Raw genomic sequence first — 114,565 nt, 5'->3', positions numbered from 1 at the left:
CTCTGTCATTAGTTTTGGCATCTTTTCACACTCAAAACACTAATCCCTATTTTTTTTTTCTGCGCACGTGCTCCTTATTGAACCGTGAGCAAGAATGAGCAAATAAATATGCGAAAAAGAATATCAGCGCTCAGGTGAACCAGTTATGCCCATACAGCACATAAAATTGCGTTACACTTCACTGGACATGAAGCATGAATGCATATAGTTGACAATACGCATACATACGAGGTAGAACGTTCTTGCGGGCTAGGTTGGTTCATTGCAGAAAAAAGGTTAGAACTGTGCGAATTAGACACGACAGGAGAACAGGAACAAACACGACAACCGAGGCGCAGATAATGTTTCTCAACCTTTAAGTGAAATGCCTTTTCTAGAATTTCCTTGAGCTCATTCACAAAAGGCCTTAAAAAGCTGTCGACCCAACGTGGTTTTGATGGGCCCATAAATGCCCCAATAAACGGCTGCCTGTGTTGTAGTGTTTGTTCCTGTTTTCCTGTCGTGTCTAATTCGGGCAGTTCTAACCTTTTTTCTGCATACATACGTTCCTTCTGACAGCGACGCTCCCGACATTATCACACAAAGGGTGCTGCATTGACTTTGCCAAGCCTACCAAAGTTCCTTGTTTCGGTGTGCTAGAGGAGACAGTGTAAAAAAAGAATATCAGCGCTCACGTTAAACAATTGTGTGAATGCAGCGCATAACATTACGTTAAACTTCACTGAACATCAAGCGTGAATCCAGAGTTCAAAACTGTATACATAAGTTCCTTCTATCGAGCTGCACCACGCCGCTTGTTGCAAAAAGCGCGCGCTATGAAAATTGCTGCGCTGACTCTGGCCCACGACCGGCTTTATTACTTGGCTTATTACCAAGTAATAAAGCCGGTCGTGCTCTGGCCCAAGCCCCGCAGCGCCCCCAGTCCCGCCAAAAACTTCGCGCGCTAGCTTTTCGCCTTGCATCTGAATCGCTCCAAACGTTAAACGGCTTACTAATAAATCAACGCAACAAAGAAAGCATTTATTTGTGGTAACACTTCAGTCTGTTATACTTATGCCCAGATTTCTGATGAGGATGAACAACGCCTCCTTTAAGTAAAGGAGGCACTGGGATGAATCATAAGTCACGTGACCAGCGGATCTGCGGTAGTAGCCATCGTCATTGTGCCTCGACAAGAATTACATAAAGGCGCTAGTTTTGAATCGCTAAATGTAGCTTGAACGTCCAGCTCCAGTTTCCAGCCAAGCCGCCAAATTACTAATGGTGTCTTCGACTGGTCGCTTTAGATCGCTCTAGAGCACTCTGAGAGGCGACCACACATTCGGCTGGTCGAAACCGGCCGCTATGACTACATTCGGCTGGTTCTTTGCGCGCCTCCAGTTCAGAGCGCTCTGAGGCGCTCCGAGAAAAAAGTCGGAGTGGCTCCGAGATGAGTCCACGTGACAGAGCCACTTCCGCCATTTCGCGGAAGCGGTGCGAGGCCTCGGCGTCCCCTGCGCGTAGGCAGAAGCAAGTGTAGGCTTTTGACGCAGTAGTAGCGTCCTTGCTGTGTTGTTTTGCGGGTGCCGCGCTGTGCGAGGCAAAATGTCCAAGAGAGGCCGGATAACTACACTAGGAGCGCGGTCTGCGTTGCTGCCGCATGACAACAGCGATTCCAGCAGCAGCTCAGACGAGGACGACAGTGCTATCCACCACAAGGAGATGTTCGAAAAATGAGCGTCCCAGCCTATATCTGTTACATAATGCAATTGTTGCATAATTCCCTTGTCGTGCGTCGCGAAAGTTATCTCACGATGGTAGTTTACACCGTCCCGGAATTCGTTCAATGCGCGCGTAATGGCAAAGCCGGCCAGAAAAAGCGAGACTATACACGTACTCTATATAGGCACTTGTTCGCTGCTGCGTTCGGCGACTTCTGGAAGCACCCAGGCCAACGCCAACACACTTACAGACCATGTGATTTTTTTTGCGTCTGTTGGCACAGTTGCATCGACGCTAGCGTTAACGACAGCACAGAAACGAAACTATGCCGCGGCAGATGGCACAAACAGCTCTGTACAAAATGCGCTTGCGTGGGTTCGCTCCGACAATTTTGTTTCTGCCATCCGTTTTATTCTTGTCGCCTGCACCTTAAAATACACAATTTCTAGATTCTAATATAGCGATGATTGTATGGGATTAATGCGGCCACCGCGATAGCAGCGAAGAAGCGCACGCGTACCGCAGGTATGCTCCCTCTTCATTGCTAAATCCCTTCCACAGACAGCTGCTCAGGCTAACCTAGACTCATCGCAGTGCGTTTCTGAAGAACGGTATTTGCTTATATCAGCTTTGTCCCCCTTTCCCTTATATATCATGTTCATTCTACTTGATCGCCATGCATTGGGGACTTTGCCATCCACTACCATTTTTTTCACTACCTCTATTAATGTTTGCTTGGATTTTGGTCAAAGCTTCTTTATTAATATAATTGGAATACCATCTGGTCCTGTTGACGTGTCACTAGCAACCTTCTTCTCTTGTCATAACGCGAGCGCATGGTTGCGCTCTCTGGAGGGCCACCTCGTCCGACACGGCTGCGCATCGAAGCGAAGTGGCAGATGAGGAGAAGCGCCACGCGCAGGTCCAACTTCTCTAGCGCCACTCGGCTGAGTGGCCGTGTCGGACGCAGTGGCCCTCCAGAGAGTGCAGCCACGCACTCGCATGTTCAGGGTGGACGACCCTGTACTTATGGGACCGCTGTTCGCTTCGACCGACGAATGCCTCGGGGACTGCGGAACCACCGTGCCTGATCACGTTGTAAAGAATTCACATTACTAACTTGCCTATACTCTGCGCAAATCAGGATGAAAGCTCGGAACTTATGAGCGCACATATACCCACTCGACCAACCCATAAATTACGTGAAATGAAAGCATATTTTCATACGGGCAATTAATCACGACAAGATTTTCTTGAGAAAGCTTCGAAAAAGACTTTCATTTTTCTGGAGCACCTTCGAAGGCACAAGCACTACACAAGTGCGAGCACACAAACCACGCAAGCACATAACCGTCCTTTCACAACCAATGTGCCACACCACACGTCCAGAGCAGCCAGAAGCCGACCAAACAAGCAAGCGATGCAAAACGCCCGCGCCTGCACAACAGCGATGCATAAATCACAAATGACGCCAAGCCAATCTATAATCCATAGGTGAAAATAACGCTTTCGTTATTACGACCAGGTCGGAATAATGATTTGGCTTGGCTTTCCGTTATTTTCACCTGGTCGAAATAACGCCAGCTGGCCTGCATTGTCCAGCGAGCCGAAGCCATAATCAAAATCAAATGTCCCGATTTGTTGACGGCGCCTCGTAGCGGCTTTGTCAGCTTTTTTTTGGTTTTTCGACTTCTTTCGTCGTGTTGCCGGCGACAATGCCGAAACGCAAGTGCAAATTCACGGAACAGATGGGAAAAGAGTACTCGTTCATCAAGAAAACTAAGTCAGAGGCGGATGTGCGCTGTGATGCATGTGGGGCAGACTTTTCAGTCGCTCACGGTGGACGTTCGGATATAGTAAAACACATCAGCTCTGTCAAGCACAAGCAGAGTGTGTCGGCTGCTGCTAGATCCAATGCAGTAACCCAGTTCTTCAGACAGGAACGTGCCGGGGAAAAGGAACTCCAACTTGCTGCATCAAAGGGTGTATTCGCCTTCCACACGATCGCTCACAACCATAGCTTCCGATCAATGGACTGCACTTCAAAGCTTCTGCAGAAATTGTTCAACAAAAAATCCTCCTGCGCTCGCACAAAGGCAGAAGCGATTGCTTTGAACGTGCTTGCTCCGTCTGCAGAGGAAGAATTGAAGACTGACCTGCAGGAGGCTAAATTTATCTCAGTGTTCTGTGATCCTTCCAACCACAAGGATTTGAAAGTGCTCCCGATAATGGTGCGCTATTTCACCGCTGCTGCAGGAGTGCAAACGAAGCTCCTTGAGATTAACACCTTGCCAGGCAAGACTTCAGCTATGGTGAGCCAATATATAATGGACGCACTCGAAGCCAACCAAGTTACATCAAAGCTGGTTGCTTTCAGTGCCGACAACGCAAATTGCAACTTTGGTGGTGCTGCGCGAAACGGGAAGAACAATGTGTTCTCGAGATCGCAAGATTCTATGGATCACAAGATCGTTGGAATTGGCTGCGCTGCGCACATAGCGCACAACACCGTTCAGACTGCTGCCGATTGCCTGCCATTAGATATTGAGGCCGTGATTGTGAAAATCTACTCATACTTTTACATTTACACGGTCATAATGGAGTCTTTCAAAAAGTTTTGTGATTTTGCATCAGCGGAGTACCAGCGGCTTCTGGGCTATAGCAAGACCAGGTAGTTGGCATTGATGCCAGCTGTTGAGAGGGTCCTAAAGCTCTAACCAGCTTTAAAGGCATGTTTTTGTCAATAGACAAGTGTCTGTCTCTCATCAAGTCGTTTTTCGAAGACCCATGTGGAGAGCTCTGTCTCTATTTTCTGCATAGCCAAGCTGCTATGTTTGAAGCTACTGTACTCCAAATTGAAAGAGACACGAAGACAGCTGTGGAAGTCTACAGCGCCTTAAGCTAGCTGCAGACTGAAGTGTGAGAAAGATTTGAGCAATCATTTCTACCATCAAGTGTGCGCTCAAGGGCAACAGAGCTCGAAGAACAGGGACAAGTTCAAAGAGAACAGGTTGTGAATACTGTGGTGAAGTTTTATGCAACTTGCGTGTCATACCTCGACCAATGGTGCCAGCAGTTTGATGAAGTACGAAGCCTTCTATGGGTCTCGCTTGGGTCATCCCCATGCTGCAATGACATGCAGAAAACTGTAGAACTCATAACTTCAGGGTTCAATCATGTCATAGTTGATCAGAATGCCATGTTTGATGAAATCAATAATGTCTCACATTATGTGACCGCTGAAAAAATTTAGGAATGGAAGGCGCAGAAAATATCTGTTGGGGAACGCTTGATGGAGATTCTCGGGCACTTCGAGAAGAATGATGTGCCTTGTGAGAACTTGATGACCATGCTGGAATATTGCATGTGCCTGCCAGGTACAAATGCACCCGTAGAGAGGGCGTTTTCTCTCATGAGCAAGATATGGACAGCAGAGAAGACACAGCTTAAAGTGGCGACATTAAAAGCCATGCTTGCGCTGAAGGTAAATGCATGCATGACGTGCGAGGAATACTTTTCAAATCTTTGCAGAAAGGAACATTTGCTAAAGAAAATACATTCTAGCCAGAAGTATTAAAGAAGGAGACACTTTTCGCACAGGTTGATTTAGAAAAACGACAATGGCTTTTGCGTGTTCGAAATAAAAAATAAAAATGTATGATTGAATGGTCTCTTTGTACCCACCCCCCCCCCCGTCCCACTTTGGGTTCCATAGAATATGGTCACATTAGTGAAAGATGAATTGTCATACAGCATTAGCAATGTTAATATACCACGCAAATAAAGGCACCGAAATTCTGGTGCGTATCGTAACTTCATCTTAGTACAGACTTGAGTCAAATCCATCCACAAAGTGTGCCTTTTGACATATGATTCCCACCTGAAAAAAAAAGGATGTAACCTAAACCAGCAATGCACATTGAACTCCCTGTACAACAAAGCGGTCTTTTCTCTGGCATGGTAACATTAAATACATGGGGAGACAACCAGCTAACTACCGATATGTAGATTTGCTAGAAAAAAAAAACAAGGATTTATGGACGAGCGGTGGGAGTTGCTTGGCTAGTTGGTTCACGCTTCATGACAAAGAACAACAGCACAAGGCAAAAATGTAGATGTGGAGGCCAGTGCCCATGTTTGTGGGAGTGGTTTACACAACTGCTTGAGTCTGTTCTTTATTATCTATTGTTGGCCACCATTTTATAATGAGTATAAGTTCCGCACTGAGAAATGAGCAGCAATAGAATTCTGAAGCGATCTGAACGACAGATAACACGCAATGTTATAAATCACAAATTACCTCTAAACTTTCCTTGACTCGCCCATCATCGTTGATGGGAAGGCAGCCAAGGAAGTGTGGAGCTGCCAGTAGAAGATACATGGGACACCAGGTGACCCAGTTGAAGTGCCTGTCCGTCTCAGCTGCCTGGACAAATAAAAATGATGAGAGCTATTAAATGTGTTGCTAAAAAAAACATTTGAGGGTTGTGATCACAGCATTTCTCTCAGTGGATTAAGCTTCACTGTACACATTCTCAATGCAAGACTAAAATTTCATAGATAAGTGTCTAATGCATATGCACAGGTACTGGTGAAATTAATGCATGCAATTTACATTTGCAATGTGACTAAACTACATCCTGCTAGTTGCTGCTTTGCAACTGAAGCCACGACTGTGCATTACGGTTCAACTATTGTCATTCTAGCAATATCTTACTAGGTTAATTTCTAGATTTATTTATTGCATATATCTTTCCCAGGCTGCACTGTGTATGCTATTTCACAAATGCTGCTAGTACACAGTGAAGCCTGGTAAAGAAATATGAAATAAATCTAGAAATTCAATTAACTATATTGTTGCTCTAGCAGGCGGCCAGAAATAGCGACGCGTACAGCAATGCTGTCAGCGCTGCAGCTCGCAATTTGCAAATAACAACGACCAACAACACGTGCGTAACGAGGAGGATGAAGTTTACATGCAGCGCCGTGCACGCGTGCACGAGCGAAGATTCGAAGTGCTGCGTATGCTGCTACTGCCTGAGGACATTACTCTCGAGTCTCAACAAGAAATACCGGTAAGTACGACCTTTACCGAACGATTCTCGTGCTATTGGGTTCTTGGCACTGTTTTCATAGTGCAGCTGAACTGCTTACATCAGCCTCGCATGTGCGACAGTAGCATGTGTTGTCGCTGGAGCAATGCGTCGATTCTCTTCGCCGTCGTCGCATAGGTCGGGGGTGTCGCAGACGATCTTGAGAATGCACTGTTGAGGTAGTAAGGTTTTCCATTTTCAGCTTCACTTGTTTGTTGTTGCATGGGCCTTCTCCCGGCGGCAGCCCGGCGTTCAGTTCCGCTACAATCGCAGCACATAGGCGAGCGTCGCGCGTGTTACCGTATAAGATCCGTATCAGATGCATATAAGAGCCGAGGTTGTTGAACCAAGCCAGATGACACAACTATGGGAGGACGAGTCCTTCGACGTTGCTGCTGCTGCTGCCATGGGCGCTGCCATCTTGGCGGTTAAGGTAGCAAACAGAGGCTGCGGAGGTCGGCAAGCTCGGTTTGGTATGGCAGAGTGAACTAGAAGATACAGTGAACGAGAAGATAGGCGTAGTGGTTAGTGAACTCGCTTCACACGCAGAACACTAGGGTTCGATTCCTCCAGAAAGAACGATTTGTTTTTCATTTATTTTATTTTAAATCGCAGTTTGTTTTAGTGCAAACAAGCCGTGGTAGCAAGAAAAGAAAAAGTAAACCGCACCGAAACTGAAGTTTGTGAAGCGTCGCCTTGCTGCTGCTGTGAAAATAAATGGCCCCAGAATCTCCGTACCACCTGCAGCGCCAACATTGAATGCGCGTTTAGAGCACACCCGACGTTACTCTCCAAGCTTCGATCTGTGCTTTTAGCAGATGGGTAAGACAAACACTCCTTTTCAAACAGTGCCCAGGGAATCGTTTCGTTCAGCTTGGCGTCTGCGAGCTGCACAGAATGCGCCACGCAGAGGTACGCTGTCAATGACGGCCAGCTGTGGGGCGCGAGTTGATGCATGACTGAAAAAACCTCGGCGCAATGAAGACAATAGAAGGAAGAAAGACAACACATGCGCACACTACCAACTGTTTATTGGAACAAAATGGGCACATTTATAACCCTCATTCACTGTTCTATATCGCTCACACCCAAGTAACAAGTAATATGCAAATTACAAGTTTAAAAACAAAACGCAGAAGGCTTATCTACAATTCGCTTAAACCTCTAGCTTATGTAAAGATTGCACAATTTAAGCACTAGGTTATAATAGAAAGATAACCAAACAAAATCTTAGCAATAGCAGTGTCACTCAATCGTAGCAAAAGCAGTGTCATGCATTCGACGCCAAAACTGAAAAATTCGTTCAAGGGGAATCAAATCCTGGTCTTCCGCGTGTGTAGCGAGTTAACTAACCACCACGCCACGCAGCGCGCGGGTTCTGCCGCCCTTAAAAAGGCACCTAAGGAAGGATAACGTTCGCAGCGATCCTAGCGGAAATTACCCTCTTTTTGCCTCAATTTTGATACACAGGCGGCATAGGCGTTTGATACACTCTTTTAGTTCACTCTAGTTTGGGTAACTGTGGTTAGGTGGCGTAACTGCAGTTTCGTCTGCCGTAGGAGCACGGTTATACAGTATTGTGCGTTTTTATCGCTGACACATTCAAAAATTTCCCCGCCTCAACCGCTGGCTCATTTGCGGTGAAACTGCGCACAGAGCTTGCGTATTATGGTAACTTTTGTATCGTAGCAAGTTTGACAATGGCACTTACTTAGTTCAGGCGCACATGATGCGAAAACGTAAGCGTCTACGAGAGATCGGCGAGCCAAAACCCGCAGACGACGCTTTTTCGCTGAGAACCGGCAGTGGCGCCATCTGTATTCGGCAGCGGAAAGCGTCACGACTAGGCCGCCGAGGCGAGCGTTGCAAGGAGCGCGGGCCCTTTGAATATGCCGTTCGGCATTTGCTTCATCTTAAGTATTTTCAAATTATAGCACTGAAAAACAAACCAATTCTAGGCGTATCTCATCATTTGCCCTATTAAAACGATATACACACATTAGGCCGGAAGAACGGCTCTTTTTCTCGCAGGACGCCCCGCCGACCTCCTCTAAGTCAGCGCAACCGGTCCTTTGACTGGTCCCCTGTTTTTGGGCGCAATAAAAGAGTTTACCTACCTACCTCCGTCGTCAAAAGGGAATGGTGTGAGCTGTTGAAAGAAAGAATACTAATTTATTGGCAGTACACGCCGTACGCTCGTGTGTACATTCCGTCCATGTGTCCGTATCTTTCTGAACTGTTTTAAGAATGATCTGCCACCGACTCACCCTTGCCGCTGCATTGGTTGGAAAGCTGGCAAGTAAAAGACGTTCAGGCTGCAAAGCAATCAATCCTCAAAGTGGCCTCCTGCAGCGTCTATGCATCGCTGCAACCTGTGAGCGTATTCGCTGAACACTGCAGCTCTCATGTCGTCGCTTATCGTGTCGAATTCTTTTTTTATATGCTCATGAAGACGCTCAACACTGTGAAGGCTTCCAGCCCTGTAGACGCGCGATTTTATGTATCCCCACACGAAAAAATCGCACGGCGTCAAGTCTGGCGATCGCGGTGGCCAAGACATATTGGGCGACCCACGCCCCATCCACCGGCCCGGAAATTCTTCATTGAGCCATTGTCTAACTTTGCTTGCGTAGTGAGCAGGGGCGCCATCTTGCTGGAAGATGCATAGCCGCTGCTGCATCTGGTACTCCACCAGCTCCGGCAGAAATCGTTCCTTCAACAGGCGCAGATAAGAGTCAGCAGTCACACTGTCCTCAAAGAAGAACGGGCCGACCACTCCCTCTCGCCAAATTGCGCACCAGACAACAGTCCGTGGCGAGTTCACGGCCCTGGTGTGAGTGAAATGCGGGTTGTTTTTCGACCAGAAACGTGTGCACTGCCGGTTTACTTGGCCGTCCAGGTGAAAAACAGCCTCGTCACTGAACATCAAAAAATCGAGGCGTCCAGGATCTGCTGCCAGTCTCTGCTGCTCTGAGCGACAGAATGAGACCCGCTGGGCTTTGTCTGCTGGGCTTAAGTGCTGGTGTACACGCACCCTGTACGGACGCCATCCTTTAATCTGAAGTGCTCGGCTCACCGTCGATGGGGCTACGCCGAAAAGAAGCCCAGCACGGGTGCATCTCATACGAGGGTTGGTTTCAAAGACCCCCTCAACCGAATCACCGATTCCACGGCGTCCCTTTCCTTTATCTTTTCTTGCTTGCCTATTCACGGATCCAGTGTCTTCAAACTTATGGCGCCATTCCGAAACGGCTGTGTGAGACGGTGGCCGCCGACGAAACCGCACCATAAATTGTTTGCGGACGTAGTGCATTGAGTTTCTCTCAATTAGCCATACCACTGCCGCAGCTTTCTCTTTCGCACTGTAAGTTGGCATACCGAAGCTCATCACACAACACAGTGCAACGAAGACGTCTAAACAGCAGGGAAGAATAAAAAGTTCGCACCACACAACGAAATTAAACGAGAACAGCAGTTCAGGACTTCGTGGTGTCACCCTCCGATGCTTTCAGAGAGTCCCGAAACCAGACGAAATGAGCTGAATTGGATAAGCCACTCGGCAGAAGAAGAGATCAAACAATATTCTTATTAAGGTAAAGCCTCTTTAAATCAGTAATTTTGATATTTTTCCGCTCAATTAGCCGAAAATGTTGTAAGCGCTTCAGTTGAAGCAGACGCAAATGCCGAACGGCATATTCAAAGGGCCCGCACTCCTTGCAACGCTCGCCTCGGCGGCCTAGTCGTGACGCTTTCCGCTGCCGAAAACAGATGGCGCCACTGCCGGTTCTCAGCGAAAAAGCGTCGTCTGCGGGTTTTGGCTCGCCGATCTCTCGTAGACGCTTACGTTTTCGCATCATGTGCGCCTGAACTAAGTAAGTACCATTGTCAAACTTGCTACGATACAAAAGTTACCATAATGCGCAAGCTCTGTGTGCAGTTTCACCGCAAACGAGCCAGCGGTTGAGGCGGGGAAATTTTTTAGTGTCAGCGATAAAAACGCACAATACTGTAGTTACGGGGACCCGTTGTTTTTAAGGTCGCCCGTGTAAATGCGGTATTAGAAACATAAGCAATCACGTGACAAAGACATTTCGTTTGATTCGGTCACGGCAGACACATTTAAAACACGCGCGGCGCAACCGTTAGTGCGGTCTTGCGGTGCGGGATTCAAAATTTGTGTACATGTGGTAGTACGCTGTTGACTACGGCCGCTACCCATCATATCTGCCATACGTTGAATGTGGCAGCGGCGCCTTGTCTTTTGTGCGAAAGCTTTTGATTAGCGGTGAGTGCTGCAGCTAGTCGTGTACTGGATGCTCAAGCGTTTCCTTTCATTTCGGTGCTTAAGTCTAAACCATGGTTTTCTGAGATTCGCTTTTGCATGTATCATATTTGTCTTTTTTTCTCTCACTTAATTAAGTCGTGTACCACCTTCTGCTACCGGTTCTAACACTGCTCAATCGGGCCTCCCGTATTTTGTTTCGACAGAATTAAGGAACATGGCTGGGAAGCTGCTAACCTTCTCACCGCCTTCGAAGGTGCCTTCGAAGGTAGTCGAAGGCAGAGCTGTGGATGCCGAGGTGCCCATTCTGCTGCTGCAGCCATTCAGCAAGTCACCGCAGGTCACTTTCGAACTGATTCCGGTTGGCCAAGAGGCAGTTCGCCAGCTAAAAGTCTCGAACCCCTCCAACACCGACCACATGGTGACACTCAGCGATACGCTGCGGTCAAAGGGATTCAGAGCAGACCCAGAAGTGTTCAAGCTTCTGCCTGGACAGAGCCAGCTCGTGTCATTCTTCTGGAAGCCTAATGGCAACGAGACATCAAGCAGGCTGGCTGTCCCGATTTCTACCGACAAAGGCTACAAGGGCCGATTCGTCTTGCTGGGAACAGTCCGCGAGGAGCCGAAGCCATTGAAACCACCGCGTAAGGTACGACTGGCCCTTACTCAATTCCTGAGGGCGCCTACTTTATGAGCACGTAGCTGCGTAGCTGCTTCAGTCTCTATCTGCTGATCATACCTGAACTTGCTTCCAGACTGATGCATTGAAATCCATTTTGTGTCTTTATCTGTTTTAGCTAGTATGGCCTATGTTCTGGCGACATTCTGCTTCCAACTCTGGCGTCATCGATCTTATACTTAATTTCGCTACTCGGAGCTTAATCACTGAAAGTAAATTTCTTCCTGTCGGGTGAAGAATAAGTGAGGAAAACGCACAAGCAAAAAGCACAGACAGAAATGGTAACATCCTGAGTTACTGCCATACTGAAACGGGTTTTGTACAAAAAAAAAATGTTCTTTCAGCCTGCATGTTCACTTGAAAGTGACCCTTCTAGGCAGGATGCTCATCCAGAACTATTTTTCTGTTGGTATCCTTCTAGGTACATTAACAAATCCAAACCCAAGAAGCTTATGCTGGCCCACAATGTTGCATTTGCACTGAAATGGGCTGCTTCCAAATACACGGCCTTCAGAGAGATAGTCACCCAAATTTAGAAGAGATTCCTTGTGTCCCATCTCCCCATGCACCTTGCTTATCTCTGCTTAGCCCCCGTCCTTCCAGACCTTCCTTTTCCTGCTGAAAGAGCTATTTTGTCTGCATTTCAACTTGGTGCGTGACATAATTATGTCTGCAGTATTATAGCTGGATTTGCAGTAAAAGGCCTTGTTCAGACTTGACTACTCATGCACGTATTGCTTTTTAATGTGCAGAATCTGGTCAAGTCAAGCATCCTCACCAGTTCACAGAAGCCAAACCTGAGCTCAAGAGCTACAACCTCTGTGCAAACACCAAAGAAGGTTAACTCAACTCCTGCACGTGCGTGCAAAAAAGCGGTGCCTCCCATCAGAGCGACCATCCCAAAGGAGTTCAAATCCTCTGCAAACAAGAATGCTGGTCGTGAGAACCTGACCTCAAAAGTTTCTGCATCTGCACAAGTGTCCAAGAAGGCAGCCACAGCCATGTTAGAGCCATGCAAAAAAACAGTGCCTCCAGTCAGAGTCACTGTACCTAAATGTTTCGCATCTCGTCCAAACAAGAATGCCACTTCCAACCGTCCTGCAAGCAGCTCATTACCTGCATCCATCACCTGTGATCCTCTCATTGGTGGCGACGCTCAATCCCTGCTAGGTGGAGGAACCATTTCAGTGGTGCCGGCGTCCAATAAATCTGGAGGCCTCTATCCTCTGAAAACAGCAACATGCACGGAGGAGATCCGCAGAGAAATGTTTGCCTGTGGTGCTCCTGCTTTGGAAGCCACAGCAAACGTCACGGTGGAGGATAGTGAGGATAGCTTCAAGACTGCTAATGCTACATTTGAAAACAGCCTAGAAATGTCCAAAAATGCTTTTAATGACAGCCTGGAACCAGGTAAATTGGCAGATTCAACTGCTGTGGATGCAGCAGCAACAGTCAACAATAGCGAAGAACACTCAGACTTTGGCAATGGCAATAATGACACCTTTGTACTTGACCTCAGTGCTGAGATGTTATATCAGCAGATAATTGAAAAGCAGTCCTGTGCCAGTTCACAGAAAGAAGAACCCATCACCACATCTGCGGAGCAAGCCAAACCGCTTCTGTGCACCCCACAAGAGGCTGACATTGAAGGGTCACTATGGCCTCCACAGCTCCAGGCCATTTCAAATGAACAGCGTTCTTCATCACCGAAGTGCCCGGCCAAGGCTAGCAAGGAGGACAGTTTGCCCGACATCGAGAACCTGCTCACTGAACTGGAGCTAGTTGCAGGCCGTGATCCAAGATGCAGTGTAGATGACTCGCTGCTAGAAATGCTGTAGGTGTTTGCAGCTGGTTCTCACACGCAGCTGGTTCTCACATAAGAAGGATGTCACCTGCCGCACAGGTAGATGTTTTCTTGTCGAATCCCGACGAAGAAGCACGTCCACTCCTTCCGAAACGCATCTGCTCCGTTCACTGTCTGGTGCCTTCCTCGCGACCTGATGGACCACGGCAAGCAACTCCGGTGCCGTCTTCCGAGGTTCTACGGCGAACTTGGGGCCCAATGCCAGGACATTCTTCACGTGCTCAGGTAGATGGACATCTCCAATAGTAGTGACGTCCCTTCGAACCGTGCGACCTGTATGTGCGACCTGTATGACCTGTATGTGTTGCTACGCACCACCAAACCAGAACGTCAAGCCGACAGGGATTTCCAGGCATACCTTCGCATCGCCTCACAAACGACAGAGTTCATGTGCGAGGCTTCTCCAGGGCTGTGTTCCAAAGATACTGCAACGCTTGCTGCCACATGAACTCTGTCGTTTGTGAGGCGATGCGAAGGTATGCCTGGAAATCCCTGTCGGCTTGACGTTCTGGTTTGGTGGTGCGTAGCAACACATACAGGTCATACAGGTCGCACATACAGGTCGCACGGTTCGAAGGGACGTCACTACTATTGGAGATGTCCATCTACCTGAGCACGTGAAGAATGTCCTGGCATTGGGCCCCAAGTTCGCCGTAGAACCTCGGAAGACGGCACCGGAGTTGCTTGCCATGGTCCATCAGGTCGCGAGGAAGGCACCAGACAGTGAACGGAGCAGATGCGTTTCGGAAGGAGTGGACGTGCTTCTTCGTCGGGATTCGACAAGAAAACATCTACCTGTGCGGCAGGTGACATCCTTCTTATGTGAGAACCAGCTGCAAACACCTACAGTGACCTAAGTTACATCAACAAACAATCTATTAAAAATTGCTATATTAATACTTTTTTGCTTGCTTGTTTTCTTTTTCATTCTAACTTAATTCTACTTTTCTGTTTTTTTTTACAGGGGGCACAAAGAAGCCTCTCAGAAAAGTGTGAGAGGCAGGGCTATATTTGTCCACTTGCAGACTAAAAGCATTTTTCTTTTCAGTGGCCATAGATAGATTAGATAGATAGACAGAGGCAGACAGACAGACATACAGACAGGTAGGTATGCATGTATGCATGCATGGTAGGTAGGTACACTGCTTTTGCTACGATTGAGTGACACTGCTATTGCTAAGATTTTGTTTGGCTTATCTTTCTATTATAACCTAGTGCTTTGTGCAATCTTTACATAAGCTAGAGGTTTAAGCGAATTGTAGATAAGCCTTCTGCATTTTGTTTTTAATCTTGTAATTTGCATATTACTTGTTACGGGGGTGTGAGCGAACGGTGAATGAGGGTTATAAATGTGCCCATTTTGTTCCAATAAACAGTTGGTAGTGTGCGCATGTGTTGTCTTTTTCTTCCTTCGGTTGTCTTCATTGCGCCGAGGTTTTTTCAGTCATGCAGTCACTCGCGCCCCACAGCTGGCCGTCATTAAGTGACAGCGTACCTTTGCATGGCGCACTCTGTGCAGCTCGCAGACGTCTAGCTGAACGAAACAATTCCCAGCACTGTTTGAAAAGGAGTGTTTGTCTTACCCATCTGCTAGAAATGATTGAGAATTACGGCAGCACTGAACTCTTTGAAGACCATGTTCGTGTCGAAGACTTCTTCCCTTCTGACGTTAGCAGCATTAACCAGGCAGGGAATTCCACCCATATGTTTTAGCAGTGGAGGTCAGCAAAGAGTAGTGGTACCTATGCCTTTTAAAATTTTATGCATGACGCGATTGTGTGTTTCCCTTGCTAAACTTCGCCAAAGTGAAAACAATCAATGGACGATTAAAAGAGTTTAAAAGGTCACCTCTGTCATTGCTGACATTGCATGCACACCTCCATTGTGTGTAGCGTAATTCTCTTATGCATGCCCAGGCTAGTACATTATCGAGAGCAGGAACTTTTAAACTGCAGCTCCTATTTAGCCCTGTCGTTCTTGGTATGTGACGTCTGTACCACTTACCATGGCAGCACTTGAAATCATTCAAATGCAGATAATAATAACTAGCAGCATGCTAATCAACTTATAGATGCCTACAAGTGACCACTAAGCACCGATTTATTACTGTAAGGAACAAAATGTGCCGAAAAATTCATCATCGTCAGCCCAACAACGCTCACTGCAGGGCGAAGGCCCCTCCCATGTCTCTGCAATTAACCCTGTCCCTTGCCAGGTGCGGCCACCGTATCCCCACAAACTTCTTAATCTCATCCGCCCAGCTAACTTCCTGCTGCCACCAGCTACGCTTGCCTTGTCTTGGAATCCACTCCATTACCCTTATTGACCAGCGGTCATCTTGCCTTTGCATTACGTGCCCTGCCCAAGCCCATTTCTTTCTCTCGATTTCGGCTTGGATGTCATTACCCTCCATTTGTTCCCTCACTTTAATCACCGATTACATGTGACATCGCAATAGCATAGCCAGACGTTTCACTGAACCTTTGGAAACCATTTCATTTCAGCCGCCGCGGTGGCTGAGTGGTTACGGCGCTCGGCTGCTGGCCCTAAAGACGCGGGCTCGATCCCGGCCGTGGCGGTCGAATTTTGATGGATGCGAAATTCTAGAGGCCCGTGTACTGTGCGATGTCAGTGCACGTTAAAGAACCCCAGGTGGTTGAAATTTCCGGAGGCCTTGACTACGGTGTCCCTCATAGCCTGAGTCGCTTTGGGACGTTAAACCCCCATAAAAACCATAAACCCATTTCATTTCATAGATGCTTATACCTGTGTTGGCCAACGGTTCAACTCCCGATTGATAGCAGAATCAAGCTGGGACTAGCAGTTCTGTGCTAGAGCTCATGCAGATTTGAACACATAGTCCTGCACTTGTGTGAAATTTGGGGGCCCACAATCTTTGGATCAGAAATGCCTCATTGGGCAAGAGGGTATGCACACGCACGCACGCGCACACACACATGCACACACAAGGCAATTGGTTATATTGGTTGGGAAGTCTCGCTTGAAACTGTTTCCATTTACATTCAAATCAAACTTTATTTCACACCCGCGACAGGTGGAGCCAGGAGAATCCCCTAATGTGTGGTGATGGCAGACATCTGGATTCTTCTCCGACGCTTGTATGCCATCGCTTAAAAATTGTTGCTTGATGTTGCGCACAGCAGACAGGTTGCACAAAGGTATGCACACATCTCTTGGCAATGTTTGCTTGTCAGAAGCAATAACCTAGGCTGACAATAAAGGCCTTCTTAATTGAAACTGTAAATGTTGATATAGCCACCTGCCCTCACATTTGCTGAACTGATGCACTGTGTTAAAAGTAGATGTACTCACAGACAGCTACTTTTACAGCTCTAATAAAAGGGCACTGAACTGCTTCGAGAGTTTGACAAGATTCAAGCATTGGAACATGTGTGAAGCTTGTTAATAAGGAAGCAGTTTTTTTTTGTGGGAAAATTTTAACATGGGGAAGTAATCGCCGATTAAAGCCGCGACACTCCCAGTAAACCACTTGTGTTGACTAGACGTCAGATATACGTACTGCCCAGATGTTATGAACATTTATCAGATGACCGTATATATCTGGTTGACTAAGAATCAACATCCCCACAACTGCGAAATGCCTCTCCAGATCTGGTAACAGAGACATACTTTAGATGTTGCAGCTGGATGTTTGCAACATGATTTGGATCTTGTTCTGGCGCTCAGGTATGCTGATTGAACACAGAAGAGACGTTGCTTTTCAAAATTAAAAGTTTATGTGGAGGTCAACAAAGGAATAATAATTAGTCTTGTACTGTTGCCGAGTGCCTTCAAAATATACACAAGCTTGTTGCTGGCATTAAGAGTATGGAAGCATGCATTTTGAATTTTTATTAAGATACTGGAAGGAAAATGAATACAAATCGGCAGAAGCATCCTGCTATATCCAAAAATCTGAATAATGTAGGACATACACAGTGTTCGAAGTTAACTTTTCCAGATTTTTAAACACAAATAATTACAAGAAGGATGATTTTACAGATAGTGGTATATATTCCGTAAAAGTGGTTTGTTACAAAATTGTGAAGGATTAATTGTGGAAACTTTGTCTTTGATCTACAAACAGGATACAGTAAGCTGTTTCATCACAATATTTCGTAAATATAGGGGTGCAATCCCATAGCAAATGCTTAAATGTAGAGTAACGGGCACTTGACTACGATTGTGATATCACCATAAATACAGTCAACATTTTTTTAAGGTACAAAAAAGAATAAAAACTAGGGTATGACACCTTTCAACATGTCGTTAAACAGAAAACTCGACTAGAATCTGAAATTCAGACACCAGGGCAGCTGGTCAAGTGAACAGAATTTACAACACAGAAGAGGCCCTCGGAATGTGACGCTATAGGCTAATGGTAAATGAGCTAGTTCAAATCGCAGCTTCAAGAAGGATCCCATTTATACAGTGCGTTCTTTACAAGACACTATACATTGGAAATTAAGCACTGGACCATAAAGTACACGTATACCCATACTTGCCTCTCAGACAAAAAGAGTAAATGCACATAGTCACAATATAACAGAATTTTTCAGATGAGTGAACCCACTGAATAAGGAGTAAATGGCACATGATATGAGTACTAATGACATGCACAATGGTCTTAGATTGTAGACTCATAGCAAAACCAAGAATTCTTTGATAGCCAAAAGACAAAGCTGTTCAAAATAAAAAAGACTAGAACACAAAAGTATCATACATTTGGCACATGTGCACACAATGAACATAGTTCAAATCTGGCAGTTGGGCGACTAAATGGCAACTCCACGTAGGTTTGTGGTTATAAGGTGCTAATGATGAACATCCTGGTCGAAGCAGCCAGTCTCAAAGACGTCAAGGCTTTATGGCTGCACATTGAACAGAACTGTTTGCAGATTCTTGGCAAAATATAGCAACAGGAAACTTTAAAATCAAATAAAAAAAGGAAAGGCTACAAAGTACAGAACTACCAAGCTGCTAAAATACTTGGGAAGTTGGACATCAACTGATAACAATATGCGAGGGACCTTTGCAATGGCCACCTCACCACGTTTGTTTCAGATGAAAACAGCAGTTGCTCTAGCTTGTATAAAATATTTCCGCGCATGCGAGTGAGTTCACCAAATGTGGAGTTAAAAGCACTAATGTAACAAATGATAAACACACCAGTCCCAAAGCCAAACCAGCACAGCCTGTGTACTTTTAAAGGCAAGTGGAAGCTTGACTAGAGTAGAAAAGCAGGCCGCATTTCGAGAATATTATGATGAAAGTGAAAGCGGACACATAATAGGTTCAACAACTGGAGATGTCTAAACTGACTGCCTTTCTACAGCAGTCTCAAATGTAAAGAGTAAGGCCCTTGCCCATGCAATGAACATAGTTCACACCCTGCGTTGGGCCAACAAAATGTGTTACATGTTGTTTAATACAATGAAATGATGTGGCAAAATATGATGATTAAAAAAGTTAGTCTCAAAGTATGTCAAAGCAATATGGCTTGCACTGCTGAAAAGAAAGACTCCAAACTTTGAACTGTAATATTCTCTACAAGGTAGAAAAAAAACAATTATTACAAACATAAAATGACTACAGTAATAGAACTATCGGACATGTAGGCAAGTCAGTAACTTACTGTTGAAAAAGACTAGCCCTCAAAGTACATATGCTGCGATATTGTGTGTAGTGGTTGCCAAGGTAAACCTGTCACCTCAGGTGCAGGCAGTGGTTACTCATCACATTTGCAACGGCCATTATGGCCATGAAGAGAGGTTCTTGACACTTGCAGTCAGCCCACCGCATTATTCTAGGGAAGAGAAAAGACCACATTAGACCACATTATTGGTCAAATGTTCAGGGGAATCCCCCAAAGTGGAGTAGAATTTGTAATAAGGGATTAATTCCTCATTGGCATCCACCCAAGCAGCCGTACGGCTTCAAAGGAAAGTTATACAGCTTTCTCAAAGCTGTATAGCTTTCCTTTGTAGCCGTACAGCTGCGCTTGGGTGGATGCCAATGAGTCATTACTCCCTTATTACATAGACCACATAATTCTAGTGAAGAAGAGAAAAGGTTTGGGTGTGCTAGGCTAGTTGGTCATATGCTCTAATTTTCAGCAATCCATCGGTTACTTTGTACTGCTAACATTTTATAGCCATGAAAACACTGCTATGGTGTGCAAATCTTTTGCCAGGAAGCAGCCAAATCAGTTGATAACACTGCGTGTTTATTTTCAATACAAAAGTTACATTATTCAAAAATAAGATAAAGTAAGATAAAGATAACTCAAAAATCAATCCTTAATTGGCCTGTCCAGCTTTAGCAAGATAAAAAGGCTGCATTACCTTCCCAGTGGCACTGCAGTGCCGGGCAGGAGCGTGGCGCAGCCACTCATGGATAGCTGCTCCAACGACGTAGTCATTGGCGTCATGACCCCTCTTTATGGCACCTATTCAGAAAAATTTCACCCATGTAATTATTTCCTGCCTAGGTTTGCGGACCCCTCCTCCAACAGACAACTGAAGCTTCCATAAACAAACTATGATAATAAAGCATTTTAGCCAAATGCTTACGGCAAGGCTCCCCACTTACAGCGCAATATATGAAGCACAAGATAGAGGCCATAAGCAATCATCTAATATACAGCTGTACTATAACATGTCTTGAATGTAACAGCACTTGAAAAATCTTCACCCGTGCCAAAAATCCATGACTTACTTATTAGGCATGAGCAGAGCCGCAGGTCATTGAAAGCGTGTTTCCCTTTTTTGCCCAGCCACGAAAACTGGCATGCCAGGCTGTCCTCCAGAAGGTGCCGCCGGAGTCGTCTCGTTGATGAGGTTACATTCGCTCCACCTTTCCCCGAAAGTTCTTGAATCTAAAAAAAAATTAAATTGAACACAATCCTAACTGAAATTAAAGTTTCATATCCAAAACATTGCCAGCAGCTGCTTTTAGCGAGATAACATCATAGATGGCATAAAAAATGCAGTATAAGCGTTTTATAGTGTAGCCTTGACAAGCTCCATAATTGCATTCTACTTCTCTGAGTAAACAGGAATTCCACATCAAGTACCAAGTACCGTATTGCGCACAAATTCAAGTGAAAGTAGTAAAATATGCACCAACATACAGATTTCAGTTTAATAAAAATACTTACAAAATCTTCTCTCTTTGAACCATGCAGAGTCACATCAAATTCCTTCAGAGCCTCGTAATCTTTAAATGGAGTGGTGATCAACGGGTTTTGTTCACGGGAAACCACAACGTCCCTAGAAAGTCTGCCCGCCATTCCCACGATCACTTCACCTTGCTGCTGCTGCTGAATGATTCTCAGCAGGGAGAGTCTGCTCAGTACATGCTACTGGAACTCTAGAGGTGCATGCAGGCAAAATAATCCACAAAGAAAATCAGAATGATATGATAACAGAGAACTGTGAGCTGTGAAACTAATAGGTCTGAACCACACCAAACAGAGGAAGAAAACTGACAAAAGTGCATTAACAACTTAAACCAAGCAGGATGAAATTGGCGTGTTAAGCCAGGCAGTGTGAAACCGCAAATCAAAGCTACTGGTGGCATGCAAAAGCTTAAAGCACAGTGGCAGATGCAATAAATGTGCAAGTCTTGCTTGCTGTGTGAACAGGAACATATCATGCATGATAGTTGAAACCAGACCAGGCACATATAAAAACCGTACAGACCCAATGCGAGACATGCAGAAAAGTTTAAGTCAGTGCTTCGTCTTTAGTCACCTTCGGGCAACATCAGCTTTCTTCGCGACCAGTGCTCTACTGCACCCTGGCTTGCAGGCAAGGGAAGACCTGTAGGAATGAGTGCATGAGCATTAAAAGTAATAAAAAAATAGCTTGCGCAAACACTACACCCACGCACCGGTCAAATGGCACAAAGTAGCCAATAAGAAGGAAATCAAATATTTAGCTTGACATAAAGACAGCGACATCTGTCTAACAGGCAGCTGAAATGTAGCTGCTCTGTAAGTGGTGCAAAGGCAGCAAAGGATCTGTACTGTATTTTGTTCATTGGAATGGCAGAGCATTTGCAAATGGCCAGCAATAATTTACAACTGAAATTTCAATTTGTGCTGTTCTGTTTCAATTTCAACACCTAGTCTAACGTTCGACGGAATACCGTCTGGACAGGATGAACCATAATAACAGGGTGAAGTTTGGGTCACTGACCAAGTCACTGAACAAGGGTCCCGTACGGGACCCTTGTTCACAATAACTAATGACAGCTTGTTGGCCAAATTGATAGCGAATATTCACGTAGTCTAACGTTCGACGGAATACCGTCTGATCAGGATGAACCATAATAACAGGGTGAAGTTTGGGTCACTGACCAAGTCAAAAACAAACGAAAATGACGTTTCGGGTCTCGTACGGGACCCTTGTTCACAATAACTCAAAAACAAACGAAAATGACGTTTCGGGTCTCGTACGGGACCCTTGTTCACAATAACTCAAAAACAAACGAAAATGACGTTTCGGGTCCCGTACAAACGAAAATGACGTTTCGGGACCCGAAACGTCATTTTCGTTTGTACGGGACCCGAAACGTCGTACGGGACCCGAAACGTCATTTTCGTTTGTACGGGACCCGAAACGTCATTTTCGTTTGTTTTTGAGTTGGTCAGTGACCCAAACTTCACCCTGTTATTAAGTTTCAACACCTGCATAGTGATGTGACAAAAAAGACGTTCATATGAAGCACAAAAATTTCAGTAAAACACCTCCTTGGTACCTTCTCATTCGAACTCTTGAGGCTTCTTAGTGCAGGTCAGACTCCTTTAAAGTAATGAAGTAGCAATAGTACTGCACTTTTTGTATGTCTCATATGGCCTCAACATGTTTTATATGTCCCGTCAACTTTCTTTGGTTGTACTGGAAACCAAGCCATGCAAAAAAATTCAATTGTTCATTATAACTGGGCACAGGTCAATTTCACATGCCGTTCCATGTTTACTAATTTGTGCATTATTCCAAATACCATACTACTAATATTTGGCATTTCAACAACACACTACAGCTGTGTCAATTAACACAATATGGCCACCATACAAGCTACACTTCCCAGCAATTGCCTGTAGGCAACCAAGTTTCACATTATGAGTAAAGGTCAACCACAACCATTTAAATGCAGTGCTGGAACCAGCCGGAAAGCGTATATACTAAACAATCAAAAATTAGTTGCAGCACAACATGTTGTCTCAACTTGAGTTTTTAAAAATGAACCATTCCTTAGGTTCTACAAAAGACCTTCAGTCTCATAGCCACATTTTAAGTGGCCTGCTCGGTTTAGCTTAATGACTAGCTTCGGCAGTTATGCACCAAATATATTCAAAAGGGCCATGTCCAATGCCTCAAAATTTAGCAGCAACACACAAAAATTTACCACTACCTTGTTTTTGTGACAGCTGATTGTCCGTAATCAACTTGCTTGTAACCCCTAGCACTGCAATTCGAAAAACAAGCAAAGAACATTGAAAATAGCTCCCATTTTCCCTTCACTATTAAGACTACCACAGTAAAAAAAAACTATGTAGCATAATGCAAGCAATATGCACATACTTAAGCAACGGAATATCAGCTGAGTGAACACTTACTAGGATCGGTCTCCAAGAGCATCTTGGGATCTTCATCTGAAAGCTTCCCAAAAAAAGATTAGACTTTTGCTGCAAATGCCAAATTATGATTTATTAACTTCATCGGCAACTAGAGGAAGAACGTTATCATTTGCTGAAAATACAATGTATGCACATGAGAGCATTGTATAGTTGCCCTATGCAGCATACATACCTGTGCTGGACGATGGTCTGGGGAAACTGAACATGGGAATCAAACAACATAGAGGTAAATAATACCGAGCCAGCCCCAGTAATTACCTTTCGCTTCTCCATTCCTTCACTGTCGAGGTCCGAAGTATACCGTGCATGATCAAGCTTCCGCCTGGCATCTTCATAGCTGGCTGAAATATGAGTGATCATGTACAGCAGTTTAGTACCTTCTAGCTAGGCTATGCATTGTACACTTACTGTATGTTCCCTTGATTTTTACCGTGAAAGTCTTCCATTCTTTACTAGGCTCTTTTCCTTTTAGGACAAGCCCAGCCTCGTCACCTGGGCCTGGTGGCCACTAGAATTTCGCTCCAACAATCCAAGTTGATGGCGCAATGTTAATCATGGTTTCCTCCACAAATTCGACTATGCAAAACTCCATCTGCATGAGAGTTTCAGAATGGATAAACATCCAGCAGTAAATGTACGTCAAACGTTTGGAAAGGATCCAACATATTGGGAGAAATCTACGTATGGCAAAAATTGCATGAAAACTAGAAGATTGCAAATAACTGCCGTATTATAACAGTGCAGTAAGCAAACACGTATGAAGGAAAGGGGGAAACAAAAAAGCACTATAGGTGGATTCAATTCATGAATGCAGCCGTGAATACCTCTCAAAGGAGGCCGTCCAGCCAACGGTGTTGAGTGGATCTCATATGAAGGTTAATCACTTAACACGACATCGCAGGTGGCTGCCAGGTGCTTCTGTGAAAAAGGAGATGAACTGCGATGTCATGCCACTCGATCGATGCTATTATCTGGAGGGCCTCTTCAGAGGGGCATTTGACGCCATGTCCTTAAAGGGGCCCTGAAAGGAGCTCTAATAAAGCTGCAGTATCCCTGCGATGTTGAAGAATGCCTCTTCACGAATACTGTCCAGCAAGAAATTTTCTAATGCAATTTGTAGAAGCGGCGTTATCTGTAGTCAAAATTTGAATTTCAGCGTCTTCACGCTTTTCCCTCTCCTCTCGTCACTTTTTGCACGCAGGAAGGTCGGCGCTCCAACGCCGGCCCAACCTCCAGGGGTGAAGCTTCCCGACTTGCCAGAACTACGCAATTTATTTGCCGTGGCCACGGTAGCTGCCTGACGTCTGAAAGAATCCAACTAATAGCCAGCACTCGACATGTATACTTAGATGCGTGTGACGGAGGGGGGGGGTCAGAGCATGAAAAAGTCGCCAAAAAGGGCCCGCCAACTTTCGTGCGTGATTGTGGGTCCTCTGCTGCGTGCAGAAGTGTAATATTTGACCGAGGTTTTCATGACACCACAATGCAGTGATTGAGCGAGTTGATGTGCTTTCCTCGGAAGGTGTTTCAGAGCCCCTTTAAGTTGTATCGGACTATATAATCTGCACCTTTCCGTAAACTGTGCTTGCTTACCTCACGGCTACAGCGTGAACCAATATCAGCTCAGGCAGCCTTTTTCATTATTTAGCTGCAGTGCAACAGTGGCACGACTGCGTGCTTGCCATTGTAGGGCAGCACCACTGCTTTCTTCACATTTACAACAGGCCAGTACCTAACAGATGACAGTCTGTTGACAATACAAATTCAAAGTCTTGTAGAGTCAAAAGGATGCACATACAACGGCTCAACATCCAAGAACTGCCTGCCTAAAATGCATGGACAGCCATTTTCCATCCAGTGTGCGAAGGCACTAATCAGAACAGTGTCACTGCCAATTTGACAACAGTTGTTGCCTTCTTTAAGGCTCAGTGTAAAAGAATTAAACTTTGCTGCACTCTACTGCGGTCCAATACATCCAAACGGGCGGCCAGCTTTGTCATCACTACCTAGCAGATCACAGTTAGCCCTATGCTCTGCACCAGATGGCTTCATTGCACAAGCGCTTTTTTTCTTGCATCCTGTTATATATCAGGCTGAGAGGGCATCCTGGCTTGCGAAGCAACGCTTCAATTTTCTGCAAGTTATTCTCGAAAGGAAATGCTGAAAAAGATTCCAACGTACCGTATTGTTCAGCATCTGAAGCAAGGCGTAGAAGGCAGTGAACATTATACGACACATTTTGTTCGCCATAAAGCAAAGCAAAATCTTGCACAAAATTTTCCATCAGAACATGAGCATAACTTGCATGCTCCTGGCACAATGACGGCATGCAAAATATTGTGCTAGCTGCAATATTAGAAAATTTCTGTAAGCAGCCTCAGAGATATTGTCCTTCAAGATGACAGGGCCAGTGTTGTGAAGAAGGAGCCAGAACTCTGAGGCCTTCCACCTATCCTTTCCATCAAGTGCCCTTGGACGGTGCACAAACTCCTCTGGCACATGCTTTTCAAGAGACATACTCTGTTTCGATATATTTTCACGATCTTTTGGACCAATTCGAATGGACAGTGGACCTGAAAACCACAGGTTTACAAGTTTCCTTGTTACACCTAAGTACACTAGGTGCATTGGATCAAGAGGCACACACTTACACAGTCAATGGGTAGTTCGGTCAAAATGGAAACTCCGTAATAATGGTCCTCATCTGTCTGCAGGCGGAATGACTCATCTGTTCTCGGCACTCCTGCCGTCAGTGAAAAAAAACTTTGTCATCAAAGCCATCCTCTGCTGTGCACTTGGGGCACCCATAGTAACTGCTGCGCTCTTTCGTTTTGAAGATGAATGAGCGAGCTGGCACATCACAGATAATGTTTCCGACCTCAACCTTTACAGTGCCACTGGGAAGTGAAATGCCTTTTTCTAGAATTTCCTTGAGCTCATTCACAAAAGGCCTTAAAAAGCTGTCGACACAACCTGGTTTTGAGGGGCCCATAGATGCCCCAACAATAAACGGCTGTAGTTCAGCAACAGCCAAGTCTGAGGTATACACAAGGCCTTGTACTGGCCAATGTTGTTGCTTTGAGCTTTTAGACAAGGGAAGCCCATCTATGTTAAAGCTTAGCAAAACAACTAGTGCAGCACAGCCAGAGTTAAGCAGAGCATTCGTTAACCCCTTTTCTAGACCGTGATGGCAGTAAAATCCCGGAGCTAGAGGTACAACACTTGCTGCCATAGCTGACTTATGAGGGGTTTCCAGCAAACTTTGTGCATCCTTTGGAAGGTCACAAAAACAGTAATGCGACTTCAGAATACCCAATAACGATGTCAGGGAACGGTGCTTTATATTATGTTCTACAGCCCACCGAGCCAAACGGACAGAAAAACTTTCAGCGCTTGGATAGGCCGTCCCTTGATCGAACTGCTCTAGTGCTTCTGAACCAAACACGAGAGAAGACAAGTCGTCTGAAATCAGGTCAACGAATTCGCGTAGCACACTCTTCAATGCACCTACGGTTTTCCTCATCCGAGAAGTCCCAAAAGCTGTCAACATTACTGTCGCAAGAAACTGTTGCCTCAACTGTCCCATGGTCTGGAGCAATTGCCGTAGTCCCCGCGACATGCTTTTCCAGTATGGATTGTTCATGAGAAGTGTCTTGAACATTACTGTCATTTAGCGCACCTCGTGAATGCCCAGAATGTGAAGAGCAGTCACTGATAACGTTGTCTCGGGGAACTGACACTCCTAACTATTCGAGCATGCCTTCTACTTCAAGACGCGCTTTCTTCCGAGCATGATGCTCTGTCATTAGTTTTGGCATCTTTTCACACTCAAAACACTAATCCCTATTTTTTTTTTTCTGCGCACGTGCTCCTTATTGAACCGTGAGCAAGAATGAGCAAATAAATATGCGAAAAAGAATATCAGCGCTCAGGTGAACCAGTTATGCCCATACAGCACATAAAATTGCGTTACACTTCACTGGACATGAAGCATGAATGCATATAGTTGACAATACGCATACATACGAGGTAGAACGTTCTTGCGGGCTAGGTTGGTTCATTGCAGAAAAAAGGTTAGAACTGTGCGAATTAGACACGACAGGAGAACAGGAACAAACACGACAACCGAGGCGCAGATAATGTTTCTCAACCTTTAAGTGAAATGCCTTTTCTAGAATTTCCTTGAGCTCATTCACAAAAGGCCTTAAAAAGCTGTCGACCCAACGTGGTTTTGATGGGCCCATAAATGCCCCAATAAACGGCTGCCTGTGTTGTAGTGTTTGTTCCTGTTTTCCTGTCGTGTCTAATTCGGGCAGTTCTAACCTTTTTTCTGCATACATACGTTCCTTCTGACAGCGACGCTCCCGACATTATCACACAAAGGGTGCTGCATTGACTTTGCCAAGCCTACCAAAGTTCCTTGTTTCGGTGTGCTAGAGGAGACAGTGTAAAAAAAGAATATCAGCGCTCACGTTAAACAATTGTGTGAATGCAGCGCATAACATTACGTTAAACTTCACTGAACATCAAGCGTGAATCCAGAGTTCAAAACTGTATACATAAGTTCCTTCTATCGAGCTGCACCACGCCGCTTGTTGCAAAAAGCGCGCGCTATGAAAATTGCTGCGCTGACTCTGGCCCACGACCGGCTTTATTACTTGGCTTATTACCAAGTAATAAAGCCGGTCGTGCTCTGGCCCAAGCCCCGCAGCGCCCCCAGTCCCGCCAAAAACTTCGCGCGCTAGCTTTTCGCCTTGCATCTGAATCGCTCCAAACGTTAAACGGCTTACTAATAAATCAACGCAACAAAGAAAGCATTTATTTGTGGTAACACTTCAGTCTGTTATACTTATGCCCAGATTTCTGATGAGGATGAACAACGCCTCCTTTAAGTAAAGGAGGCACTGGGATGAATCATAAGTCACGTGACCAGCGGATCTGCGGTAGTAGCCATCGTCATTGTGCCTCGACAAGAATTACATAAAGGCGCTAGTTTTGAATCGCTAAATGTAGCTTGAACGTCCAGCTCCAGTTTCCAGCCAAGCCGCCAAATTACTAATGGTGTCTTCGACTGGTCGCTTTAGATCGCTCTAGAGCACTCTGAGAGGCGACCACACATTCGGCTGGTCGAAACCGGCCGCTATGACTACATTCGGCTGGTTCTTTGCGCGCCTCCAGTTCAGAGCGCTCTGAGGCGCTCCGAGAAAAAAGTCGGAGTGGCTCCGAGATGAGTCCACGTGACAGAGCCACTTCCGCCATTTCGCGGAAGCGGTGCGAGGCCTCGGCGTCCCCTGCGCGTAGGCAGAAGCAAGTGTAGGCTTTTGACGCAGTAGTAGCGTCCTTGCTGTGTTGTTTTGCGGGTGCCGCGCTGTGCGAGGCAAAATGTCCAAGAGAGGCCGGATAACTACACTAGGAGCGCGGTCTGCGTTGCTGCCGCATGACAACAGCGATTCCAGCAGCAGCTCAGACGAGGACGACAGTGCTATCCACCACAAGGAGATGTTCGAAAAATGAGCGTCCCAGCCTATATCTGTTACATAATGCAATTGTTGCATAATTCCCTTGTCGTGCGTCGCGAAAGTTATCTCACGATGGTAGTTTACACCGTCCCGGAATTCGTTCAATGCGCGCGTAATGGCAAAGCCGGCCAGAAAAAGCGAGACTATACACGTACTCTATATAGGCACTTGTTCGCTGCTGCGTTCGGCGACTTCTGGAAGCACCCAGGCCAACGCCAACACACTTACAGACCATGTGATTTTTTTTGCGTCTGTTGGCACAGTTGCATCGACGCTAGCGTTAACGACAGCACAGAAACGAAACTATGCCGCGGCAGATGGCACAAACAGCTCTGTACAAAATGCGCTTGCGTGGGTTCGCTCCGACAATTTTGTTTCTGCCATCCGTTTTATTCTTGTCGCCTGCACCTTAAAATACACAATTTCTAGATTCTAATATAGCGATGATTGTATGGGATTAATGCGGCCACCGCGATAGCAGCGAAGAAGCGCACGCGTACCGCAGGTATGCTCCCTCTTCATTGCTAAATCCCTTCCACAGACAGCTGCTCAGGCTAACCTAGACTCATCGCAGTGCGTTTCTGAAGAACGGTATTTGCTTATATCAGCTTTGTCCCCCTTTCCCTTATATATCATGTTCATTCTACTTGATCGCCATGCATTGGGGACTTTGCCATCCACTACCATTTTTTTTCACTACCTCTATTAATGTTTGCTTGGATTTTGGTCAAAGCTTCTTTATTAATATAATTGGAATACCATCTGGTCCTGTTGACGTGTCACTAGCAACCTTCTTCTCTTGTCATAACGCGAGCGCATGGTTGCGCTCTCTGGAGGGCCACCTCGTCCGACACGGCTGCGCATCGAAGCGAAGTGGCAGATGAGGAGAAGCGCCACGCGCAGGTCCAACTTCTCTAGCGCCACTCGGCTGAGTGGCCGTGTCGGACGCAGTGGCCCTCCAGAGAGTGCAGCCACGCACTCGCATGTTCAGGGTGGACGACCCTGTACTTATGGGACCGCTGTTCGCTTCGACCGACGAATGCCTCAGGGACTGCGGAACCACCGTGCCTGATCACGTTGTAAAGAATTCACATTACTAACTTGCCTATACTCTGCGCAAATCAGGATGAAAGCTCGGAACTTATGAGCGCACATATACCCACTCGACCAACCCATAAATTACGTGAAATGAAAGCATATTTTCATACGGGCAATTAATCACGACAAGATTTTCTTGAGAAAGCTTCGAAAAAGACTTTCATTTTTCTGGAGCACCTTCGAAGGCACAAGCACTACACAAGTGCGAGCACACAAACCACGCAAGCACATAACCGTCCTTTCACAACCAATGTGCCACACCACACGTCCAGAGCAGCCAGAAGCCGACCAAACAAGCAAGCGATGCAAAACGCCCGCGCCTGCACAACAGCGATGCATAAATCACAAATGACGCCAAGCCAATCTATAATCCATAGGTGAAAATAACGCTTTCGTTATTACGACCAGGTCGGAATAATGATTTGGCTTGGCTTTCCGTTATTTTCACCTGGTCGAAATAACGCCAGCTGGCCTGCATTGTCCAGCGAGCCGAAGCCATAATCAAAATCAAATGTCCCGATTTGTTGACGGCGCCTCGTAGCGGCTTTGTCAGCTTTTTTTTTTGGTTTTTCGACTTCTTTCGTCGTGTTGCCGGCGACAATGCCGAAACGCAAGTGCAAATTCACGGAACAGATGGGAAAAGAGTACTCGTTCATCAAGAAAACTAAGTCAGAGGCGGATGTGCGCTGTGATGCATGTGGGGCAGACTTTTCAGTCGCTCACGGTGGACGTTCGGATATAGTAAAACACATCAGCTCTGTCAAGCACAAGCAGAGTGTGTCGGCTGCTGCTAGATCCAATGCAGTAACCCAGTTCTTCAGACAGGAACGTGCCGGGGAAAAGGAACTCCAACTTGCTGCATCAAAGGGTGTATTCGCCTTCCACACGATCGCTCACAACCATAGCTTCCGATCAATGGACTGCACTTCAAAGCTTCTGCAGAAATTGTTCAACGAAAAATCCTCCTGCGCTCGCACAAAGGCAGAAGCGATTGCTTTGAACGTGCTTGCTCCGTCTGCAGAGGAAGAATTGAAGACTGACCTGCAGGAGGCTAAATTTATCTCAGTGTTCTGTGATCCTTCCAACCACAAGGATTTGAAAGTGCTCCCGATAATGGTGCGCTATTTCACCGCTGCTGCAGGAGTGCAAACGAAGCTCCTTGAGATTAACACCTTGCCAGGCAAGACTTCAGCTATGGTGAGCCAATATATAATGGACGCACTCGAAGCCAACCAAGTTACATCAAAGCTGGTTGCTTTCAGTGCCGACAACGCAAATTGCAACTTTGGTGGTGCTGCGCGAAACGGGAAGAACAATGTGTTCTCGAGATCGCAAGATTCTATGGATCACAAGATCGTTGGAATTGGCTGCGCTGCGCACATAGCGCACAACACCGTTCAGACTGCTGCCGATTGCCTGCCATTAGATATTGAGGCCGTGATTGTGAAAATCTACTCATACTTTTACATTTACACGGTCATAATGGAGTCTTTCAAAAAGTTTTGTGATTTTGCATCAGCGGAGTACCAGCGGCTTCTGGGCTATAGCAAGACCAAGTAGTTGGCATTGATGCCAGCTGTTGAGAGGGTCCTAAAGCTCTAACCAGCTTTAAAGGCATGTTTTTGTCAATAGACAAGTGTCTGTCTCTCATCAAGTCGTTTTTCGAAGACCCATGTGGAGAGCTCTGTCTCTATTTTCTGCATAGCCAAGCTGCTATGTTTGAAGCTACTGTACTCCAAATTGAAAGAGACACGAAGACAGCTGTGGAAGTCTACAGCGCCTTAAGCTAGCTGCAGACTGAAGTGTGAGAAAGATTTGAGCAATCATTTCTACCATCAAGTGTGCGCTCAAGGGCAACAGAGCTCGAAGAACAGGGACAAGTTCAAAGAGAACAGGTTGTGAATACTGTGGTGAAGTTTTATGCAACTTGCGTGTCATACCTCGACCAATGGTGCCAGCAGTTTGATGAAGTACGAAGCCTTCTATGGGTCTCGCTTGGGTCATCCCCATGCTGCAATGACATGCAGAAAACTGTAGAACTCATAACTTCAGGGTTCAATCATGTCATAGTTGATCAGAATGCCATGTTTGATGAAATCAATAATGTCTCACATTATGTGACCGCTGAAAAAATTTAGGAATGGAAGGCGCAGAAAATATCTGTTGGGGAACGCTTGATGGAGATTCTCGGGCACTTCGAGAAGAATGATGTGCCTTGTGAGAACTTGATGACCATGCTGGAATATTGCATGTGCCTGCCAGGTACAAATGCACCCGTAGAGAGGGCGTTTTCTCTCATGAGCAAGATATGGACAGCAGAGAAGACACAGCTTAAAGTGGCGACATTAAAAGCCATGCTTGCGCTGAAGGTAAATGCATGCATGACGTGCGAGGAATACTTTTCAAATCTTTGCAGAAAGGAACATTTGCTAAAGAAAATACATTCTAGCCAGAAGTATTAAAGAAGGAGACACTTTTCGCACAGGTTGATTTAGAAAAACGACAATGGCTTTTGCGTGTTCGAAATAAAAAATAAAAATGTATGATTGAATGGTCTCTTTGTACCCACCCCCCCCCCCCCGTCCCACTTTGGGTTCCATAGAATATGGTCACATTAGTGAAAGATGAATTGTCATACAGCATTAGCAATGTTAATATACCACGCAAATAAAGGCACCGAAATTCTGGTGCGTATCGTAACTTCATCTTAGTACAGACTTGAGTCAAATCCATCCACAAAGTGTGCCTTTTGACATATGATTCCCACCTGAAAAAAAAAGGATGTAACCTAAACCAGCAATGCACATTGAACTCCCTGTACAACAAAGCGGTCTTTTCTCTGGCATGGTAACATTAAATACATGGGGAGACAACCAGCTAACTACCGATATGTAGATTTGCTAGAAAAAAAAAACAAGGATTTATGGACGAGCGGTGGGAGTTGCTTGGCTAGTTGGTTCACGCTTCATGACAAAGAACAACAGCACAAGGCAAAAATGTAGATGTGGAGGCCAGTGCCCATGTTTGTGGGAGTGGTTTACACAACTGCTTGAGTCTGTTCTTTATTATCTATTGTTGGCCACCATTTTATAATGAGTATAAGTTCCGCACTGAGAAATGAGCAGCAATAGAATTCTGAAGCGATCTGAACGACAGATAACACGCAATGTTATAAATCACAAATTACCTCTAAACTTTCCTTGACTCGCCCATCATCGTTGATGGGAAGGCAGCCAAGGAAGTGTGGAGCTGCCAGTAGAAGATACATGGGACACCAGGTGACCCAGTTGAAGTGCCTGTCCGTCTCAGCTGCCTGGACAAATAAAAATGATGAGAGCTATTAAATGTGTTGCTAAAAAAAACATTTGAGGGTTGTGATCACAGCATTTCTCTCAGTGGATTAAGCTTCACTGTACACATTCTCAATGCAAGACTAAAATTTCATAGATAAGTGTCTAATGCATATGCACAGGTACTGGTGAAATTAATGCATGCAATTTACATTTGCAATGTGACTAAACTACATCCTGCTAGTTGCTGCTTTGCAACTGAAGCCACGACTGTGCATTACGGTTCAACTATTGTCATTCTAGCAATATCTTACTAGGTTAATTTCTAGATTTATTTATTGCATATATCTTTCCCAGGCTGCACTGTGTATGCTATTTCACAAATGCTGCTAGTACACAGTGAAGCCTGGTAAAGAAATATGAAATAAATCTAGAAATTCAATTAACTATATTGTTGCTCTAGCAGGCGGCCAGAAATAGCGACGCGTACAGCAATGCTGTCAGCGCTGCAGCTCGCAATTTGCAAATAACAACGACCAACAACACGTGCGTAACGAGGAGGATGAAGTTTACATGCAGCGCCGTGCACGCGTGCACGAGCGAAGATTCGAAGTGCTGCGTATGCTGCTACTGCCTGAGGACATTACTCTCGAGTCTCAACAAGAAATACCGGTAAGTACGACCTTTACCGAACGATTCTCGTGCTATTGGGTTCTTGGCACTGTTTTCATAGTGCAGCTGAACTGCTTACATCAGCCTCGCATGTGCGACAGTAGCATGTGTTGTCGCTGGAGCAATGCGTCGATTCTCTTCGCCGTCGTCGCATAGGTCGGGGGTGTCGCAGACGATCTTGAGAATGCACTGTTGAGGTAGTAAGGTTTTCCATTTTCAGCTTCACTTGTTTGTTGTTGCATGGGCCTTCTCCCGGCGGCAGCCCGGCGTTCAGTTCCGCTACAATCGCAGCATATAGGCGAGCGTCGCGCGTGTTACCGTATAAGATCCGTATCAGATGCGTATAAGAGCCGAGGTTGTTGAATCAAGCCAGATGACACAACTATGGGAGGACGAGTCCTTCGACGTTGCTGCTGCTGCTGCCATGGGCGCTGCCATCTTGGCGGTTAAGGTAGCAAACAGAGGCTGCGGAGGTCGGCAAGCTCGGTTTGGTATGGCAGAGTGAACTAGAAGATACAGTGAACGAGAAGATAGGCGTAGTGGTTAGTGAACTCGCTTCACACGCAGAACACTAAGGTTCGATTCCTCCAGAAAGAACGATTTGTTTTTCATTTATTTTATTTTAAATCGCAGTTTGTTTTAGTGCAAACAAGCCGTGGTAGCAAGAAAAGAAAAAGTAAACCGCACCGAAACTGAAGTTTGTGAAGCGTCGCCTTGCTGCTGCTGTGAAAATAAATGGCCCCAGAATCTCCGTACCACCTGCAGCGCCAACATTGAATGCGCGTTTAGAGCACACCCGACGTTACTCTCCAAGCTTCGATCTGTGCTTTTAGCAGATGGGTAAGACAAACACTCCTTTTCAAACAGTGCCCAGGGAATCGTTTCGTTCAGCTTGGCGTCTGCGAGCTGCACAGAATGCGCCACGCAGAGGTACGCTGTCAATGACGGCCAGCTGTGGGGCGCGAGTTGATGCATGACTGAAAAAACCTCGGCGCAATGAAGACAATAGAAGGAAGAAAGACAACACATGCGCACACTACCAACTGTTTATTGGAACAAAATGGGCACATTTATAACCCTCATTCACTGTTCTATATCGCTCACACCCAAGTAACAAGTAATATGCAAATTACAAGTTTAAAAACAAAACGCAGAAGGCTTATCTACAATTCGCTTAAACCTCTAGCTTATGTAAAGATTGCACAATTTAAGCACTAGGTTATAATAGAAAGATAACCAAACAAAATCTTAGCAATAGCAGTGTCACTCAATCGTAGCAAAAGCAGTGTCATGCATTCGACGCCAAAACTGAAAAATTCGTTCAAGGGGAATCAAATCCTGGTCTTCCGCGTGTGTAGCGAGTTAACTAACCACCACGCCACGCAGCGCGCGGGTTCTGCCACAAGCGTTTCGGTGCAGGTGGGCTGGAAACGCTGATTGGTCAAACAAAATGTGACGTCACGCCTAAAACGTCACGTGACGTCATGGTCACGTGACTTTTAATGACGTCGTGTTTGGTTGGGAAGAGACATATTTTCCCTAGGTTTTTCTCGGAATTCCCCACGTTTTTGACAGCGCGCGCGGGTTCAAAAAGCGCACCTGATGCGCCGCGCTTTCACACACTGCATGCGCGTTTCTGTCCAGAATGGCGTCAGTGTTTCCAAACCAGAGTGAACGTCAACCTGAGCACGGTGACCATGATCTGCATCATGATCGACGTTGCGGCGTCTGCGACAAAGTCTTCACTCAGCGGAAAAACATGCTGCAGCATATGAGGATGGTGCACAAGTTGGAGACGAAAGGAGCCCTTCTCCGCTGCGACCAGTGCAGCAGCCTGCTATCAACACTCGAAAATTTGGTTCATCACTACAACGTGGCGCACAAATTCCCAGCCGAAAATCTGCAACTGTCCTTTGGGAACGACAAAGGTAAGGAGATATGTTTGCAACGCGACGTGCATGAATTTTCCTGCGCTGCCTCTTTGGCTTTTTTTTGTTTGTTTTGCTTTAACGTTCTTAGCAAGTCTGTGCGAATGCATCTATATATGTGCGCAGCGGGCGAATTTACAGCTTTTTGCAGCGAGCTAAATCCCGCATTTTATTTTTATTATATATGATATCCTTGAACTGCTGGTGTATTATTTTAGTGCGCTCGAACGGCGCGCTTCGTTGTGCATTTATTATAATCGCCACTGCCTGGCGGACCCGATACAGCTTTTGCAGACCTGAGAGGTTAAACACGTACTATCTATGCAAAGCCACGCAAATGCGCCTACAGGTGACCACGCCCGTCTATCAGCGCTCCATCGAGTGCCTGCATTTACAATCGAATGCTGTTGGACTATGAACCTGACCTAGAGCATACATATTATAATTTTTCCTTGTATTCTACATTCTCTACATGCAGGAGACTACACTCATAGCTTTCGTTAGTGCAGAAATTTCGTACAACCGTGTCAAAATTTGGCGGTCCGGTTTTGTTTTACACGACGTTTTGGAGGAGAAAAGCATTGGGTCTTTGAAGGACGACAGTCTATATAAACTCCTATTCACTGTGTCGTCGTACCTATCGTAATTAATGACGACATATAAAGGCTTTTGATACAACTCTCGTGATTTAAAACAAAACTGTTCGTTTCACTAACCCGCGAAAAAATATTGCGCGCAATCATTCGCCACAGCCCGTTGCTGCGTAATTTTTGTTTTGTGCGGATTTTCTTTTATAATATGACAGCTGCACGCGATAGCTTATATATATAGTTGCGCAGCCGACCACTGCAGGTACCAGTAAACACGTACCCCGTTTAGAATGAATTTAAAAACGCGGTCGGGAGTTCGAATTATTTGTCCGGGACGCTGCGGTCAAAGTTCGCAGTTTTGAAAATTGAAACGCGGAAATTTTTGCGCATAGCTAGTCACTCTTGCATAAGTAAATATCTTATTCCTACCCATCATCCCTTTGTCAGAACACATATATTAATGAGAAAAACGACCCATTTGATGCAATTAAGTTCACAGTCCTACAGGGTGGGTTCCACAACAAAGAGAGCAACGGGAGTCGTACTTTATTTACAAATTTGTAACAATTCCTCACGGCATTAATGAAAGTCCGGGTTTATTGACCTCCATCGCCCCTTTCAGAGCCAGTGCTGACCTTAGGAGTGCCGGCGCGTCAAACCTCGGTCGTTTGCCGCCAGCGGCATCTTTTTCAAGCTTCGCTGCCCGTCCGCTTACACAAAGCTCATAATTCATCCCCTACCCCTGTCTTCCCAGTTCGACGTACCACCTTGTCGAGCGGGGTGCAATTGAAGAACCAAGAACCCTTGATTAAATGCTCCTGCCATTCACCTTTACCCCCCCACAGGACACTTTCGCGAACTCGTATGTTTTGCCGCCTTTTTTCTTTTTCTTTTGTGTGTGTGTTTCATGCACAGTGCACGTGTGTGTAGTTAAGCTAACTGCGCCGCTGATTCCGCCTTCACTATTCGTACCGAAGACGCTCCTGGAACGTCTCCTGCCCTGTCTGAATTTATTGTTTATTTGTTTGCTCGTTTTGGCCGGCGGCACGGGCAGTACATGCATCTATGATTCTTATCTGCTCCGGGACTCCGCCAAAGTCTGTTATTGTTGCTTTGAGGGCCCGGATGCCCTCCCTCCCCTCGTTATTCCTTTTTTCCCCCGGGCTGGCCTCCCGCGCAAGCTCGCTGGGCGGCAGGGGACAAAGCGTTTTTCTTTTTCTCTTTATTTCTTTCTCCTTTTTCTAGTATTTTTCTTTTGTGCCCATCAAGGGTTCTTGGTTCTTCAATTGCACCCCGCTCGGCAAGGTGGTGCGTCGAACTGGCAAGACAGGGGTGGGGGATGAATTCAGAGCTTTGTGTAAGCGGGCAGCGAAGCTTGAAAAAGATGCCGCTGGCGACAAACGACCGAGGTTTGTCGCGCCGGAATTCCTAAGGTCAGCATTGGCTCTGCAAGGGGCGATGGAGGTCAATACACCCGGACTTTCATTAATGCCGTGAGGAATTGTTATTAAATTTGTAAATAAAGTACGACTCGCGTTGCTCGAGATCTCTTTGTTGTGGAAGCCACCCTGTAGGACTGTTAACTTAATTGCATCAAATGGGTCGTTTTTCTCATTAATATATGTGTTTTAACAAGGGGAGGTAGGGATAAAATATGCGCGCGGTGGTTATTAAAGCGAATTCGTATAAAGTTAACGGCCTGCCCCATGTACTGCGTACTGCACACACTGCATCCTAGGAGGTATATTACGTTGCAGAAATCCCAATCAGAGTTGTCATTAATTTTCCATTTGAATCCTGAAGCTGTGCTTATTTCACAGCTTGATGTTTGTAATGTGTTTGCAGACCTGGAATCTACTTTTTCCACAAGGTCGACACCCCAAAACCGGCTCTTTATGTGACTGAGTGTATTAGAATGTTTCGAATGTTTTTCGGTCGTCTGTAGACTGCATGAGGGAGAGCAGTGAAAATTTTGGCGAGGCGCTAGCTCGCTTTGTTTGAGAATGTTGAAATGTTTTTTTGAAGATTTTGTTTACGTACGTTAGGCGGCTGGGTTACTGGTGAAGGGAAGTACGAGATTTGCCTGATGGTCTGTTTGCTCGCTGTATCGACGTCACTCCAGTATTTGCTCTCGGTTGGGTTTAGCTATCCTTTGAATGGCATCGTCGGCAATGGCGACGGGTATCGCTGCTTAATGAGGACTTCTTGCATGCGTTTGGAATTTTTTACGAAGTCTTCATCTTGGGAACATATTCCTTTAGATCGATGTGCCTGAGAGTATGGGATGCTTGTTTTAGAGTGACGAGGATGGCAGGTTTGGAAGTGTACGTATTGTTGACGGTCCGTCGGTTTTCTATATACACTGGCGGTGAGTGAGCTTTCGTTTACCAAAATCTCAACATCTAGGAAGTTAATTGTGGTGTGGGCGCACGTGTAAGTGAAAGATATGTTGGGGTGGACGAGGTGTGTCAGTCCAAATTAAAAAGATGTCATCCAAGTAGCGTTTGTATAGGGTGGGCTTAATGGGACAATCTTTCAAAAATTTAGACTTATTACTATGCATGAAGATGTTGACGTAGGTGTGGGCCATCCTTGTACCCATGGCTGTGCCGTTAATTTGTGAATAGTGTTGATTGATGAATTCGAAGTTGTTATATTCGAGTACGATTTTCGACAGTATTTATAAAACACGTGGAGCAGGGGAGCATCAAATCACTGATCGAAGCGTATGAACAAAACAGAAAGGAGGAATCCCCTGCTGCACGTGTATTAGATATGTTGTTCACAGCAACATCTTGCATGAAGCTGCAGGGAAGAGAAAAGTCGATGAGACGTAGCCAGTTGTACTTGAGCCGTCTACATCGAAGGAATCACCACCGATCCTCTCACCAGGTTTCGTGAAGCTTGCGCTTTATCGTGCCGGTTTACCACTGTCCTTCTTGCTAGTGAAGTGATTATTTTTTTAATGTTCTCTTTTTGCCCCATTTGCCATCTGCCATTTTTGATCGTGCCATCTTCTGGGCAAGTACTACGTTTGAGGTTCGAAAAAGGTGCATAAGCGATCACGACCTATGCAAACAATAACAAAGACGAAACACGCTACAAGAGCACCACTAGCTGCATATCTGCTATAAAAGTAAATATTTCCAACAATACATTATCTTTTAGTATGCACCGTTTACTTGCCATACATACACACACACAAGCAAAAAAACACGCCATAATGAAGAAAACCGCGAAAAACAACGATAAACAAACCGGCCTCCGAACTCCACTTGCCACTTTTACACGCCAGGGCGCGCGGCACATTTCGGCGCGACATCTGAACCGCGCTGTGTGTGTCTTGTGTGTCCCTCCTGTGTCCGTGTCTTTTGCGCTGTTTAAAACAAGTATGCAGCACCAACTAGCCCGCACGTCTACCCTTGTAGCCTTCATTTAAACCGCTTTGAGCGGGCGCTCGAGGCCGCGCTTCCGCAGGACTGTTCCGCATAGTGTAGTCGATTTTTCTGTGCCAAAATTCCAAATTTGATTTTTGGTGGAGGGTTACCCTACCATGCTCCCTTAAAAACGCACTGATATCATTGCCTTCAATACCTTTGATATTACTTTATTCATCGGGCGCACACGTCCACAAGACAATAACGATAACACGAGGGGATCGCATTCCAGGATTCCACCACGCAATTGCATGCTTCAGCGTTAAAGTGGGTATTACGAGATAGTAACTAGGGCCACATAGCAAACACGCGTGCAGATATTGAGCCAGGTGATGGCAACAGAAGCATATAGCGCAAGTATCGCAAACCTTCGTGATATTGTTGAATTGGGCATTTGAATGCTGTATTTTCTGCAAGGTACAAAGTTCCGCTTTTTGGTATGTACAGTGTATACATGAAATTATGGTGCACATAATCCTCCATGTTTTTCGAATATTTTTCAAGCATTGTTCATTCGTCACTGACAATGACAGTGCCTTCAGTTTTAACACCTTTCTACACAATATTTTCTAAAGTATTTTTTATGCATTTTACAGAGTTCCATGATTGGAAAGGACAGGAGGAAGCGAGCCAGGTGTGCAAGTTCGTAATATCCACAGGTGAAAAAAGGCTCACCAACGAATGTACGAGGACCTACTACGCTTGCAACAGGTCAGGAGTGGCACGACCAGGTCGAGGCAACAAGACTCGTGCGATGAAAAGTCAGGGAAGCTGCAGGAGCGGCAGGACATGCCTTTCTTTTCTGATCGTTACTAGAGACGAGGGTACTGTCAAGGTATCGTACCAAAGGACGCATTATGGGCATGATGCAGATGTTGAACACCTGAGTATGACTGACCAGGAAAGGGCAAGCATTGCGGATGACCTTTCGAAAGGAGTGCCCATGAGGACAATATTGAAGAAAATAAGGGAATCGGTGACAAGCAAGCTAACTCCTCTGCATTTGACAAATCGCATGGACTTGCACAACATCAAGCGGCAATATAACCTCACAGTTCCTGAAAGATGTCATGATAATGATGCTATGAGTGTAAGCATATGGGTGCAAAGCATGAGGAACAAGGGGCAACCTGTTGTTCGCTTGTACAAAGAGCAGGCAGTTGTTGACCCAACGAATACCTTTAGTACAAAAGACTTTGCTCTTGCCTTAATGACGGAGCCACAGGAAGAGCTGCTGAAAGTTCTAGGTACAGGAACAGTCTGTGTTGATTCCACACATGGAACAACGGGGTACCAATTTGAACTGGTGACTGTTCTGGTGCTGGATGAATATGGAGCAGGATTGCCTATGGCTTACTTCATCTGCAGCACGATTAATGAGAAAACCCTATCAGCATTCTTTGAATCCCTGAAGTCCTCCACAGGAGCCCTGTCAGCTAGAACTTTCATGACAGATGATGCATCCGAATACTTCAAGGCCTGGTCAACAGTCATGGGCCCACCTCAACATCGACTACTCTGCACATGGCATGTGGACAAAAGCTGGAAGCGAAGGATTTCTGAGAAGATAAAAGGAAAAGAACTCGCAGTAGATGTTTACCATGCTGTTCGTACACTGCTAGAGTGCCCAAAAAAGGACGAAGTGGCTGAGCTTCTCGAGTCATTTCTTGCCAACAAAGATCCCAGGCTTCAGGAGTTTATTCAGTACTTCAGAGGAAATTATGCTCACCGCCTGGAGATGTGGGCCTACAGTTTTCGAACTGGACTTGGCATCAACACAAACATGTATCTTGAAAGGATGCACAGGACTTTAAAGCATAGTTTCCTGGAAGGTAAGAAGAATCATCGTGTTGACAGGCTCATCACTGCACTGATGGACATGACATACGAGTCTTTGATGAAGAGGGTACAACACATTGTGAAAGCAAAGAGAACGAGCAAGATGAGCCGGATCGAGAAGAACCACAGATCTGCTGTGGCAATTACTACGCCTGCCAAGAGGAATGAAGATGGAACATGGACTGTGCAATCCCAGTCCACAAGAGGCCTCACATACATGATTTCAAAAGAGAAAGGTAGTGCCTGCTGCCCTCTGAAGTGCAGCGAGTGCATGGTGTGTGTGCATAGCTATTCATGTGATTGTGAGGAGCACCGAATGAGCTTGACGATCTGCAAACACATTCACTGTGTGGTCATCGCTGGCGCACCTGAAGGAAGAGATCAGAAGATCCTGAAAGCTACTGAAGCAGTGTCATCCAATTCAAAGGCAAACGAGGCTTTCCACATTTTGGAAAGTGTTCAAACAGCAGAAGCCTCTACAAGCATGACAAAATCTGACTTGGTCTTGGCCAAGATGGAATTGCTCAAAGAGTATGTCGCAGAGCAAGAAATTCCTCAAGAAGTGCACAACAAGGCCAGCAAGCTTTTGGACCCTGTACTGAAGATTTATGAAGGCACTAAGAAGCAAGAAATGCCCCACACATCAAGGGAGCCTGCAAACAAGAAAATCGAACACCAAGTCAGGTTTCATTCCACTAAGAAGCAGAGGCTGTCCAGCTCAGGTACAAGTTTTTCAAAGCCAACTGAGCTTCAGAAGGAGAACATAAAAAAGCAAATCCTTAACAGCAATGATGAGGCAACTGTTATAATAACATCTCCAGGACACAACTACATATGAAAGATGAGATCGACTCTATGGCACTCTCTTCTGGTTTACAACCCGTCTACAAGTTCATCTGTGTACTTATAGACCTCACCTATGAGGTGTGCAGCTGTCTCGAACCAGTAGGATGGTGTGTGCGTTAGAGCGCGAGAGGCACCTCCATACTGGCCATATATGCTGCAGGTAAGTATATTTTCCTTTCAGCTCAGTGTGTTGCACACTTAAACAACTGAAGCGAAACCTACAGCACAATGGTTTCTCTGCATCTGGCTTAGCCAGACCATTTTTTTCTCTCGGCAGAACCTGACTGCTAGAGAGCGCGTCTCCCAGGTGGCGGATAGGGAGGCTCTTACCAAGCACCTGAAGTGTGCAGCTTGCAAAAGGCACAATAAGTTTGATTAAATGAGGGAACCTTCTGGCATGGTGCGTCTTATAAGTACAGAGTGCTCGGTAAGAGTGGTGCGTGCACCCGCGGACCAACAGGGGTTTCACTGCCTTGACACATTCCCCACCTGTACATGCTTCCTTTTTCCTCAGGTCCATGGCTACACATTGCTGGCAATTCACAAAGTTGCTGTTAGGGTGCAACTTGATGCAGACATTTTCTGAACAACTCTGCTAAGTGGCACATGGTACTATTATGCGCTGTCAAATAAGAGTTCAGTGTGTGCAGAGCTAAAAGCGACGACTGTTCTAATTTGCGCTGTTGTGATTGTCTTTCAGGTGACAAACAACCAAAGAGACGTGAAGACAACATTGATGGCCTTTCATGATTGTACTGAAGATGTCATTAGCATCAGTTATTGAAATACTTGGAAGATCGCAACTTATACTATGCCTTACCTTTCCTTCAGATTCTAGTATATTGCAATCTGCCTGTCATAGCACAGAAATAAACCTATATTTATTTTGTTCCTGCAACTGCGTTGTCGTCCAATCTCTTTGCAGGTACATGCATCCAGAGATTTGAATTCATTACCAGCATTGTCTGGCGTGCAGTGCAGAAATAAACAAAGCTGCAACACTTTTTAAAGATGCATTGTCACCACAAGGAATCGTAAATTATTTTTCCAATAAAAACAATCTATACATTGTAGATTGTTTACATATTTTCTTAAGCACCCACATAAATTAAAGTAGATAAACTGAGGTGTGACAACTGAACAGATGTGTGAATTGAGATATGGTTAAGTGAGTGCACAAAATAGACAAAGGGACCACAATAACACTGTTCATAACACTGCTCAAAATGCTATACTGTTGCAGTACTGTAGAATCTGCAGAAAGGGCCACACAGCATTTCACTGAGTTAATAGGTAAGATAGATTAGCCTGCATTCATAGTGACAGTCATTAGAACAGCTGCATGGCAAACTCTTTAAGAATGCATCCAAGTCATCAGAGCCTTTTTTTATTAAATAATTATTGCATTAGCACTGCACAAATATTTACTGTTTACATTACAATAGACTACATTGGTAACAATAGCTTGGATTATCATCTCCTGATATGCGTATACAGTTGAGCTTAAAGTGGTATAGACACAAAATTTTTGCTTACATCTTCTTTGAAATGATGCATCAAAGATTAGTATAGACGGGTCATCACTTGACATTTGCCTACGGCCGCTAAATAATTTGTAACAATGTCACTAATTAGGTTACATTGTTCACGATACAAAATGTGTGATGCATGTTCTAGGTTTGGGCTAGGATTAGTGTAATGTATGCAAGTCATTTTTCATTTACAGGAGCTTATTCTAGATGTTCAATAAAGCCCAGGAAGGTGTTAGCAGAACACACAGTTATTCTTTTGATTCCATGACAGGTATGACTTAAGATGAACACCAAGATATTTATATCTTGTGATAAGCACGCTAATAGCTGTTATCTGGAAACTATCTGGAGGATATTCGGGTACTCTGTGAATGATGAATTCAGCATTAGAGACATTAAGGAGCAAGAAATTGTTTCATCGAGATGTGACCTTTAATATTAGCAGTCCATATGAGCAATCACACTGAGGTAAATCAAAGCATCATCAGTGAATAATCTAGTCATGCAGACAATCTTATATTACGTGTCGATCAACGACTGGTTCCATGTGATGAGTATAGGGTAAACTGTGCTTGATGACCTGCTTCAATTCGAACTTCCTCCCCCATAAAAAGTAATGCTGATATTCATATGCCCATACACACGCCCATGCCAATATTCATATGTCCATACACAGAGTGTTTAGCGTGGGAGAGTTGAGATGCAAATATGCAGCAGTATGCAGGCCTCCATTACATTTCTGCTACAAAACAGCTCGAATGAGTTCTACACCAATTGCGTGAATTAATTATCAACTCTTGCAGGAGAAAATATACAATTTAGATTTCAACAACATATATCATACAAATGCTCACACTGAATTCGAAAATTTTGCTGAGGCTCTTGAGTCTGCCATATCGAAATGCACATTATGCACTACCCGTAGGTACGAACAATTCTTTGTGCCTGTGGATGAATCAGAACATACTTGAGGCTATACAAGAGAAGGATCAATGGTATCGTAAGTGGAAACGTCAAAAAGAAAACATTTGTTATTCAAACAAGTTCAGATCCTCCAGAAACTATGGAGTGGCATTAATACAGATGAGAAAGAAAGAATACAACTGTATGCTAATACAGAAAGCAGAAGGAAACTCCTGAAAAATGTGGGATGTGGGAAATAGCGTAATCGGTAGACAGTTAAAACAGCGCGTAGTTCCTGAACACATTGATGAAAACAGTTGATAGGTTTGATAATTCCTTCACAAACATTGGCCCTGAGTTTGTAGCTCATATCCCTAATCTACCATGCTCTGTTAATGACCCTTGTGTTCATGACACCTTCTTACCGCAAGCTGTTGCCGATTGTGACATCACAGCAATCAAGAAAACTCGTTGCAAACAAGGCAACCAGACATGACGGGATTACTTTGAGAGCATTAAAGAGAACATCCACCAACTTGCTCCACTCCTATCAATAGTAATGGATCATGCAGTTTACGAAGGTATTTATGCAAATATTTTGAGGATCGCTGCAGCTATACCAGTTCACAAACAAGGATAGTAATGATTCAGGCAGTTACCGTCCAATCTCGGTTTTGAGTATCATTAACACTGTGTTCGAAAAACTTGTCAGAAAGCAACTAAATGACTACTTGGAGAGAACTAGAATCATATCTCACTGTCAACAAGGCTTCAGAAATAACAGGTCTACATCTACAGCAGTAATGGCATTGTCTCAAGAGTTATGTTCATCTTTGCATAATTATGAAATGTCTGCAGCCTTGTTCCTAGACTTAAAGAAAGCATTTGATACTGTTAATCATAACATTTTAATTCACAAGCTAATGAGATATCTGCAGCCTTGTTCCTAGACTTAAAGAAAGCATTTGATACTGTTAATCATAACATTTTAATTCACAAGCTAGAGCACTATGGTTTTAGGGATTCCACTCTTGATTTCTTTACAAGCTACATTACTAACAGAAAACAATTTTTCCACATAAAACACTTAAAATCATCTCGACAGCCTGTGTGTGCTGGAGTGCCTCCAGGGGTCAGTCTTAGGCCCTGTGCTGTTGAGTGTTGCTTGCTAATACTTTGTTCACTGATCATTTATAACCAAGTTTCATGTTGGCATCTTCTGTTGCTGTAATAACAAATGTGTACATTGGGCCTATACTAGCTTCGGCTATTGACCCAGCAGTTTTTGCAAACGTTTTGTAGTATCTGAAGTTAAAAGAAAGTACATGCTCTGAATTAAGCATCTGTGATCACGACCACTGGTAGAGCCGGATCAAACAAGTGCATTACGTCACAAGTTGAAAGTAGTTGCTTCACTTCATGAAAGCTTTGAACTGCCTCAGAGTCCCAAGCGAAAGCAACGTAGTGTCACAAGAGCCTGCGCAGAGGCTCAACAACACCTGCATAGTGAGACCACAATTGGGACCACTTGTTAAAACCACTTGTTTTGAGGTGGCACCACTTGAAAACAAGTGGGACCGTTTGGAATCCCACTTCATATTTGGAATCATTGTCTATAAAGTGGGGACATTTGGAATCCCACTTCATAGACACCTCGAATTGCCATGAACTACTTAAGCGCACACTCCAAGGGAATGTTGAAAATCCGCTGCAGCACGAAGAGGCTCATGACTGAAAAAATGCAGATGCAGGAACCATTGGAAGCAAGCTGTTGTCAATGCACAGTGTTTAGAGTAAATGGTACCACAGGCCCACAAAGCGCAGATTTTGTTTAAAAAATCGGCCGTCTTGTTAGCATCAATGCCGCAGTGTCCAGGTATCCAGTGAAAGCGCATTTCTTTAACATGTAGTGGAATGAAAAATCTTAGAGAATGGCCCAGAAGAGCGTCCTTCGAGCCTTCGAGTGAGTCAGGACAGAAAGGCTGTCAGCAAGTATAATGACATCAGTAACGATGCAAGAGACCTTATCTATAGGGCCAACTGAACCCCTAGAAAATGAACAGCGAATATAGGTGTATAATCAGGGGCCCGAAACGAATAACTGCAATCTAGAGCCAATAGCTGCCTATAGGCGACTTCATGCAAACATTTAAAGCGAAAGCCTTTAATGGCTCTCGTTATCCATCCATCCGCGAAATCTGTCACACTATGACGTCATCAATGGTATAATAATTGATATAACCCATATAGTCTTAGCAATTAAGAAGTAATTGGTGATTAGAAATTGCGCATTAGTTTGTAATTACACATTAATTTGTGAAGTAAATGAATAGCTCAAAACGAAACGTTAAAAATAAAAATAAATAACAATTTTAAAGAAACAAACATAAAAAGGAAAAATTAACTTATGTGACAATGCAGTTTCAGAAGCGAAAAATTAAAAATAATTAAATAAAAATTAAAAGAAGCAGCCACAGTGGGCGCAGAAAGGCTTTCGCCTCGCGCACTTTACATCGCCAAAGTGACCACAGAATTTTAAAAAAAAGTGCCTCTTCGTACAAGCGATTAATCGCCTTTTCCCGGTTCACCCTGCACCTTCGAGCAACAATTTCATCCTATGAAGTTGTCCGACGCAACGCCAGAAACGAGCTGATCACGAACAACAGTGTTCACGGAATTGTCGAAGTCGCAGTTCTACGCAGGTTCGCGTAACTGAGCAATGTAAACCTGCAGCTGACAGGCTCGCCAGGGTTCTGTAAACATATCTTGAACCGCGGTAGCGTTCCGTCGTGGCTGAGGTCAGAAGGTTGCAAGTGCTGAGCGCGGTTTGAAACGTATCTTCGCCTTTCGTAACTTCACTTATGGCGAATTCCACTGGTGGATCTGAAGTGAGGCGCTCGAATCGCAAAAGAGCGCCCCAAACCGCCTCGGAGCAGATCCGCCACTGGTCGGCGTATCAACCTTGTGAGCTCCGTTGGAACGGAGTTGCTCCAATCGACCAGCGGAATTCGCGCGGTCGGTCCAGGTCGACCAGTTGAACTCGAATTCGTCGTCGCGGAGCAAGAAAAGCTGCTCCAGCACGACCAGTGGAAATCGCCATTAATTTAGGTCCCTGCTCCTTCATTTTGCGCTCGTGGCAGGAGGCGTTAATTGCGGAACGACGCTGACTTTCGACGCCGCGCGACTGCAAAGGCATGGCTTTGCGCCGGGTTGCAGCAAACTCAGGCCAGACGCCTCTAAGTAGGTAGAAAACAGTGCCTTCCACTGGTTCCATGGTACTGGTGACTGGCCCGGTGTTTCTAGGAATGTACGAGGGGGCGTAAGATCCCGTGCAACTCATAGTAACTGTTTACCTCGTCGACACGTTGTTGTATTGTAGATGCAAGATCGAACGACACACCGGAGCGAGCGATGTCATGATGACGCCAAGTTTCCGCCGAACCCCCCCCCCCCCTCTACTTTTCTTGCGTCACGTATACGTGGTGTCAAGAGACATGCATGTGACTGAAACTCTGAAGAAGCGAAACTGAAAGTAAGACAACCGAAACTGAAAATAAGAGAAGAGAAACTGAAACTGCCGCACAGTTCATTGCCTGATGGACACATGCAGTATCACGTATTATTTAACGTCTTCATAAAACCGCTGTTTGTTCTTCTATAGGATTAGCAGCATTAGTATATGTTTGCTATTAATGACACCCAGGTAATGAACATGATTTACCAACTTAAGTAGTGTTGGTTCTGGTGTAACACACGAAAAATTTATAGGCATGCCTTTGTGTATACGCCAGAAATGAAATTGTGAAGCAAGCCTTGAAACTGCCTGTGCATTTCTCATAAAAAAAAAGAAAAACATTATCTTGTTTTCAAAGCATGCGTGTCATCTATATCAGATGTGACTAATGTTGAGCTATAACTTTAAATGGCTCATGCTGGCTGCCATCAAAAATCACTTTTTTTTATTCAACAAACCTCATAACTCATTTCTGTCACGAAAGCAACGAAATGCTTCACTTATATCTCATTGCTTTGGTGCAGTCATGGTTCATTATGCAATGTAAAATCTGATTCACGAATATTTTTGTTACTTGTTGCACGATACGTTTGTTCCTGAAATTCAGCACATCCACCAGTATTGCGTTCCCGCGCGGCTTTCTTTTTTTTAACTGAGTACAGGTGAATAGCCACCGGATTCTTGGCTGATCGCCCAGTGTAGGTATGTGCCATCTATCTTTTGATAGGCTAACAACATCAACAAAATTCGTCTTTCACTTCCAATCATGTGTGCTGCGGTATACTTTTTCTTCGACTTTGTATTGATTCCATCCGTAGTAGGCATGGGAGGCATTGGCCACGCTATCAGCTTCCGCAAGTTAGGTTCACGCAGAATTTGTTAGCTCCGCTTCAAGTTGATCTGATCTCCTTGCAACGAGTTGCTGAAGAAAACGGGTGGACGGGGCAGTGCGGGAAGAAGAGTCGTCGAAGGAAGACATTTGTAATGTTTCTTGAATATAGCCAAAGTTTCTGTTACCGTTATTCAGTTTTTGTCCCCCTGTGATTTATCAGCTATTATTCGAACCCCCAAAGTTTAAAGTTCAAAGTAGTAGCATTACTTTTAAATTCAGAAGAAGCTACTAAACATTACAATTGGGATATATTCGCAGGATCTGGCTTGGAGCTATTCTGTTTGTATCCCTGATTATACTCCTATATTCTTCGTAGAGTTTTTGGTTATTTTGGCTCTTCTCTTAATTCCCAGGCATGTAGCTTGAGTTCTCATTCTTGCAGACTGCCTTTCAGTTCTAGTCTCCAAAATTCCGGAAAATCGTTATTGAATTGGTCGCTTAGGTTTTATGTTCCGTGCACAGTGCGTGAGATCCACTTGGTCTGAGTACCTGCCTATTCGGGTGTTTATTTTAAAGAGGTGGCTGATTTATTGGCAAGGTCAGCTCTCAGCGCTCCTGTAATCTTTCCTGTCCTTCACCTCATTATGTTGGAAACTTCACGTTTCCAGCGGTTCCAGCATATTTCAGCCAGCTTGAGTGATCCGTTGCTCAATACCGTGGATTTTCACCACTTAAATTACCCATGGAATGTCCAGTGGTGTAAATCAAGGCGTTGCGAGGTGTCAGTGACGCTTCTGCGATGCAAAATCCCTCACTTAAATTTATACTTGCGCCGATGCGGGTTCGCTGCGACAAACCTTTGTGTCTCATGTGGGCAAGTTGAAACAATAGGTCATTTTCTCCTCTCTCGCCGGCGGTTCGCAGTTCAAGGAAAGCAGTATTTGGAGGTCCCTCTTTCGAGGTTAGGACTCCCTCTGTCTCTTCCAGTTCTTCTCTCGTTCGGTGCAAGCGCCAAGGAATTCCCGTTAAGCAGTGTTTGTGGCTACCTTCATGATTACATAAGTGCGACTGATCGGTCACCTTGTTAGCTGCATACAAAATTCTGTTGCATGTCTAAAATGCTTGATTCTATTCTCGGTAATTCATATTTCTTAAATTTTATTGAATTTTCCAATTTTTATCCTGATTCAGTCTTCTACGCCGCCGCCTCACGTCTTTTTTTTCCCCCGTGCAAATATTTCATTGGCAATCTCCACTGTACCTTGGCAAATCCCCCCGCGTGGGTATGTGCCATATATATTTACTGACGTGAAGAAGAAGAGTGTGGGCTACAAACACTGTCTGTACTTGTGCTCTTCCTTTTATTTGTTGTCTGTTTGCATTGTAAGGCATTAATAGGTAGAAAGGCATGCACGTAATGGGCATACCCTGTACGCATGAATGCGGAAGATGGTCATGGTTGTCCAAGCATTGCCATCAAAGCAACGGGACCTTCAAGAAACAGCTAGGATATGGTTGTGACCCCTCACATGCAGTGATGCTCACACAATTTGAAAATGTTGCAAGTTACAGCAGTCCCGTGGTTATATTGCTGCAAAACAATTAAGCTAGACCATTCATGCGGAAATATTTTTAGAGGCTGCCAAAAAGGAACATGTCAAAAAGTTACACGTCCTGTTTCATTGTGTTTGAAATGAGGCTTAAGATTAAATTAATGTTACAAATACGCGCTGAAGAAATGAAACGATTAAACTCTCATGTGAAGGAAATACAAAAGGGTATATTTACGAAAACTTATTTACAAGCTAAAATAGCATCGCACACACACTCTCACGGGTTCCTTGTCGTCTGTCACTTGACTGAGTCGCCTCCAAGCGCTGCAGGCTACCGCGCACCTGCAGTGCACCGGAAGCGCACACACACACAAACACACACACTCTCACCCGCACACGTGCATGGGTCCACTTGAAAGGAGACGCCGCACGGCTCTCCGGTTCGTACTTCCTGCAGCGGCGGCATTTCCCGCGGCCCTAACGACCACACCAATAAGCTAACGAAGCGGGCGCCCATCGGTCCGTTCGCAGAACGGAGGGTGCCGCCAAGGACGCCCTCCCGCACCGAAAGCACACATGCGGGCACAAAAGAACGCTCGCTGCGGTGGTAAACGAAATGGTGGTAAACGAAATGAACAAGCAACTGCTGTGCAATCCATGCACTGTCATGCAGTACTTACTCAATCACAGTCCAGTGACTGCAGAGCGGTCTGCAACCAGTAACTTGCAAAAAAACTATACTATGCAGCGAGCTTGTTTGCACGGTATTTGTTACATTTATCGAACGATCACATGAAATTGGTATGGCTATTTCTACACAGTGCATTTCCTAAAGACTCCTTTCTGCCATACTGTACTTTTTACCCAAAATGCTTCTTACAGAGTCATAAATTGTTACGTACGCGTATAAAGATGTTTGTAGCAGGTGTGTGAGCCTGAACAAAAAAAAAACTTTTATTTTCCTTAATTCTTCAGTATTCCTGATTATGACGACATATGGGCATTTATATGTTAGTACAATTTTTTTCACGCATCACAATTAACTGATGCACCGATGTGTTTGGTACACATTCATCTTCAGACATTTCATGTCTGTTTGGTCAAAAAAATACGAAATAATAGTTGACTGCATTAGTTTTGACTACCATCACACAGCATGCTCTTGAAATTCCTCTAGCTGTTGTACAGAAGTCTGTAATTGGCTTCATTGCATAGCTTCATACTTGAACCATTTAAACTCTGCAAACTGTTCTTTTTACCGCACATGGCGACATGGCATGCGAAGCCGCGTGGGAACGGGCGAGGAGGATTCGGAGGTACAGCTGCAACTTCGCTGGAATCCAAAGACAGCTAGGCACTTGTCACGGTTAATTTCGGAAAGGCGGCTATGCCCCAGTAAAGTTGCGTAAGGTCTTTCCTTGCAGACCTTACTAAGTTCCTTCACTTCGCACCAGAAATGCTCACCGCCCGATTTTCACGGCAATGAATAAGCTTGCAAGGAATGTTATCGGCGGTCGCACGTGCATGACAATCCTTTCGACATGCGTGACGATGCCCACCGAAGGCATTTCAGGCTGTCGAAGGGACTTGTACGCTGGCTAAGCGAAGAGCGCGGAACATGCGTCACTGACAGCCCCCTTCCTTTCGCCGTCTTGTCCATCGTGCGTCGCGCCGAGCCCGACAAAGAAAAGGCCGTCACCCCCCCCCCCCCTTCCACTTCTGAATCGAGGGGCGGGGGGGGGGGGGCGGAAATTCCGAAATAGTTTCCCAGAGGCATCCTTTTTTTTTCATGGGGTCAAGGAAGGTGGCCCAAACAGTGCGAGGCAACGTTCTCTGTTCATTCTAGAGAAGCAAGCTTACACTGCAAAATTAAACCTTGTCTTTCTCTTCCAAATGCAATTAACTAGGAGTCCTGTCCAAAACCATTTCAGGTTGTTATGTGGGCACCCCCAACATTTTTTATTTCCGTGTAACTCCAGCACTTCTTCACCTTTGTCATTGTAGCCGCTATTGTTCAAGTACCATGCAACATCTTGTTATTAAAGGACCTTTTTAATTGGAAATGAGAGCATGTGCACAGGGTGGAAAGCGCGTGATCTGCCAGGAAACACTAAAGCGGCCCCGAGAAGGGATCTTTATTAAGGATGCCAGCCATCTTGGGCCTCTCCACTTGGCAACGACGACAAAGCGTGTGTGGTCCCTATGGTTAGGCCCCAGCTGTGGAAGCCATCCTCGGACACGACCATGACCTTCGACATCTGATGTTTTTATTTAAAAACACAGGGACCAAAGTCGTGCGGTATGCAGTGCAATCGCCATGTGGTTCCATAATCATCCATTTAGCCCGGCTCTTTGGACGGATTCAGGAAACGACTGAAAAGAACAAAAGTAACGAGCAAACAAAGGTGCGCTGCATAAAAGTTAGAACGTAAAGAGACGAAGGCACGCTGCGCTAATGCTGTAGCGAGTTCTAACATGTAAAATTTAGCGGCTGGCGTCGATTTCTACAAAGCGCGAGTAGTGCCTACGGAAATAAACAAAGGCGCACTGGAGATGGGTAAGTCTGTATACAAGCACGAGTTTTTGTCTCTACCAGCGATTTACTAGCTCACACCACGCTATTTTGATGTCTGGCGTCGATTTCGACAGAGAGGGAATACGGGCACGAAACGGGACGCTCGCGATCTGCCAGGAAACAATGAGGTGGCCCTAAAAAGGGCCGTTTGCAGGAGCACTTCAACCGCGACCTGCAGCGGCGTGGCGGCGCGGTGAGCAGTAGGCCTAGCAGTGGTCCGTCTTGTGCCCTTTGGCTCCGCACCGACGACACCGGTGCACGACGTACACCTCTCCTGGTCTTGCCCTTGAAGCCGACGCTATCCCTGGTCCGTAGATCTTGACGAGGGCCGCGACGATAATCTGTGACATCTGGTCGATGCCCCGGTCTGCGGCAAACAAGGACAGCATCGGCTCGCCAGAAGCATCCAGGAAACGATGCTGCAAAAAAAGTTACGTTACAAGCGCCGCAATTTGGCGAGTTCTGCACGAGAAAACTTGCGAAAACGTTGTTCAACCCTTACCTCGTGATTGAGAACGTGCACGCCAGACAAGCGCTTCATCGTGGCTGTCAGACGGCGGTTCAGATGGCGACGCCGGCGGTCCTCAAACCGCACCTTATGTGGGTCGTCGTAATGGAGTTGCAGAATTTTGAACACCAGCACGACGTGCTCCTGCAGCAAGAAAACGAGGTCCTGGAATGCGCAAGGCATGTAGGTAAGCGGTACAGCACTTCATGAAGCGAAATTTGAGATAAAATGCGTACCTTTATGTCGCTGGCGATTTCTCGCGGGTCAGCGCCTTTTGGGGGTCGTCGCATTGTCGTGGAAGCAAGAAGTGTACAGAAATTTCAGCTGGCTGCGCCGACGAGCGCACCACGCAAAAAAAAAAGCCATACCTGGACAGCTTCCGAAACGCGCGCGCCGCCGCCTACGCTCACGAAGAGAATGCCCGCAGACCACGCACGCCCGGCGGCCGGCCAGCCGGCCCTAGCGATTCCCTAGGCACTCTAGGGACAGGCCGAGAGAGGCGCGGCGAACCCACGTCCGGTTGAGAACGAGGGAGAAGCAGAAAAACGTCACGGAGAAGCACATCCCATCGACCAATCAGCGTTTCCAGCCCACCTGCACCGAAACGCTTCTGGTTCTGCCGCCCTTAAAAAGGCACCTAAGGAAGGATAACGTTCGCAGCGATCCTAGCGGAAATTACCCTCTTTTTGCCTCAATTTTGATACACAGGCGGCATAGGCGTTTGATACACTCTTTTAGTTCACTCTAGTTTGGGTAACTGTGGTTAGGTGGCGTAACTGCAGTTTCGTCTGCCGTAGGAGCACGGTTATACAGTATTGTGCGTTTTTATCGCTGACACATTCAAAAATTTCCCCGCCTCAACCGCTGGCTCATTTGCGGTGAAACTGCGCACAGAGCTTGCGTATTATGGTAACTTTTGTATCGTAGCAAGTTTGACAATGGCACTTACTTAGTTCAGGCGCACATGATGCGAAAACGTAAGCGTCTACGAGAGATCGGCGAGCCAAAACCCGCAGACGACGCTTTTTCGCTGAGAACCGGCAGTGGCGCCATCTGTATTCGGCAGCGGAAAGCGTCACGACTAGGCCGCCGAGGCGAGCGTTGCAAGGAGCGCGGGCCCTTTAAATATGCCGTTCGGCATTTGCTTCATCTTAAGTATTTTCAAATTATAGCACTGAAAAACAAACCAATTCTAGGCGTATCTCATCATTTGCCCTATTAAAACGATATACACACATTAGGCCGGAAGAACGGCTCTTTTTCTCGCAGGACGCCCCGCCGACCTCCTCTAAGTCAGCGCAACCGGTCCTTTGACTGGTCCCCTGTTTTTGGGCGCAATAAAAGAGTTTACCTACCTACCTCCGTCGTCAAAAGGGAATGGTGTGAGCTGTTGAAAGAAAGAATACTAATTTATTGGCAGTACACGCCGTACGCTCGTGTGTACATTCCGTCCATGTGTCCGTATCTTTCTGAACTGTTTTAAGAATGATCTGCCACCGACTCACCCTTGCCGCTGCATTGGTTGGAAAGCTGGCAAGTAAAAGACGTTCAGGCTGCAAAGCAATCAATCCTCAAAGTGGCCTCCTGCAGCGTCTATGCATCGCTGCAACCTGTGAGCGTATTCGCTGAACACTGCAGCTCTCATGTCGTCGCTTATCGTGTCGAATTCTTTTTTTATATGCTCATGAAGACGCTCAACACTGTGAAGGCTTCCAGCCCTGTAGACGCGCGATTTTATGTATCCCCACACGAAAAAATCGCACGGCGTCAAGTCTGGCGATCGCGGTGGCCAAGACATATTGGGCGACCCACGCCCCATCCACCGGCCCGGAAATTCTTCATTGAGCCATTGTCTAACTTTGCTTGCGTAGTGAGCAGGGGCGCCATCTTGCTGGAAGATGCATAGCCGCTGCTGCATGTGGTACTCCACCAGCTCCGGCAGAAATCGTTCCTTCAACAGGCGCAGATAAGAGTCAGCAGTCACACTGTCCTCAAAGAAGAACGGGCCGACCACTCCCTCTCGCCAAATTGCGCACCAGACAACAGTCCGTGGCGAGTTCACGGCCCTGGTGTGAGTGAAATGCGGGTTGTTTTTCGACCAGAAACGTGTGCACTGCCGGTTTACTTGGCCGTCCAGGTGAAAAACAGCCTCGTCACTGAACATCAAAAAATCGAGGCGTCCAGGATCTGCTGCCAGTCTCTGCTGCTCTGAGCGACAGAATGAGACCCGCTGGGCTTTGTCTGCTGGGCTTAAGTGCTGGTGTACACGCACCCTGTACGGACGCCATCCTTTAATCTGAAGTGCTCGGCTCACCGTCGATGGGGCTACGCCGAAAAGAAGCCCAGCACGGGTGCATCTCATACGAGGGTTGGTTTCAAAGACCCCCTCAACCGAATCACCGATTCCACGGCGTCCCTTTCCTTTATCTTTTCTTGCTTGCCTATTCACGGATCCAGTGTCTTCAAACTTATGGCGCCATTCCGAAACGGCTGTGTGAGACGGTGGCCGCCGACGAAACCGCACCATAAATTGTTTGCGGACGTAGTGCATTGAGTTTCTCTCAATTAGCCATACCACTGCCGCAGCTTTCTCTTTCGCACTGTAAGTTGGCATACCGAAGCTCATCACACAACACAGTGCAACGAAGACGTCTAAACAGCAGGGAAGAATAAAAAGTTCGCACCACACAACGAAATTAAACGAGAACAGCAGTTCAGGACTTCGTGGTGTCACCCTCCGATGCTTTCAGAGAGTCCCGAAACCAGACGAAATGAGCTGAATTGGATAAGCCACTCGGCAGAAGAAGAGATCAAACAATATTCTTATTAAGGTAAAGCCTCTTTAAATCAGTAATATTGATATTTTTCCGCTCAATTAGCCGAAAATGTTGTAAGCGCTTCAGTTGAAGCAGACGCAAATGCCGAACGGCATATTCAAAGGGCCCGCACTCCTTGCAACGCTCGCCTCGGCGGCCTAGTCGTGACGCTTTCCGCTGCCGAAAACAGATGGCGCCACTGCCGGTTCTCAGCGAAAAAGCGTCGTCTGCGGGTTTTGGCTCGCCGATCTCTCGTAGACGCTTACGTTTTCGCATCATGTGCGCCTGAACTAAGTAAGTACCATTGTCAAACTTGCTACGATACAAAAGTTACCATAATGCGCAAGCTCTGTGTGCAGTTTCACCGCAAACGAGCCAGCGGTTGAGGCGGGGAAATTTTTTAGTGTCAGCGATAAAAACGCACAATACTGTAGTTACGGGGACCCGTTGTTTTTAAGGTCGCCCGTGTAAATGCGGTATTAGAAACATAAGCAATCACGTGACAAAGACATTTCGTTTGATTCGGTCACGGCAGACACATTTAAAACACGCGCGGCGCAACCGTTAGTGCGGTCTTGCGGTGCGGGATTCAAAATTTGTGTACATGTGGTAGTACGCTGTTGACTACGGCCGCTACCCATCATATCTGCCATACGTTGAATGTGGCAGCGGCGCCTTGTCTTTTGTGCGAAAGCTTTTGATTAGCGGTGAGTGCTGCAGCTAGTCGTGTACTGGATGCTCAAGCGTTTCCTTTCATTTCGGTGCTTAAGTCTAAACCATGGTTTTCTGAGATTCGCTTTTGCATGTATCATATTTGTCTTTTTTTCTCTCACTTAATTAAGTCGTGTACCACCTTCTGCTACCGGTTCTAACACTGCTCAATCGGGCCTCCCGTATTTTGTTTCGACAGAATTAAGGAACATGGCTGGGAAGCTGCTAACCTTCTCACCGCCTTCGAAGGTGCCTTCGAAGGTAGTCGAAGGCAGAGCTGTGGATGCCGAGGTGCCCATTCTGCTGCTGCAGCCATTCAGCAAGTCGCCGCAGGTCACTTTCGAACAGATTCCGGTTGGCCAAGAGGCAGTTCGCCAGCTAAAAGTCTCGAACCCCTCCAACACCGACCACATGGTGACACTCAGCGATACGCTGCGGTCAAAGGGATTCAGAGCAGACCCAGAAGTGTTCAAGCTTCTGCCTGGACAGAGCCAGCTCGTGTCGTTCTTCTGGAAGCCTAATGGCAACGAGACATCAAGCAGACTGGCTGTCCCTATTTCTACAGACAAAGGCTACAAGGGCCGATTCGTCTTGCTGGGAACAGTCCGCGAGGAGCCGAAGCCATTGAAACCACCGCGTAAGGTACGACTGGCCCTTACTCAATTCCTGAGGGCGCCTACTTTATGAGCACGTAGCTGCGTAGCTGCTTCAGTCTCTATCTGCTGATCATACCTGAACTTGCTTCCAGACTGATGCATTGAAATCCATTTTGTGTCTTTATCTGTTTTAGCTAGTATGGCCTATGTTCTGGCGACATTCTGCTTCCAACTCTGGCGTCATCGATCTTATACTTAATTTCGCTACTCGGAGCTTAATCACTGAAAGTAAATTTCTTCCTGTCGGGTGAAGAATAAGTGAGGAAAACGCACAAGCAAAAAGCACAGACAGAAATGGTAACATCCTGAGTTACTGCCATACTGAAACGGGTTTTGTACAAAAAAAAAATGTTCTTTCAGCCTGCATGTTCACTTGAAAGTGACCCTTCTAGGCAGGATGCTCATCCAGAACTATTTTTCTGTTGGTATCCTTCTAGGTACATTAACAAATCCAAACCCAAGAAGCTTATGCTGGCCCACAATGTTGCATTTGCACTGAAATGGGCTGCTTCCAAATACACGGCCTTCAGAGAGATAGTCACCCCAATTTAGAAGAGATTCCTTGTGTCCCATCTCCCCATGCACCTTGCTTATCTCTGCTTAGCCCCCGTCCTTCCAGACCTTCCTTTTCCTGCTGAAAGAGCTATTTTGTCTGCATTTCAACTTGGTGCGTGACATAATTATGTCTGCAGTATTATAGCTGGATTTGCAGTAAAAGGCCTTGTTCAGACTTGACTACTCATGCACGTATTGCTTTTTAATGTGCAGAATCTGGTCAAGTCAAGCATCCTCACCAGTTCACAGAAGCCAAACCTGAGCTCAAGAGCTACAACCTCTGTGCAAACACCAAAGAAGGTTAACTCAACTCCTGCACGTGCGTGCAAAAAAGTGGTGCCTCCCATCAGAGCGACCATCCCAAAGGAGTTCAAATCCTCTGCAAACAAGAATGCTGGTCGTGAGAACCTGACCTCAAAAGTTTCTGCATCTGCACAAGTGTCCAAGAAGGCAGCCACAGCCATGTTAGAGCCATGCAAAAAAACAGTGCCTCCAGTCAGAGTCACTGTACCTAAATGTTTCGCATCTCGTCCAAACAAGAATGCCACTTCCAACCGTCCTGCAAGCAGCTCATTACCTGCATCCATCACCTGTGATCCTCTCATTGGTGGCGACGCTCAATCCCTGCTAGGTGGAGGAACCATTTCAGTGGTGCCGGCGTCCAATAAATCTGGAGGCCTCTATCCTCTGAAAACAGCAACATGCACGGAGGAGATCCGCAGAGAAATGTTTGCCTGTGGTGCTCCTGCTTTGGAAGCCACAGCAAACGTCACGGTGGAGGATAGTGAGGATAGCTTCAAGACTGCTAATGCTACATTTGAAAACAGCCTAGAAATGTCCAAAAATGCTTTTAATGACAGCCTGGAACCAGGTAAATTGGCAGATTCAACTGCTGTGGATGCAGCAGCAACAGTCAACAATAGCGAAGAACACTCAGACTTTGGCAATGGCAATAATGACACCTTTGTACTTGACCTCAGTGCTGAGATGTTATATCAGCAGATAATTGAAAAGCAGTCCTGTGCCAGTTCACAGAAAGAAGAACCCATCACCACATCTGCGGAGCAAGCCAAACCGCTTCTGTGCACCCCACAAGAGGCTGACATTGAAGGGTCACTATGGCCTCCACAGCTCCAGGCCATTTCAAATGAACAGCGTTCTTCATCACCGAAGTGCCCGGCCAAGGCTAGCAAGGAGGACAGTTTGCCCGACATCGAGAACCTGCTCACTGAACTGGAGCTAGTTGCAGGCCGTGATCCAAGATGCAGTGTAGATGACTCGCTGCTAGAAATGCTGTAGGTGTTTGCAGCTGGTTCTCACACGCAGCTGGTTCTCACATAAGAAGGATGTCACCTGCCGCACAGGTAGATGTTTTCTTGTCGAATCCCGACGAAGAAGCACGTCCACTCCTTCCGAAACGCATCTGCTCCGTTCACTGTCTGGTGCCTTCCTCGCGACCTGATGGACCACGGCAAGCAACTCCGGTGCCGTCTTCCGAGGTTCTACGGCGAACTTGGGGCCCAATGCCAGGACATTCTTCACGTGCTCAGGTAGATGGACATCTCCAATAGTAGTGACGTCCCTTCGAACCGTGCGACCTGTATGTGCGACCTGTATGACCTGTATGTGTTGCTACGCACCACCAAACCAGAACGTCAAGCCGACAGGGATTTCCAGGCATACCTTCGCATCGCCTCACAAACGACAGAGTTCATGTGCGAGGCTTCTCCAGGGCTGTGTTCCAAAGATACTGCAACGCTTGCTGCCACATGAACTCTGTCGTTTGTGAGGCGATGCGAAGGTATGCCTGGAAATCCCTGTCGGCTTGACGTTCTGGTTTGGTGGTGCGTAGCAACACATACAGGTCATACAGGTCGCACATACAGGTCGCACGGTTCGAAGGGACGTCACTACTATTGGAGATGTCCATCTACCTGAGCACGTGAAGAATGTCCTGGCATTGGGCCCCAAGTTCGCCGTAGAACCTCGGAAGACGGCACCGGAGTTGCTTGCCATGGTCCATCAGGTCGCGAGGAAGGCACCAGACAGTGAACGGAGCAGATGCGTTTCGGAAGGAGTGGACGTGCTTCTTCGTCGGGATTCGACAAGAAAACATCTACCTGTGCGGCAGGTGACATCCTTCTTATGTGAGAACCAGCTGCAAACACCTACAGTGACCTAAGTTACATCAACAAACAATCTATTAAAAATTGCTATATTAATACTTTTTTTGCTTGCTTGTTTTCTTTTTCATTCTAACTTAATTCTGCTTTTCTGTTGTTTTTTTACAGGGGGCACAAAGAAGCCTCTCAGAAAAGTGTGAGAGGCAGGGCTATATTTGTCCACTTGCAGACTAAAAGCATTTTTCTTTTCAGTGGCCATAGATAGATTAGATAGATAGACAGAGGCAGACAGACAGACATACAGACAGGTAGGTATGCATGTATGCATGCATGGTAGGTAGGTACACTGCTTTTGCTACGATTGAGTGACACTGCTATTGCTAAGATTTTGTTTGGCTTATCTTTCTATTATAACCTAGTGCTTTGTGCAATCTTTACATAAGCTAGAGGTTTAAGCGAATTGTAGATAAGCCTTCTGCATTTTGTTTTTAATCTTGTAATTTGCATATTACTTGTTACTGGGGTGTGAGCGAACGGTGAATGAGGGTTATAAATGTGCCCATTTTGTTCCAATAAACAGTTGGTAGTGTGCGCATGTGTTGTCTTTTTCTTCCTTCGGTTGTCTTCATTGCGCCGAGGTTTTTTCAGTCATGCAGTCACTCGCGCCCCACAGCTGGCCGTCATTAAGTGACAGCGTACCTTTGCATGGCGCACTCTGTGCAGCTCGCAGACGTCTAGCTGAACGAAACAATTCCCAGCACTGTTTGAAAAGGAGTGTTTGTCTTACCCATCTGCTAGAAATGATTGAGAATTACGGCAGCACTGAACTCTTTGAAGACCATGTTCGTGTCGAAGACTTCTTCCCTTCTGACGTTAGCAGCATTAACCAGGCAGGGAATTCCACCCATATGTTTTAGCAGTGGAGGTCAGCAAAGAGTAGCGGTACCTATGCCTTTTAAAATTTTATGCATGACGCGATTGTGTGTTTCCCTTGCTAAACTTCGCCAAAGTGAAAACAATCAATGGACGATTAAAAGAGTTTAAAAGGTCACCTCTGTCATTGCTGACATTGCATGCACACCTCCATTGTGTGTAGCGTAATTCTCTTATGCATGCCCAGGCTAGTACATTATCGAGAGCAGGAACTTTTAAACTGCAGCTCCTATTTAGCCCTGTCGTTCTTGGTATGTGACGTCTGTACCACTTACCATGGCAGCACTTGAAATCATTCAAATGCAGATAATAATAACTAGCAGCATGCTAATCAACTTATAGATGCCTACAAGTGACCACTAAGCACCGATTTATTACTGTAAGGAACAAAATGTGCCGAAAAATTCATCATCGTCAGCCCAACAACGCTCACTGCAGGGCGAAGGCCCCTCCCATGTCTCTGCAATTAACCCTGTCCCTTGCCAGGTGCGGCCACCGTATCCCCACAAACTTCTTAATCTCATCCGCCCAGCTAACTTCCTGCTGCCACCAGCTACGCTTGCCTTGTCTTGGAATCCACTCCATTACCTTTATTGACCAGCGGTCATCTTGCCTTTGCATTACGTGCCCTGCCCAAGCCCATTTCTTTCTCTCGATTTCGGCTTGGATGTCATTACCCTCCATTTGTTCCCTCACTTTAATCACCGATTACATGTGACATCGCAATAGCATAGCCAGACGTTTCACTGAACCTTTGGAAACCATTTCATTTCAGCCGCCGCGGTGGCTGAGTGGTTACGGCGCTCGGCTGCTGGCCCTAAAGACGCGGGCTCGATCCCGGCCGTGGCGGTCGAATTTTGATGGATGCGAAATTCTAGAGGCCCGTGTACTGTGCGATGTCAGTGCACGTTAAAGAACCCCAGGTGGTTGAAATTTCCGGAGGCCTTGACTACGGTGTCCCTCATAGCCTGAGTCGCTTTGGGACGTTAAACCCCCATAAAAACCATAAACCCATTTCATTTCATAGATGCTTATACCTGTGTTGGCCAACGGTTCAACTCCCGATTGATAGCAGAATCAAGCTGGGACTAGCAGTTCTGTGCTAGAGCTCATGCAGATTTGAACACATAGTCCTGCACTTGTGTGAAATTTGGGGGCCCACAATCTTTGGATCAGAAATGCCTCATTGGGCAAGAGGGTATGCACACGCACGCACGCGCACACACACATGCACACACAAGGCAATTGGTTATATTGGTTGGGAAGTCTCGCTTGAAACTGTTTCCATTTACATTCAAATCAAACTTTATTTCACACCCGCGACAGGTGGAGCCAGGAGAATCCCCTAATGTGTGGTGATGGCAGACATCTGGATTCTTCTCCGACGCTTGTATGCCATCGCTTAAAAATTGTTGCTTGATGTTGCGCACAGCAGACAGGTTGCACAAAGGTATGCACACATCTCTTGGCAATGTTTGCTTGTCAGAAGCAATAACCTAGGCTGACAATAAAGGCCTTCTTAATTGAAACTGTAAATGTTGATATAGCCACCTGCCCTCACATTTGCTGAACTGATGCACTGTGTTAAAAGTAGATGTACTCACAGACAGCTACTTTTACAGCTCTAATAAAAGGGCACTGAACTGCTTCGAGAGTTTGACAAGATTCAAGCATTGGAACATGTGTGAAGCTTGTTAATAAGGAAGCAGTTTTTTTTTTGTGGGAAAATTTTAACATGGGGAAGTAATCGCCGATTAAAGCCGCGACACTCCCAGTAAACCACTTGTGTTGACTAGACGTCAGATATACGTACTGCCCAGATGTTATGAACATTTATCAGATGACCGTATATATCTGGTTGACTAAGAATCAACATCCCCACAACTGCGAAATGCCTCTCCAGATCTGGTAACAGAGACATACTTTAGATGTTGCAGCTGGATGTTTGCAACATGATTTGGATCTTGTTCTGGCGCTCAGGTATGCTGATTGAACACAGAAGAGACGTTGCTTTTCAAAATTAAAAGTTTATGTGGAGGTCAAAAAAGGAATAATAATTAGTCTTGTACTGTTGCCGAGTGCCTTCAAAATATACACAAGCTTGTTGCTGGCATTAAGAGTATGGAAGCATGCATTTTGAATTTTTATTAAGATACTGGAAGGAAAATGAATACAAATCGGCAGAAGCATCCTGCTATATCCAAAAATCTGAATAATGTAGGACATACACAGTGTTCGAAGTTAACTTTTCCAGATTTTTAAACACAAATAATTACAAGAAGGATGATTTTACAGATAGTGGTATATATTCCGTAAAAGTGGTTTGTTACAAAATTGTGAAGGATTAATTGTGGAAACTTTGTCTTTGATCTACAAACAGGATACAGTAAGCTGTTTCATCACAATATTTCGTAAATATAGGGGTGCAATCCCATAGCAAATGCTTAAATGTAGAGTAACGGGCACTTGACTACGATTGTGATATCACCATAAATACAGTCAACATTTTTTTAAGGTACAAAAAAGAATAAAAACTAGGGTATGACACCTTTCAACATGTCGTTAAACAGAAAACTCGACTAGAATCTGAAATTCAGACACCAGGGCAGCTGGTCAAGTGAACAGAATTTACAACACAGAAGAGGCCCTCGGAATGTGACGCTATAGGCTAATGGTAAATGAGCTAGTTCAAATCGCAGCTTCAAGAAGGATCCCATTTATACAGTGCGTTCTTTACAAGACACTATACATTGGAAATTAAGCACTGGACCATAAAGTACACGTATACCCATACTTGCCTCTCAGACAAAAAGAGTAAATGCACATAGTCACAATATAACAGAATTTTTCAGATGAGTGAACCCACTGAATAAGGAGTAAATGGCACATGATATGAGTACTAATGACATGCACAATGGTCTTAGATTGTAGACTCATAGCAAAACCAAGAATTCTTTGATAGCCAAAAGACAAAGCTGTTCAAAATAAAAAAGACTAGAACACAAAAGTATCATACATTTGGCACATGTGCACACAATGAACATAGTTCAAATCTGGCAGTTGGGCGACTAAATGGCAACTCCACGTAGGTTTGTGGTTATAAGGTGCTAATGATGAACATCCTGGTCGAAGCAGCCAGTCTCAAAGACGTCAAGGCTTTATGGCTGCACATTGAACAGAACTGTTTGCAGATTCTTGGCAAAATATAGCAACAGGAAACTTTAAAATCAAATAAAAAAAGGAAAGGCTACAAAGTACAGAACTACCAAGCTGCTAAAATACTTGGGAAGTTGGACATCAACCGATAACAATATGCGAGGGACCTTTGCAATGGCCACCTCAACACGTTTGTTTCAGATGAAAACAGCAGTTGCTCTAGCTTGTATAAAATATTTCCACGCATGCGAGTGAGTTCACCAAATGTGGAGTTAAAAGCACTAATGTAACAAATGATAAACACACCAGTCCCAAAGCCAAACCAGCACAGCCTGTGTACTTTTAAAGGCAAGTGGAAGCTTGACTAGAGTAGAAAAGCAGGCCGCATTTCGAGAATATTATGATGAAAGTGAAAGCGGACACATAATAGGTTCAACAACTGGAGATGTCTAAACTGACTGCCTTTCTACAGCAGTCTCAAATGTAAAGAGTAAGGCCCTTGCCCATGCAATGAACATAGTTCACACCCTGCGTTGGGCCAACAAAATGTGTTACATGTTGTTTAATACAATGAAATGATGTGGCAAAATATGATGATTAAAAAAGTTAGTCTCAAAGTATGTCAAAGCAATATGGCTTGCACTGCTGAAAAGAAAGACTCCAAACTTTGAACTGTAATATTCTCTACAAGGTAGAAAAAAAACAATTATTACAAACATAAAATGACTACAGTAATAGAACTATCGGACATGTAGGCAAGTCAGTAACTTACTGTTGAAAAAGACTAGCCCTCAAAGTACATATGCTGCGATATTGTGTGTAGTGGTTGCCAAGGTAAACCTGTCACCTCAGGTGCAGGCAGTGGTTACTCATCACATTTGCAACGGCCATTATGGCCATGAAGAGAGGTTCTTGACACTTGCAGTCAGCCCACCGCATTATTCTAGGGAAGAGAAAAGACCACATTAGACCACATTATTGGTCAAATGTTCAGGGGAATCCCCCAAAGTGGAGTAGAATTTGTAATAAGGGATTAATTCCTCATTGGCATCCACCCAAGCAGCCGTACGGCTTCAAAGGAAAGCTATACAGCTTTCTCAAAGCTGTATAGCTTTCCTTTGTAGCCGTACAGCTGCGCTTGGGTGGATGCCAATGAGTCATTACTCCCTTATTACATAGACCACATAATTCTAGTGAAGAAGAGAAAAGGTTTGGGTGTGCTAGGCTAGTTGGTCATATGCTCTAATTTTCAGCAATCCATCGGTTACTTTGTACTGCTAACATTTTATAGCCATGAAAACACTGCTATGGTGTGCAAATCTTTTGCCAGGAAGCAGCCAAATCAGTTGATAACACTGCGTGTTTATTTTCAATACAAAAGTTACATTATTCAAAAATAAGATAAAGTAAGATAAAGATAACTCAAAAATCAATCCTTAATTGGCCTGTCCAGCTTTAGCAAGATAAAAAGGCTGCATTACCTTCCCAGTGGCACTGCAGTGCCGGGCAGGAGCGTGGCGCAGCCACTCATGGATAGCTGCTCCAACGACGTAGTCATTGGCGTCATGACCCCTCTTTATGGCACCTATTCAGAAAAATTTCACCCATGTAATTATTTCCTGCCTAGGTTTGCGGACCCCTCCTCCAACAGACAACTGAAGCTTCCATAAACAAACTATGATAATAAAGCATTTTAGCCAAATGCTTACGGCAAGGCTCCCCACTTACAGCGCAATATATGAAGCACAAGATAGAGGCCATAAGCAATCATCTAATATACAGCTGTACTATAACATGTCTTGAATGTAATAGCACTTGAAAAATCTTCACCCGTGCCAAAAATCCATGACTTACTTATTAGGCATGAGCAGAGCCGCAGGTCATTGAAAGCGTGTTTCCCTTTTTTGCCCAGCCACGAAAACTGGCATGCCAGGCTGTCCTCCAGAAGGTGCCGCAGGAGTCGTCTCGTTGATGAGGTTACATTCGCTCCACCTTTCCCCGAAAGTTCTTGAATCTAAAAAAAAATTAAATTGAACACAATCCTAACTGAAATTAAAGTTTCATATCCAAAACATTGCCAGCAGCTGCTTTTAGCGAGATAACATCATAGATGGCATAAAAAATGCAGTATAAGCGTTTTATAGTGTAGCCTTGACAAGCTCCATAATTGCATTCTACTTCTCTGAGTAAACAGGAATTCCACATCAAGTACCAAGTACCGTATTGCGCACAAATTCAAGTGAAAGTAGTAAAATATGCACCAACATACAGATTTCAGTTTAATAAAAATACTTACAAAATCTTCTCTCTTTGAACCATGCAGAGTCACATCAAATTCCTTCAGAGCCTCGTAATCTTTAAATGGAGTGGTGATCAACGGGTTTTGTTCACGGGAAACCACAACGTCCCTAGAAAGTCTGCCCGCCATTCCCACGATCACTTCACCTTGCTGCTGCTGCTGAATGATTCTCAGCAGGGAGAGTCTGCTCAGTACATGCTACTGGAACTCTAGAGGTGCATGCAGGCAAAATAATCCACAAAGAAAATCAGAATGATATGATAACAGAGAACTGTGAGCTGTGAAACTAATAGGTCTGAACCACACCAAACAGAGGAAGAAAACTGACAAAAGTGCATTAACAACTTAAACCAAGCAGGATGAAATTGGCGTGTTAAGCCAGGCAGTGTGAAACCGCAAATCAAAGCTACTGGTGGCATGCAAAAGCTTAAAGCACAGTGGCAGATGCAATAAATGTGCAAGTCTTGCTTGCTGTGTGAACAGGAACATATCATGCATGATAGTTGAAACCAGACCAGGCACATATAAAAACCGTACAGACCCAATGCGAGACATGCAGAAATGTTTAAGTCAGTGCTTCGTCTTTAGTCACCTTCGGGCAACATCAGCTTTCTTCGCGACCAGTGCTCTACTGCACCCTGGCTTGCAGGCAAGGGAAGACCTGTAGGAATGAGTGCATGAGCATTAAAAGTAATAAAAAAATAGCTTGCGCAAACACTACACCCACGCACCGGTCAAATGGCACAAAGTAGCCAATAAGAAGGAAATCAAATATTTAGCTTGACATAAAGACAGCGACATCTGTCTAACAGGCAGCTGAAATGTAGCTGCTCTGTAAGTGGTGCAAAGGCAGCAAAGGATCTGTACTGTATTTTGTTCATTGGAATGGCAGAGCATTTGCAAATGGCCAGCAATAATTTACAACTGAAATTTCAATTTGTGCTGTTCTGTTTCAGTTTCAACACCTAGTCTAACGTTCGACGGAATACCGTCTGGACAGGATGAACCATAATAACAGGGTGAAGTTTGGGTCACTGACCAAGTCAAAAAGAAACGAAAATGACGTTTCGGGTCCCGTACGGGACCCTTGTTCACAATAACTAATGACAGCTTGTTGGCCAAATTGATAGCGAATATTCACGTAGTCTAACGTTCGACGGAATACCGTCTGATCAGGATGAACCATAATAACAGGGTGAAGTTTGGGTCACTGACCAAGTCAAAAACAAACGAAAATGACGTTTCGGGTCTCGTACGGGACCCTTGTTCACAATAACTCAAAAACAAACGAAAATGACGTTTCGGGTCTCGTACGGGACCCTTGTTCACAATAACTCAAAAACAAACGAAAATGACGTTTCGGGACCCGAAACGTCATTTTCGTTTGTACGGGACCCGAAACGTCGTACGGGACCCGAAACGTCATTTTCGTTTGTACGGGACCCGAAACGTCATTTTCGTTTGTTTTTGAGTTGGTCAGTGACCCAAACTTCACCCTGTTATTAAGTTTCAACACCTGCATAGTGATGTGACAAAAAAGACGTTCATATGAAGCACAAAAATTTCAGTAAAACACCTCCTTGGTACCTTCTCATTCGAACTCTTGAGGCTTCTTAGTGCAGGTCAGACTCCTTTAAAGTAATGAAGTAGCAATAGTACTGCACTTTTTGTATGTCTCATATGGCCTCAACATGTTTTATATGTCCCGTCAACTTTCTTTGGTTGTACTGGAAACCAAGCCATGCAAAAAAATTCAATTGTTCATTATAACTGGGCACAGGTCAATTTCACATGCCGTTCCATGTTTACTAATTTGTGCATTATTCCAAATACCATACTACTAATATTTGGCATTTCAACAACACACTACAGCTGTGTCAATTAACACAATATGGCCACCATACAAGCTACACTTCCCAGCAATTGCCTGTAGGCAACCAAGTTTCACATTATGAGTAAAGGTCAACCACAACCATTTAAATGCAGTGCTGGAACCAGCCGGAAAGCGTATATACTAAACAATCAAAAATTAGTTGCAGCACAACATGTTGTCTCAACTTGAGTTTTTAAAAATGAACCATTCCTTAGGTTCTACAAAAGACCTTCAGTCTCATAGCCACATTTTAAGTGGCCTGCTCGGTTTAGCTTAATGACTAGCTTCGGCAGTTATGCACCAAATATATTCAAAAGGGCCATGTCCAATGCCTCAAAATTTAGCAGCAACACACAAAAATTTACCACTACCTTGTTTTTGTGACAGCTGATTGTCCGTAATCAACTTGCTTGTAACCCCTAGCACTGCAATTCGAAAAACAAGCAAAGAACATTGAAAATAGCTCCCATTTTCCCTTCACTATTAAGACTACCACAGTAAAAAAAACTATGTAGCATAATGCAAGCAATATGCACATACTTAAGCAACGGAATATCAGCTGAGTGAACACTTACTAGGATCGGTCTCCAAGAGCATCTTGGGATCTTCATCTGAAAGCTTCCCAAAAAAAGATTAGACTTTTGCTGCAAATGCCAAATTATGATTTATTAACTTCATCGGCAACTAGAGGAAGAACGTTATCATTTGCTGAAAATACAATGTATGCACATGAGAGCATTGTATAGTTGCCCTATGCAGCATACATACCTGTGCTGGACGATGGTCTGGGGAAACTGCTTGGTGGAGTAAGCCCCTCATCATCGCTCAGGTAATGACTTGGTCGCAGTACCTTAAACAAGGAGGTAAAGTAGACTGAACATGGGAATCAAACAACATAGAGGTAAATAATACCGAGCCAGCCCCAGTAATTACCTTTCGCTTCTCCATTCCTTCACTGTCGAGGTCCGAAGTATACCGTGCATGATCAAGCTTCCGCCTGGCATCTTCATAGCTGGCTGAAATATGAGTGATCATGTACAGCAGTTTAGTACCTTCTAGCTAGGCTATGCATTGTACACTTACTGTATGTTCCCTTGATTTTTACCGTGAAAGTCTTCCATTCTTTACTAGGCTCTTTTCCTTTTAGGACAAGCCCAGCCTCGTCACCTGGGCCTGGTGGCCACTAGAATTTCGCTCCAACAATCCAAGTTGATGGCGCAATGTTAATCATGGTTTCCTCCACAAATTCGACTATGCAAAACTCCATCTGCATGAGAGTTTCAGAATGGATAAACATCCAGCAGTAAATGTACGTCAAACGTTTGGAAAGGATCCAACATATTGGGAGAAATCTACGTATGGCAAAAATTGCATGAAAACTAGAAGATTGCAAATAACTGCCGTATTATAACAGTGCAGTAAGCAAACACGTATGAAGGAAAGGGGGAAACAAAAAAGCACTATAGGTGGATTCAATTCATGAATGCAGCAGTGAATACCTCTCAAAGGAGGCCGTCCAGCCAACGGTGTTGAGTGGATCTCATATGAAGGTTAATCACTTAACACGACATCGCAGGTGGCTGCCAGGTGCTTCTGTGAAAAAGGAGATGAACTGCGATGTCATGCCACTCGATCGATGCTATTATCTGGAGGGCCTCTTCAGAGGGGCATTTGACGCCATGTCCTTAAAGGGGCCCTGAAAGGAGCTCTAATAAAGCTGCAGTATCCCTGCGATGTTGAAGAATGCCTCTTCATGAATACTGTCCAGCAAGAAATTTTCTAATGCAATTTGTAGAAGCGGCGTTATCTGTAGTCAAAATTTGAATTTCAGCGTCTTCACGCTTTTCCCTCTCCTCTCGTCACTTTTTGCACGCAGGAAGGTCGGCGCTCCAACGCCGGCCCAACCTCCAGGGGTGAAGCTTCCCGACTTGCCAGAGCTACGCAATTTATTTGCCGTGGCCACGGTAGCTGCCTGACGTCTGAAAGAATCCAACTAATAGCCAGCACTCGACATGTATACTTAGATGCGTGTGACGGAGGGGGGGGTCAGAGCATGAAAAAGTCGCCAAAAAGGGCCCGCCAACTTTCGTGCGTGATTGTGGGTCCTCTGCTGCGTGCAGAAGTGTAATATTTGACCGAGGTTTTCATGACACCACAATGCAGTGATTGAGCGAGTTGATGTGCTTTCCTCGGAAGGTGTTTCAGAGCCCCTTTAAGTTGTATCGGACTATATAATCTGCACCTTTCCGTAAACTGTGCTTGCTTACCTCACGGCTACAGCGTGAACCAATATCAGCTCAGGCAGCCTTTTTCATTATTTAGCTGCAGTGCAACAGTGGCACGACTGCGTGCTTGCCATTGTAGGGCAGCACCACTGCTTTCTTCACATTTACAACAGGCCAGTACCTAACAGATGACAGTCTGTTGACAATACAAATTCAAAGTCTTGTAGAGTCAAAAGGATGCACATACAACGGCTCAACATCCAAGAACTGCCTGCCTAAAATGCATGGACAGCCATTTTCCATCCAGTGTGCGAAGGCACTAATCAGAACAGTGTCACTGCCAATTTGACAACAGTTGTTGCCTTCTTTAAGGCTCAGTGTAAAAGAATTAAACTTTGCTGCACTCTACTGCGGTCCAATACATCCAAACGGGCGGCCAGCTTTGTCATCACTACCTAGCAGATCACAGTTAGCCCTATGCTCTGCACCAGATGGCTTCATTGCACAAGCGCTTTTTTTCTTGCATCCTGTTATATATCAGGCTGAGAGGGCATCCTGGCTTGCGAAGCAACGCTTCAATTTTCTGCAAGTTATTCTCGAAAGGAAATGCTGAAAAAGATTCCAACGTACCGTATTGTTCAGCATCTGAAGCAAGGCGTAGAAGGCAGTGAACATTATACGACACATTTTGTTCGCCATAAAGCAAAGCAAAATCTTGCACAAAATTTTCCATCAGAACATGAGCATAACTTGCATGCTCCTGGCACAATGACGGCATGCAAAATATTGTGCTAGCTGCAATATTAGAAAATTTCTGTAAGCAGCCTCAGAGATATTGTCCTTCAAGATGACAGGGCCAGTGTTGTGAAGAAGGAGCCAGAACTCTGAGGCCTTCCACCTATCCTTTCCATCAAGTGCCCTTGGACGGTGCACAAACTCCTCTGGCACATGCTTTTCAAGAGACATACTCTGTTTCGATATATTTTCACGATCTTTTGGACCAATTCGAATGGACAGTGGACCTGAAAACCACAGGTTTACAAGTTTCCTTGTTACACCTAAGTACACTAGGTGCATTGGATCAAGAGGCACACACTTACACAGTCAATGGGTAGTTCGGTCAAAATGGAAACTCCGTAATAATGGTCCTCATCTGTCTGCAGGCGGAATGACTCATCTGTTCTCGGCACTCCTGCCGTCAGTGAAAAAAAACTTTGTCATCAAAGCCATCCTCTGCTGTGCACTTGGGGCACCCATAGTAACTGCTGCGCTCTTTCGTTTTGAAGATGAATGAGCGAGCTGGCACATCACAGATAATGTTTCCGACCTCAACCTTTACAGTGCCACTGGGAAGTGAAATGCCTTTTTCTAGAATTTCCTTGAGCTCATTCACAAAAGGCCTTAAAAAGCTGTCGACACAACCTGGTTTTGAGGGGCCCATAGATGCCCCAACAATAAACGGCTGTAGTTCAGCAACAGCCAAGTCTGAGGTATACACAAGGCCTTGTACTGGCCAATGTTGTTGCTTTGAGCTTTTAGACAAGGGAAGCCCATCTATGTTAAAGCTTAGCAAAACAACTAGTGCAGCACAGCCAGAGTTAAGCAGAGCATTCGTTAACCCCTTTTCTAGACCGTGATGGCAGTAAAATCCCGGAGCTAGAGGTACAACACTTGCTGCCATAGCTGACTTATGAGGGGTTTCCAGCAAACTTTGTGCATCCTTTGGAAGGTCACAAAAACAGTAATGCGACTTCAGAATACCCAATAACGATGTCAGGGAACGGTGCTTTATATTATGTTCTACAGCCCACCGAGCCAAACGGACAGAAAAACTTTCAGCGCTTGGATAGGCCGTCCCTTGATCGAACTGCTCTAGTGCTTCTGAACCAAACACGAGAGAAGACAAGTCGTCTGAAATCAGGTCAACGAATTCGCGTAGCACACTCTTCAATGCACCTATGGTTTTCCTCATCCGAGAAGTCCCAAAAGCTGTCAACATTACTGTCGCAAGAAACTGTTGCCTCAACTGTCCCATGGTCTGGAGCAATTGCCGTAGTCCCCGCGACATGCTTTTCCAGTATGGATTGTTCATGAGAAGTGTCTTGAACATTACTGTCATTTAGCGCACCTCGTGAATGCCCAGAATGTGAAGAGCAGTCACTGATAACGTTGTCTCGGGGAACTGACACTCCTAACTATTCGAGCATGCCTTCTACTTCAAGACGCGCTTTCTTCCGAGCATGATGCTCTGTCATTAGTTTTGGCATCTTTTCACACTCAAAACACTAATCCCTATTTTTTTTTTCTGCGCACGTGCTCCTTATTGAACCGTGAGCAAGAATGAGCAAATAAATATGCGAAAAAGAATATCAGCGCTCAGGTGAACCAGTTATGCCCATACAGCACATAAAATTGCGTTACACTTCACTGGACATGAAGCATGAATGCATATAGTTGACAATACGCATACATACGAGGTAGAACGTTCTTGCGGGCTAGGTTGGTTCATTGCAGAAAAAAGGTTAGAACTGTGCGAATTAGACACGACAGGAGAACAGGAACAAACACGACAACCGAGGCGCAGATAATGTTTCTCAACCTTTAAGTGAAATGCCTTTTCTAGAATTTCCTTGAGCTCATTCACAAAAGGCCTTAAAAAGCTGTCGACCCAACGTGGTTTTGATGGGCCCATAAATGCCCCAATAAACGGCTGCCTGTGTTGTAGTGTTTGTTCCTGTTTTCCTGTCGTGTCTAATTCGGGCAGTTCTAACCTTTTTTCTGCATACATACGTTCCTTCTGACAGCGACGCTCCCGACATTATCACACAAAGGGTGCTGCATTGACTTTGCCAAGCCTACCAAAGTTCCTTGTTTCGGTGTGCTAGAGGAGACAGTGTAAAAAAAGAATATCAGCGCTCACGTTAAACAATTGTGTGAATGCAGCGCATAACATTACGTTAAACTTCACTGAACATCATCAAGCGTGAATCCAGAGTTCAAAACTGTATACATAAGTTCCTTCTATAGAGCTGCACCACGCCGCTTGTTGCAAAAAGCGCGCGCTATGAAAATTGCTGCGCTGACTCTGGCCCACGACCGGCTTGATTACTTGGCTTATTACCAAGTAATAAAGCCGGTCGTGCTCTGGCCCAAGCCCCGCAGCGCCCCCAGTCCCGCCAAAAACTTCGCGCGCTAGTTTTTCGCCTTGCATCTGAATCGCTCCAAACGTTAAACGGCTTACTAATAAATCAACGCAACAAAGAAAGCATTTATTTGTGGTAACACTTCAGTCTGTTATACTTATGCCCAGATTTCTGATGAGGATGAACAACGCCTCCTTTAAGTAAAGGAGGCACTGGGATGAATCATAAGTCACGTGACCAGCGGATCTGCGGTAGTAGCCATCGTCATTGTGCCTCGACAAGAATTACATAAAGGCGCTAGTTTTGAATCGCTAAATGTAGCTTGAACGTCCAGCTCCAGTTTCCAGCCAAGCCGCCAAATTACTAATGGTGTCTTCGACTGGTCGCTTTAGATCGCTCTAGAGCACTCTGAGAGGCGACCACACATTCGGCTGGTCGAAACCGGCCGCTATGACTACATTCGGCTGGTTCTTTGCGCGCCTCCAGTTCAGAGCGCTCTGAGGCGCTCCGCGAAAAAAGTCGGAGTGGCTCCGAGATGAGTCCACGTGAGAGAGCCACTTCCGCCATTTCGCGAAAGCGGTGCGAGGCCTCGGCGTCCCCTGCGCGTAGGCAGAAGCAAGTGTAGGCTTTTGACGCAGTAGTAGCGTCCTTGCTGTGTTGTTTTGCGGTTGCCGCGCTGTGCGAGGCAAAATGTCCAAGAGAGGCCGGATAACTACACTAGGAGCGCGGTCTGCGTTGCTGCCGCATGACAACAGCGATTCCAGCAGCAGCTCAGACGAGGACGACAGTGCTATCCACCACAAGGAGATGTACGAAAAATGAGCGTCCCAGCCGGGGTAGCGATCGATACAGGCTAAGCGGCGACCGCGATGCAGACTGTGTGCGGCCATGTGCGGCTGAAGGTAATCAAGGGACCTTACGTGCGGCTACTGTTGACATCAGCAGCAGTGCAGCGTAGTGGTTCCGGAAGGTCCCCCTTCTGCCTCCTGCGTTTCCGCTCTAAGAACTCGCTGACCATTCGGCTTGACTAGTCTCGCTCTGCGCTCGGAGCAAGAGCGGCTCCTACTCTGTCAGATCCTAACCGGATCGCGGGAGCGACGAGTCGAAGACACCATAAAAGGATACCCCTCAAGCAGAGAGGTCTCCCTCATAAATGGGTTACTGCTCATGAGGGCATTCCGGGGAGTTAGGCTGCTCAAAGCTTTGCTCGAGAATTATACATCAGAGCTGCTCTGGAAGTGCAACTGAGTGGGAATAAAGACCCTCTCATAACGTATAAAGAAATAACCGAAACACCTAGACTGGATAGAAAAACACTCTCACTTCCGGATAGGTCACTCACTCCAAAGGAATGCAGGGCCTGGAGGAGGCTTCAGGTCAACAGATTCTTTCCGTGCTCTATACTACACGATGAAGACACTGGGGAACCTGAACTATGCAATAGCTGCCACAGAATGACTTTGCAAAATCACTTAATTTGGGAGTGTCAAAATTCTCCTGGGGCTAAATCACAAAGCATCCCAGACCTTTCCACCTGGGAAGCGCTGATCCGGAGCCACGACCCGGATCAGCAAAGACTCCTCATCCGTTAGGCGGAGACAGCTTACTACAAGACTCTCTCCGCGGTCTCCGGTGCTGAGAGCCGGCCGGGAGGCACCCCCTCCTAATTGCCGTGAGGCCGTGAGGCCCCATGATGACGGGAATAAAGTTCATTCATTCATTCATTCATTCATTCATTCATTCATTCATTCATTCATTCATTCATTCGTCCAACTCTCCAAGCAAAAATGGTTCGTGAGCTGCGTGGTAATGTAATTGGGATGATTTTATACGCCACCGCATGCGTCACTTGCGTACACTCGCATTGCTCCTATTGGTACTGTATTAAACAGTATAGCTTGTTGGACCAGTTGGCGTATGGTACGTGGGAAATCAGAGGAGAGGACGCGTTCGCAAGCAGAAGTACACAGGACAACGCTGAAACCAGCATTGTCCTGTGCACTTCTCCTGCTTGTGAACGCGTCCTTTCGGCTCGTTTTCCGCGTATTAAACAGGTATGCCCAAGGAAACTATAGCTAGTTTCTGCTGTGCATGGTGTCCAAAGGTGCGCGAAAATTTCAAATGCAATGCGAAACTGTTGTATTTTATGTAGTAGGTAAATACATGCATAGGAAATTTCTTTGCTCCCAGAACATTGACTCAAGTTATTTCTGATAGACTTTCATCCACTCGGTGACAGATGACTTAAATTGTGTGGGCATTTTCATTCAGTTCAGCTAAATGCCAACAAGACTTCATCTCATTACCCATTGGACGATATATATATATATATATATATATATATATATATATATATATATATATATATATATATATATATATATATATATATATATATATATATATATATATATATATATATATATATATATATGTATATATATATATATATATATATATATATATATATATATATATATATATATATATATATATATATATATATATATATATATATATATATATATATATATATATATAAAGCTACACACCTTGATCATGATTTTTGCCTCTCCCCTCTCCTCCTCTCTGGCCCTCTGTAAGCAACTGCGGGCAACCTCCACCTTGCAAAAGGTTTTGCGGACGCCCCTGAATGCCTTGAGAATATTTTCATTGGACCGAGCACACAATTTTCTGGCTAGGATAATAAGGTTCTCGCTGGTGCACGCCTCGCCAACAGTGAGCACATGCATCTTTTAGAACACGGGGACGTAATTCTCAAAAGAATATTGGCTCGGCATGAGCAACACATGTCTGGAGTTTTGCTCTCTATTAACAACGTGAGAAGAGCTATTTTGAACTTATGGTGCAGGTGAAAATATTTTGCAACGGCACACTCTGCTGCTGTAGATGCTCTACGTGCACGGGAGGGTATGTATCCTTTAAGAACTGAAAATACGCGGTTCCAGCGATATGTTTTCTGGCCACATTAGCGTTTTTATACTAGCACAGCACGAAATAAATGGAGAGTTTTTTTGTGTGTTGGTGGTGAAGACTTTTGGGGATCTACTATGTGTCGATGGTACGCCACATGTCAAGAGGCGTCGCTCAATGCATGTAGCCTTGAAAGCGATAAGTAGCGAAAAGTAGTACTTGGGAAGTAGGCAGCGCTAATTCCGGTTTGGTTCGTTGGGCTGAAGGAGATTAGAGACTAAACCACAGCTTAATTGTTGCCGTTCTTGATGGGCATTGGCATCTAGCAAAAAAAAAAAAACACCTGTCGTACTGTGCCTGACCAGACAGAGAAACAACGAACTTAAGCTGGCTTCTCAACTGGAAGTTTAGAGAAATAAAAACAGCTTTCGTGGAACGGAGAATGAAGATAGGCTTGTTAAATGGTGTGTCATGAAAACGCGATTGGGAATCAAGTTTTCGCCCATGTACTACTTTGGCGTGGGCTGAATTTGCATTCTTAATTTGAAATATTGTGCAATTATTTTGAGCTGTACGCACGGTCGATAGTTTGACGTCTTCCTTACGTTACCGGGACATACAAATGTACATCTGGGCGACGTTTTTTCTCAGGTGTAATTTACGTCGTGCCGACGACGAGAATGTAATCGCAAAAAAAAATGCCGGTTTCTGGTGCATCATACAGATGTATTTTTAAGAGCTAGATATTCAGATCAATTTGGGATGTCGCATGGATGTTTGTGGTTTACTGGGATGTTCAGGCTTCTCATTACAGCATTGAAAAAGTTCAGAGAAGCTTGGAGGTGCCCATGGTCTGCCATGCCGTCGAACGTCGGCAAACAGTGCTCTGTGGGCTTTACGTATAGTGGCGCAGTTCTTCCTTGGAAATTAGGTGCCATTGTGCTCTTCGCTTGAAGCCTGAATAACATCTCAGCTTTAAAGGGCTCTGAAACACCTTTCGAGGAGAGCACATCAACTTGCTCAATCGTTGCATTGCTTAATTGTCATTAATACCTGAGTCAAATAACACATTTCTAAACACAGCACAGAACTCACAATCACGCGCAAAAGTTTGCAAGCCCTTTCCTAAAACTTTTTCATGCTTGCACCCTCCTCCATCACACGCAACTGCATATACCAGTTCAGAGAACACTACTGGCTAGATTCTTTCAAATGTCGGGCAGCTACCATGGCTGGACCCAGTAAGACACATAGCTCTTTGGGCGCCTTTTCAGCAGCGGCGGCACCACTCCAAAAATCTAGCTCTGGCATGCTTTCTTTCCTGTCCCGGACGAGATGACTTTTACCCAAGAAAAGTGCCTTAAACGTCTTAGTTCCTGCATTCAACTGTGGCTGGTAAGCGAGTGTGCGAAGCCGTCGTCGATCGTTATTAGGAGCAATGCCACAAAGGCATCATGCCGGTCAAAACTTTCACTTTCCTCTCCCATCCGGCACGTACGCCATTAAGAATATCCTGGCCCCGTTCCTGATGTTCGCCAGCTTCTCTGCGCAACAGTACGCACGCGTGTGACGCCGCTCGTGCCTCGCGGGTACGCCATCACTTCACCTCGACTGAAAAGTCGTCGTCTAGGCTGTGCCCTCGCTCACACCGCCGCATCGAACTCGATGAATCCTTTGACAACCGACGTACGAGTCTTTCACACTGAGTAGCCCCACTCGGTCTGTCTATAGCTGCTGCCGGACTCCCGACATGATACGCAAGAGGCCGCAACATATTTTACTCCCTCGCACTGCCCATCGACGCGTATGCACCGAAGACTGCAACGCAGAGACTCAGCGCAAGCTCCCGGAGCGGCTTTCTGTTTCATACTTGGCGCCAATAGTAGTGTAGCAGACGACGACATTTATTTCTATTTCACGTAATCAGATTATGTGGGTATACGTAACCTGGCACCGCCTTGACGTGTCTAAATGAATGAATGAGTGAACTTTATTCCCGTCATCATGGGGCCTCACGGTCGGGGCGCAGTAATTAGGAGGGGGTGCCTCCCGACCGGCTCTCAGCACCGGAGACCGCGGAGAGAGTCTTGTAGTAAGCCGTCTCCGCCTGACGGATGAGGAGTCTTTGTTGATTCGGGTCGTGGCTCCGGATCAGCTCTTCCCAGGTGGCAAGGTCTGGAATGCTTTGTGATTTAGCCCCGGGAGAATCCTGACACTCCCGGGCCAAATTAAGTGATTTTGCGAAGTCATTCTGTGGCAGCTACTACAAAGCTCAGGCTCCCCAGTGTCTTCGTCGTGTAGTATAGAGTATGTAAAGAATCTGTTGACCCGAAGCATCCTCCATGTTCTGCACTCCTTTGGAGTGAGTGACTTATCCGGAAGTGAGAGTACGTGTTCTAAAATCCAGTCTAGGTGTTTCGGTTATTGCTTTATACGTTATGAGAGGGTCTTTATTACCACTCAGCTAGGGACACTTCCAGAGCAGCTCGGATGTATAGTTCTCGAGCAAAGCTGTGAGCAGCCTCATTCTCCGGAATGCCCTCATGATCAGGAACCCATATGAGGGAGGCCTTTCTGCTTGAAGGGTATCTTCTTAGTAACTTGGCGGCTTGACTGGAGGCCACCCCCTTACAAAACTTGTGAACAGCTGCCTTACTGTAAGGCAGGATAATCTTGGCTTTGGTACTGACGCACGCTAGGGCAATAGCAGCCTCCCCTACCACTAACGCATTCCTAGTGTTAATCGATGCTACAGTCACTTTCTCCCCATTCCCATCAACGGCGGCAATGACGGAGGCGCCATCGGACCCACAGGCTGCGTCGCAGAAGGCTATGTTACCCGCCGGGTCGCGGGCAAGATTGTTCATTATTGTTCGAGCTCTATGTCTTCTCCTTTCTTTATCATGCTCCGGGTGCATGTTCTTAGGTATATTGGCAATTCTGAGATGCTTCCGTATGTCTAATTAAGGGGATTAGCTCTGCAGTATACGGGGGTTTCCTCTCGCTTTCCCCCAGGTCACTGAGGATCTGTCTGCCTGCTAGTGAGGAGCTACGCCTACAAATTCGCGCTTCTCTTACTGCCCTGGTGCTCTCCGCACAGGTATTGTGGACTCCCATACTAAGCAGTTTCTCCGTTGAGGAGTTCGGTGGGATTCCGAGGGCTCTTTTGTGTGCATTTCGTATTTACTTGCCTATTTTCTCCTCATCTTTCTAAGATTCAGAAATGGAGTCGCGTATGCAATCCTACTCACTATGAATGCTTGTACTAATCTCAGAAGACAGTGCTCTCGCAGGCCTTTGTTTCTGGGGGAGATCCGCCAAAAGATATCTATAACTTGGGCGACATATGTGCTAAGCTTCTTAATAGTGGTCGTCCGTTCGTTTGGAGAAAGTATCCTATGACTCTTATATTGTCAACACTAGGTATTAACCTACCCCCAACGACAACCTCTATCGGGCCGTATAGGTGAGGGAAGCGAGTCTCTTTCCTCTTCTTGTTTTGTATTAAGCGAGAAGATCTCAGATTTTTTAGGGGAGCAAGAAAGCCCTCTCTCCAGAGCATAGTTTTCAACTACCTCTGCCGCTGCCTGCAGCAGGTATGAGATGTCAGCGTTCGTTCCCCCTGCTGTCCAAATGGTTATATCATCGGCATAAATGCTGTGCTTTAGCCCCTCAATTTTATTTAGCCTGTGGGACAGTCCTCTCATAACAAAACTGAAGAGCATTGGAGATAAGACTGAACCTTGAGAGGTCCGCTTATTGCCGAGCCCAATCTGCTTTGAGGAGAGCCCTACAAAGCTTATAGTGGTCTTTCGATTGCTTAAGAATCTTTTGACATAGTTAAAGCACTTGATGCCTACTCCAGCCTCACTGAGGCCTTCAAGGACCGCTTTATGCTCACATCATCAAAGGCTTTTGTAAGATCCAGCCCCAAGATTGCCCAGCCCCCAAATTTAGTTCCGTCGGGATCATCAAGTATATCATGTTTAAGCCTTAACATAACGTACTGTGCGCTAAGACGCGGCCTATAACCTACCATTTCCACAGGCCAGAGTCCCTCGCTCTCCATGTAGCGCGAGACTCTTGTCTGTACCATCTTTTCCATGAGCTTGCCCAAGCAAGACGCCAGAGAGATGGGTCGCATATTGCCTAGATCAAGACTTTTGCCTGGCTTAGGGATAAGTACTAATTTAGAGACTTTCCATTCCTCCGGTAAGTCCTCCCCATCCCAAATCTTGTTCATTAGCTCAGTTAGAAAGAGATATAATTATCATCCAAGTTCTTCAGAGTGGTGTTGGTGACGCCGTCAGGACCTGGTGCCGATTTCTTTTTCAGGTCCTGTAACGCTGCCCACACCTCTGCAACCTCGAACGATCGAATCAATGCTTCTATTTTTCCCGCCTTCATATTCCGGTAGTAGAGAGCCTGGGCATTGATAAACATAGGCTTTGCGAATCTTATCTAACAGGTCCTCATTAGCCCCTTTAAAGTTATGCTTGATTTTGGTTTGATTTAGCCTGGTCTCCCTCTTTGATTTGGTTGGATTAATCATACACCTAAGAATGGCCCAGTTTTTTAATAGACTCATATTAGATTCAAGTTCATCACACATCTCCATCCAGTTCCTTTCGCACAGAGCAGCAGCATGCTTTTCTATGCTTTTGGTCAGTCTCGCAATTTCTCTCCTAATATTGCGATTCAATTGTTGGCTTTTCAGTTACCTTTCCAGATCCGCTTTCTTTCTCAGCAGATTGGCTAGTTGACTGACCAGACGGGGCACCGCTAGGGTGTCTTGAATAACATCTGTTGCTTCCCTTAGGTCTTTATTAAGTGCCCTCTGCCACGCCTTGAGAGTAGGTCAAGCTTTAACTTCCCGGGATTGTCTAATTTCTCGGAATTTATCCCAGTCAGTGATTTTTCTGCTGATTTTGGGAGCCCTTCGGTTGAAGATAGTGGTGATCTCCAGCACATAATGATCACTCCCGAAGTTCGCTCCAGTGTTCCTCCATTCCACATTGCCACATCTATGTGCTAGAGTAAGATCTGGTGACGTGTGATTATTGATGCTGTTCCCAGATCTAGTGGGAGCCGTCGAGTCCGTTAAGATAGACACCCATTGATTAGGATTGCCCCTAGGAGTCTTTTTCCTTTGGTGCAGTGAGTGTTACAGCCCCATTCCGGATGCCTTGCATTAAAATCACAGTATATGAGGAGCTTGCTATTTCCCGCAATTTTAAGTGCCTTTTTGAAGAGGGGGCGAAGGATGACTTCCTCTTCCTAGGGGAGCTATAGATGTTAAGTACAAAAAGGTGCCATCTTTCCTCGTTGCCGGAGTGGATTTCAGTTAGAACCGCCTCTATCTCCCCGCCCATAGGATGTTGCGTGACAGCAGTATTATGCTCGACCAGAGTGGCAACTCTGGCTTTCGCCGCTTAGGAACACGGGAAGCATCTGTAGCCTTTGAGACCAGCCTTTTGCGTGTTGGTCTCCTGGAGAGCAATCACTAATGGGGGAGCTGCATGCGAAGTAAGGATTTGTTGCAAGACCCCCTCTTGCCCGGGTATCCCCGACAGTTCTCCTGCCAGACGACGCAGCCGGCAGCTTTCCAGCTCTTATTTCTGTTCGCCATTGTGCCTACCCCTAGCTGCTCCGATGACCCCCTCCTCGTGAAGCGTGCACATGAGCCAGCCTAGGCTTCCCTCAATACTTAGTATTTTGGTTTGCAAGTTTTTTTGCCTTTTTCCATTCTTATCTACCGATTCCTTCAAGGCCCTAATGTCTGCCCCGATCCTGTCCGAGTCTGCTGAGCCTATCATTTTAGCCCTCCTTTAACTAGGAGGGCCTCGCTCTCTGCTCTCCTCTTCTTCACTTGCCTTGACGTGTCTGGTTTGACTTTGTGCATTTTTTGAATCTCGCGCCAAATTGTGATGGAGCGAGCATTTTTCTATGCACAAAAGCTTGTCGTGGCAGTGACTTAAGTTATAACATCAACAAGAAATATAATAAAAATTGCTAGATCAATACGTTTTTGCTTGCTTGTTTTATTTTTCATTCTGCCTTAATTCTGCTCTTTTTTTTTTTAACAGGTGGCGCAAAGAAGTATCCCACAACAGCGTCAGTGGCAGGGTTGTATTTGTCCACTTGCCGACTAAAAGCATTATTCTATTCAGTGGCCATCGCTGCCGCTAGCCACCCCACCGCCGATGTGCGAGGCGGCCAGCACGTCAAAGCAGTCATGGAGTCAGCTCCCCGTTTGCCGATGCTTTCCTGTGAATTAAAAAATAGCCCATCAAATGCAGAATTTGGTCCAGCCCTGAAGAAGGTAAGCGTGACGCTTTTTTTAGTTGGATTTGGACTGCCGACACTTGTGGCTAGTGCTCTGTTTACTTCCAGGACAACTCTGGTAAACAGTGCACTCGATTGCGCTTTCTTGCGACCTGTCATGATCTCAACATCACGGGACTCCCCCTGAGCGTCTCGTGCGTGTTTATTATATATGACTACACTTTTGCCTTTGTAGCTAAGAATGTCCGAAATGTTCGGCTGTCTAAAAGGGTAAAGTCAGCAGGTCTGAAACCGGGAAGAAATACACAGAAGCAACTGAAGTATTTCGTCCCATGGGCCTGTCTTTTGGCGGCCAGCTTTCTGAGCGCTGGATGGCAGCCTCTTATTGCAAAAATTGGCTTTGGAATTTTGATAGCTGAAGCCAAGCTTGCCTATCTTGCGCTGATCTCTCTGTATGAGCGCTCAGTGATAAACAACTTTCTTTGCCCGCTACCACAAATTTTCCGGTTTCATTCTCACAGGATGCTGCTTGAGCATTCTTGCACGTTGATAAGATATGTTCGATCTGAACTCGAATTAGATGGTTAAACTAGTTGACTACCTGAGAGGCTTGCTGGCTGGCCCCATGGTAACGCTGATATGCCTCCCATTGCAAATATGATTCCTGACCATTTTCGTAACCTTCGCCGTGTCAGTGTACCCATCTCAACAATACCTTTCTCTTGAACATCGAGTTTCTGTACTGATATGACCCATAAGAAGACAAATGATCCAGTTCAGTGTCTTTTTGTCTAAAGAAATCTTCAGAATTTTTGTTTTATGCGTGCTTATTGTCACGCTGTCAGGAGGAATTGCCACTCTCCCTAGCATAGTGTGGCCCGCCCTTATGTTTCAGACCGACTTCATCACAAAGATCAGTACCTTCGGCCATTTATAATATGTAGAGTTAAGCATATAACAACCGTGTTTGTTACAGTGGAGTAGTAAATTAATTCCGTGAATTGTACTCTACTCTCTGCATTGTGACTTTGCTCCTAAATTTTTGGCTTAGCTTTAGCATTTGTAGTTAGGAAGAATGACAAAACAAGCATATGCCTTGGACGTTACGATTTGCGTTTCTTCTCGGGCCTCTTTCATTTCCAGTTATTTTTCAAGTACTATGGGCATGCATGGCACACATTAGTTTTCCCAATTTTTAAAATTGTGCTATACCATCACGAAAGCGTAATCAGAGTCCCTCAATACTTTAAAAGCACCGAAAGACTCTGGCGTAATCTTTTCTTTAAAGAGCATTAGGAATAACGCTGGCCCTGTAGTACATATTTTTGGTGGTCTTATGTGCTTTCAATGCTAAGCAGGGGATCGAAAACTGCAGGAATTATTATTCAAACCTTGGGAGTCGGATTCATTTTGCGAGGCTTTCTACACATTTAATTTGTTGTTCTGCTTATAGATTAGAATAGAATGGTAGCCTCTTTTGAAGGCTGCAAAAAGTGACATGGGGCCTTGCCCAGAATTTACTGCTAGTCGTACAGTTTCCACACCATTTCAAAAGCCACTGTATGTCCCTAGGGCCCGTATTCTGGAAGTGTCCACATGGTGGATGTTTCCAAGTACCCGTGGCTTAAACTGGATGCGTTCTGTTACTCCAGAAAACTGCAAACACCACTGCCACTGGTGTTTTGAATCGCGTTAGCTGTGTAGAAGCTCCCACTGCCTTAGATCTAATACAGCCTTTTGTTTCTGCTTTCGAATGCTTTGGTATAACTTGCAAGTATTTATGCCACAAGTTTTATTATATTCACTTTAGCACTACTTTTATGGAATGGCAAGTGCACTCATAGTCGAGATGACATAACAGGAAAGAAGGGTTAGCTCTCGCCACAGAGCCGTCACATCTGTATTTGGGGCTGCAACCAGTCGGCATGGACCAAAGTGGATGCTGCCAGAAGTGGAATGTGGGGTTCGCGGTCGTGGGTCGACATAACCATGGTCAAGGCGACACCGTTCCCACTATCAGAACAGGAGTGCCGCTGAGTGAAGGAGTTCGTTGGTGGTGAAAGAAGACTGAGTTTATTTATAATTTTACAAGCGTAAAAATCAAAGGTGGGTTTTTTGTGGACAGAAGCCGCGTCGCACCTATATTCCGTTTCAAACATCATGTGCAACGCTGTCAAAGCTAGCACTATTGTTTGCGCTGCCTGCATCCGCGACCAAAAAGTAGTGCGTTATTTCTGGTGAGCGAAACATAGCAAATGCTTTGCCTGTAGGCTTACCATATGACACATTTGTTATGATCTTGATTAAATGCGCTGTTACTGCTGACAACACGTTGTCGCTTTCTCGTGCCACAGACCACTCGGGCACATAACAAGCGCGGAGTAACATGCCTCCCTTTATTTTCGCGTCTGGACTACTTCCGTACTTTTCACAGCGTTGCACCTGTTTTATGAAACTGAGTACAAATGGCTCTCTCACTCTACCATTGAAGTGCATCTGGCCGCTTAGGCACTCTGTCCTAACTTCCAAGTGACGGAATAGAGCTGTCTTCAGTGTTCCGTAATCATCCGTATTATCATCGGACAGGCTCAGTACGAGATAAGCAGGCTCAGGTGGCAAGAGGGAAACTAGCATGTAGGTTGAAATGTTTTTGTCCAATATTGACTTTTCACAGATACTTTTCAAAATTGTCAAGAAATTTTGAAATGTTTTCGCCTCTTGAATACTTGCTGCTGAGATTGCATCATATCCCAGTTTCCTTCGCCAATGCTCCAATTGACTTTTGCCATTATGCGCTTGTGCTCTGCCTGTTGCGTCTTTTTTGCACAGTTTAAGACTACCTACTTGTTGTGCATGTTCTTGGCACTCTGCTTTCTCATTCTCTGCTTTTGTCAAAGTTCCAAATCCTTCATTCTGGACTGTGCCTCGTAGCATCTCAAATTCAAGCTGCACTTTCTTCACCTCCCACTCCAGTTCCTCTATTTCCAGCTTCCTTTCCACCTCAGGTTTGAAGAGTTCCAATGTAAACCTGATTGTTTCCTCGTCGGCAGGTTCTAAAAGCGATTTACAAATATCTGTAACTCCTTTGTTCAGCGGCACTCCTGTCCTGGCGGTGGGAACCGGTGTTGACTTTACCGTGGTTCCGTCGAGCCACGACCCTGAACCCCACCCACAACACAGAACATGAGCACTGGTCTCACCACTGCCAAGGCATACTGATGTTCACAAGAGAGCACATCCTTTTCCGTGAATGAAAATGATGAGGGAACATTTGTTAAGTTGTGTTAAATGTCTTCTGTTTGTGTAGAATCGTGTGACTTGTGCATCAAATCAAGCTAGTAATCCAGCTTTGCAGGCATTTTCGGCTATCACGGTGCTTGTTTTTACTGTGTTAGCAGTGTAGTCCTCGTTCTGCAAGAAAGTGGTGGTGTGTGTTTGGGTAGGGGTGCTGGTGGGGGGATAGGTCTGAGCATTGTTTGCCGGATACAAAGGGCGTGGCCATGAAATTCAATCCAATCTGACAGGGATTTTCATCTTTCTTTGCTTTTATCATGCTTTATGCCATGTAAAGGCTTAAAAATGGGAATTTAGTGAAATTACACTTACCTGATAACACAATGCGTCTCAATGTGATACCATGTCAGCCAAGCAAAGCTGACAATGCACCGCTCCGGGTCATGCCAGTGTAGGGGACTGCAGTCGCCGTCGTAAGTCACATCACGAGGAAACGCCGCTTCATGCAGCATCAAGTTTCTTTGGGCTGAGTGTGGGCAGCGTGTGGTGGATTGAAATAGTTTGGGGCACCTTCTGGGCTCAGAAGGTGTTTCCTCCAGAGCACTCTCTGGTGGGTGTACCTCCATGCACCCACCAGTAGAAATGCATCTCCCACCTATGAGCCTCAATCCCACTACCCACTTCATCCTCCTGAAGGTCTCCACCCACCTGAAGCCCACGCAACAGTGGAATGAAAAATAAACGGCAAATTCAAAATCAAGGACACAATGAGAAGGCGATCGATGTAAAGACAAAATGTGCAAGAAATACTGCTAACGGAGATTTGTCACATCACATCATATGATCACCTGCTCATTTTTCCTTTGCTTGTTTTAGCGCGCTAGCACCGAGACCCCCACTCACCGACTTCGCCACACACTGGCGATGCGGGTTGCTCGGGAAGAGCAGCCTGGGGCTCACAAGCCCCACTGGTGGCAGCACCTGTCACCGCAAGGTAGTTGTGCATCGCTTAAAGGAACCATGAAATGGTACATACATAGAGCCCTTAGCTTTCGGGTAAAACCCTATTTTACCCGATTCTGGCACCCCGAACACATTTATTAGAAATCAGGTTAAACCCGATTTCTGCCCAAAAATGCCCCCTCTAGAGAACACCAAAGGCCAAGGGAATGAGTTGCTCATTAATATATATGCATATATGAAAGGGCGTAGAGAACTAAGTTTTCCTGAATAAAGCCAAAGACATCGCATGAAAATTAGCGGATATCCTGTGCAATTATTTCAGAGGAGTGTTCGTTCAACTGGCAGTCTTAAACCTCTTTCAACGCTTGTTATTCATAACGTGGCTTAATTTGAGGATATGCTCGAAAAGTTACTTTTAGAAGCGAGAGGCTAAGTCATGGGTTTTGACCAGGTATTTATTCGGCATCTTGTATCAAGCGCTATCCATGCTAATGACGTCCTGCTGCAGACCTCTTGCCTGTTTTAAAATAGTGTCTGTGATATTTAAGGACTGTTTTGGCAGTGTACAAGACAGGCAGGTCTCGCATGCACACGAAGTGCTTCTGAAGATTTGAGTTTGCGCAACGAAATAGTTATAATAGATTAGAAAAAAAATCTAATTTGGTGAACTTTTTTTTTTGTGCACAACCTGTCATTTCCTTGTTTATGAAATAATTGAGCAAAAAATAGGGCATTTTGTGTCCTGCACAACAATGAATGCTTGTAGTAAATTGTCTTTTGCTGAAAAAAAAAAAAGGACCCGAAAAAACCCGGAATATGGAAATTTTCACTGGATAACCTGATTTGTGCCTGAATTTGAACTAAAAAAATATCGCCTGATTTTTATGCCCCGAATCCTGGAAAAAATAAAAACCGAGAGTAAAAGGCCCTGTATATACTGAGGTTAGGAAAAGCGCACACGAGCAATCTGTATTCCATCACTCATCACTGCACCGCAAAAATTTTTAAGCTAGCTTCATTTACACTGCCGATATCAGTGATTTAAAAAGTGATGCCTCCCGTGCCCCCCCTCAATTCGTACTCTCCTCAATTCGTACCCGCCAGAGAAGAAATAAAGCAAGTTGGGGCTGCACCCCCTGTGGGGCTGCCCTATCCTGCCCATGCCACCTGGGCATGCCCAATGAGGAGGCTCGACCAGACAGGTGTAACGTTAAGAGACAGGAAGAGGAGGTAGGCCAGGGATCAAAAGCATGTTACTGACATCCTAGTCGAAATCAAGAGGAAGAAATGGGCTTGGGCAGGGCATGTAATGCATAGGCAAGATAACCACTGGTCCATTAGGGTGACGGCGTGGATTCCAAGAAAAGGCGAGCTTAGCAGGGGCCGGCAGAAAGTTAGGTGGGTGGATGAGATTAAGAAGTTTACAGGGATACGATGGCTGCAGCGGGCAAAGGACAGGGTTAATTGGAGAGACATGGGAGACGCCTTTGCCCTGCAGTGGGTGTAGTCAGGCTGATGATGATGATGACTCACAAAAGATCACCTTTACAGATCTGTTGCACTAGAATATGACCATCAGAATCATTTCAGGGTCCTTTTAACTGCTGCATTACTGTGCTAGGAGTGGTGTCAGGACTCCCAGCAGTCTGTGAACGTAAAGTAGAGGATGACCAATTGCACATGTATGGACATTAACCCATTAGCGCTATTGCATCATACCCTTAAAGTGGAGTGTCCCCACCAGTTTTAAGGTGCTAACACGAGTGATAAGACAATGCATAGTGCGAATCATAGCTAACGTGACTTTTTTTTTTTTTTAGGTGTGTTTAACTTGCATTTAACATCATTTTATTGCTTTTTCAGTACATTGCAGAGCATTACCTTGAAGACCCTGATTCATACAACAATGAAATCAGAGAACTGGAAGCCCTGCGCATGGTGAGGTTGTTTGACTTACGTGTGTACGGTGCGTGCGCATGTGTACAGTATTGTGCATTTTTATCGTGAAGAGTTTCAAAAATTTCTCCGCCTCAGCCGCTGGCTCATGCGGTGAAACTGCACACAGAGGTTGCATATTATGGTAACTTTTGTATCGTAGCAATATTGACAATGGTACTTACTTATTTGAGCCGTGCATGATGCGAAAACGTAATTGTCGACACCTAGAGATCAGCGAACCAAATATATAATAATAATTGGTTTTTGTGGAAAGGAAATGGCACAGTATCTGTCTCATATATCATTGGACACCTGAACCGTGCGGTAAGGGAATGGATAAAGGAGGGAGTGAAAGAAGAAAGGAAGAGAGAGGTGCAGTAGTGGAGGGCTCCGGAATAATTTCGACCACCTGGGGATCTTTAACGTGCACTGACATCGCACAGCTCACGGGCGCCTTAGCGTTTCGCCTCCATAAAAACGCAGCCGCTGCGGTTGGGTTCGAACCCGGGAACTTCGGATCAGTAGCCGAGCGCCCTAACCACTGAGCCACCGTGGCGGGTTCGAACCAAAACCCGCAAACGACCTTTTTTCACTGAAGGGCGGCAATGGCGCCATCTGTTTTTGCAGTGGAAAATGTCATGACAAGGCTGTCAAGACGAGCATTGCAAACAATATTCTTTGAAAAGTAAAGCCTCGTTAATTCAGTTTCTCTGATATTTTTTTTCCGCTTCCGCTCAGCTGAAAATGTTGTAAGCGCTTCAGTTGAAGCAGACGAAACGGCCGGAACAGCATATTCAAAGGGCCCGCACTTCTTGCAACGCTCGCCTCGGAGGCCTTGTCTTGACGTTTTCCACTGCAAAAACAGATGGCACCACTGCCACCCTTCAGCGAAAAAACGTCGTTTGCAGGTTTTGGTTTGCCAATCTCTACGTAGACGATTACGTTTTCACATCATGCATGGCTCAACTAAGTAAGTACCGTTGTCAAACTTGCTACAATACCAAGGTTACCATAATATGCAAGCTCTACGTGCGGTATCACCGCAAATGAACCAGCAGTTGAGGCGGGGAAATATCTGAAAGTCTTCACAATAAAAACTCACAATACTGTATATTATATGTGTGAACATGCACACAGGCATCGCTAACTCTGGGAGAACTTTTCTTGGCAATGAAGCTGAACCTGTAGAGCCAAAACAGGCCCTCTCTTCTTACACAGTGGAATATAGCCTACAGTTTCATTTTATACTTTCCTCTTAAAACAAAGCACGTTGGTAATACTTGTTATTTAAGGTATATTTTTAAAATAACTGCACATATTCAACCTTAGAGAGTCGCAGCAAAAAGCAGTTACTTTGATTACAAGGAATTGTTTAGGTATGTATGGTTACAGAAAGCTTCCGTAGATGGCACCAGCTACACCAGCAATGGAGTGAAGCAACTATCCAGCTAGCAACGTTCCGGGCAACCATCCTGTGGTCGAACTATTGGCAGAGTAACACAATTACAGACACACCATCGCAGTAGCATTCTCTTTACTACCAAAAAAAGTTGTTGCTTAGCGTAGACCTTTTCATTGGGCGAGAAGGATGTCGAAACGCCTCCTCTCTAGGCTGCTGCAAACTGGTGCCGCTGCCAGTTTCGCTGCCGCTGCCACCCTGCTGGAGCCAAGTGTTCACATCACCCCAGGAAGTCATGTGGCAATGCCAGGGAGCCCTTAATGGAAAGGTCTGTGGATAATTGCAGACTGCACTGGATGCAGTGCTGAGGGGAGGGGGTTGTGCAGCTCAGGGAAGGACAGAGGGGCTGAGAACCATGGCATGAGAACAGAGGAGGCAATGCATAAAGAGGGGGGTGGGGAGGGGGACGGGGGTAGTAGACGTGCCTGGTTAGGGCGCGTTCACACTTGCCAAAAATCCGGCGAGCGAAGCGGATTCGCTCACCGAAATAACTAGGGCCCATTCACATCTGTTGACGCCCAGGCGAGGCGGAACCGCCGTGCCACTGCTGTTTCTCGCTTTTCCACACCCTTCCCAGCCACCATGTCACCGCACGTGGCGTACAAAGATATGGTTAGAAAAGAGCATAAATCGATGCTGTCTGTGTACCATAACCGTATGCACGCTTACGTACGTAAACGCAGGCACATTCCCATTTTTAGTTCAGCGTATGCAAACAGACTCGCAACGAAACGCCCAGCCTAGTGCCGCCATCTGCTTGTCAGGACGGGAACTAGTACTGTCAACAAAACCGGCACTCCTCTTAAGCCTAGTAGTGGCAGAATCGTCACTCTAAATAAAAATAAAGCAAATTTATCACTTATATGTTTACTTATAGGTGAAGTGAAACGAAGCGATGGACCGGTGTCCCATTTATGGCCAGTGAACGGGCTGAAAAAGGCCGCGATAACGACAAAATTAATTCCGAGGCGAGGGGTCCTGCGTCGAAGGGCGCCGCCATGTTTGTCGCGGCGGTGGCGGCGAATGCGGAAAATTTGGGTCCAGGCTGATTGCCCTCGCTGCGCCGCTTTCCGCCTCCGTCGGCATCAAAAGAGGCCGAATTCGCTTCGCTTGCCGGATTTTTGGACAAGTGTGAACGGGCCCTTACTGTACCAGGTGCTGCTCGCCCTAGTGATGCCTCTCCCTCTCTCTCTCTCTTTGTATGTGTGTGTTGCTTTTTTCCCTTGTTACATCTTATAAAATTGTTGCTTGCCTTCTTTCAGGCTGCCTGCAAGGTGTCCAGAGACTTCACAGGCTGCAGTGTGCTCAAGCGATACTACTCCCAGCTGCTTTGTCTCCAGAGCAGATTTCCCATGACTGACGAAGGAGCGGCTTGCGTTCCATTCATGTGGTACGCTTCTTTTATTGACTGTTGTAAGGAAGGCTCAGTTACTGCTCAGAGTAGGTAGGACAGAGTGAGTGTCGAGGTGAGCGGATACAGTGCAATTCTCATGAACACATCTTGCACATTTGTTTGTGAAGCCTAGTTTTCATTGTTGTTGTTTGATTGATTCTGAGATGTATTTGTGTGCTTGTGGCTGCTGCAGTTAAAATTCACTTAAGGTATAGTGCACTGTCCTGTTATTGGTGGTGGTGGTGATGATGATGGTGGTGCGATTGTATAGGCAGGGTTAGCGTTACAGTGGCCTGTCGACAACTGCTCCGCGTGAGTCACTGATTTAAGTTATTGCGTCTCTTCCACTGTTTCATAACGCCAGTGTCCTCTAAAAACTTCGAGAGTGATTGTGACACTGAGCACCACTCATATTGAAAGCCCTCAGGGTACACGATGCAAAAGACATCGTCCAAGTCACAACTTTGATTTTTGAAAATGCTTGTACACTAGTGTAACAATCATTATTTGTTTTTTCATTAGTAGCAGTAATGCACACCTAGTGTCACTGGACACTAGTGGTTAGCAACCGTCATTTTGGTGGATGATGTCTAGCAAGTTGTAGAATGTGACTGAAGCCAACCATGCAGGACTGACATCTACTCTGGAATGGTATTCAATATCATGGATATCAAGTATGAGCAAGCCAGCATTCTCTATAATATTGGTGCTTTGCATTCCAAGCTTGGGGCCCTTGAGAACCGGAGCAGCTCTGAGGTACTGTCTTCTTCTCGGTGACTTACTTTCTACGATTTGTCACATCAGTTTTGTGGCTTCCATTTACGGATCATTGGTTCATTGTTTCCAGGGAATGAAGATAGCCTGCACGCATTTTCAGTGTGCTGCATGGGCCTTGAGTCAAGTGAAAGACCTCTTCCCACAGCCCAAGGGCAGTGACATGTCCCATGATCTCCTGCTCTTCTTTGTAAACATTTTCCTGGTGGGTAACACTCTGATAATGTTTAAGCTGCTCATCAGATTCTTGCATGTGTAAAAGGTTTAGTCTTATGCATAAACAAATTCAGCTTAGTGGTAGATTTGTACCGTTTGGCAAAGGGCTTTGGATTTTATTACTGACAGTGTCATATTTTCTTTGTTTAGATTTTGGAAAGTGCACTGCCAAAATTAGCTCTTTCACTTTTCAGTTCATTGATATCTGTGCATAGCATCTGTGTGCATGCCCAGCAAGGTGATTTGCCTGATGCAAATGTTGTCATAAGTAGGCCTATTGGTTGTTTAGGGTCCTTCATTTCTGTGGTCCTATGTCTTATTATCACTGGTTTCTTCATTTGTCATACTGGTATGCTCACATAATTGCCGGAAGTGAAGGAATATGTCCTAGAGATGTTTGTTAAAGGGTCTTTTACTTATGTCCCCAAAAATGCTTTTGCATGCTGTTCCAAACAAGCTTCTACTTAGCTAAATGGTGTAGCTAAAGCTTGCGCCAAAGGTGAACTGTACAGACAACTCTTGCCTTTTTAATGCGACAGCGTTAAGGAGCTTGTGTCGCAGAAAAGCGGCATCAGAGGCATTGGGATGTGATAAATCCTGATTGGTCGATACGGTCATTACATCACAGTCACATGACCTCAGGCAGCAATTTCAAACACCCCACAATGCTCACGTGAAAAGTGACATCACTTGTGGAATGAAAGTGAGTAAGGACATTTAATGCGAATTAAAGGTCACTGCAAGTCTCAAATGGTTTAACTTTATTAAGTAGTTCATTTGGCTTAAAGAAAAATTTAAAAGAATTTTAGGCAGGATTCGAACCACGACCCTTCAGCTGTGAGCCAGACACGCTACCAACTGGACCCCACTAGCCACCCTTGCATGGCTTGGGAACAAGGGGAAGTTTATATGTACCTATGTCGTGTCATCTTTCATGTAAAGTGGCATCTTACGGCTGTATCTTAATGAGTATGTGTGTAACTAGAGAGGATCAAGGGTCATTATTGCATCATATACTTAAGGCAAAGCATACCCCCTAATTTTTGTCAAATACATGCCACTGGAGCCATGTGGATTAGTGTGTATTCTAGCTCTTGTATGGTCTGCTTCAGGATTCTGAAAGTGTGTGATTTTCTTCACAGTGCACGGTATTATTGACCCTGCACAGCACACTTTTGCCATACCTGTGTTCAACATTGTAAAGTATTAAAGTTGATGCTGTGAATATGTGATTTTAGTTTTCACATGCAGATTTTTCACATTGTGCTGTGAGCTGGCATCTCTCTACAGAAACTGAAATTAATTTTGCCTCTTCAAGTTGCACAATATCCCTCTGGTACAACATTGTACTTGATTGTTAGTGCCATAAACACTTGTTTCTCTATTGTTACCTCATTAGGGCCAAGCTCAAGAATGCATTCTGGAGAAGTCTATGTTGGACCGGCGCAAGTCTTCCATCACAGCCAAAGTGGCTGCTCAAGTTGTTGAATACTTTCGTGCAGCTGTGTCGCTTCTGCTTGCGGGCTCATCAAGTTCCGATTCTGGCTCCATACAAGAGATAGTTGGCTCTAAATTGACTAAGGTATGTTTAAATATTAATTGGCGTAACTTCTGATGCAGTGTGTGCAACTATGCACAGACGCACGTTCTTGGTGCTAAAGGCACTGGAATGAGCGGGGAGGGGCTGGCCTTAGAAGGGTGTTCTTCTGTGTCCATGTCTCTTTACTGTACCATGTAACCTTGTAGGCCTAGAAAGCACTTCGTATTGGTTAGGTGTGTCCTTTTCATTCATAAGTATAGTTTCGGGTGGCATCATGAATTTAGTATCTTGTATATCGTGCCACATCTTTGCTTAATTTTCAAGTCCTGTTTCAATCTATCCCCGGCAGGGGGGCGTCTGCAGCTTGCAGGCGTTGGTGAGTGGCGACACCACAGGTTCCCGAGCATCCGCCGGGACATCCCCGCGAGGGGATGATGGTGAACAGTGCATCACCACGGACCCGAGCACCTGTGCCTAGCCCTGCGTGGCATCGCCGTGTCCAGGGAAAAGGGGATCCTGGTGGTTGAGCTAATGCCGAGCGTTGGGACCCTTAAGGCCCCTCGGCGGAGGCAACACACCACTTTGGCCCCAGCTTCCTGTAGACAGCACCTCCGGCCTGACCCGACCGGGGGGAATCGGCAGTCGCCTTTTCCTATCCTGCCCTCCATCTTTCACTTTCCTATCTCTTTCTCGCAGCTCTCCTATCTCCTACTCACTTCTTGGTTTTTGCTTTTTTCCTGACCCGCCGCGGTGGCTCAGTGATTAGGGCGCTCGACTACTGATCCGGAGTTCCCGGGTTCGAACCCGACCGTGGCGGCTGCGTTTTTATGGAGGAAAAACGCTAAGGCACCCGTGTGTTGTGTGATGTCACGTTAAAAATCCCCAGGTGGTCGAAGTTATCCCGGAGCCTTCCGCTACGGCACCTCTTTCTTCCTTTCTTCTTTCACTCCCTCCTTTCCCCCTTTTCCTTACGGTGCGGTTCAGGTGTCCAATGATATATGGGACAGATACTGCGCCATTTCCTTTACCCAAAAACCAATTATTATTATTATTATTATCTTTTCCTGGCGGCGAGGGCTAAACTTGTGTGACCAACTACCCTGAGTTGTGTCATATTTGGTTATTGATGAGGTGTACAGCTGGCGTGGGCAGGACTTGCTTTCAAGTTCCGGTCCCGTCCCCTTGTTGGACTCCATGGTGGGTGGCTGGCACCATGACCGAAAAACAAAATTTTTTTATGGCTCCCCCACTTTAAAAACAAGATCGCTTTCTCAAAAGAGGGCAGAACGAGGCAGATGAATTCTTTCAGAAAAGAAAGGTAACTTTTCCCAAATATTACGTGATCCAGAGTGAAGAACAAGATAAGCAGGCAAGAATAATATCCCCCTTCCTTGTGTCAAAGTGCTTGACAGAAACCTTAGGCATTGGCTTTAAGCTCTCAAAAATGGCCAGCGGCGATTTATTGCTCGAACTATGCGACAATGTCCAACACTCCAAGCTCTCCAACCTAATGTCCATAGGGGAAATCCCTGTCTCCGTGACTTCTCATCGCTCATTTAACACTGTCCGAGGCGTAATATCCGAAAATGATTTTGTTCACATCACTGAAAAAGAAATGCTCGAAGGGCTCACCGACCGAGACGTCATTGATGTCCACCGAATCAAAATCCAGAAGGACAATGAGGAAATAGACACAAAACACTTGATCCTCACGTTCAACGCCAGCACATTGCCCGACACAATTGACGTGGGATATTTGAAAGTCAATGTAAGACCATACATACCCAACCCTCGCAGATGTTTCAGTTGTCAAAGGTTTGGCCATGGCTGACAGAGCTGCCATGGTCGCAAAACTTGCGCAAAATGTGCTTCAGATGATCACCAGTCTGATGGATGTGATGCAGCCCCGCGCTGTGCAAACTGTGAAGGAGACCATGTTTTATACTCAGGGCATGTCTGTCCTGGAAGAAAGAAATAGAGGTAATCATCATAAAGACGAGGGAAAACATTTCATTTAAAGAAGCGAGAAGGCATTTTGCGCTTACAAACACATTCTCCTTCACAGCAAAACAAAACTTTGCTGATGTGGTACGCAGGGGCGTAGCACCACACAGCACTCTGGCACTTGCCACGGCCGCTTTCACAGAGCCTATGGCAGGGCCATCCACGCCCCAGGCAGGGTCAGCGAAAGCTGCCCTGTCATTGCCAAAGCAGGGAGCGCCGGTCCATGGGTCGGCATACCGCAGGACCTCCCTCCGTCGGGAGAGGCCTGAAGCTAACACAACTGCGGCTGCGCGGTCCTCCAGCACGGTCCTCCAGCACCTCTGGCGAGGTGATGGATATAACCCCCTGTCCGCCCGCTTTACAGCGGCGGAACAGCTCTCTTGAGCGGAAAAAAGACAGGCCTCTCATAACGGGCCCACCACATAAGTAAATCACCTTTCATTTCCTCTCAAAAATATAAACATGGCTTTTTTAATTAAGTGGAATTGCAGAGGACCTATACGGAATTACAGTGACATAACACATATTTTAGGGTCAATGTTACCCATTGTTTTATATCTTCAGGAGACCAATCTTGGTCCACAACATGTGCATATCCTAAAACATTATAAAACTTTTAGGCGCAATCGAGAGCATGCAAATCGACTCTCGGGAGGTGTTGCGATTGTCATCCAAACCGGCGTCCCTGCTCAAGAAATCAAGCTCAAAACAAAACTTGAGGTGGTTGTAGTCAGCATCGTCAGCTACAAAACACTAACAATCTGTTCCGTATACATTCCTTTACACTTTACATTAAGAGTCCATGACCTACAAGAACTGACACATGAACTTCCAGAGCCATATCTGGTAGTTGGGGATTTTAACGCTCACTCCCCTTTTTGGGGAAGCGAGCGCTGCGACTCTAGGGGGCAAACAATCCAAGATTTTATTCTCACAAGCAATATATGTCTTTTAAACACGGAAAAGGCCACATACTACTCTCCAACCTCGGGCAATATGAGTGGTTTAGATTTGCCTTTTAGTTCTCAATCTGTTTTCAACGATTTTAAATGGGATGATATCTACAACCCATATGGCAGTGATCACCTTCCTGTGATAAGTTTGACATCTGCACCAGAAATAATCCTAACTAAACCGCGACGTTGGAAGCTGCATTTAGCAGACTGGGAAATTTTTAGAGCACAAGCCAATTTAAAGTATATAGTTTTAGAAAACCTCAGTATCGATGAGATAAACGAAATGTTCACGAATTGTATAATTACTGCCGCACACTTAGCTATTCTTCAGTCTTCAGGAGTGGTGTGGCAAAAACACAGTGTGGTGGACAAAGGAATGCAAGGAAGCAAAAAAACAACAAAATAAAGCTTGGGGCAAATTTCGCAGGTACAATACACGAGAACTTCGTACGTTTAAAAAAGGCAAGAGCAAAAGCTTGGTACGTCAGTCGCAGTGCCGAGAAATCCTCTTGGCAGAGTTACATTTCATCTATAATCTGTCAGATAACATAAAAAAAATGTGGGAACAGGTTAGGGAATTAAATGGCATCTTCTCACCATTCACGATTCCTCTTTTGACTACACCCGGCATACAAACAAGCATAAGGGAACAGGCAGACATTTTAGGGGAACACTTCGCTACAGTTTCTAGTTCATCGCACTATACACAGTCATTCCTGAAATACAAAAGTATTGCCGAAAAACAAAGACTTCCAACTAGTTGAGGTGCAAGCCAACAATACAACAATTTAATCACTCTCCAAGAAATCAATAATGTACTGTCTGCCGACAAAAAAACTGCTCCAGGACCCGACCAGATACACTATCAAATGCTTGCCCATCTTTCCCAGCCTGCCATAGAGGCACTCCTAAATTTCTTTAATAAAATATTCAGGGAAAAAAAAATACCTAAGGATTGGAAGAAAGCCGTCATAGTGCCATTCCTGAAACATCGAAAACCAACAACTTCCCCAAGTAGCTATTGGCCAATAGCCCTCACAAGCTGTCTCGCGAAATCTTTTGTAAGTGTCCATAATATAAGATTAACATTTGTCCTTGAATTCCGCAAACTTCTTGATGTCCATCAATGCGGTTATAAAAAGGGATACTCAACAACAGACCATTTAGTTTGCCTCGAAAACACAATAAGAGAAGATTTTATACACAAACAGCACTGTTGCCGTTTTCTTCGATATGGAGAAAGCGTATGATACAACCTGGAGGTTTTGAATCCTCAGCGACCTGGGCGACCTAGGTATCCACGGTAGGATGTTAAACTGCCTCAATGACTTTCTTTCCGACCGCTCATTTCAAGTACGCCTGGGATCAACCCTGTCCAGGAGCTTCGTTCAAAAGAACGGGGTTCCCCAGGGTGTATTTTAAGCACAACACTTTTTATTGTAAAGATGAATTCCATAAGTAAAATAATCCCAAAGTACATCCTGTATTTAGTGTATGTTGATGATCTTCAAATAGCCTGCACATCCTCAAACGTAGCAACATGCGAGAGACAAATACAGTTGACAATGAATAAACTAGTGACATGGGCAGATCAGAACGGTTTCCAGTTTTCCACACAGAAAACAGTCGCCATCCATTTCTCGCTGAAACGAGGCATACAAGCCGACCCATTCATACACCTGAACGGAACACAGATGCCCGTCAAAAATGAGCACAAATTTCTGGGTACAACTTTTGACAAAAAACTCAATTTCCAGCCTCATATAAACGCACTGAAAAAGAAAGCCTCTGGATCCCTAAATATACTCAAAGTACCCTCACGTAAACGTTGGGGTGCTAACAGGACATGTCTTTTACAAATTTATCGCTACGTGGTACGCTCTACCTTAGACTACGAATGTATAGTTTACGGGTCAGCGAGACCTTCGTACCTGAAATGACTAGATCCAATACATAATTTAGGTTTGCGTCTTTCCTCTGGTGCTTACAGGACGTCGCCCATAAATAGTCTTTATGTAGAAATCAACGAACTGTCACTTACAGATAGAAGAACCATGCTTACATGCTCATACATTTTAAAAATCAGTTCACTGCCCAAACACCTATGTTACCCAATAGTCACAAAGTGCCCATCCAGAACATTGTTTAACAATATACCGCTCGCTATCAGGCCACTCCACCTGCGTTTTGAAGAGATGTGCCAAAGCCTCGGCATACTAGATACATTACCTGACATTGCTCGGAGACGTGATCCACTACCTCCATGGTACAATTTTCCTGCTTTCTGTGATCTCGCTCTTACTCAGTTCCATAAAAAACAAGCTCTGCAACAACATATACTACAAGAATTCCTTGCACTCAAAAAAAATACAGTAGTTTTACGCAGTTTTATACAGATGGTTCAAAAATGGGACGTTTATGTAGGAAGCGCAGTGGTCCGAGGGAAGTCGGAGAAAACGGTACGACTTCCACAGTGCTCATCCATCTTCACTGCAGAATGTTACGCAGTCTGTGTGGCCGTAGAAAAAATAGAAAACGAAAACCTCGCCAACAGTGTTATTTACACAGATTCCCTCAGTATACTTACAGCTCTGCACTCTAGAAATGCAGTCACTCCGATTCTTGGTGACATCAAACACAAGATAGTAACAGCCGCAGCTCGAGGCAAAACATAAAACTCTGCTGGGTTCCCAGTCATGTTGGAATAAGAGGCAATGAGAGGGCAGATTTCTGCATTGCTAAAGCTCGTGGCAAGGAAATAAAGAAAGTGAATATACCTTTTAAGGATTGCATAAACATTGTACAGCGTAAATTAAGAGAAAAATGGCAGTCCGCATGGAACAGCGAAGTGAATAATAAACTACACTTGGTAAAACCGGTTTTAGGTGAATTTAAATCATGTGTTCACCAGGAACGTTTTAAAGAAGTGATTTTAGGCCGTCTTCGGATAGGCCACACGCACTTTGCACAACTTCCTGCTAACAAAACAAGACAAACCTGTTTGCGAATGCGGAGATGATCTTACTGTTAATCACATTTTATTTTCAGGTGTGAAACTTGAATCACTAAGAAAGAAGTATTTTACTGAATCTTATAATGAATGCATTCCTTTTCATCCAGCACTGCTCATAGATGATAATGCAATTGTTAACATACCTTCCGTTTTTAGCTTTTTAAAAGAAGCAAGGGTACTTGAAGAACTGTAAATTTTGAACCACTGGTTTGCTTTATTGCATGGTGCACCTCCGCCACTTTCTCATTCCTGAGAAGAAGACTGAGGCTTTTTATTTGATTGGTTGGGAGCCTCAGGATCCTTGCCCAGCCAAGCATAGCCGCTGAGGCTACCTTACCTTCTCTAAGGCTTTTACTATTAGCTATTTCCAGATTTCTTCTCTGTTTTTTACCAGGCAATTCAATATCTTTAGGCCATCTACACCATTGACGATTTTTCATATTCCTAAACATTATACAGAAAACCATTTCTATATCTTGAGCTTGGCGCATGATGGCCTTAGCTGCCTATGTGCCATAAAACCCAACACAACAACATGTTTCAATCTATAGCTTCTGAAATGGTGAACTTTTTTCATTTGCTGTGACATTTTCTTGGTAGCATTTGACCTTCTGTCTTAGTTATGCTGTTTGGCTGAGCGCCAGTGCTGTGCATCTCTTCAAGGCAAATGCCATATGTGGCATTAGAAAAAGAAACCTGAACCAATGGGATGTTACATAACAGTCTGCTCAATTTTCAGCTATGGAAGAAGATCCTGGACTTCAAAATGGCCTACTACCTAAGTGTGTCATGCTTGCACATGGGCAACCAAGCTGAAGAGGCTCAGAAAATGGGCGAGCGTCAGGCCTGGTACCAACTTGCTGTGGAGCATCTGAATGAGGCAACCTCCATTGCCAAGGCAAGCTTTTGACCATTTGATTGACTAGTGCTTGTTCTTTTTTTGGTTGCCTTTAACTTTGGCCATTCACTTTGCACAGGGCTTGGAAGAAGAGAATCTCAGTGAAACGCTTTCATTTGCAATGGATGTCATTGGCGGAAAGTAAGGATTTTTTTTGTTTGCTATAGCTGGTAATATTTGCAGTGTACCATGATGTTTGAAGTGTCAAGAAGTGAAAATTGAAAATGTTTTAAATTGATCAATATTTTTTCATAATTAAGCCACCAGTTGAAAACTGCCTGCTTTTCACATTTTGGTATTTGAAGTTACTTTTTTGTTAGCTTTCTCATGAGGCAGAAAAAAGAAAAAAAGTGAACTGCCTCCTCTGTTCAATTAGTGTGGAATGTAGCAGCCTGCCATCACTTTTTACTGCACCAGGTTCAAAGCTGCCAAGAAGGAGAATGAGTTTGTGTATCATGAAAAAGTGCCCCCTGTGGAGTCTTTGCCGGAAGTGAAAGGAGCCAACCTCGTCAAAGGCATCTCATTCAGCCCTACTGATCCAGAAATCAGTGGCCCTGACATCTTTGCTCGTCTGGTTCCAATAGAAGCGCATGAGGCTTCTTCTATTTACAGGTGACTTTGCTCTAAAATTTTTGTGCACCTTGACAGGATGCAGCCCTCTCATACATTTAGGAGCTGGAGAGCTAAGCGGTTGGTTCAGTTTGTTTCCATAGGATCAACAAGATGAGACTTATTGAGGGATGTACTTTTCAACTGACTGATTGTTGAAATTATCCAAGCCACTTGCTCGATTGTGTTACCCTCATGCTGGCAGTTCTTTCCTGCATTGCTGCATGACAGAACAGTTGTGTTCGCTTGATGGTGTTGCTTCAATTAAGTGTGGTAGGTGTGTCTTGTGCTAACAGACCACCTACCTTGTTTTGCTGCGAGGAAAATAATAAAATGGTTGTGAGTGGAGCATTTGTGCTTAACACTTGGCTTATTTCTCTCACAGTGAAGAAAAGGCACGACTTCTGCGTTCAGTTACCAGTCGTGTGGAAAAGAAGAACGAAGAGCTAGAGTAAGTGGAAAGAATCTCATAACTAGTCTTTTTGTATATATAGTAAGAACCTCGGTGGTTTTCTGTTCATGTAATCGAACGACACATAGCCAATTCCTGTTTGCAGCCCCCTAGTGCAGTCATTTGCCAGTAATTGATGTGGGCTATGTATATTGTCCTATCGGCAAAGGTAACCAATAATAAGCTGCAGTATGCCCATGTCCTTAAATTATTTGTCACTCTCAGTATAAAGTGTGCTTGTACCTGTGGTAGAAGACATTTCAGTGAACATGGGTGTGCAGGTCCTTCGCATGCGCCATGTCATTGAGATGCTCCCGCATCATCTGTTCTAATACCACATCATCTGCTATGTGTTCTTTCTTGATATCAGTAAAGACCTCTTGGATCTCTCCGTATATTATTGTCGTAGCATCGAAAAACATGCACTTGCATGTTCATAATAGTAGTGATTCGGCTGTGTGGCCAGGGCTACTTTATTTTTTTATTTTTTTGATTTCCCAACCTGAAGTATATATACATTAGACTAGCCTGTTGTGCATCAGGGGCGCAGGCAGGGGCTCATTATGTTTCAATCTTTCTTAGTAGCTCCAACCCACTTAATGCACATTAGGCTGATTACCAGTTTATGTTGGTTGATATAAAATCACTGGTACAGCTCTTGCCAACATTTTGGCATCAGTCTGAGGTTGCAGTTCAACTAGTTTGCGTTGGTATGTCAGTGCCATGCCTGCATATCATATAACTACATCTGTGTCACAGCTTTGGCATCAGACGTTTGGCATTTCGCTGGTTGCAACTTATATCCTGTTGTCTAACTATGAATGCTTGACTTCCAGAGCCTTCCTGTCATCGCTGAACCTGGATAAGAGCATGCTGGTGATGGATGCACAAGCAGTGCCACAAGAGGTGGTCCAGTGCTGTGCCAGGCTGAGTGTGTGCCCCACAGCTGTCAGTGACTTGGTTCTCACAATCCAAGGTGAAGGTTTACGCATTGCTGCCTTTTGCATTTGCAAACAGTCTTAGTCATGTAATGTGCAGTTAGTTTTCTTTGAAAAACCATTCATACCCCGAAAGAGAATTGGGTTCTGCATGTTTTGCAGTGTTATTATGATTAAAGTGGAACTGTAACATGCTATTTGCAAATATCATGCTTAGAATTGAAGATTTTGCGTTGAATACTTCAGTTTCTTTTTTTCTCAGGGATGGTTGTCAGAATGTGCGGGTGCACAGGAATTACAGGTTGCTTAATATCACTCTACAGGGATATTTCTTTTAAAGACTTTATGCCTAGCCAATCTTGATAAGTTTCCTCCTAACCCTTTGTACAGCAGTGCAGAGGGGCACGTGTCCCACTTGCTTCAAGTGCTGGCGAACGGAAAATGGTGCACCTACAAGGGATATTTTTGCATGCTGAATACTACCGAACTATCAAACAAGCCACTTAGTTTTTATTTTTCGCTGAAGGCCTCCTTTGTGTTATGTGTGTTTTACAGGCATGGGTGTACAGTTCAACGAGGTCTGTTTGTGGGGAAGAATAAAATTAGAAAAATTGTTGTGCTTTTGAGCCTTTTCTATTAGTCAACTGCCTTATAATACTTCTTGAAGCAATTTTCGATTCTACGCATCACGTTTGAGGTCTATTTACGAAGTCTTTGGTACTACTGTGTGCACCTTTTTTCTACAAAATCAGTTGTTGAAATGGCTTGAACCTAACATAAATCAATTCTTTGAGTCATTTTAACTGCAACTTTACCATTTGTATGCATGTGAGATATGCACACAGCTTGAGCCCTATAAAGGGTTAAATCAAGCTCGTGCATGAAGCACACCCTGGTCATGTTCAAGTGAATCTACTTATTGCAGAGGTGCAGTCTTAGTGAAGTAACTGCGGTGGAATATTGATGATACAATCGCGGCTGATGCGAATTTTGAAATGATAGGAATTTATAAAATTTCCTGGCTGAAGTGCATTTTATACAATGTGCAGAATTCGGATGGTGTGAACCGTCTCCCGAGTCACTGCAGATGATACGAACACATGAGTCGTGACCGCCCCCTTGAGCATAAGCGCTGCTTACTGATCACCGATGCACGATTGCCAGTCGTGCGATATGCACCGCAAGCAGGGAGTGGTGGCATGCAGCTGGCTGTAAAGATATCTGCTTGAATGCATTTCCTGGGCTTTTGCCTGTGGATTTTGTTCATTTTTGGATGATGGTAATTTCAGATAGTACAGTTAAACCTCGATTTAACGAAATCGGTAAAATCGGCAGTTTACTTCGTAATATTGAAATTTCGCCACATTGAAGTTCGCCTCCTGGCATGCTAAGAATCCACTGTAAACGTGCTGCAGATAACTCATAGGAAAAGCTTTTATTTAAAGCTTCTTCTGGCCTTTCTTCACCATCAGCAGCGACGTTCCGCACGTGTTATGTCGCGAGCCGCCCCAGCACGTCCATCGCGCCGACCACCTTGTGGTTGACAGGAACAACGCACTCGTCTCGAGTTTTGGTTTTTCTGTCATCATCATCCTCTTGTAAGTGCCCCAAGCACACTGCAGATATGACGTCGCGTTCCGCCGCTGTCACCGCTGCGAGCTCGTGGCCGCCGACGGCGCCCTCGTGACGGCCATGTCGTGGGCCCCCTCCCTCTCTTGCATTTCCCTTACTCTTCTGTCTTTCTTCAGGTTGGCGAGAATGAGGAGAGTGTCCTAAAATTACCGTCCAATGAAATGAAATCAGGTCAACCCCTCTTCTTGTTTTCTGCCATAAGCACGGGTGTGTGCCTTTTTGCACATACGCGCATCGTCTGAGTTAAAGAGAGGTTGTCAGATGTGAAGCGCGCAACGGGCTTCACAGCTGATGGGTGTGCCAACGGCACTGACCTTCCAGTCCTTTTACCAAGCTTTGGGCATCCGTAAACGTGATAAACGAGGCGCGCTGACTTCGAGCACAATCAGCGCATCACATTCGGGGCCGATTCACCGATTTTAGACAAGATAGCGAGAGCCGCTGGCTGGCCTGGCAGGCTGCCAAGGTGCGCAGACACTCGCGCCGGCCTCGCCCGTACTGCCCCAGATGGCACGGCTGGCAACACACTCACCACTATGATCGTCGTCGTATTTACGTCTGCCATGCGCTCTGTATGTGAGAACAGTGCAGTGCCCATACTATGGACGCGCTTCGGCACGTGCTCCGCTCGACCACTTGTCCCGCGATACAATTTTTCCACAGGTTCGTTTCCAGCCAGCAATGAAATTTTGTTGTATTGAAAGTGCGCCAAAATCCACTATATTATATTGAGGCTAAAAATAAATACATGGTATTCTATAAACGTGAAGTTACGAAAACTATAATGTTTTGTTATATTGAAGTTTGTTACATCGAGGCTTAACTGTATGAGTATTTTTTGTGGTGCCGCGAACCCATAGTTATAGCCATAACAATGCACCTGCCAACCAATACTTTTCCAGGACCATTGCTCCTTGGGAATAGCAGCTGATTCCTCCTGATTTAGTTATGGCAAAACACAACAATTAGAATCCTCAGCCACCGTTAAAGAAGCTTGACAGGTTTGATTGATATGTTGTGCATTACTGCAATGTGTCGAAGACCTAGAAGTCTGCAGCAACGTGTACAGTTCCTCAAGGATGACGGTTGAGCGTGACCCGGATGCCTCCATATGCACAGCTGAAATATATGGTGTGCTACCTGTGCAAAGATTTGAAAGTATGAACTCATTCAAAAAATTCCTAACATCTACAAACTCTTCTAGTCTTGTAAAGGAAGCCGCAAGTAGTATGCACACATATAAGGATGCCATTGTCAGTTAGCTGCACCTCGGGCTTCATAACCATTTTTATTAAATTACCTATTTTACTAGGTGGAGAATTAGGCACAGCTTTGCAACATTGAAGTCGTCAAAATGTTTGGCTGTATTTGAGGAAGTTTCATACAACAGTCTCGTAATTTACTGCATTTGGGTTACTGTGGTGCAGATGTTTGGCAGGATACGTTATTGAACCCAGAAAATGCACTTCATAAATTACCAAATCTGACACACTTCACAGGCGTCATATTTGGTAGTTTGTGAGCTTCTATCTGTGTAGATACTATAAGGTTCTGAAGTATTTTAGCCTCTGGGAATCGCACTGGCTTTCAAAGAGTGCCTAGGTGCCCCATGCTGCCTCCCTGCTCTTCCTACCAAACTTTTTTGCAAAAAAAAAAAATACACACATGCTGAGCTCCTAAACAAAAGTGTACTTGATAACTAGTGAAATAGTCTGCTGTAAAGAGTTACTATTTTCTCAGTTCCCGCAGTAAAGGGTGTGAAGAAAAGAATGTTAGCTTGCGTGAATATGGAGGGTTGGGGAAACCCAAGAACTGTAAGTATCCTGATGGTTTCGCTGAATCAAATTTGAGAACCAAATACTAGGGTTCATTGAGAGAGTTGGGGTACAGTGGCAGGAACCCTCTTCTCTTGAGGTCTTTCTCAATCCTATGTTCGACCTGTCCATTGTCATATGTACGCAATGCTGTTTCAAGAAAAGCCCAAATTTATGCATTTTTTTAGCAGTATAGTTCTGTGCTGTTGTCACACGGGCTTTATATATGAGTTATTTGGGAGGGGGGACTGCTCAGTATCAGAGCCTTTTCGCTTGGAGACTAGTGCAGGGAGGCAGAGGGTTTGCCTGTTTTAATCCAGGCAGTTGTTAAGAGAAAAAGCATCCACACATTTCATCACACTACAAGCCTAAGCGCTTACTCTCTAGGTAGGTCTGATAAGCACTGCCTTATGTGTACATTTTTTTGTCACTTGTAAATAGGTTGCTTTAAAAGATTGCCTTGTGTTGGTTTCAGCATTCATAAGAAATTATCTGCTTCACACTTGTGCCAGAGGCGACTGATTGGAAGAAGCAATGCTTTTTAACCAGTATTCACATAAGTAAACAAGTTTTGGCATGGAGGGATGCGTAGGGTGTTGTCCAAATATTGCCTTCCCATGGCACCTCCTCTCCCCTTTCCACATTCACCATGGCAGCCAGGAGGGACATCATTGTTACCATGCGAATCTCTGACCAAAGAAAGGGGATGCCGCCGTGGGCGGACACGGGCAGCGAACTTTCAGGCGTGAAAAAAAAAAATGCCACACAGTCCCCACCTGTAGGAAAAGAAACCCACAGGAAGTGGGGATTGTGCCAGTCGGAGCAAGACTGAAAGCTGGGTCACCCTGCAGGCTCTCGGAAGGGTGACGTGTGCACAGTCGTCCTTGCTTAGGGAGGGACTTAATTGCCCGTGTGAATAGCTCTTTAGTTGTTGTGCTGCATTGCTGTTCAAAGCTTTCTGCCTTAGTCCATAGCTGATGTAAGATGCACGACTCTCCCTACACTGGCTTATGCCCTAGTTATTTGAATGAATGCCTAACATGCACAGATTTTTTTAAAATTTACAAATCATCCCTTTAGCAGCTTAATGTTTTGCACTATAGTTTGCTACAGACTGCCATGTTTATGGTGCCATGGTGTCGTGTTTATGATGGAGCAACATTATTAGTTGCATTTTTGATGCTGAGGCCATTCACATTACTCTTGGCCATGCTGGCTGCAACCTGAGTGAGGACAAGTGTCATGTGTACAGACGCTTTGCTGCACCTTAGCTTCACCTAGATCATTTTTTTTTTGGCATGGTCTTGTTGCTGTACACCATAGACTACTAGTGTTGAGTGTTGCTGCTGCCCCTTTTGAGGTCCTTCGTGTCTTGGAGCTTGCTGCCTTCAGTATTATGCTAGCTGCCTTAAATTTGAGTGCGGTTGTTAAAATGTTTTCCTGACTAATTTGTTGCAGGCCTGAAGGAGCTTTACCACAGTGTGGACAAGGACCTAGCACAAGTTGAACAGCTGTTGAAAGAGGAACGGGAGAAGGAAGCGGCACATGGCACAGCATTGGGAAAGCGGGCGCCCTCCAACCTGGTGACAGAGCTAGCAGCTGAATTAGCCAAGTACCAAGAGGTGCACCAGCGCACTGCTGACTCCAACAGTGCCCTGCAGAAGAGCCTGGCTGCACACTCGGGAAACCTGAAGCTGCTGTCCAGTCCTTTGGAGGAGGTGGACAAGGCCCTGCCCTCCGTGTCGCTGCTTGATGGTCAGGATTCTTGCACTTTTACTGCAACGTTTGTTTGACTGGCTGCACTTGGTGTTGGGCCCCTTTAAATGGAATTATTTGTGAGGTCATAGCTCTGGTTCAGGTCCTTTGCTTCATGAGAGAAGGAATGGCATGTAGTCATGAGCAGTTGCTGTGTTGCCTGTTTATTTATGCCTGTTTTTAGAACACGGCTCTTAAGCGCCCATTCGTGGGTTGAGGTGTGTCGCCACCATTGGTGTAACTGAGCCAAACCATAAGTAAATAAATCAATCAATAAAAATAAACATTACCGCGACTGGGATTCAAACCTGGGCGCCGTGAACAGATCAGCTTCACTGGCCACTGCACAAGAGCACTAGGCTATCGCCGCAGCCGATCACGCCTCGTGTTAAACTGCAACACACTCTTGTGCTGTGCATGCACACCTTCGTCTTCTTCAACTAATATTGCTATCGGACTGATATACACATTCTCACGCACTGTGCATTGCACATTGTTGCCTTCATCAACTAATGTACTACTATTGAACTAACATCGTCGGCAGACGGGCCGATGACCCAGCAAAGCAAAACAATGAGCCTACAGAGAGAGCACTTGGCTAATGCCACAGCCAGTCACATTTCGTGTTAAACTGCAATGCACCCTCTCATCGTCTTCAACTACTACTACTATCGAAGTAATATCGTCGTCAGACATGCACGGCCCAGCAGAGCAAAGCAGTGAGCCTACAGAGCCTGAGACACCAACAGAACTGCATTCAAATTTCATAGTAGGTAGAATTGTAATCGTCCTTAGAATTTTTTTATCCAGTTCATTTTCTGCCTTCGTTTTTTGATATTTGTTTTGAAAGTCTGAGATTCCAACAGAGTAGGCAGGCAACCATAATTGTCCAGCAACAAACACTGTTAAGTCTGGCAGTGCCTGAGAAGGGTCATCTAGGCTGGAGAACTGTGTACAAGGGACAGAGAGAAAATTGTGATAAATTGGTACATAAAGAAGGCATGTTGAGACAAAAGTGTAGAATTTTGGCATTAACCTGCTTTCATGCACATTTCTGCTTTATGTATGTGTCCTTGGCTACCATAGTTGAAGCGCCTGATTAATACACAGCATTTTTGATGCCAGCTTTGTTGTGTGATGGTGTCTTGCCAGGTACTCAGATGTCTTGTTTCTCATTTTTATTGTGCTCAGATCCTTAAAAAAAATAGCACAAAGCTTCCCGTATTTCTTTGTTAGAATGCTTGCTGTTTCTTTTTTTTTTTTTCATAAATGGGATGGAAGGTTAATTGAGCATGGCTTTATGCGCTTCATGCTGCTTTAAGGCCGCTGTACAATCGTTTTTTGGGCACATGCGGAAGCGTCCTTGCGATTCTGCCTGCGGGCCGAACAATGGGGCGGACCAAAATGGTCAGCTTCAACTTTAAGGCGCATGACATTGCAGCTGTTGACTGCTGTTCCGTGATGTGCCAAGTCCCACCTCCTCATTTTTACCTGTGCAAGATGGCTGCTCGCGAAGCAAAGTGAGAAACCTGTCCGAGGTGGCAGTAGCTATGCCGAGGAACATATAATGTAGGTCGCATGTCGCAATTACGAGTGTTGACAGTGACTTCAAACTTCGCCATGTGCAACAACGGCAAGCTACAGTTTCCCCCAAGTTGTTTTGTCGCCGTCTACAGAGAGTTGACTGAGTGGCCTTCAAACCCACGCAGGACGTACTACAGAGGGGCGGTGTCGCGAAGTGTTTATTTGGAGTCGTTTGTGGTTGTTACCAGTGTTCTTTATTCACTCGGGGATCTTCACGGACAGCAGCGAGAAGCAAATCCCCAGGGTGAATTTCCTGTGCATGCAGTAAGCTTCACAGCACAGTGACAAGTGCGAGCATGGTGAAAGTGATTGTGGTCAGAACGAGTGCTTTTTGGTCAGTGATATCGCCTACAAGTATGATAGTTACGTTTGAAAAGCTCACTATGCATGCCTTGTTTTCAGAATGCTGAAATGAACTTCGAGCTGTATAGCTAGTTGCATTCGTTCCTTTGGTTGCAGTGATCGTGTGTGTACTCTGCTTGAGATCTGCCGTGAGTGCGATGGGACCTTTTTTACAACCTTGATTTGTGTATATGAAATGATCTCATCTCTACGGCCGTTGAGCTGTTTTCTGTCGTAACCACAGAAGCATCGCCACCATTCTGGGGCTTTGTGCTCCATAAAGTGCACTTTGCGATTATGGCTGGCCAGATTACGATCGTGTGCTGGCGGCACTGTGAAATCTGTGTGAAAACATCGGTGTGCATGGCAGCTGTCACTTCGGGAGCGTCTTTTTTTTTTTTCCTCTGGCTATGCAGGCTGATATCTGCAATAAATATTTGTGTGATGAATTGGATGAATCCAGCTTCCCCTGCATGTGATGACGGGCTGAGCCAAAGTAGTAGTGTTAAGTTTGGCTTGTGACTTTATCGCCAGATCAGGAACTCTATGTACGAACAAAAAGCATTGTTCCAACCCATTCATGGGTGTTTCGCAGTGCACAAATATACAATATGTGCCGACTAGTCCAGCTATTTTTCATGAGCATTTCTTTTCATGTGATGCCAAAAAAAAAAAAAAAGACTACAGCAGACGCCTATGCTTCTCAAAGCAAGCAACCCATATACAGTTGTGCCTTATTAATTCTGGACTCATTGGTTCTGAATCAAAACTGCACATAGACCCGAGTTTTCCATAATAGGAAATCGTGATTAAAAAAAAAAGTTTTCATTAAACTGCCGTGATTAAAATTTATTTTTTACTTAGCGGCATGAAGTTGAACTTTAGACAAATGCTTGTCAATATTGAGTGTATCATCTTGGTTGCCATGGCCATTGGTAAAATGCAGCGATCTTGAAGTGCTCCATGAGTCATGGCAGGCGGGATAGAACTTAATGCTTAACTGCGGAACTGTACTTGTTGAACTGGCATCTGATTCCATATTTGTTGTTGCTTTCACAACACTACTGTCGCCAAGCTGCTCGACAACTCGGCTTCATTGGTGTCAAACAGTTGTTGAGCAGTACTTCCTAGGTAGGGTGCACCAGCTTGTTTGAGATAATTCTCGAAGCCTTTAGAAGCATATGTCACCAATGCACATGCACATGTGCATCTGACACATTCATTTACCTGCGACTGCCTGCAATGAACATTATTTGCCCTCTGGGTGAAAGTGATGGTGGGCCTATGAGAGTATTGTATTTGTTAGAAATGTACAATGCTTCATAGATTTTCTTAGTCTTGCTTGCATTTGCTGCATGCCTTAAGTCGTTTGCTTGAACGTAGATGCTTATTTGCGCCTTTCACAATGATCAGCTATAGGTTTCTTGGGACACTTTATCTTTTTACATTTGTTGTATGGTGGTAACGGGACCATTTTTTGTGCATATTGCCAAACCACATTAACGAGGTTGATTTTGATTTTTCAAAATGTGTTATGCTCTATTGCACAGTAGTTGGCTCTGCTGCTGACATTAAGCCATTTCTGAAAGTCCTGCAATGTTGGTGCAGCCATTGACCTGTCGAGGCTGAGACCTTGTTTAGTTGGAACACATTTCCTTACTGCTCAGATTGTATTTGCTGATTCCTTGCTTTGCACCTGTGCTAAGTTCTCCTGCATAACATGCTTTGAACTCCAGTAGTTTTTTTCCTTCTTGCAGCATGCTCTAACATTAACTTAGTAATTTGTGCAGTGAACAATGCGCGCCAGGAAGTGAGTCGCCGAGCCCTTTGGTGCCAATTATTTTGACACCCGAAAGAGAAGTGCTTTGTCAACAAGAAAGTGGGAGCGGAGAAAGTCGGTGTGCCTGGCAGTTTACGGTTTTACAAAAAAAAACTGCACGCTATGCTACAAGTGGTGTGATGGCAATTGCAGGGTGCAGCAACCGTATCATTCAGTCTGCATTTGATTTCTCTGCTCAAATGCAAGCACTTCTAACAGTCCTTGTGCTCTGCATTGCATTTCCACCCTGTCCATTGTCCAAACAGCATGTTTTCATGTTTACAAGGCATACATGCATTGAAAAAGTTTAGTCTTCAGAAAAACTGTGCATAATTCGAGTCACCATATTTCAGGGTGGATATTAACGAGGCATGGCTGTATACAGGAAAATGTGGTAAAATTCTTCAGTTCTGATAATGTCACAAGCACCAAATCACTGTTGCTTAATTACCTGACATGAGAAGTAAATTTATTCTTTGCAAACTAAGTGAGCTATTAGAATAATGGGCTGTATGGCACAGAACTTTCATGGTTGAAAAATAATAGTTGGCTTTACCTAACATCATCACTTTAAAACAGCAGATTGAAAAATGAGCCCTCTGTAGCTGGTAAAACAACGTATGAAACAAGCACAACTGCAAAGAACAGACACTCTCACTGTTTCAGGCAGCTTTCTAAAAGAGTGCCTCCTTCTCCTCTATAATGAGACTAGATTACACATAAAGTTCTGTCGTCCTGAATGGAGTTAAATTGCAGCTGCAGTTATTTTCTTACATTGACGGCAGTAGAATACTTGGAAAAGCATAAACCTTTACTCAGTACTAATTTAATCGTAGAGTTGCTGTTTTGCTTACATTAGTAGCAGGAGTTGTTTTCATGAAAGATCCTAGAAAGGAGAATCATTTTGTCGCATAAACTTGTAAGAGGAAGCCACAAAACAAGGCATTTGTCTGCCTAATTGCATACAGCCATTCTAGCATGATTTAAATTCACAAAGACTCCCTATATAAAGCAGCAAAGTAGGCATAGCCTAGACAAAAATCTTCAAGCAATTGATATTAACGGCAGTCATTTTAATGTGACATACAACTAAAGGGAACTCTGGCATTTTGAAAACCAAATTGGTAATGATATAACAAGCTTTATTTTGTTTGTTGCTGGTGAGCAACAGGTAGCACATTACATAATTTTATATATACAACTGCTGCAAACAATGCTCACTTTCACTTGCTTCTTTGGGAACCAGAATCACTGTTATGATTGCTAATTTTTTAAGTGTTAACTCTTACTACTTACATTTGTCGAGGGTGTGTCTGTCTGCAGCGAAGGTCAACTTGACCAAAACGGTAACCACACTATATCGCTTAGCAGCAGTGGGCGCGTAGCGCCTACATTGATACGTATCATTTTGATCCGTTATATATGTGGCAGTATAGCGGCCATGGAAGTGGGACCCTCTCCAGGGCACCATTTGCACAAAATTTGGGGGCCACCCATTTGATGCAGAATGTTCGAAATGGTGTCAGATGACTTGGCATGTTCCTGAGGATAAAATTACTAATTGAGATTAAGCCCAAAATATGTGTGGGATTCACAACGACT

General features: G+C 45.1%; 11 protein-coding genes and 2 long non-coding RNA genes across 14 annotated transcripts in view; 6 read left to right on the top strand and 7 right to left on the bottom strand.

Annotated features, from left to right (window-relative positions):
* Positions 1-1,733: 1,733 nt before the first annotated feature.
* Positions 1,734-4,378, top strand: LOC144111150 (uncharacterized). The gene has a single exon (XM_077644309.1). The coding sequence runs from the start codon at positions 3,417-3,419 to the stop codon at positions 4,374-4,376; it is 960 nt and encodes a 319-aa protein (XP_077500435.1). The 5' UTR covers positions 1,734-3,416; the 3' UTR covers positions 4,377-4,378.
* A 204-nt stretch (positions 4,379-4,582) lies between these two features.
* On the bottom strand, positions 4,583-8,175 carry LOC144111159 (uncharacterized). The gene is made up of 4 exons (XM_077644321.1): positions 7,464-8,175; positions 6,856-7,282; positions 6,002-6,127; positions 4,583-4,827 (listed from the first exon to the last, which is right to left on the bottom strand). The coding sequence occupies exons 2-4, from the start codon at positions 7,117-7,119 to the stop codon at positions 4,735-4,737; spliced, it is 483 nt and encodes a 160-aa protein (XP_077500447.1). The 5' UTR covers positions 7,120-7,282; positions 7,464-8,175; the 3' UTR covers positions 4,583-4,734.
* A 3,269-nt stretch (positions 8,176-11,444) lies between these two features.
* On the top strand, positions 11,445-13,703 carry LOC144131382 (uncharacterized). The gene is made up of 2 exons (XM_077664448.1): positions 11,445-11,725; positions 12,508-13,703. The coding sequence occupies exons 1-2, from the start codon at positions 11,495-11,497 to the stop codon at positions 13,591-13,593; spliced, it is 1,317 nt and encodes a 438-aa protein (XP_077520574.1). The 5' UTR covers positions 11,445-11,494; the 3' UTR covers positions 13,594-13,703.
* Positions 13,704-19,242: 5,539 nt separating this feature from the next.
* On the bottom strand, positions 19,243-20,468 carry LOC144111140 (uncharacterized). The gene is made up of 3 exons (XR_013309995.1): positions 20,358-20,468; positions 19,985-20,088; positions 19,243-19,446 (listed from the first exon to the last, which is right to left on the bottom strand). It is a non-coding gene; the product is annotated as an uncharacterized LOC144111140 (long non-coding RNA).
* Positions 20,469-21,394: 926 nt separating this feature from the next.
* LOC144111135 (uncharacterized) lies at positions 21,395-23,391 on the bottom strand. The gene is made up of 3 exons (XR_013309993.1): positions 23,266-23,391; positions 23,061-23,114; positions 21,395-21,463 (listed from the first exon to the last, which is right to left on the bottom strand). It is a non-coding gene; the product is annotated as an uncharacterized LOC144111135 (long non-coding RNA).
* A 6,417-nt stretch (positions 23,392-29,808) lies between these two features.
* On the top strand, positions 29,809-31,528 carry LOC144111122 (uncharacterized). The gene has a single exon (XM_077644268.1). The coding sequence runs from the start codon at positions 30,504-30,506 to the stop codon at positions 31,461-31,463; it is 960 nt and encodes a 319-aa protein (XP_077500394.1). The 5' UTR covers positions 29,809-30,503; the 3' UTR covers positions 31,464-31,528.
* A 145-nt stretch (positions 31,529-31,673) lies between these two features.
* LOC144111128 (uncharacterized) lies at positions 31,674-34,438 on the bottom strand. The gene is made up of 3 exons (XM_077644279.1): positions 33,945-34,438; positions 33,091-33,216; positions 31,674-31,914 (listed from the first exon to the last, which is right to left on the bottom strand). Exons 1-3 carry the CDS (start codon positions 34,077-34,079, stop codon positions 31,822-31,824), a joined length of 354 nt encoding a protein of 117 aa, XP_077500405.1. The 5' UTR covers positions 34,080-34,438; the 3' UTR covers positions 31,674-31,821.
* An 856-nt stretch (positions 34,439-35,294) lies between these two features.
* On the top strand, positions 35,295-43,403 carry LOC144111111 (uncharacterized). 2 transcript variants are annotated; one of them, XM_077644252.1, is made up of 3 exons: positions 35,295-35,793; positions 40,417-42,665; positions 43,206-43,403. In XM_077644252.1, exons 1-2 carry the CDS (start codon positions 35,511-35,513, stop codon positions 42,495-42,497), a joined length of 2,364 nt encoding a protein of 787 aa, XP_077500378.1. In that variant the 5' UTR covers positions 35,295-35,510; the 3' UTR covers positions 42,498-42,665; positions 43,206-43,403. The 2 variants fall into 2 exon arrangements, 1 of the variants encoding a protein (XP_077500378.1); XR_013309986.1 differs by lacking the exons at positions 35,295-35,793; positions 40,417-42,665 and adding an exon at positions 42,916-43,114.
* Positions 43,404-52,954: 9,551 nt separating this feature from the next.
* Positions 52,955-54,459, bottom strand: LOC144131366 (uncharacterized). The gene is made up of 2 exons (XM_077664447.1): positions 53,917-54,459; positions 52,955-53,833 (listed from the first exon to the last, which is right to left on the bottom strand). The coding sequence occupies exons 1-2, from the start codon at positions 54,103-54,105 to the stop codon at positions 53,621-53,623; spliced, it is 402 nt and encodes a 133-aa protein (XP_077520573.1). The 5' UTR covers positions 54,106-54,459; the 3' UTR covers positions 52,955-53,620.
* Positions 54,460-55,486: 1,027 nt separating this feature from the next.
* Positions 55,487-56,284, bottom strand: LOC144121564 (uncharacterized). Its single transcript, XM_077654875.1, has one exon. It carries the CDS (start codon positions 56,282-56,284, stop codon positions 55,487-55,489), a length of 798 nt encoding a protein of 265 aa, XP_077511001.1.
* A 1,369-nt stretch (positions 56,285-57,653) lies between these two features.
* LOC144131349 (uncharacterized) lies at positions 57,654-60,069 on the top strand. The gene is made up of 2 exons (XM_077664446.1): positions 57,654-58,091; positions 58,874-60,069. The coding sequence occupies exons 1-2, from the start codon at positions 57,660-57,662 to the stop codon at positions 59,957-59,959; spliced, it is 1,518 nt and encodes a 505-aa protein (XP_077520572.1). The 5' UTR covers positions 57,654-57,659; the 3' UTR covers positions 59,960-60,069.
* A 5,112-nt stretch (positions 60,070-65,181) lies between these two features.
* LOC144131318 (uncharacterized) lies at positions 65,182-67,376 on the bottom strand. Its single transcript, XM_077664445.1, has 4 exons — positions 67,169-67,376; positions 66,727-66,886; positions 66,354-66,457; positions 65,182-65,815 (listed from the first exon to the last, which is right to left on the bottom strand). Exons 1-4 carry the CDS (start codon positions 67,298-67,300, stop codon positions 65,798-65,800), a joined length of 414 nt encoding a protein of 137 aa, XP_077520571.1. The 5' UTR covers positions 67,301-67,376; the 3' UTR covers positions 65,182-65,797.
* Positions 67,377-83,509: 16,133 nt separating this feature from the next.
* mop (tyrosine-protein phosphatase non-receptor type protein myopic) overlaps positions 83,510-114,565 on the top strand; it is a 55,261-nt gene continuing 24,205 nt past the window's right edge. Inside the window, exons 1-12 of the mRNA XM_077644232.1 lie at positions 83,510-83,668; positions 89,692-89,766; positions 92,488-92,615; positions 93,248-93,374; positions 93,466-93,597; positions 95,008-95,190; positions 101,861-102,019; positions 102,099-102,160; positions 102,437-102,631; positions 103,014-103,079; positions 103,916-104,055; positions 108,922-109,218. Coding sequence (XP_077500358.1) covers positions 83,582-83,668; positions 89,692-89,766; positions 92,488-92,615; positions 93,248-93,374; positions 93,466-93,597; positions 95,008-95,190; positions 101,861-102,019; positions 102,099-102,160; positions 102,437-102,631; positions 103,014-103,079; positions 103,916-104,055; positions 108,922-109,218 — 1,651 coding nt within the window. The 5' untranslated portion in view covers positions 83,510-83,581. The remainder of the gene's footprint in view (positions 83,669-89,691; positions 89,767-92,487; positions 92,616-93,247; positions 93,375-93,465; positions 93,598-95,007; positions 95,191-101,860; positions 102,020-102,098; positions 102,161-102,436; positions 102,632-103,013; positions 103,080-103,915; positions 104,056-108,921; positions 109,219-114,565) is intronic.

The sequence above is a fragment of the Amblyomma americanum genome, chromosome 1 (genome assembly GCF_052857255.1).
Source record: "Amblyomma americanum isolate KBUSLIRL-KWMA chromosome 1, ASM5285725v1, whole genome shotgun sequence".
Taxonomy (NCBI): Eukaryota; Metazoa; Arthropoda; class Arachnida; order Ixodida; family Ixodidae; genus Amblyomma; species Amblyomma americanum.
Note: the sequence above shows the minus strand (reverse complement) of the source record. Positions and strands in the feature narration are given on the sequence as shown.

Bases quoted from the DNA above. Each gene is read 5' to 3' on its own strand.
- LOC144111150 (XM_077644309.1), top strand. From the start codon at position 3,417: ATGCCGAAACGCAAGTGCAAATTCACGGAACAGATGGGAAAAGAGTAC.
- LOC144111159 (XM_077644321.1), bottom strand. From the start codon at position 7,119: ATGCATCTGATACGGATCTTATACGGTAACACGCGCGACGCTCGCCTA. The intron at 6,128-6,855 runs GTAAGCAGTTCA...TTATTTGTCCAG, and splicing joins GTCGCACATGCGAGGCTGAT to GCAGCTGAGACGGACAGGCA. The intron at 4,828-6,001 runs GTAATTTGTGAT...ATGTCATTGCAG, and splicing joins GAGTCAAGGAAAGTTTAGAG to CATGGGGATGACCCAAGCGA.
- LOC144111111 (XM_077644252.1), top strand. From the start codon at position 35,511: ATGGCGTCAGTGTTTCCAAACCAGAGTGAACGTCAACCTGAGCACGGT. The intron at 35,794-40,416 runs GTAAGGAGATAT...TGCATTTTACAG, and splicing joins GTCCTTTGGGAACGACAAAG to AGTTCCATGATTGGAAAGGA.
- LOC144131366 (XM_077664447.1), bottom strand. From the start codon at position 54,105: ATGCCTTGCGCATTCCAGGACCTCGTTTTCTTGCTGCAGGAGCACGTC. The intron at 53,834-53,916 runs GTAAGGGTTGAA...CTTTTTTTGCAG, and splicing joins TGCACGTTCTCAATCACGAG to CATCGTTTCCTGGATGCTTC.
- LOC144131382 (XM_077664448.1), top strand. From the start codon at position 11,495: ATGGTGACACTCAGCGATACGCTGCGGTCAAAGGGATTCAGAGCAGAC. The intron at 11,726-12,507 runs GTACGACTGGCC...TTTAATGTGCAG, and splicing joins CATTGAAACCACCGCGTAAG to AATCTGGTCAAGTCAAGCAT.
- LOC144111122 (XM_077644268.1), top strand. From the start codon at position 30,504: ATGCCGAAACGCAAGTGCAAATTCACGGAACAGATGGGAAAAGAGTAC.
- LOC144131318 (XM_077664445.1), bottom strand. From the start codon at position 67,300: ATGGCGGGCAGACTTTCTAGGGACGTTGTGGTTTCCCGTGAACAAAAC. The intron at 66,887-67,168 runs GTAAGTATTTTT...ATTTTTTTTTAG, and splicing joins GTTCAAAGAGAGAAGATTTT to ATTCAAGAACTTTCGGGGAA. The intron at 66,458-66,726 runs GTAAGTCATGGA...TTTTCTGAATAG, and splicing joins GCTCTGCTCATGCCTAATAA to GTGCCATAAAGAGGGGTCAT.
- LOC144121564 (XM_077654875.1), bottom strand. From the start codon at position 56,284: ATGAGATGCACCCGTGCTGGGCTTCTTTTCGGCGTAGCCCCATCGACG.
- LOC144131349 (XM_077664446.1), top strand. From the start codon at position 57,660: ATGGCTGGGAAGCTGCTAACCTTCTCACCGCCTTCGAAGGTGCCTTCG. The intron at 58,092-58,873 runs GTACGACTGGCC...TTTAATGTGCAG, and splicing joins CATTGAAACCACCGCGTAAG to AATCTGGTCAAGTCAAGCAT.
- LOC144111128 (XM_077644279.1), bottom strand. From the start codon at position 34,079: ATGGAAAACCTTACTACCTCAACAGTGCATTCTCAAGATCGTCTGCGA. The intron at 33,217-33,944 runs GTAAGCAGTTCA...TTATTTGTCCAG, and splicing joins GTCGCACATGCGAGGCTGAT to GCAGCTGAGACGGACAGGCA. The intron at 31,915-33,090 runs GTAATTTGTGAT...ATGTCATTGCAG, and splicing joins GAGTCAAGGAAAGTTTAGAG to CATGGGGATGACCCAAGCGA.